At 40.5% G+C, this 121030-nt stretch overlaps 6 protein-coding genes and 2 long non-coding RNA genes across 11 annotated transcripts; 2 read left to right on the top strand and 6 right to left on the bottom strand.

The window, feature by feature from the left end:
* Positions 1-18589: 18589 nt before the first annotated feature.
* On the bottom strand, positions 18590-29074 carry LOC103702516 (dipeptidyl aminopeptidase 4). 2 transcript variants are annotated; one of them, XM_008784982.4, is made up of 5 exons: positions 28322-29064; positions 27794-27988; positions 25057-25086; positions 23854-24963; positions 18590-19875 (listed from the first exon to the last, which is right to left on the bottom strand). In XM_008784982.4, exons 1-5 carry the CDS (start codon positions 28778-28780, stop codon positions 19324-19326), a joined length of 2346 nt encoding a protein of 781 aa, XP_008783204.2. In that variant the 5' UTR covers positions 28781-29064; the 3' UTR covers positions 18590-19323. The 2 variants fall into 2 exon arrangements, with proteins under 2 accessions (XP_008783204.2, XP_026658569.2); XM_026802768.2 differs by having other exon boundaries at positions 19423-19871; positions 28322-29074.
* Positions 29075-32009: 2935 nt separating this feature from the next.
* LOC113462434 lies at positions 32010-33180 on the top strand. The gene is made up of 3 exons (XR_005512866.1): positions 32010-32346; positions 32466-32591; positions 32715-33180. It is a non-coding gene; the product is annotated as an uncharacterized LOC113462434 (long non-coding RNA).
* A 252-nt stretch (positions 33181-33432) lies between these two features.
* On the bottom strand, positions 33433-44882 carry LOC103702587. Of its 2 annotated transcripts, XR_005512865.1 has the most exons (6): positions 41474-44882; positions 40586-41205; positions 40170-40379; positions 34765-34979; positions 34403-34544; positions 33433-33676 (listed from the first exon to the last, which is right to left on the bottom strand). XR_005512865.1 is itself a non-coding variant. In XM_039129045.1 (5 exons), exons 1-5 carry the CDS (start codon positions 44694-44696, stop codon positions 34508-34510), a joined length of 4305 nt encoding a protein of 1434 aa, XP_038984973.1. In that variant the 5' UTR covers positions 44697-44882; the 3' UTR covers positions 34185-34507. The 2 variants fall into 2 exon arrangements, 1 of the variants encoding a protein (XP_038984973.1); XM_039129045.1 differs by lacking the exon at positions 33433-33676 and having other exon boundaries at positions 34185-34544.
* A 1758-nt stretch (positions 44883-46640) lies between these two features.
* LOC103702515 (E3 ubiquitin-protein ligase SINAT5) lies at positions 46641-58507 on the bottom strand. Its single transcript, XM_008784981.4, has 3 exons — positions 58088-58507; positions 47512-47898; positions 46641-47212 (listed from the first exon to the last, which is right to left on the bottom strand). Exons 1-3 carry the CDS (start codon positions 58505-58507, stop codon positions 46850-46852), a joined length of 1170 nt encoding a protein of 389 aa, XP_008783203.2. The 3' UTR covers positions 46641-46849.
* Positions 58508-59972: 1465 nt separating this feature from the next.
* Positions 59973-74806, bottom strand: LOC103702514 (CLP protease regulatory subunit CLPX1, mitochondrial-like). Its single transcript, XM_008784980.4, has 15 exons — positions 74157-74806; positions 73519-73580; positions 73282-73382; positions 69935-70014; positions 69279-69329; positions 67615-67689; positions 67448-67525; positions 63613-63669; positions 62754-62824; positions 62558-62657; positions 62337-62441; positions 62007-62069; positions 61766-61888; positions 61078-61236; positions 59973-60275 (listed from the first exon to the last, which is right to left on the bottom strand). Exons 1-15 carry the CDS (start codon positions 74670-74672, stop codon positions 60204-60206), a joined length of 1713 nt encoding a protein of 570 aa, XP_008783202.2. The 5' UTR covers positions 74673-74806; the 3' UTR covers positions 59973-60203.
* Positions 74807-79186: 4380 nt separating this feature from the next.
* On the bottom strand, positions 79187-82781 carry LOC103702513 (UV-stimulated scaffold protein A homolog). The gene is made up of 2 exons (XM_008784978.4): positions 82528-82781; positions 79187-81325 (listed from the first exon to the last, which is right to left on the bottom strand). The coding sequence occupies exons 1-2, from the start codon at positions 82720-82722 to the stop codon at positions 79535-79537; spliced, it is 1986 nt and encodes a 661-aa protein (XP_008783200.2). The 5' UTR covers positions 82723-82781; the 3' UTR covers positions 79187-79534.
* Positions 82782-84807: 2026 nt separating this feature from the next.
* On the bottom strand, positions 84808-111045 carry LOC103702586 (protein NO VEIN-like). 2 transcript variants are annotated; one of them, XM_039129044.1, is made up of 15 exons: positions 110552-111045; positions 109471-109808; positions 109128-109302; positions 108793-108966; positions 108227-108331; positions 106047-106239; positions 104005-105770; positions 98953-99165; positions 90916-93186; positions 90606-90718; positions 89213-89612; positions 88769-89086; positions 88414-88671; positions 85608-86706; positions 84808-85380 (listed from the first exon to the last, which is right to left on the bottom strand). In XM_039129044.1, exons 1-14 carry the CDS (start codon positions 110975-110977, stop codon positions 85648-85650), a joined length of 7809 nt encoding a protein of 2602 aa, XP_038984972.1. In that variant the 5' UTR covers positions 110978-111045; the 3' UTR covers positions 84808-85380; positions 85608-85647. The 2 variants fall into 2 exon arrangements, with proteins under 2 accessions (XP_038984972.1, XP_026658567.2); XM_026802766.2 differs by having other exon boundaries at positions 90606-90715.
* LOC113462439 lies at positions 102578-103156 on the top strand. The gene is made up of 2 exons (XR_003384776.1): positions 102578-102657; positions 102821-103156. It is a non-coding gene; the product is annotated as an uncharacterized LOC113462439 (long non-coding RNA).
* Positions 111046-121030: the final 9985 nt, after the last annotated feature.

The following is a 121030-nucleotide window of genomic DNA, read 5'->3' as shown; positions in this document are numbered from 1 at the left end:
TGGCAGCCGAGCGTCACCGGTCCAATGTACTCCAACCATGTGGTCCGCTACAAAAAAAAGCCATTCAGTCAACGGCACCATTCGTCTCCCTTTAAAACTCTTTCATCAACGTTTGGCTATGGGCAATTCAGCCAGTCCTTTCGTGCTTTTCACTCTAATTGATAATGCATTCATGCATGTCAGGGCTGAACTATACAAGTAGCTGCACAAATTTTTGTGGGTTCAGGTGGCCAACTCTCATGAGAGATACTTGATTTGTATAAGTGGTAATCCCTAGCTGGTTCAAGAGAATATAAGAGGAAATTCTATAGGGTAGGCCATTTAGATTAAGATCCTCAATCTAAAATGCAAAAACCTCTTAGAGCGTGTTTGCATATTTCCACAAAATTGAGTTGAAAATTCTATAGGAATTGAGATTGTTGGCCTATTTAGCTTTTATTTTTTAAAAACTTGTCCAAATTCAACCCAAATCTTAGGCTTTTTAAACAGAATTTAGGCTAGTTCGTGTTTAGCTGATGCCGGATCATACTTAAATGGAGAGCCCAATCTACGAATTCTATAAGATTTTCAGCCCAATCCTATAGGAAAATCTAAACGGATCCTTAATAAATTGGAAGCCGGAAGGATTTCTATCAGATAGCCCTAAAATGCAAAAACCTCTTCATTTTAAAAAAAAATGGTAATAGAAGAGTAACCATAATTCTTTGTGATATGTCTTATATTAATGGATGATGGCAATTTATGGGATTTTATGTATTTAGTGCTTTTCCATGCAACATACGTTATGCAAGATGCATTGCCAAAGCGATATGTTTGGAAATTCTTGCTTTTTTTAATTTATTATATTAAACCTTTTTGCTTGAGAATGGAAAGCGATATGTGTGGAAATTCTCTGCGGTGAAAGTTTGGAAGGGTACGCGCGCTTGCGCTTGCAAAATCACTTTCTTGCAGCTTCACTTTCACGAGTCATGTTATTCCTGCTAAACGGGAACGCCGGGCAAGGGAAAGCATACATCTACACCCCCTTTACTTATTTTTTTTTTAATTTGCTACAGCAGAAGACTCATACCATTCTATCACCAATACATTCAAAAAAAAAATTAAAAAACAAAATATCTCGTGAGACTCTTGGCAACCGAGCTTCACCGGTCCAAAGTACCTCAATCGTATGGTCTGCCACAAAAGAAGCCATCCAGTCAACAGCACCATTCGCCTTCCTTTAAAACTCTTTCACCAGCATTTGCTTATGGGCAATTTAGCTGGTCCTTTTGTGCTTTTCACTCTAATTGATCAAGCATTCATGCATGTCAGGGCTGAACTACACAAGTAGTTGCACAAATTTTTGTGGGTTCAGGTGGCCAACTACCATGAGAAATACTTGATTTGTATAAGTGGTAATCCCTAGCTGGTTCAAGAGAATGTAAGAGGAAATTCTATAGAGTAGGCCATTTGGATTAAGATCCTCAATCTAAAATGCAAAAACCTCTTAGAGCGTGTTTGCATATTTTTACAAAATTGAGTTGAAAATTCTATAGGAATTGGGTTTATTGGCCTATTTAGCTTTTATTTTTTAAGAGCTTGTGCAAATCCAGCCCAAATCTTAATCTTTTTAAACATGATTTAGGCTAGTTTGTGTTTGGCTTATGCCGGATCATACTTAAATGGAAAGCCTAATCAATGAATCCTAGAGGATTTTCAGCCCAATCCTATGAAAATATCTATACGAAGCCTTAATAGGTTGGAAGCCGGAAGGATTTCTATCAGAGAGGCCTAAAATGCAGAAAACTCTTCATTTTTTTAAAAAAATCGGTAATGGAAGAGTAATCATAATTCTTTGTGATATTTCTTATTTTAATGGATTCAAACTGGGTGGCAATGTGTGGGATTTTATGTATTTAGTGCTTATTCCATGCAACATACGTCATGCAAGATGCATTGCCAAAATTTTAAGAGTAATATTAAGGAGCATTTATTTGGTCTTACTAAAAATTCTTCATACCATAGGGCATGAATGCATTGGTGTTACTCGAGAAACGTAGTGCAACACGGGAAGTTGGTTGAATCATTAGCTTCTATGCAAGTTTCACACCGATCCAAGAAAATTTTTATACAACTTAACACCTACCCAAAGTCCAAAACCCACTTTTGGTGTTAGTCTCCTCCAATAAACTATAATGCCCACACAAAAGAGGTTAAAAAAAAAAAGCCCTGCGCCATTATTGGGTCTAACCAGGGACCACAAAGTTTGTCCACTGGACAAACAAAAGAAATATGGAAGTCATAATTGGAGGCCACTAATAAATATGGGCAACTAGGTCCTTGCATCCTTGGCATAAGGCACTTTCTAATTTTCCCCTTCTTTTTTGTACTGAGAATATATGTATATATATAAATCTCTAGCTGGTGTCCATTCTAACAATTTAAAAGTAGGTAACAAATATAATCTAATATAAAAGACCACCATGGAACAAGTAGCCTGCTCTATAGCATGATTATTTCTTGATAATTGCTTTAAGCCAAGGAGGTAAGGACAATTTCTAGACTTTTGAAGTCTTTACCTTAAACATCCCTGATTACATCATCAGTTACATTGTTCATCGATCAACTTATCTCCAAACATAAAAAGAAAGTTTGGGGAGTCTATCCACATATTATCATGGCATATCATGATCGATGAAACCATGGATGAGATGAAGGAAGGCATCGAATATGTAGCCATTTTGGTTAATGTTACTGGAAATTGGACCCGGGGGCCGCCGTGAAGCCGGGAAAGGAGGAGCTCCGCTGCTGCATGGGGCGGACGGCGGTGCGCCGGCTGGCTGCGTCCTCCGCTGCGGGGGGGTGTGCAAGTCCTGCAAAGAAAACCGGTGGCCGGGCTCCCCGGCGCCGGCCCTCCGATGCCTAAGTCAGAGGGGGCAAGTATGTGGAGAAGAGCAGGGGAGAGAGTATGTGGAGAAGACAAAGAGAATCCCGTGTTCAATTGTGTCTGTGCTGTTTTCTTCCTTTTTCCCCCGGTCTAGGAGGGTTCTCTCCAGCTCCGGGTTTTTTCTCTGGTTTTTGGTCCCTTCTCCCTTTTCCCTCCAGGTTTCCTTTTATAGGAGGATTTTTGTTACCTGGGAGGTGACAGGAGGTTTGTCCTGTTTTGTAATAATTGGGCACGATTTGGCCCATTAATGGCGTTGTTGAGAACGGGACCGGATCAGACCGGAATCAGGGAGTTGTCACGGTCGATCGGACCTGTTGGAGTGGTTGAACCGCCGGCTGTGGTGGGCCTGGGGTCCGTGGATGGTAAGTGCATTTATTACCGAATGAACCGGCGGTCAGGGAGAGCCATACGTTCTGATGGTTCAGTGATCCGGAGATCGTCTTGGGCCGTGTTCATTAAATGCCTGAGTGCATCGGAGACTTGAGGGAGTCTCATGCATTAATGGCAGGTCGTGCCGAACGCCTGAGGAGATCTTATGCCTTGATGGCTTGGAGATAGTGGCAGGTCGCAAGCCGTAGGAGTTGTCAAGTCCCTTGGACTTTAGGCGGAGGTAGAATATTTGGTTAAGGCATCGGCTCGGCACCCTTCGCCCAATGGGGCGCCCTGTGGCGGGGCTGCTTTGAGTACTCCTGGTCGGCGCCCTTTAGGCGAGCACCTTCTAGCAGAGCGCCTCGGCGCTGTCTTTGGTCGGCACTTTCTAACCGAGCAGCTTATTTTGGTTGGACACCTCTTGGCGCGCACTCTGGTCGGCGCCTTCTAGTCGAGCGCCTTCCTGGTCGGCATCCTTTGGCCGAGCAGCTTTCTGGTCGGCGATCTTTGGCCGAGCAGCTCTCCGTTCGGCACTCTTTGGCCGAGCAACTTTCCGGCTGGCGCTCTTCGGCCGAGCAGCTCTCTGGTCGGCACTCTCTGACCGAGCAGCTTTCCGGTCGGCGCTCTTTGGCTGAGCGCCTCCGTGGATGTATGACTTGGGGTTTTTCCCCCAACACTACCCCCGACTTCCGAGTTCCAGTTGGCTACCAGCTGGAGCGCGGGAAGTAGCTTTAGTTGGGTCATTACGAATTCCGAAAATTTCGATTTACTGCGCGTTTTGAATTATCGGAAGCTTCGAGGTGCCTTTAATAGGCGGCGTCTCTTCCTTCCCGAAAAGCCTCATTATTGGGACACTTTTTGCGAAGCGTCCTCGCGTCGTGGGCTCATGATGGGGCCGCACGATCTTCGATTGCGGACGCCTTTCCGCACGATCCGATGGGGCGCTTCGATGTTCGAAGCGCTAGCCCTAATTAAATGCGTCGTTCTGTCTTTTAGACCGACACGTGTTATCATCTAACCGGGACGCAGCGTTTTCTTCGCTGATCCGGGCCGTTGGGGAGGTCTATATAAACTCTCCCCCGGCCCCCTGTCCTCTTTCTATTGCTTTCTGCTTCCAGCTTCCTATTCTTCCAGTCTTCCTCAGACCGAAGTCCCTTTTCTCCGGCATCTTCCCCAGGTCCCCCTTCTTTTTGACTTCTCTCTCTTGCAATGGGTTCTTTGCCTAGTGAAGTAGTGTCCACCATGAGTGTCCTGGAGGTCGAGATGACCGAAGAGTGGTTTTTTCCTCTTCACGGGTTCCGTTTGGAACCCGCCAGGCGAAGGGATCGGGTAACCGATCCTCCGGTAGGCTGGATCGGAGTGCACTCGGAGTCACTCTGGGCCGGCCTCCGATTTCCTCTTCACGGCTTTGTGAATGAGTTGCTGGCGGTATGCCAGTTGGTTCCGGCGCAACTCACTCCAAACGCTTGGAGGACAGTGATGGGTTTCCTGTCACTGTGTTTACTATAGGGGATTCCTACCTCTGTCAACGTCTTCCGGCGACTTTTTATTTTCAAGTCGAACCCGGGAGACGGAGAGTGGCTCTACATCGCCCTCCGGGTGGGTCGGCCACTTTTTCATGGTGCCCCCTCATCCATTCATGGTTGGAAGGAGAAATTCTTCTTCCTGGGTTCTGAACGGTCCTGGGGGTTTGACCCCAGGTGGAGGCCGGCCCAACTTAAATCCATCAACAGGCTCCCCCAGCTTTCTCCGCGTGAGCAGGAGATCTTCGATACCATCCGCAACCTTGGGGACGGGATTTTGCTGAACGGCCTCATTAGCGAGGACGCCCTGGTGAACGTGGGCTTGAGCTCGGCACGTCCTCAGGGTAAGGATAGTTACAGCAACTTCTTATTTCCTTATTGTTCTAATGTTCTAATTTTGCTTATCTTTGCAGACATCGCAAAAATGGTGACCAAGAGCGAAGTCCTTTACGCCTGCTTCCAGAAGAGGGCGGCCGAACTCTCAGGAGAACCGACCGAGCCGAGGAAGAAAGCGAAGACCTCGACGACCACAACAGTTGAGGCGCGCGCTTCTCGCCCCGTGCGCCCTGAGGCTGGTCGGGGAGAGGGCGTGGGCTCTGGCGAAGCCACGATGGCACTTCCGCGTCCGGTGCCGATTTCGCAAGTCCCTGGTCGGCGGGAAGCTCCAAATTCCGACCAGGGAGGGAGGGCCTCAACAGATCTGGCGCTCGCACGCCCCACCTCTACCACGCAGCGGTCCGGTCAGCCGTCTACTCGACCCCAATTCCCCAGCTCTGAGCCGGGGAATAGCCAAGAAGCAACGGGGTCGGCCGCACCCAGGCCAGCTGAGGCCGGTCTGGCGGGTTCTTCGGGTCCTCAGGAGCGGGTGCCTTACGCTCCTGGATGGGCTGTTTTCGAGGGCGACTCGGCCCTCGATAATGCACAAGTGGCGCGCGAAGTTCTTCGGGTCGCGCTGCTCCCGGCCGACCAGGCCAAAATTCGGTCCATGAACTACGGCGAGTTCATGGACTCCGCTATTTGCTCTTCCATCCGAGTAAGTCAGCTTTTATCTCTGTGCAAATTTGTGTTTCGGCTTAAAACTGTTTCTTACATGTCCCTCTTGCAGCGCCTCCACGAGACCGAGACGATGATTCACATCATCCAGGACTATCGGGGCCGGGCCCGAAGGCATCAAAGGGGGCGCGAGGAGGCCGAAACAAAGTTCCTCGCGTCTGAGGCCGAGCAGAAAGTGCTTCAAGCGAAGCTAGGGGCGGCCGAAGACGAGGTTCGGACTCTGGTCGCCGAACTTGAAGAGGAGAAGGGCGCGCACTCTTTGACTATGTCTGAAGTGCGCGCCGCGGAGGCCCGCCGGACGGAGGCCGAATCGTCGCTCGCTATACGCGAGCAGGAGGTGGGGGAGGCTCGAATAAAGGTCCGAGATCTCGAGATCCGTCTACTTGACGTGCAATCTCTGCTCGCGGATCGCGAGAGAGAAATAAAGATTTTGGAGCGGAAGGCCGCCTACCACGAGGCTCGAGAGAAGGAGGCCCGGGAGCAGGCCCAGGACGCCGTCAAGCTCTTCCGCGAATCGGAAGAGTTTCGCGACTTGATGGAAGAGGAAGGCGTCAATGGTCTCATCCAGGGCTTCAAGGACTTCCGCAATCAGTTGCGGCGACTTCTCCCAGATTTCGACCTTAGCCTGCTTCAACCAGGCGCTGGGGTCGAAAACCCAGAAGCGGAGGCGGAGGTAGAGGTTCCAACCTCTGGCGGGACCGACCAGGAGGGTCAAGCTGAAGAAGGCGAGATCGCTCTCGAGGTCACCGAGGCAGCTCCCAAAGCCACCGTGGGGGCCTCGGCCGCAGAAGAGCCAACTATTCCTGAAGTCGCCGGGCCTGAGCCCTTGGTGTAGTTTTCCCCTTTTTCCTATCTTCTTTTTCTTTTTTGTAAGCCGGAGCGGCCTCTATACTTTGTTAAGGCCGGGTCCGAGCTCTTGTACTAGGCCTCCGGGCTTTTTGAAATGAATATTCATTTGTGTGGAAACTCGTCTATTGTAGTTTAAGTTTCTCTGCTCGGATCTGTTTTAGGTTCCGAGGATATGGGCTCTAGGGCCTGAGCTTTTCCCGCCACAGGGTTTTGAGTTAGAGTTTGGCTTGCCGAGCTCCATTGCTCGGTTCTTCGACTAATGGTGTAGCAACGCTTGTGCTTATACCAAGGGTTTGGGCTCGGAACGTTTTTCCGAGCCTAGTCCAGAATTCGACTAGGCCCTAGGGCGGTCGTTAGGACTTGGGACTTCTTAATGCGGCGAATTTCGAATCCGAGCCTCGGGTTGCCGGGGCGAACCGGATTCTTTTCTTACAAATGGACTGCATACCCGTCAGCCCGTGACGGGGATTCACCGGACTTGCAACAATGTGTCGGTGTCATGAGCATCCAATAATGGGTAATGTAAAAACATTAAATAAATGGGTACCTTGTACCGTATGCGTCCTTGCGCCGAGGCGACTGAAGACGCTTCTCTGCTCGGACTCCGTTCTTCGAGGACGTCGGCAGAGAAATCCAATAATGGGTAATGTAAAAACATTAAATAAATGGGTACCTTGTACCGTATGCGTCCTTGCGCCGAGGCGACTGAAGACGCTTCTCTGCTCGGACTCCGTTCTTCGAGGACGTCGGCAGAGAAATCCAATAATGGGTAATGTAAAAACATTAAATAAATGGGTACCTTGTACCGTATGCGTCCTTGCGCCGAGGCGACTGAAGACGCTTCTCTGCTCGGACTCCGTTCTTCGAGGACGTCGGCAGAGAAATCCAATAATGGGTAATGTAAAAACATTAAATAAATGGGTACCTTGTACCGTATGCGTCCTTGCGCCGAGGCGACTGAAGACGCTTCTCTGCTCGGACTCCGTTCTTCGAGGACGTCGGCAGAGAAATCCAATAATGGGTAATGTAAAAACATTAAATAAATGGGTACCTTGTACCGTATGCGTCCTTGCGCCGAGGCGACTGAAGACGCTTCTCTGCTCGGACTCCGTTCTTCGAGGACGTCGGCAGAGAAATCCAATAATGGGTAATGTAAAAACATTAAATAAATGGGTACCTTGTACCGTATGCGTCCTTGCGCCGAGGCGACTGAAGACGCTTCTCTGCTCGGACTCCGTTCTTCGAGGACGTCGGCAGAGAAATCCAATAATGGGTAATGTAAAAACATTAAATAAATGGGTACCTTGTACCGTATGCGTCCTTGCGCCGAGGCGACTGAAGACGCTTCTCTGCTCGGACTCCGTTCTTCGAGGACGTCGGCAGAGAAATCCAATAATGGGTAATGTAAAAACATTAAATAAATGGGTACCTTGTACCGTATGTGTCCTTGCGCCGAGGCGACTGAAGACGCTTCTCTGCTCGGACTCCGTTCTTCGAGGACGTCGGCAGAGAAATCCAATAATGGGTAATGTAAAAACATTAAATAAATGGATACCTTGTACCGTATGCGTCCTTGCGCCGAGGCGACTGAAGACGCTTCTCTGCTCGGACTCCGTTCTTCGAGGACGTCGGCAGAGAAATCCAATAATGGGTAATGTAAAAACATCAAATAAATGGGTACCTTGTACCGTATGCGTCCTTGCGCCAAGGCGACTGAAGACGCTTCTCTGCTCGGACTCCATTTTTGGAGGGCGTCGACAGAGAAATCCCTCGATGAAGGAACGAGCCGAGCTCGTTGGTTGAAGCTGGTAAAGAATGAGCCGAGCTCATTTGGCCAATAAAGACAACATCCCAACGTATCGGGGCATCCCGATGAACCGGGGCGTCTCGACGTCTCGAGGCATCCCGGCCGAGGTCGGGGTAGGAGCACGAGCCGAGCTCGTCCGGTCAGAGGACCGCTATTCAATAATCGATGGAGCACGAGCCGAGCTCGTCCGGTCAGAGAGAACCGCTACTCAATAATCGATGGAGCACGAGCCGAGCTCGTCCGGTCAGAGAGGACCGCTACTCAATAATCGATGGAGCACGAGCCGAGCTCGTCCGGTCAGAGAGGACTGCTACTCAATAGTCGATGGAGCACGAGCCGAGCTCGTCCGGTCAGAGAGGACCGCTAACTCATAGCCGATGGAGCACGAGCCGAGCTCGTCCGGTCAGAGAGGACCGCTAACTCATAGCCGATGGAGCACGAGCCGAGCTCGTCCGGTCAGAGAGGACCGCTAACTCATATCCCGACGTCTCGGGCGTCCCTATAGCCGGGGCATCCCGACGTCTCGGGGCATCCCGACGTCTCGGGGCATCCTGACCGTGGTCAGGGTAGTATCCCGACGTCTCGGGCGTCCCTATAGCCGGGGCATCCCGACGTCTCGGGGCATCCCGACGGATCGGGGTAGGAGCACGAGCCGAGCTCGTCCGGTCAGAGAGGACCGCTAACTCATAGCCGATGGAGCACGAGCCGAGCTCGTCCAGTCAGAGAGGACCGCTAACTCATAGCCGATGGAGCACGAGCCGAGCTCGTCCGGTCAGAGAGGACCGCTAACTCATATCCCGATGTCTCGGGCGTCCCTATAACCGGGGCATCCCGACGGATCGGGGTAGGAGCACGAGCCGAGCTCGTCCGGTCAGAGAGGACCGCTAACTCATAGCCGATGGAGCACGAGCCGAGCTCGTCCGGTCAGAGAGGACCGCTAACTCATAGCCGATGGAGCACGAGCCGAGCTCGTCCGGTCAGAGAGGACCGCTAACTCATATCCCGATGTCTCGGGCGTCCCTATAGCCGGGGCATCCCGACGTCTCGGGGCATCCCGACGGATCGGGGCATCCCGACCGTGGTCAGGGCATCCCAATATATTGGGGCATCCTGATGTCTCAGGGTAGGAGAAATAATCCTTCTGAAGATACTTCTGCACGGTCGGGTCTCTGGCTTCGAGGTCGCCCATAATTTGGTTGACGACGAGCTGAGAATCGCTGAAGGCCTTCAAGTCCTTCACTCCTAGCTCTTTGGCTAGCTTGAGCCCGGCGACGAGCGCTTCGTACTCTGCCATATTATTGGAAGCAGGGAACTCGAGACGCAGGGCTTGCTCGGCGACCACTCCTTCTGGGCTAGTGAGGATGAGCCCTGCTCCGCTACCCCCCGAGTTTGAAGAGCCATCGACATGCAGAGTCCATGTCAAACTCGGGGTCTGCTCCACTGGTGGTTCAGGTTCGATCTCGATCTCATCCAGTATAGTGCACTCGACAATAAAGTCTGCGAGCGCTTGTGCTTTGATCGCCGGTCTGGGTCGGTACTCGATGTCGAATTTGCCGAGCTCGATGGCCCACTTGGCGATCCGTCCCGCGCGATCTGATTTCTGCAGGATCTGCTTGACCGGCTGGTCGGTCAGCACAGCCACTGTGTGGGCTTGGAAGTACGGTCGGAGCCTTCGAGCCGAGATGACCAGAGCATAGGCGGTCTTCTCGAGCTTGGTGTATCGGGTCTCGGCGTCCCTCAAGACCCGGCTGGTATAATACACTGGCTTTTGAAGTTTGCCCTCCTCTCGGACCAGGACCGAGCTTACTGCCGTAGGGGAGACGGCCAGATACAAGTAGAGGATCTCACCCTGTTGTGGCTTTGTGAGCAGGGGAGGGGAAGCCAGGAGATGCTTGAGCTCCTCGAAAGATTGTTGGCACTCGTCCGACCATAAAAAGTTCTTCGGCTTCTTGAGGGCTGCAAAGAATGGAAGGCAGCGCTCAGCCGAGCGGGAGATGAATCTCCCGAGGGCTGCAACTCGGCCTGTTAGCCGTTGTACCTCCTTGACCGTCCTGGGGGGCGTCATCTTTTGGAGGGCTCGGATCTTCTCTGGATTGGCCTCAATTCCTCGCTGTGTAATGATGAAGCCGAGGAATTTGCCGGAGGTGACCCCGAATGCACATTTGGCTGGATTGAGCTTCATCTGGTACTTTCGGAGTGTGGAGAATGCTTCATTGAGGTCGGCTATATGATCTTGCGCCACCTTGCTTTTTACCAGCATATCATCCACATAGACCTCCATATTCCGGCCTATCTGATCTTTGAAGATCCGGCTGACCAGTCTTTGATAGGTTGCCCCGGCATTTTTCAAGCCGAACGGCATTACCTTGTAGCAGTAGGTTCCCTCCGGACTTCGCCGACCCCCTGGCTGGTGGGGAATCGCATGAGCAGGTGATGAGTGGAGACCACCGCTCGGAGGGCGTTGAGGCCTGGCCTTCCGAGGATGGCGTTATAGACCGAGGGAAGGCGTATCACGAGGAAGTTCATTCCCACGGTACTTTCACGGGGGGCGACCCCGGCTGTGACCAGAAGGTCGATCTCGCCCTCTACTGGGACTGAATCCCCAGTGAATCCAACCAACGGAGCATTCATCCTCCGCAGCTGTTCTTTGGTCATCCCCATTTTATAATATGCACCAAAGTACAAAACGTTCGCCGAGCTTCCATTATCAACTAAGATGCGCTTTACATCAAATCTATTTATGATCATGGAGATGACCACGGCATCATCATGGGGAGTTTCGACTCCCTTTAAATCATCATCTGAAAAGGAGATGGCTTCAGAGGCGCGCAGGCGCTTTGAGGAGGTTTCTTCCTCCGGAGCTTCTCCAGCCGAGGCTCCTCCTCGGATAGTGTTGATGACGCCGGCGATGGGCCTGTTGGCATTCGAACCTTCAGGCTGTGCTGCTCCTTCGGCGGGCTGCTTCTCTTCACGCCGGCCTTGCACAAACCGATCGAGCACCCCTCGGCGGATGAGTGCTTCGATCTCATTTCGGAGCTGGTAACACTCCTCGGTATCATGGCCTTGATCCCGGTGGAAACGGCAATACTTCCGATTATCGCGCCGGATTCGGGTATCAGGTTTCGGAGGTGGGAGCCGGATGCGATCCCGACTCTCGATCTCCATGAGGATTTCGGCCCGAGGAGCGTTGAGGGGAGTGTATCTTTCATACCTCCCTTCAGGTGCAGGGGCTTGCAGTGGGAACCTCGGGCGGGGTGGTGACCTCTGCCGTGGCGATCCCCTCAGCCGGGGTGGACTCTTTGGGCAGGGCGGATTCTTAGCTCGTTGCGGAGACGGGCTTTTAGGCTGGCCGCGCTCCTCGCGGCGTCTCTTCTTGGGGTTCTGCTCGGCTCCGCCCCGCCTGGCTGCCACGGCTTCTTCTGCCTTGGCGTACTTCCGCGCCCGAGCGAACATTTCGGTGAGGTCCGCGGGAAAACTCTTCTCGATCGAGAAGAGAAATCTGTAGGACCGGGCTCCAGTCTTCAGTGCCGACATGGCGATTGACTGGTCAAGCTCCCGGACCTCCCATGTTGCGGAGGTGAACCGATCCAAATACTCCTTGAAGGATTCTCCCTCCTTTTGTTTGATATCGAGGAGGGAGTCGGATGTCCGCCGCTGGGGCTGGCTGGCGGCGAAATTGCCAGCAAACTGTCTGCCGAGCTGCTCAAAGGAGGAGACAGTACTCGGCTTTAGCCCGGTAAACCACAACCGGGCTGGTCCTCGGAGTGTCGCCGGAAAAGCTTTGCACATCATGGCCTCCGAGGCTCCTTGTAGGGCCATTAAGACCCGGTAGCTTTCTAGGTGGTCCAGGGGATCAGCCTTGCCGTTGTAGGGCTCCACCTGGGGCATCTTGAACCGTGACGGGACCGGTTCATCTTCGATTTCCTGGGAGAAGGGCGACTTCGTATTGAACTCGAAGTCGCCGTTACGTCCTGACTTCCTCCCGTGGAGTGCCTGGATTTGACGTTCCAGCCTCTCGACCTTCCGGTCGAGTTCATCGTTCTGGAGAATCGCTGCAGCGGTTCGTTCGAGCGCAGGTTGCCCTGGAACCGACTCAGCTTCTGAAGGCTGTGGCCAACCTCCGTGGCCTCTGGCTGGGCGCTCTCTCCAGGGGGAGGCCTGGACTTGGGAGTCCTGACCTTGAAGGGGAAGTCCACTTGTAGGAGGCTCCGGCTGAACCGGAGCTGGAGGAGGCGGTGCCGTTGGGATGCCCCTGGGTTGCAGGCTTTGGACAGCAGTAGCCAGGGCCTGCACTTGTTGTACCAGGGCATCGAACTGCTCCGGCCGAACTTGATGAACTGACTCGGTCGGAGGTGATGAGTTCCGGACGGAACGCTCCGGACTAGGTGGAGGTCGTTGAGAGGCATTGGAAGCCCCTTTGCTTCTTAGCTTCATGGCAGCGAACTCGGGCCCTTCCTCTAGCGCCAACTGTTACTGAAAATTAGACCCGGGGGCCGCCGTGAAGCCGGGGAAGGAGGAGCTCCGCTGCTGCAGGGGGCGGACGGCGGTGCGCCGGCTGGCTGCGTCCTCCGCTGCGGGGGGGTGTGCAAGTCCTGCAAAGAAAACCGGTGGCCGGGCTCCCCGGCGCCGGCCCTCCGATGCCTAAGTCAGAGGGGGCAAGTATGTGGAGAAGAGCAGGGGAGAGAGTATGTGGAGAAGACAAAGAGAATCCCGTGTTCAATTGTGTCTGTGCTGTTTTCTTCCTTTTTCCCCCGGTCTAGGAGGGTTCTCTCCAGCTCCGGGTTTTTTCTCTGGTTTTTGGTCCCCTCTCCCTTTTCCCTCCAGGTTTCCTTTTATAGGAGGATTTTTGTTACCTGGGAGGTGACAGGAGGTTTATCCTGTTTTGTAATAATTGGGCACGATTTGGCCCATTAATGGCGTTGTTGAGAACGGGACCGGATCAGACCGGAATCAGGGAGTTGTCACGGTCGATCGGACCTGTTGGAGTGGTTGAACCGCCGGCTGTGGTGGGCCTGGGGTCCGTGGATGGTAAGTGCATTTATTACCGAATGAACCGGCGGTCAGGGAGAGCCATACGTTCTGATGGTTCAGTGATCCGGAGATCGTCTTGGGCCGTGTTCATTAAATGCCTGAGTGCATCGGAGACTTGAGGGAGTCTCATGCATTAATGGCAGGTCGTGCCGAACGCCTGAGGAGATCTTATGCCTTGATGGCTTGGAGATAGTGGCAGGTCGCAAGCCGTAGGAGTTGTCAAGTCCCTTGGACTTTAGGCGGAGGTAGAACATTTGGTTAAGGCATCGGCTCGGCAAGGGTGCCGAGCCGAGCTGATCGCCCAATGGGGCGCCCTGTGGCGGGGCTGCTTTGAGTACTCCTGGTCGGCGCCCTTTAGGCGAGCACCTTCTAGCAGAGCGCCTCGGCGCTGTCTTTGGTCGGCACTTTCTAACCGAGCAGCTTATTTTGGTTGGGCACCTCTTGGCGCGCACTCTGGTCGGCGCCTTCTAGTCGAGCGCCTTCCTGGTCGGCATCCTTTGGCCGAGCAGCTTTCTGGTCGGCGATCTTTGGCCGAGCAGCTCTCCGTTCGGCACTCTTTGGCCGAGCAACTTTCCGGCTGGCGCTCTTCGGCCGAGCAGCTCTCTGGTCGGCACTCTCTGACCGAGCAGCTTTCCGGTCGGCGCTCTTTGGCTGAGCGCCTCCGTGGATGTATGACTTGGGGTTTTTCCCCCAACAGTTAATTACTTAGATTTGTCCATATGATCGTTAACCTAGTGACCATAACATTGTCGCAAAACTGTTTCACCAAGAGTTTTTTTTTAATACATTTTTTTTAAAAAAAATTGAAAGAATAACAAAGAGAGAGCAGAAGCAAACGAAGCCATATTACGCAGTCACTTACGATCCCAATTCCCAAGCACATGAAGCAACGAGGAAGTTGTACCGTCTTGTCTTATTTTAAGATGTCCCCAGGGGCGGACGCTCACCTAACCAAGAAAGTCTTTGGCCCGGGAGCCGTTTCAACGGAGAGCGGAAGCCAGAGATATTATAGATGGCATTTTCTTTGGAATGGTTGGCAAGTTGGTTGGTGATTCAATTGCATAGGGGATACCCCACCACAGAGAGAGACTAGTCGCCAAACTATGGTGACACTTGAGCTTATGAACAAAAACGACCGATGACTTCTTTAGAAGATCAAAAAAAAAGGAACAAAGTGAAAGATGGCAAATTGGCCATAGAGATGGTATAATTAGAGATGATATTTTGAGCTTTTTATTAGTATATATAAGATCACATTCTGACATTTTTTCTTGTTTTTTTTTTTTGATAATATTCTCACATTGTTTGGTTAAGAGCTTAGTAATTTTTAAATTTTAATTTTTTTGTAGTAATGGTTGTTTAATCACTAAATAAGTATCAACCTAGAAGGAGAAAATATTATGAAAAGAGATTCTGCTTCAATGCACAAGAATCATTTAGTTGCTTTTAATTAAATTCAACATATATACTAGGCAATATAAATTTATATCAAATATTTAACCCTATCATATATAAAAAAAAGCATTAAATCCTAAACATTTTCCTTGGCACGCGTCGGGTTTGGGGTGGGGGGAGTAGATTAGGAAATCTTATACAATGATATCTGATAACTCTTTCACATAATAATAAATATAATTCCTAGAATATATTATTATATTTAATTTTTATAAATTTTTTTGCATGAATACTCTTCTAAAAATTCAAATTTACTTGAATACCTTCTTAAAATTTTATATTTATTTCTATATCCTAATAAAACACTATTTTTGCACAAATGGCCCGAATATAACGATTCTTTTAACATCATTAATAAAAATTATATTTATTTTAATTAAAAATAAAATAGAATTTTGAAATTATATTTTTATCTTTTACTGTGATCGTCTTAAAAATATTTTTTTATACATCTATTTATTAAAAATATTTTAATAATTTTAATTTGAAACTGTTGATTTAAAGGCATTAGACCGTATGTGTGTGTGTAAATTAGGATAAAAAATAGAATAACGAAATAAGTATTTGGTGGAGATATAAATATAAATATTAATTTTGGAAGGGCATGGGGACAAAATTTATTATCTTAAAGGGTACTTAAAAAAAAATTTATTTTTATATTAGCCATGGTCGGTGATGATTCATGATGGTTAAGATGACGCCCACTGAAACGAACGGTCGCACTATCATTAAAGTGCCTATCCTTATCAACCATGTGCTGTTGCCACGAATACCAACCACGTGTCCTTACCGTCAGAAGAATCTATCTTGATGTCCTGTCTGCCGCCCACCGACCAGTCCGTTGTCATCGCTGCGATTTTACTGGCTATTCTCCACGTGGCGGAGTCCAATAGGAGGATACACGCGAACGGTCCATTATTTATTTATTAATTTTTTTTATTTGTTTTCGGTGAGCAAGTTCTTGAATGGCCGGTCAATTTGACTTGCGTCGCGGGTAACCTCAGTGGCTGCGTCATCGCCCAGGGGGCAGAGCAGAACGGTCGACTTTTCAAATTCAAACCAAACAAAAGGAATTCCATGGAAAGGACTTAAAAAACTCCTTTGGCTGTGGGATTCTCTGAACAGCTTGGCCGTGGTCCTGTTCAATCACAGCCGTCCACGGCATAATTATCAGAAAGTACACCGGATAAAGATCATTGCCATAATTTGTACATCGTCCGGCCTTTGTGCACGTCCAAAGGCTATCACGCCTGAAATTCTCATCGATTAAGAGAAGAGAAGAATAAGGGGAGATGAGCCTGTGATTGTATTTCAAGGACCGCACCAATTCCACCAATGTAGGAGCTAAGCAAGTGTTTGTTACATGGGACGAGCAGAAGTAATATTCTATGGATAGGCACGACTACAATAGTGGCCGGAAATCTATTATAGCTTATTAAAAGGTAATAAGAGATTGTTATTTATAAAAAACATCTTAAAAACTTTTCCTAAGCATATTTTCACTCTATTGCACCAACCTTATGAGCCATCTTACTAGTTGAATATGGTATGGATGTACTCCTCTTGAGTGTCATATTACTTATTCAACAATATTATTATGTTTTTTTTAAAAAAATGGAACTTTTAATAAACTAAAATGAATTACTTAATGAGGTGAATTTTCATGTAATCATCAACTTACAATGACCATGTCATTGTGATGACATCCTTTTTTTATGAAAGAAAATGGAAAACATCATATAAGATGGTAGATAACATGCACCATGTACCAGAAGTAGCAGTCCTAAATTTAGGGTGATGCTATGCTTACAAAGGTTGGACCTGAGCCTATGAAGTTCAAGCTAACTCGAGTAAATATTAGGCGTATGCTTCTTGAACATTAGAAAACTAAAAGATCTAGTTTACCCAATTCTGAACTTGTCTATGCCCACCAGAAAACAATCGAGGTCCAAATTCATGGCAGGTCTAGACTAGGTCCAGCTTGTTGACATTGCTAAAAGCCTAAGATTTGTAACAACTCAAATACTTAGCTAGGATTTCTTCAAGGCATCAAGGCTCCAGGGATCGGACGACCAACAGCAAACAAGTCAATTCCTCATGGTGATTGCAATGGTGCTCGTAGATCAATGAGCTTGGGGGAGTGACCGATCATCCAAGGAATTTCCATGGATCCAAATCTGGGATAAGGAAGAAGGATTCTGGACCCCCTCGTTCTCCAGATTGATGTAATGGAAGGTGAATAATGGATCATTGACAGGCAGATTTTGAGCTCAAGTAGTTTAAGGAGTGAGAAGATATTAATGGGAATGCCAAAAGTTTCACCAGTGAGGTAAAAATAGCATGGGAATACCAAAGGTTCAAGATGAGAAAATTGAGCGATTGTAGGAGAGATCTTCACAATTAAGGAATCGGAGCTTAGTTGGAAGGCCAAAGGCCTCAATAACATAAAATGTTATCATAGTTTACAATGAGTGTCGACATAAGAGGCAAAAGATGTGAAGAATGAACTTGAATAAAATGTAGTACAACAAGCCAATTTGCACATTGATCGGATGTATAATAGCTCATAATCTTATTTTAAATGACTAGCTAGAAGGTATTATTTAAGTTTCTTAACTATATATATATAAGATTTATTAAGTATATAACTGATAGGACTAAACACATGCCCTCAACGCATGAGCAACATAAAAGAAGGGCAAAGAATCTTTGATGACAGGGAAACTTGAGTATCATTATTGGCGTGGTCTCTACCCCTAGTAATCCAGACAAAGCCATAGTTGAATGGCCACCATCAAACCTTCTCAAGCTGCCATAAATCCTGCTAGCAAAATTGAATGATCATGAGGCTACATAAAACACTCGATCCAATGAATCTCTAGTAATGAAACCCGTTCCTGCCATTGAGCCTTTGTAAAGCCATCAAAATCTACCTTGGCAGCTCCATAGGAAGGTGGCACCTATGAGACAATGGATTGATGAATAGTGCGGGGGCTTGGACAACTCATGGTAGCCCGGGGCCGTGAGTGAGAACTCAAAGGCTCTTGAATCGATAGCGGCTGCGAACTCATCTGCAGGTCTACAGCCCCATTCACCTTCGCTTCAGGCTTGCTGGCCAACGAAAGTTCAATTTTGATGGAGCAGTGAGTAGTTCCATGGCTGGAGCTGGGTTTCTTATACGATCTCAGGAAGGTAAGCTAATACATGTTGCCTCTAAGCACCTATCTATGACATCAGTGCCTGAAGCTGAATCGTACACTGCCTAAAATGGATTCAGCACTGCTGCATTAAGGTATAAAGGTATTTGCAGACAATTATTCAGTGGAACAATAATCCTAGGTCCTCTAGTTCACTGCATTCCGCTCTCCCCAACGATATCTTGCAATTTAACAGAGTGGCAGGCACCCATGTTTTAAGGGACTTTTCTGCAATATTATTCTGGAGATATTTCACGCCTCCTTATACAACAACAAAAAAAAGCCCCTTATTTGGATGCCTAACCAATTCCATCTAAAGTTCGCCGTCTCAGTACCGGATTCTGTACTAGCACTACACTAGCAATATATTGGTACATTATGACATAAAATCTTTTCAATATATCGTATGTCAGTACACCATCCGTACAGAATACTGATACGATAAAGTAAATCCCATACTATTCGATTTGGGCCAGTACAGCGAACTATGGTTCCTCCATAAAGGATAATATATCCAGAAAAAATAGAAATTATGTGAAGGAGATCTTGGTTCCATACCCATCCCTCCAGTGTGACTCCTCACGCTGCCTTCTTGATCTCGTGCATCCAAATAGGTCGTGATCATTCTCATGATGCCAACTGAACATTTAAGCATTCTGCAGAATATTTTTGATGTGCTCGAGTTCTGGTACTACTACAAAATATTTTGGGAACTGGCATTATTGCTTCAGAATGCATTCCTAAGCACCTTGCCTTGCTTGTGAAAAGGAAAAGGATCAACTCGGCAACCAATCAACAAAGGGAAAGAAACATGGAGCATGGACTACGCAAGCTGGAATTCCAACAAGAACTACCTCAAGATCTCAAAACACTGCTCAAACTTGGACAGCGTACCAAGCACAACTGACTGTTGTTCTCAAGAAAAGCATATGAAAGCAAATCTATCACTTTACACTCTGAAAGCTTTTGATTTATTGAAAAAATGGGAGGATTTCGGACTCCTGATTCAACAATAGAGCAGCTGGAGCTACTGCTTGACTTTGTTCTTCAGATAAAAGAAATCTAACGCAGGCATATAAAATAGCCGAAAGATGGAAAAACCTACAGCTCTCTTCATAAGTTCCTCTCTACAAACTCCCAGATCCTCTCTTCCATATAAACACGGTCCCGAAGCCGCCGGGGCATGTGCCGCCCATCTGGAAAAAGCAGAAGCTCATATGGCTTACCAGCAGCAATCAGCGAGTTCACAAGCCTAGCAGTGTGCCTGAAATGAACATTCTCATCGATCATGCCATGAACAAGCAGCAGCTTGCCTTTGATCTTGTGGACATGGTGCATGATGGAGCCATATTCATAAGCATCAGGATTCTCTCTAGGCAAGCCCATGTACTTCTCCGTGTAGAATGTATCATACCCATCCCATGAAGTCACAGGAGCACCAGACACTGCACACCGAAATGTATCAGGAAACCTTGCCAGGCTCATGGCAGAGAGGAAGCCCCCATAACTCCAGCCATACAGACCGATATGGCCAGCTTTGGCTAGACCTTGCTTTACAAGCCAATCTGCACCAGTGAGTTGATCTTCTGCATCTACATGGCCAATGTTATGTTTTAGATGACCCTCAAACTTCAATCCTCGTCTTGCAGTCCCTCGGTTATCTAGCTGCCAATGCAAAATTTCAATTAATAACTCTGTTGAAGCTTGAAGCGAGCGAGAAATTGGCAAAGTAACATATAGCTGGATAACTGAAATAGCAATAAGACATGAGCAAATCACACCATGTTTACACACATAGGCATGGGAGCGCAGGGGGTATGCGTGCATTGGAGAAATCCATCCCAAGGGATGCAGGACTCATACAGAATCTTTTTACCATTAAGACTTACAAGCGAAGATTTACAAATATACAAGTTCGATACTGTGCATGGATCAAAGTGTAGGGTAATGATACATGGAGACTCCAAGATTAACACAAATGAGATTAAAGTTATATCATGTGGACGTGGGGGTATGTGTGCATTGGAGAAATCCATCCAAAGGGATGCAGGACTCATACAGAATCTTTTTACCATTAAGACTTACAAGCGAAGATTTACAAATATACAAGTTCGACACTGTGCATGGATTAAAGTGTAGGGTAATGATACATGGCGACTCCAAGATTAACAAAAATGAGATTAAAGTTATATCATGTAGATGTGCAGCAAATCTATAAAGGATAAGAGTTAAAAAAAAAAAAAAAGGCAGCAAGCACCTGTACAGAAAAGGACACCGCTGAAAGCGACTAGTTGCAGACCAAGATGTGTTCACATTGTCCCTCATTTTTTTTACAATCTAAGTTTTACTTTTAAATTTAATCATTTTCTCAAGAAAAGTAGACATGCTTGCAAAAAGCATATGACCCTTGACCCATTGGAATTAATCTACCATCTTAAATCGTATGAAGCAACCATGCTGTTGATAAGTAAAACATAAACATTCGCACTGCACTATCTAAAGAAGTTCAGCACCCAAAAGTAACATTGAGCAGCATTATTTTAAATCAAACAAAAAAAAAGGAAATTATTTAATGCTTGATGATAGTTATGATCAACAGTAGTAGTTTGAATACATGATATTATACAAATCAATGAATAAACTATTAAAAGAAATTTAAGCACAAAATTTGCCATGTTATTTTAATACATCTTTGTTTTGTGCTGTCGCATACTACAATTTGCCATAATTTGCCATGTCGTATCATAGCATGATATGTGCCCCCTGCATTGTGCTTACTACTAATGCATGATACGATTTATATAATGGAGTTTAGCAAGAAAAGACAACTTCATATTTTAGGGGTAAGAGACCATTTCATTTTTCATATTTGCAAAAATGGACCACCCTTTTTTTGTCAGCTTCGAACTCTACTGGATCATTATACCCTGTTCCTGTTGTTGTGACAGTTATAAGCATAATTATACACGTGCATTGACATGTAACAAGTATGCATCCATTACCAATAGAAAAAATGTGCAACCTTTGTTATGTCCATATCTATTACCAAAATATGTGCATTGACTAAAAAGATTCATACAATCATCCATTAACTTTGGCTATCATGCTGGCAAACCTATTATGCACAAATATTTTAGAGTCTTGTACCATATACAAGTACAGAAAAGTGCAATGGAAAGAAGGAAATCAGAAGAAAAATGAGAAATAGAACAAGGAATGCTGCAGGGGTTTCTAGACAGCAGCAGAATCCTAGAAAAAGTACTGCAGAGACTATTGGTTATAATCCACTTGATATTTACATTAAAATAAAGAGAGAACAAGTTCAAACAAGCAAAGATTTTTTTTTTCGAAAAATGGCCAAGTGGCATGCTCAGATTTCTTTTCTAAGCTTTCCAAGTTACGGTCAGCTTTTGGAACCATGTGACCTGGGACTGAACTGCCAGGGTGGCCAGGTCAAAAGTTTCCAGTCTGACCACAGGTCAACCGTGAGTGGACCAGCCAACAACTCCCCAGTTTCCTGTCCTATTGATATGTCATTTCCTTTTTTCCCCAAACATTGAGGATCCAAAGTGATCCATGTTCTCCTTCTGTTCCTCTCCACCCCCCCTCCCCTCTCTCTCTCTCTCTCTCTCACTCTCTCACTCCTGCAAGATCTTATATCTAGAATTGGAGAACAGATCCCGTTGAGTTTGTCCATTCTCTCCTTTGAAAATCAGAACAGAATGCCTATTCTTCAATGAGATGTAGCCATGCCGCCTCCCCTCCAGCAAAATTGCCTCTCCGGCTCATCTCTGGTGGCTGGCAAGCGGTGTCTTTAGATATATATAACAGAGTAAAAATTTAAATTTTCTTCCTGCAACCTCCACCATGACATCTTTCCATCCACAGCCCCTTCCTAACATTGAACTCCTCCCACCGGTCTCCTTCCATCATATGATGGTGATACTTCAACTAGAGCAGGGAGCCAAGCAATGGAGAGGAATATGATTTGTTTTACGAGCAGAGTGGATATTGAGATCACATCAGCATTATTTTAGCAATGGTGACCCATGGGTCGTTTGGGCTGCTGACCTGTTTGGCTTGAACGGTCGAACCACTTGGGCCAGCAGTTTCAACAAAAAATTTTGGGTATGAACTTGACCCGACCTGTAACAGCTGGCCAGTGTTAGGTCAAGCAGGTTGAACCATTTCACCCGAAGGGGTTTCAGAAAATTGATTATGGCAAAAATCGCTCTTATGGTTGACTAATATAAACAACAGTAGGCCCATTTTACTTGATTTCTACTATTATTTAGACCCTTGATAGGCCCAAAGCAAGGCCTTTTCTTTCTCTTAGTACCCTACTGCATCAATTCCCATGGACAAACTTGTGACACCATTTAGAAGGTTGCCGCACCAATTCCCATGGACAAACTTGTGGCACCATTTAGAAGGTTGCTGCATCAATTCCCATGGACAAACTTGTGGCACCATTTAGAAGGCTGCCATTGATCATGAGCCACCCATAAAATGTTAAAACTTTTTGGTAGATCATATCTTGATCCATACTTGCCAGCCCATGTTGGCAGGATAAGGCTTATTAGGTAATAGTCTTTGATGGTTAATTACAGGGGAATTGAAATCAGATGTAATAAATCTTCAGAGTTGAGAAAGAAGGCAGATCAAATAAGTCATGCTAATTTGACCAAACCTTTCGAAGCCCCTAATGACAATCAAGAAAACCTATAACATATAGGCTATCAGATTTGGATTCAAAACCTTGGATGTGTGTTTGCATGCCTAAAGGATGCAAGCTCATTTCCAATTTGAAATACAATCCAAATATGTAAATTTTTAAATGCCTTCTGACAGTCAATATATAAAACATACTAACTTACTGAAATCTTTTATGAAAGATATCTAACCAGCAAGCACCTACATCCTAACCAGTCATCAGACTATATAATTAATCAATCTAATATGCACTTACATGAGGATGGAGATTCTTTTCACCTTCTCAATGACTTGAGGGTTTCATAAACAATTAACTACCACATTTTCCTTCAACCAATCAGAATGTTTAAAGAGCAGTAATTTAATGCTTTTAGGCATTTATTGTTCCATTACATAAATTTCTTCTCCACAAGAAATCGTAATTAAAGCTCTGGTTTGACCAACTTCCTCTACCTCCCTTTATTAACCATTACGAACAAAAGAATTAGCTTTTGCATTTCAAGTCAGAGTGCGGATGGAATTCCAATATCTTCAAGAAAAAATAGATGCATTCTCTGAAATCTGTCAAGATGAGCAATTTGCATGACAATGAAATGGAGTTAAAACTTGCATTTAGATATAAAAAAATATGTGAAAGTAGTAAGGAAGTAGGAAGATTAAACAACTAATCCTTAGTAAATCTAGAATTTCACATTAAATTCCGAAACAACAGAGAAGATGGTATCGGTGGTATGTAAAACAATTCCCATCTAACTAATTTACCATATTGGAAACATGAAATTGATGAGAACAGGAAGAATCTTTACCAAGTCATAATATTGAGAATTTGAAAACACATGCACTATCATGTTTGTGAGATATGTACCAGAACAATAAACTAACACGTGAGGTTGCACATTTGCCAAATAAAAGGGAAAAAAACAGGCTTACCTTCCAGACTAAAATCCCCTTGTTTCGTAGGTACTGAGCTCTCATGTCAACTGTATTGATCCATGAATCACATACAAGTTGGACACTTGGGCCACCATACACGCTGATTAATGTTTTATAGGGAGGTGGTCCAAACTTTTTTGCGTCAGGCTTATACAGAGCCCCATATAAAGCAGTACCATCCTTTGCTGATATTTGGACAATCTCTGGTGACAAAAGTGGAAGCTTTTTGAACCGCGGAATGGTAAGTTGCTGCTCATATAGAGGCATTATTATGCTTCCATCATGCAATGAACAAAGCAAAACCTTAGGTGGAGTATTCAAAGAGTCATGGACATCGATGAACCTCTGCATCTGATGATCAAGAATCGCTGCATGTCTTCCATTGCCATGAGTCAACCTTCGAGGGGGTTGCAATGGAAGGTTATGATCAGGAAATAGGTTTGCGCAGTACAAATTAGTTTCCAGTGGTCCATCCATGGTACCAGTAAAGTAGACAAGCCCTGCATTCTCATTCACACCAGCAATATGTTCAACCATCCAATCACCTTGAGTGATAGGTCCGACCAAAGCTCCAGTCCTGTCATGTAGATATAGATGTCTAAAGCCAGTCTTGTCACTAGCCCAAATAAAACCCCCAGGAAACTCTTTCCTTCTTTTGTCCAAAGGTGTGAAACAGTCATGTAATGTGATCCATATATCCTGCTCTTCTATTAGTAGAACTTCTCTTTGGCCTGTCCTAATATCAAACTTAAGAATCTTTAACTTGGAGTGGGACCTATTGATAACTTGAGCTGTAAGAGAATTATCAGGCATCCAATTGACTCTGGCTAGATATTCTTCATCACCATTGTTCTGATTCGGCACACCACAAAGAAGATCCATCCAAGTAACCTCTCCTCCGAAAGCGGGAACAACTCCAAGTCGAACTTTGGCATTAGCTGCTCCAGCAAAAGGGTATGCATGGTCCTCTTGTGCATCTGAACCAACAGAATTTTTACCCTGGTGCATAATTCTAAAAAGAGGTATCTCAGATGAGTCAACTTCACTGAATGCAATGTATTTGCTATCAGGAGACCACCAGAATCCTGTCTTTCGATCCATCTCCTCCTATAGTTATCATACAGATTGCAGTGAGATGAAACTGTGCAGGCATATAATTATCTAAATACATGAATACATTGAGAGAAAGAAAGAGTGTACCTGTGCGATATACTCAGCAAGAGCATGAGTCTGAAAAGACAAAACAGATTAGACCTGTCAGATTCTGTAAGTAAATGAAGATGGGTCATCAAAAGGTTGACATGTAGAAATAGCCCTTTAATTATCATGTGCATATTTTCAATTGAATTACGATGTACATTCACGTAAAATCTTTTAGAAAAGCTGACTCAAAATGGTGCAGACAAGCTTTGATAGTTAGGGTTTCTGTTTCTTCAGTGAAAAAAAAGGAAAGAAAAACAGTAATCCACGTCCAAATTGTCCGTAGGCAAGAACTAAAAAAATATATATTTTAAAAAAAGCTTTTGGATTTCTTTACTTAGCCAAGGATTACTTTGGGACACACCTACGCTCATATAAGCATCAATTCTGCAAGGTTTCAATATGCTTTGCTACTTGGACCAGCTAGATTATTAAGGAACAGTACAATATTAAGCATGGCTAAGGAATACTAAGAATTTAGTAATAGACATAAATGTCCTTGAAGACCAGTTTTGAATGAAAAATCATACAAAGATATTATCAGATTCCCTCCCCTTCGCACCGCCCGCCCCCCAAAATAATCCCCCTTTCTTTTGTTGGCAATAACATGATGGATTGCATGCATGCATTGGCCCAAAACCCAAAGATACCTGCATAATCATGTTGTCCAATCCCTTATTTCAAAGGTGAAAGAATCTAACAGCTCAATCTCATCTATAGCACATCCTTTCTTGTAATCCTTCTACTTCCTTTTAATAAATTTGGGTGGCCTTGCCTCCCCTTAAATTTTTTTTTAAAAAATCTATAGCGCCAACACCTGGCTGATGTCATATCTCAAAATATCTAAACTTTTGTAGATCTTTAGCCCTAATAGTAAACTCTCAAGACAAGTAGCTACACCCAAAATAATGTTTTGATCTTTCTAGGAAAAGAAAAGATTCATATTAGTGTCATTCTCAAATAACGCCCGCACGCACGCCCGCGCCCGCGTCCGCGCCCGCGCGCGCACACACACACAGATTAGTGTTATTCTCAAATAACAAGGAGAGAGAGAGAGAGAGAGAGAGAGAGAGAGAGAGACCACGACACTTTCAATTTTCAAGACAATCTACCACTTTGTATGATATGAGATGGTTAAACTTAAATATGATGGTGTTAGCTTTTATCTTCTGTGTCATAGGTAGCAACTAGTCGGACACCCCTCTAGTTCTCCACATCTTATCTCCTTTTCCCACCCTCTACCACCATAATTACTAGTTGATTGCCCATTTTACCTTGAAAAACCTGTAGCCGATCTCCAGCCTCCTAAACGATGACCCCAACTATAGCGCCCACCATTTAGATCAAATCTCAATTGGTCATAGCCTCCAAAGTAGGGTGTCAACCAAACAAGCCTAGCTTAAGGCCAGAACTACAAGGCCTAGACGTCAACTTTTCCCTATTTTCAGCTATTTGTCAGGTAAGGCTTGGCTCAGAATGAGGCCTGGTTAGATTTCCTAAAAGTCCAAACTCCAATCCCATCCTAAACTAATCCCAACATCAACCTCTTAGGCCCAGACCTAGCCTAAAGGTCTAATTTCTGAGCTTAAGCCGCTATTTATTTCAATCCAAATCTTCATGTTGGCCAAGCCAGGCCAATCCATTGACACTCCTACCTCTTTAACAGTTATATCCATTATCCCATTCTACCATGTAGTTGTTAGACATGTTGAGACACTCTATCTAACCAAGAAGGAATGATGATGGAGGGGGAAGCCATTATGGCAGAAGTCATAATGGAAAGGAGGATGATGGAGGTTTTAACAACTGATTAGGTGAATAACTTTTGAAGTGCATGGGAGAGAGGAATGACCAACCATCTTAGATCAGCTTAAGTACTCCACTAGCATTATGTGCTGGAAGGGTGAAAATCCTATCACGATGATCCCAACCCAACTCTCATCGATACAACAAGGTAATCTAATGAAGCTTATTGATTCAGCAACTGATGAAGGATATCCCTGACAGCTAGTTACCCAAAATTTTTCATGCGGACCTCTCAAAGAAGCAAGTAGCACTGTTGCAATCATATACAGAATATGTACGTGTAAAAGAAATTTGTTGCATATTGCATTTAGGCATGGTTGCTAGCTAAATTCTAACGGGCTCAAATCCTTGCACAATGCCCAAGCCATGTTCATCGACAGTTTTCCCCTTCCCTATAACTTCCTTCAACTGCATCACCTTCTAGCAATGTAATGCTCAAAAAGATGCTACCGTGCTTTAGACACAATATTCCTTAATTAGCTAGTAGGAAGGTATTTACTAGCACAATGAGCTTTCCAATTTTCATGCAAGATGGTCAGTTAGACTACTTGAGTATTTTAGGTTTTTATAGTCAGATTTAGCAATTTATATTCTTTTTCAATAGAAAACAAAACATCCTGGAATTTAAATCCATAATGGATGCAATTAAAGTTACATAATTTATCATGGTGCAGAAATAATATATTCCAAAATGTAGTTAAAAAGGCAAGAAATTATGTGATTCAATACAATGAAATGTGGTTATAATGCTTCCATGAACTAATCTTATATTCCTAGTGTGATATCATATTCAGAGTTATTTAAAAGAATAAAAAGTAACTTTCTTGTACTTAATAAGAACAATAAACAAGCAATATGAGTTCGTACAAACTACAGATTAAGGTAAGCACAGCATACATTATACATTGTTAAAATCAAAAGAACATCTCACCTTGCCATTTCCTTTTGCACCAATTGTCACTTGTTTAGTTTCTCCATCAGACAAATTGAAGACATGAAGCTCATCATCTCTCACAAATGCAAGCATGCTTCCATCTGGAGACAGATGAGGATCAATGACTGGCGAACCAGCTACACTCTGCAGCTTGAGCTCTGGTTCTGAGCCACATACATCCTGCAAATAGACCTGTTCAAAAATCGAACATTCACTTAGTATCCATCCTAGGCCAGAAAGAAGATTCCTGATTACATCAATAAACCCCAACATATAAACAAATATTCCCAATTTCTTCAATCATTGGAGCCCAAAAATCAATTTTGATTGCACTTAACTTGGTATCCAACTTAACAAATAAGTAAACAGGGAGGATAAAAGAATAGAAGGACAGAATGTGAGAGATTCCAACTTTTGCAACCGTTATAGCCCAAGAACAGATTTCGAGTACACTTAACTTGATATCCAACTAATCAAATAATCGTACAGAGGGGAAATAGGAATAAAGAGGATCGAAGTACGGACCCCGGCAGGCAAGGGCACCATGATGGTAGGCTTCCGTGGAGGAAAGCAAGAAGAGGACGGGGACCTGGCTCTCCACTCATAGCGAGTAACTCCCAGCCCCCTCTCTCTAGACCTCTCCCGCCTCAGCTTCTCCTCCGCCGAGAGATTGCTCTCGTCGAGTCCCCCGCCGTCTGGAGGGCTAAAGATCAAGTCTTGCCTCCGGGACACGAGGTCAAAGGCATAGACCTTCCGGTAGAGGGTGCCGTCGGGGCTAAAGAGGTACGAGATCAGGCGGTTGTCGGGGCTGAAGCTGATCGAGGAGGGGGCTACGTAGCCCGGCAGCGGGTACTGCACGATCTCCTCCACGGGGAAGAAGAACGAGTCGTCGTTCGCGTCGGTGAGGGGCATCTCTTCGTCGCGCCTCGGCTTCTTGTGGGCGAACTTACTGTCCTCTTCGTCCGCTGCCCTGAGAGCTTGCATCAGAGAAAGAGAGGAGCGTCAGCGGCGCTGGCGGCCTCCCGGAGCCCTAGGAAAAGGCGAGTCCTTTCGGGCAGCAGCGGCAGGTGGCGGAACCCAAACCCTAAAGATCCGGGATCCGGCGTGGGCGATCTGGTCGGGGGGAAAAATCTAGCGCGCCTCCCTCCAGCTCTTCCACCTTCGGCTCCGCATTCTATATATTTAAAACAAAAACAGATAGAATAAAATAATCTTATTTTCAGTTCGGAAAAAATATTACAGCAATCAAGGGAGATGCTCATCCTTGAGGGGACTGAGCGGAGGTGATTCAACGAATTTTATGAAAAAGGCTAGGAGAGGTAGATCACCACATTAGAGTGCTACTAAGAAAATGTGGCGCATTCCAAGCTGCATATGTTTACAGAGAGACGAACATATCTGTAAATTGGATCGCCTTCTCTGCTACTCAGTATTCTGAAGATTTTTTTTGGATCCGTTTTATATCTGTTTTTCTACCTATATGTTGCATTCTTTCTCTTGACTCCAATAGTAGTGCTCATGTGAGATTAGTGCGAGAAGCAGCAAGATGTTTACACGTGGATAAATAGAGCGGTGATGGATCTTCGGAAGCGGTGGTGTTTTCAGATAAAAGGAGGATGATGGATGAGTGGCAAATCTACTTCAAAGTCTGAACTTTGGCTTTGGCTTTGGCCTGGCCTTGGAAAGAAAGGGCAAACGGAGTCCATGGAAAGGGACTGTTTGGTTTGCTTCTTCTCAGTGATATGCAGGCTTTGGAAAAGAAAACCTCTTGATGGTATGACTCTCTTACCTCTTGATGGTATGACTCTCTTGCAGTATGGATCACCCTGATGTGAATGGAGGTGTCCCCTTCCAAGAATAGGAGCAGGCAATTGGTGCAAAGTTTTCTGGCTTTGCACTTGGAGTGACTATTCGTGGAATATCATGTTCCTAACTCCTAAGTGGAGTAGTGTCACATTGATGAGATGTGTCCAGAAAATGGAGGTGACACTCGGCATGGTGGCCCTAAGGGTGCTTCAAAGGAAAGTAGATGTCGCTGAGGATTCGAAGTGTTTCTTACTATGCTTGTGCCCAGCTTTTGGAGTTTAGGTTTGGAAGCTAAATGGCAGAAATACTGGTGGGAAATTTTTCCTTGGCTTAGGATCTAAGTGCCATGTTGTGGCAACCATTTTGCGAGGAAGCATGTTTTGAGGAAAAATCTTTTAATAATATATTAAAGTGTCTTAGGAATGTATAGGTTTGACAAGCAATATGCTTATGCCCATTAATTTGCAAGTTTAGACAATCGTAAGAGCTAAATTAACACTATATATTGATAACCATAGTATGATATTTGACATGATTGTAAAAAATTAATTGCTTTTAAGAAATTGATAAATTCTTTGATTTAGTTCCACCGGTTAGAGCATCGTTTGATCATTAGCTCTGAGAAGTACCAAACAAAATGAAGCTTGGAACATACTAGAAAGAAATTAGCAGCTATTGCATGTTCATAAGTATGATTAATGGGCATTCAACTCGTTTAATGAATCCTTAAAAAATCACAGGGAAACATAGTTTGATCATAAATACTCTAGCTTACTCTAGCCAATTGAGCTATTTCTCACATACTTTACTTGGAAGGGAAAGAGTTATTTTACCAAAGAGAAAAAAAATCTAAAAAGCTCCAGCTAAAACTTGATAAGTGAAAATTTCTTGCACATATACCATGCTCTTCCCTCTAAAGATATGCATCCCATGTGAGTCGAATAACGATTCTTAGACCATGTCTAGATGGTGGTTCAAAGATGGAAACCACAAAGTTATCCAGTTAACCAACTCAATACTATTCAAAAAATGGTAGATAAACTTATCAGGTCAAAGTTCCAAAAGGATGCTCAACTTGGATAAGTTAACCCTTTAGAATGAGCAGAGTGCATTTTCACCTTTTTCACTATCTTATCCAACTACAATGGGATCACCAATTAAAAAGTGAACAATTTTTTTCATTGGTTCGCTAGCTAGAGGATGCATACAATGGCAAAGTCTATTAAGTAGAGGGTTAGCTATTGTACATCCAAATGTGGGCTCAAGAGGATGGAGTATGACTTACATCACATGTAAGTGCTTTGCCTCAATCACATGCTAGTCTTGCACTCAATCTGCACCAGGAGCCATTTTGGTGGAGTCGAATACACATGCTAAAATTTATAAGGCTCCTAGTCTTGGCAATGAGTTTCTTAGTCAGGGTCGCCCTATGTCATACAGTACTTCCACTTTGCCAAGTTATGATTGAAAGAGATTCCAGCATAGTTTTTTTTCTTTTCGATCGAATCATTGTGGAGGACCATCACTCTAATCTTGCCCATCAAACTTATATTTTGGCAAACAAGAGTCAAGCTTAAGGTTTCCTCTCTTTTTTGCTGAGATTCCTAAATGTTTCTTGAAGGAAAGCAAACCACCAATAGCCCCTGTCTCGCTTATGCACAAATATGAACAATCAATGGTGCATTTTCTATCCATGTATCATACATCTTGCACTCATTACCGAAGCTACCAGAATTTTTTATAAGAAGAACTAACTTGTGTTGTTTCTTAATAGCTGTGAATTATATTTTTTTTTTTTTTTTTTTTTTGCTAATGGAAAGGGGTAGGAGGGAGGAAGGGACAAGCCCACCCCCGCGTAGCAGCCCCCACTGAGCCCCCGCCCCGCTAGGAGAATGTTCGATGCGGGCAGAAATGGCCGTGTGTTGGGCACCCCGACCGGTTTTACTCATACCCTCCCCACCCGTAGGCCCGGCTCAGTTACTCCTCTGAGCTCTGGCTCGAGTCCCACGTGTGAGTACGTCACACCCGGCACCACCCCGGCTACTAGCAGTTCAAGAGCGGTCCTACACCACAAGTCCAAGCAGTGGCCAAAGTAGTGAGCTCCGGTCCATAATTTAATCGTCGCCGCAGCGATTCGAACTTAGAACCTAATGGTTAGAATTGCTGCCCAGTACTAGGCTACCACCTTGGTGGCACTGTGAATTATGTTTTAATAATATCAATCGTGCCACTCAAATATTCTATTAAAACTTCCACTTAACTTTCGTATCAGAACGAGGTTTTCAAGTTGAACAAAATCTTGCTAAGCCCATCGATCGGACGGTCAAGAATCGATCATCAACACCTATAAATCGAACTCAACCGACCTTTTCCGAAGTTCGAACCAAGAAAGAACTGGCGCCCAGCTCTGGCCTCTCTCTTTTCCCTTTCTCCTCCCCCTCCCTGCCCTCCCGATCCTTCCAAGAACGCCACCACCACCCCGCCGGACTTCTCATCTCCCCGTCATCTCCGCCGCCGAGCCCATGAACCCATCCCGCTGCCGGCGGCGGCACCCCCGGCCTCTCAACGTCCCTGGGCTTCCTCTCGCTCCCCGCGCTCTTCGTCGTCGTCGACTCCACCGTCGACACCAACAACAACCTCGGCATCCTCTCCCACGCCGACGGCCCGCCTTACCGGCCGCGACTTCGACTACCACCGCCCCACGGGCAGCTTCTCCAACAGCCGCATCATCGTCGACTACCTCGGTCCGTGCCCTTTCTCCCCTTCCCTTCTTGAACCCTCCCGACCCATGAAGATTCGAATTCCTCGTCCTAGGTTTCCAATCTCTCCAAGAACTCATTTTTCTTGATTAATTCTGACATAGCGCTCCGAATGGGGCCCCGTTCGTGCCCCCCCTTCTTGGACAAAGAGGGGAGAACGAGGACATAATCTGCGGCGTGAACCATGCGTCGGCCGCCTCGGGAATCATCTTCTCAATAGGTCCGATCTGGTAAAATTCGCCTCCTAAAACGATGATTTTTTTAAGAAAAGATGAGATTTGCCGCTGAATTTGGCTTGCAAGGATGATTCTTGTTCAGAGATTACTTTTGGTTTCGGTGATTTTGGTGGACAGGTGCAGCACATTTCGCTGAAAAGCAGCAGATCCAACAGGTTCACTGACACGTCCGTGCAGCTCGCACAGAGCCTTGGGGAGGAGGCAGTGACGGATCTAGTCTTGAGGTCGGTATTCTATGTGTTCATTAGGAGTAATGACTTCCTTCGTTCAATCTTGCAGTTCCTCATAATTTATTCTTATCCCATCACCATGCCTGCAACTTCCACTATGTTCAGAAGAACATCTATGATGAATCAGTCACCAGCCAGTGGCGTCTCTTAAAATCTGTTACTACCCTATGGATCCACGTTTGAGGTGATACCACCTACCAGACAAAGGGATTGCATAGCCTTCTGATTCCCCAATAATAAGAACAAAAACAGCTGGTTATGAAAGGGTTACATAGGTGGATCATTAACAAACAAGAAACTTTCATCTCAAAAAAAAAGAGGAACAAGATAGATGGACCAAAATTTTCAGTCAACCTGAGTTTCTCTGTTATTGTTTTCACAGCCAAAAGGCATATTAGGCTTATATCCAGTAATTTTTTTTCCCTTGTCCATGTTTTTTGGTGGATTTCTTGTGCATGTTTGGGTGAGGATATGGTCAGGAAGTCTATCATCATAAAGACCTCGCTTTGGCATGGCAAATTCCACGTGAAAAGAGATAAAAAGAGTTCTTTTGGGTTTAATCCAATTAGGCATCAAATCATGCAGCAAGAAGCTAAAGAAGCAAATGACGTACTTGAAACAGCCCAAGCAATAGAATATACGTTTGCCATGTTTGAAAGAGTACAATCATTATATCACCCACATAACGAATTTTCTAGTACTTCTAAACTATAAAAAACCAATTTACATTCAAGGCAACAAGGATAAAGTATGCAATTCTGCTGATTAAAAGAAACCAATTTAGAAGGTGGGTTGACTATGTTACAGAGCAGAAAGTAGTCACTGTGGAAATAATAGCACCTACTCATCCTGTGGAAATAATAGCACTAGATTAGAGTATATCAAAACTATCAAACAGCCCTAGAATAAATATCTACTTCACCTACTTTTAGAACAATATACATATATAACTATCAAAACCATCTTTTAGATAAAGGTAACTTCTCCAGTTCCATTTTCAATGCTAGTTGTTTCTGGATTTTATTGAGGATGTGCAAATTCACAGCATCAGCTGAAGTGCATACATGATTACTGTGCCATAGCCATTTGATTTTGGTCTGACATGAAAATTTTTATCACAACTAAAACATATCTCAAATTAGATTCATCTCATATATGATCACATGGTATATTTGATTAATCACTAGATGAATTCAATATACTCCACTAGCTACTATTGGATTACTTTTGTGCCAAATTTACGTCTTGAATTCTCAATAGGTAATTTATTATAAACTTGAACCATTTCTAATGGTAACTCAAATAAATATGATTAGCCCAACTAAGCCTAGAAAATGGAGCAAGTTTGCATGCAAAATTAGCAGACACCTGCATCTGTGGGTCCTCAGACATACAGGGTACAATGTGTGATTGACTAATCTCATATGTTTTTCTCTAAAAGTTTGCAAATTTGTTAAACTTTAATCATACCTTCTACAAAAACAACATCAAAATGTTGACATTAATTAGGGGTGTCAATCTTAATGTTGTTGATGAAGAGAACAACTACTTAATCGTGTAAGTTGTAGTCCCTACCTTACAGTTAGTACTAACTTTTCTTTCACAAGGATTTTATGCAGCAGAAGTATCTCTAAAGGAAAATAAAGCTGGCGATTCCTTGTGCCATTCTGGATGATGTCTTTAGGATTTAGCAAGCTTTGTAGGCACCTGTTTTGACCTGTAAAGAGAATGGTCAAAAAAGTTCATTTAAAATAACAAAAACATAAGGCTTTTAGAACATGAAAGCAAGCATGCAGGTTCCATAATATTTAGCCCTGGAAGCCAGTTATCCTTGTCCAAGCATACGATTTTGTGCTTACAACAGTTAATTGAAACAAGTAAGGTGTGAAATTATATGTGGTGATTTATTATAACCAGACAGAAACAATTGGAATCACCTCTTGGTGGATCTTTCAGCAGTGATTACACCCCTCATTAACGTGCGAATATCAACTGATCGTTCATGCATGATCTTATCATGGTATATTTTACTTCCAATCTCTGTAATTTCTTCCTCTACTTCTTCTAGTGTTTGGTCCACATTAAGTTTGACCTCCCCTTTCCTGATCACAGAAACACTAAATCCATTGGCTTTGGCTTCCCTAAATGCATCCTGCATGGTATTTTATGACAGTTAATCTCAGATATAAGTCGCATCAAAAAGCATTTTCATGCAGATTTACCTGATTATGATAAAGATCTATTGCTTATAAGCTATGTGCTCAGAAAAAAGAGTCAATATAAAACCGGTAACCAACATTTATTATTTCTGAAACAAGAGCAAGATCATGACAAGGTGATCAGGCGGCTATTAGCATGTAATTTAAAGTGCTAGGGTGTTATAGCCAATCATGTGGTGAGCTCCATGACTTCCTAAGCAGCGAGCTAAGGCTGTTAGGTAATTGCAAGGAGCTCCAATTCGTTCACAATTAATTTACTTTCTATAAAAAGATGCTAAGGGTTTGTTTGGTGTTGCTTTAAAAAAGCACTACTATAACTTTTTAAGCAAAAAAGCACTTCATTAAACAAGCATGGTAACACTATTATATTATCTAAAAGGTGCCTTTTCGAGACCAAGGTTCCCAAAACTGACTCGAACCGTTCGATTTGGGTGTCCCATACCAAATCACCCAGTTTGTGGGGTGCCATACCAAACAGGTGCGGAGCCAGGTCCATAAGGGTGATCAGATCGGGAACTAGCCAAGCGGAACCATCTATGCAGAACTAGGCCGTCAGGGTGATCAATTCGGGAACCAGCAAGAACCATTTCTAACTGATCTGAATTGCATAGAACTACCTGGCTGCTCAATTTGACTTGGTTCAAATGGGTTCCTATCGACTCCAAACTAATAATTGAAGAGGGAGAGGGAAAAGGGCCTTGCCGGCCACTTTCTCCTCTCATTTGAACTTCAAAAGACTTAGAAAGGAGGGATTTTGAAGGCCGACAACTTGAATCAACAAGAAAAGATACAATCTTCTTCCCTCTCTTCTCTCCTTTTTTTTTTCAAGCCTAAAATAGGCCAAAAATTGCTAAAATAATAAGAGATCAAGCCATCCTTTTATTTTGCATGATTTTATGATATACTATAGATTTAAAAGTGATATATGCACCGAAAAAGAAATCATGATTTTTCATTGATGATGTACTACTTTTAGATTATATATATATATATATATATATTAAGTTTAATAACATTTAAAAATAAAAGAAAAATTGCAGCATGTTTGAGGATGTTCATGTTTAACAGTTTTCTTTTTTTTGACAATAATTTATTTAAATTTGCACATGGTTATGACTACCTGATTTAAGCTTAAATTCAAATAAATTTCAAAAATAAGTGATGATTAAGGCTTATTCATGGGCCAAAAAAAATATATGCAGTTCCCTTAAAAAAACCTTTTTAGATATCTTATAACTAAGTATTAATTTTAACTGCTAAAAATATTTAAAATCAAAAATTAGTATTCTTTGTAGATAATTTGGAAGTATTTTTTGAAGTAATTCAGTCATTTTTTTTGCACTACAATGGAATTTACTAAATTATATAAGTTTTTAATAACTTAAAAATTATTTGAGTAAAAATAATGAAAAATATGGCAATGTGTTGGTAACTAGGATATATTTTCGAGAATATGCATAGTTTTTATATTATTTTATAAATTATAAAAGTATCTAATATGTCTAAAATGTATAAAATCTTTTAATTTTAAAAAATGCAGATCCACTATATATAATTCATGGTAATGAATAAAGTGGTTTATGATGTATGGTCGTCAAAATTGCAGAAATGGATTGAAGAGAAAAAAAAGACGGATGCTAACAATAGTAAGGAGCATGATGTAATAATTTCAGGCCGGTACCATTAGAAATGCAAATGATGCAATGGTGCGATGCAAAGTGGAGGAGATGGAGTGAAGAAATTGCAGTAGCACTTGATCAGTGGTTACTCCGATGCGATTGCGTGCAAAAAATGTCTATAAGAGCTCAATAATTGCTGAAGCACTTTCATGGCCTTAGGAAGGGCAAAAAAAGAAGCACAAAGAAACAAGCAAGATTGATTGTTGGGCAGCTAACCCACTATTATATCACTCTATGGATCTAGATGACTATAAGGCATCGAATCCAGACAACATGGAGGAGACTTAGATTTAGGCTGTCATACGAAACAATCCAAATGATCAATGGCAAAAGGAGGAGGTTGTCAAGCACAGGACATAGCTTGGATATCCACTTTACAATCTGAGGAGAGTTTTCATTCTAGGTCCTTCAAGAAAGATCCAACAAAAGGAGCTAGTCAGTAAGAGAGGTTGTTGGTAGGAGTGGCAGTCTAATAGCATCTGTGTTTGAAGCTTTTACAAGCAAAAAAGAACAAAACTCATAGATATACCAACAAGGGCCATCATTTATAACTTAGATCCACATGCCTTCTCCAGCAAAGATTCAAAGCATTAAAGTATTGCTTCCATACTCGTCAAGGATAAGAAAAGGGCCGCGTGGATAGCTACTATTTCTTGGCTTCACTAACTACATTGTCGTAAATGCTGCAGATAACACCCATTATCGTTTTGCTACCAGCTCCATCCAAAAGGCCGGTCAAGGTATCAATCCCTAAGGGATATCTATGATAAGTTGCTTGATTATAACAAATAAGAGCGGGTAAGATAAATAGCCTCTTATCAGAGCAAATGAGACAATTTTACATTATATTGATGATGATAATAATAATAATAATAATAATAATAATAATAATAAAACAACCTTAAAATCACATTTAGAGTATCCCTAAATCTTAAAACAACCATAACACCCAAAAATGAAAAAAAAATAAAGAAAAAGCAAACTAGTACCATACAAGTATGCTACTGCGTATAGGTGTCAGTATGGTATGATACTGTACCGAACCAATATCAGACCTTTGGTTTACCCGGTATTGAGATTGCAAACTTTGTTGACACATTTTGGAGAAGATAGAAAATCTAGCTTCTGGATTTTCCTTTTGTAAGAAGAACTTTCTAAGAAGTAAAAAGCAACAATAAGCACGCCCTAAGTTATATTTGCTAGTAACAGACTCTATAGTTTTTAGATAGATCAATTATATCAAGAACTAAGATGCCAAAAAGTAGTTTCACGTAAAACTATCGATACCATGCCACTTATTTCTTGATTGGTAACATCTTAATAAAAAAACAGTCCAAAGATGGTAAAAATTTTCATATCTACAATTATAAGAAAAACATAGCTTAAGGAGACCAAGCCCATAAAAATGTGGCCACTGTGAAGCTCCTAATGATGATAGATTCATCATCAAATAACTTAGGTATTCCGAATTATATTACATCCTTACAATAATGTGGCAAAATAATTACCATGTAGAGGGAGGTAACTGGGCAATGAAGGCAGCAACCTAGGTGGTCCTGCAAAAAATAATTGAGCCTAGAAATACATTATATGATGTTAACCCAGCCAGCCAAACCTTATCAAGAGCCTAGATGGCAGCCCATGGTGTCTCTGGATAGTATTAAATGAGTCAATTTGCCAAGTATAAAAAAATTAGGTTTCATTTAGTTCAGGGTTTAAAAAGGGTTAAATGCAACAAAGGCTATTTCAACCCATTTATTCCACTTCAACCCTCCAAACACTAGAAGACTAACCAATTTATTCTGAGAGCAAAGTGGATATTTTAAGAAGTTGGAAAAGCTACCTTTTCTACCTAACCTCGATTAATCTATTCTACCCTCTCACCTGCACATGGTATTAATTGAAGGAGAGATTAAAATGAGATGAACATCAGATGACATACAAACATTAATGAAAAACAGCTCTTGAATTTCATATAATAGAAGCCAATGATACGGTCTGACTTGCATCTTGATCTTGCCTGTTTCTTAAAGTCAAAAAGCATAAAATTCTGATACTGTCAGTACTCTCCACAGGCATCATCACTAAAAATTAGAAGAGAGATAGATATCACTCCATGTACGTTATTGAGTATGCCATCAAATTTATATACGTACAGCACAACTTCTTTCATGATAACTTTATTTCCTCCTATCAATCTCTATTTGCATTAAGCTCCCTATGGTCCAGAAAACTATTTAGGCCAAAACATTTCCTAGCAAGTGTTAACAGATGAGCTAGAGTATTGATTGGTAATGCATAAGTTTGCCAATTCTTACATGCAACAGATCAATTTAGGACCTCATCAATCACCATTACTATCTCCTGAACAGAATCTAAATATAATTTCATAGAATCTGAAACCTGATCCTTTCAGAGGCCATTTACCACAATGTAATATTAAATATCTGAACTTTTTTAACTGACTAAAAAACCATCCACATTTCAGGCTTTTAGTTGTTGAAGCACCAATGCTGTTACATAAGGAATTTTTGTTTTTCTTGAATATGAATGAGTTAGAGACATGGTTATACATAAGGACTGCTGTGCTGGTACCGGGCTACAAACCAGTTGCCCAGCGGCACGGCCTCGTGCCGTACCAACCCAATAGAAGAGGCGGGGGAGAGGGAGCACAGGAGAGGAAAAGAGAGAGAGAAGGGGGAGGCCAAGGAAGGCCGGCGGAGAGCCAGCAAGGGATAGGGAGCCACCACGCGGAGGTGGGGGCCGGGGAACTACCACACGGAGGAGGCGGAGGAGGGGCTCTGCCTCCGATCCTCTATTTTGCTTGAAACATAGATCCGGAAGGGCTCCTTTTATTTTTGAAATTTTTAAGTGAAAGTCGACAAACCCATTGCCGACTTTCACTTATAAAAAAATTAAGCGAAGTCGGCAATGAATTTGCCGTCTTTCACTTAAAAATTTTAAAAATAAAAGAGGCCCCCTCTGAGCCCCTATTACGAACGAAACAGGAGACTGGAGGCAGAGCTCCTCCTCCACCTCCTCCGCGTGGCGGCTCCCCGGCCTCCGCCTTCCTCTCTTTCTTCTTCTCCCTCCCTCCCCCGCTCTCTCTCTCTCTTCCTGTTTTTCCTTCTTCTCCCCCTCCGTCGTCGGTTCTCGTTTTCGTTGCCAGAACCATCCCGGTACGGCTCGGGACGCCCCAAACCAAACGGTTCGAGACGGTTCCGCCGACCATAGTTTTACCGCTTAGATTTATGGTAATAGTTTCCTTCAACACAGAAGCCAATGATATCAACAATTATTGAAATGGTAACAAGAATGCATTCCCATGCATTTCTAATGGCCAACCATAGGCCGATTCAATAAAAAAAATGAACAACATGTATTTTATCAGCTGCTCTAATTCAAGTTCTAATGAATAGAGAAGCAGGGTTACCAAAACACTACCTTTGGAGGTCGAGCAATGACAAAAGCTCTGCCACTTCCAAGCATATCCATATGAGCCTGGACAATATAACAGAAGTTCTTTGAATCTCCTGGATCCGCAAAAGCAATCACATGATACTGCTTTGGATTTAGTTCAAGGTCTGGAGCCATCTCTAAGGAATAAAATCCCACCTTTGGGATGCCATCATCAACTGTGTATAGTTCAATGCACTGTAGGCAATAAATAACAATCAAAAAAAGGAAGAAAAACTAAAAGTAAATCATATGAAGACTAGAAAAAGGCAATGAGAGGTAGAAACTGGAGTTTGGAATATGAAGCACCACGTCACTGCATTACTGGTATGCAAGCTGGCCAAAAAATAGTTCCAGATTAACAAAAAGAATGCCATATAAAAGGGATGTAACTAAGTATTTACCAGGATGAAATTAAGATCCAACCACCAAAGGTAATCCTTTTCTTTTTCATCTGAATATTCTCTGTACTTGCTAACCACTGCTTGTGGTCCAAACATTTCCACTTCCCTTTTAATTTTCTCCATTTTCTTTTCTATGTATCTCCGCTTCCTTTTAGGTATTCTTGTCATCCAGTCAGCGACATCTTGTATTTCTTTCTGCGTGATCCATCTGTCTAAATCCTTTCCCATATCCCTCATAATAGATTTTATTTCTGGATTTGTCTCTGCATTATAAACTTCCAGGAAAGCTTCAGACCATTTCTTTGTATGCTGCCACTGTTCCTTCCCTGTCTTTTTGCCAGGTCTGCTTGTACCATCACTGCACTCTATAAGCGTCTTGGGGTTTGCATAAGACTTATCAGGAGACATATTCCTTTTACCATTAAATGAACAGTAAACAGCACCATTAGAATTTGGTGACTCTTTCATATTTTGAAGGCTATTCTGAGCATCCCCCTTTTCAGCAAAAATTGCAGTCCGATCTCCAGAGAGCTTGGTAAGAAACTGAGGATTTTTATCAATTGCGGGACCTTTCCAACGAGGAATTATCTTTTCTAATGGATCATCCAAGCTGATGCCATCTGTTTCAAAAGAAAAACATAAACAAACTAACAGTATTATCCTCACTAATACTGTCCAAATCCATACACATGTATTAGCTTGTTGTGGCATGGCCAAACTATATAACGAGGTTAACGGGATAAAAGAGAAGGATGACAAGAATAATATGTAACTAAAAACATAGTGGCACCCAAAGTTTTATTTTTCTAGACCCTAATAATATTTTCAGTACCTTATGTTTGACCTATGCAACATACAGACATATAAAAGATTCTATTAAATGAGTACCTGCTCCATAGTCAAGGTTTTCGATCCTGGAGTGGACCCACTCATGCAAACCCAATAGCTTTTCGTTCACCTTCTCAGCTTTGCGTTCGAGCCCCTCAAAGAAGGTGTGCTTATCATCAGGATCCATTAAATGAAAAGGATCCCGCCCAGCCAACTCATTCTGTCTAACTTGAAATACGATCTCCCGAAGATGTTCATCATTCATCCATTCCAGTTCCTCATCCTCTTCCATTAATCCAAGTTCACTTATATCAGCACTTAAACCTTGCTGCTCTTTTACCTTCTCTTTTGCCACCATGTAATTTTCTTTGAAGCCGACCCCAATCTTCTTAATTACAGGATCAAATTCCTGAAAATTCTTGTTGACCCAACTGTTTTCAGCATCTTGATGTTTTTCCTTAGTTAGGCAGCCAGCTCCATCAGAATCACGTGATAAGTTTGTTCCGGACCTAGAAAGCACTTTTGTGTCATGTGCTTCTTTGAACTTACTGAATTCAGTCTCAGGAGACCTGGCTGTTCTTTTCTCTCCAGATACGTTATCCCCAAACGAAGAGTATCTACAATTATCCTCTCTGATTTCCTTCTTGTTTATGGTGGACTCCTTGGAAGAGCTGACAGACGATGTTGTAAAATTCTGTGTCATGTCTAATGTTGACGATCCAGCCATTCTACTTTCTAAACTGAGTATCCTGCCCATGCTGACCTCTGTATCTTCATTATTTCTGGTGTCACAAATAACTCTAACATTTTTAAGTCTTCTAAGTTGTGTTTTCGGTCCAATTTGCTCTTTTTCTGTTAAAGTCTCTGATTTTTGAGAATTATAAACTACATCATTTTTGGATGGCGTGGTCATTCCAGACATTAATAGATCAGAAGTAACACCTAAAGTAGATTTATCAGAATAGGTAATATGGGGGTCTGATTCTTGACTATTGTCAGATGTGTGGAAGATGCAACTGTCAATGTGATCCTGTACATGTTTTTGTTCATCACTCAGATTGTTCATTCTTGAAATGCTAGAATTAGTAGGAGAAACAGTATGTTCTGCAACACCTCCAAGCAATATTTTGTTTGAGCTTAACGTCTTACCGATCTCAGAATCGTTTGAAAATGGAGAGTTCACACCTCCCTTAACATTTAGGGACTTCAGTGATTTCCCTCTATAATCACCATTATTCACAGTTTTTGCTCCTTGCGCTTCAGAATTCTCCATCGTCATAGACGAAGTCTTAATCATACTACCATCGCCATATGATCCAGTGTCAGAAACATTACCATGATGTAGTTTATTTGGCACAGAAACATTAGAACTCTCACTACTTGACTGACTTGACCTTACAATAGGATTGTCATCATAAGTAAAGATGCAACCATTGGCTTTTGCTGCCAGATCTTTAACTTGCATTTCCTGATCAGCTTGTGCTTTTCCTGGTAGGGGCCTGTGCTTTCGAGCTAGGTACTCTCTAGCTTCCTTCACTGACCTTATAATCTTTGGCCTGGTTCTAACAAAATCAGAAGAACTTCTGTTAGATTCTTTCTCTTCCATTATGGAACTCTCCACCTTCTTTTTCCCAGATGTCTCTTCATTTATCCAGTCAACAATGCTAAAAACATTAGTACTACCAGAATGAACAGTATGTTCTATATCAACCTCAACAGATTTTCCATCCATTGAGCATGTTGTCTTCTCTTCATTTTGATCATCCGCCTTAACAGTGGTGATAGGTTTGCTGTTTGCAAAGGTGTTTAATGATTCTCCACCTGGAGTGTCATTCATATTACCCATGTTATTTTCTCTGAGCAGCTTCTTGTTTTCAATATCCACAGAAAATCTCCCATTTTTTTCCTGGTCTTCAAGCAGATTGATATCAGAAGTCCTGTCATGATTTGAACCTTCCTTTATCGATGCAGCTTCTGCATTAGCATTATTTTCATTACTAGCATTTTGATCTTTTGCACCCAACAGAATAGAAGCTACACCATATTCTTCACCTTTCTTATCATTTTGGGAATGATCCTGTTGCTCTAATTCACGAACCTTCCTTTGCATCTTTCTGATTTCCCTAACTTTATCATCAAAGTCAGGACTGATAGCAGAAAAATGACTAGAGACATCTGTTATAGCCAATTTCTCTGTAGATGCCTTGGCTTGCATAATGTCCTTCATCAGTTCATTCTTATCCAACTGAGGCCTTCTGGTGGTTGGGAACTCTGGTTCATCCCCAACAACTTTGACGCCGCCCTTCTCCATCTCCTCCCTCTCCAGTCTTGATTTTTTCTTTCTCCTCAGCATCTCAACCTCTTGCCTTGTCAGCTCCACCTTGTGATTTCCCACAAACAACTTTGACATGGCCCAGAAAACACAGCAACCACACAATACCATGAATCCAATCTGAGGGAAGATTTTCAAAGTTGGCCCACTCTGAAGAGAGATAGACCGAAGACCATCAGCAAAAGTGAATTTTTTCCCCTCAACCACAAACTTAGCGATCGAACTACTTCTTGGGAGCACATACTCACCACTTTCAATCTGTTTAGCAATGAGTTTAGCATGTGAAATCTTAGAGTTCACATCCATAAATTCTTCTATTGATTCTTTTTCTTCAAGAGACCATACTGGGATTTGGCTCCTTTTAGTAATTTCATCCTCACTTACTGAAACCCGGCTAACTTTCCCATCAGTATCTTGATAAATAGTGAATATAGGACCTGCACCGACTCCCCAAAACTCCGAATCTTTCTTGTACTGCTCGATCCATTTCTCCAATTTATTCCACAAAACTGGATTCCCAGAGATATTTTGGTTCTCTGAACTACAATTATCAACCACTCCTCTCTCGCTATCAAAATTCGAACTTGACTCAGAATTATCTGTCTTTGTTTCACCATTGATATAGTTTGAATCCTCCAAATTGGAATCAAGGTTTAAGAGTTCAGTAACCTTACTTACCTTCTGTTCTTCTCCGTATGAATTGAGTTTCTCTCTGAGAGTGTTCCGACGCCTCGAAGGCCTCCGAAAATGGGCGGAAATTCGTAAAGCTCCTCTGATGGAAGCGGCTGAAGGTCTCCAGGATGGGATTTTTGAGAAATCAACGAAATGACCCGCGCCTTTCCTTGGTGGATTCTTCTTAAAGAGGGTTACATACGTAGGATTGGATCGGAGAGAAGAAACTCTGCAGAAAAAATTGGTGGTTTTGAGGACCGGAGCACTCGAAACATCCATAGCAAGAGAGAAAAGGGCTTGGAGGCAGAGGATTTAGCGAATCTATCGATGGAAAAGAATGATTATAAAAGATTGCGGATCGCCAGGGGTTGGAGCAGGAGAAGAAAGGGAGAGGAGCGGCAAATGGGATTGGTTGCGGAGATGAAGGGAGACGCTAAAACCCCCGCAAACTCCCGAAAGAGAGAAAGTAGTATAGGATATAACGAGGGCGACAGCCCTTTCACCGCCGGAAATAGCGATTTACCTGGTTTTCCAGGTTGGACGGACGCGACCAGATTTGTGCGGTCCGGTCCGGTCCGGTCCGGTCCGGTCCGACCGGCCCAGCGAGATGAATCGGATGATTTTTTTTAAAAAAATTAATTTTCTACTTTTTATAATATATTTTTTAGATTTACCGTTCTGTATGGTTATACCATGATAATTTTTGAGAGGAATCGTGGTATGACTGACTAGAATCTAGTATTTATTTGAACAAACAAAAATAAAATTTGAGATTTTTTTGTCTACTAAGCTCTTTATTGAGACACTGCCTTCGTCTGAACATTAATATAATGGATGGATATGGAGAGAAAGTTAATGCACGTCAATCACAAGTTTGACATTTAGAAATAATTTGGTTAGACATAATAATCATCTACAAAGATCATCTAAAGTTTAAAAAGAATTTAATCAATAAAAAAATATAAATATAATAAAATAAAAAAATACAAGCATTCAAAAATATTTATAAATTTATTGGCTTAAAATAAAAGAGGCAAAAAAAATGATATCAAAAATCAACTCGAGCAATAATATGGTGCCATATAATTTTTTTTAAAAATTAGTCAAGAACAATTGTGAATAAATCCTAAAATTTGTATATAATTGGAGAATAATTGAATAGTTCTGAGCTGATAAATTTTTGAAAATACGTACAACCAAGGGAAAAACTGAAAATAATTCAAAAATATGTTAATAATTTGAAGAATATTCTAATATGGTTAGAACTAGTGATTAAAAATTGCAAGGCTTTGTGCCCCAATTAAGCTGGATGGATCTCTATAATCATTAATGGATGCTTGACTCATTTAGTTAGGCAAACCTGCATTGGGAAACATGATGCATTATAGAAGAATGGTTCTGTAGAGGAACTTCAACATGTTTGGATTCTTAAAAAGGAAGAATATTGCTGAACAGTAGACGTGATGATCTCAAAAGATAAATGTCTTATTCTTGCTTGTTTGTTAAGAAATGGACTATATTGCTTTCATTTTAAGCCAAACCACCCTTTCTCTTACTTTAAAAAGAAAAAGAGAGTGAACATTAGCCTCACCGACAATGTTGCCCTGGCCACCTTCAACCAGCAGACTCAAACAATATTTGGTAGGAAACAACAACATAAAACGATCTAACCCTCATGGAATGTTGGCCATATGATGCAGCTAGCTCCCTGATCATCAAACAGTAAAACCATTCACCCTAGCAATCAATAAATATTTCAATTAAACAGGGCATGTTGATATTTGATGAACCAACTGCTTAGGTGATGGCCCTCCTATGATTCCATGAAGGCTGAGTCGCACTAAGGAATTACTTCTGACAGATGGCAAACAAACAGGTTCAGGCAGGATCTGAACCCAGGTTACTAGTGCCAAACCAGCAGCATTTTTTTCTTTTACTAATGGAGCCAATCAGCACCCATAGTTTCAACAATCCTTTGGTGAATACAAAATTGCAACCATGGGGTGATATAATGATCGGTGAACCATGGTACAATCAAACAAGACTTGCCTAGAACAGGGCCTAATAATCCAATAAACTTTGTGCTTATCTGCACTTAATAAAAAGTATAAGAAAAATGTGCGCTTTATTGAAAAAGACGGCTCATGCTATCTTTTGGCATCCAATAAATGAGGATACGAGCTTAGGGGAACCAAAATTTCGCTCGCACGCACATGCACAATCGACAGCAAAAAAGATTATTAGGAATTTATCAAGAGCTCAAATTCCAGTATCAGGATTTTTAATTTCAGATTTTTCCCAAACATCTTGCTCCCATCAATAATTTAACTGATGCAACCAAACTGTCAGCTTACAACAGAACAACAGAGCAAAAGAGATGCAAACACAACCCAATTAAAACACACCCAAATTGCGGCAAACCTTCATAATTATCAGCTACAAAGATTGGGTATGCACACTCCAGCATCAGGGTTTGGCTGCTCCTTCCATATTCGGCCAGTAACCCGAAGCTTAAGCTCCTTCCTATCACCCCCAGAGAAGAAGAGTGCAATATTCCTCTGGATTATGAGGCCATCATGACTGTCCCGAACTTTCCGGTGGCTGTCACGGATACTCCGGGGGGTGCCTTCCCATGTGAGCTTCCTGCCATTAGCACCAACCTCAAGACTGTAGCTGTAGTTCCTTGCCTCATTCTCATCCCCCATGAAACGGAGGAATGCCATGTAAACCGGAGCCATCCCAAGCTGAAAGGCCTCAAAATGCAGGCAGAAATACTGCCCAAAGCAATGGAAAACCTGGAGATTTTGGAACATAGGAAGTTGATTTTTAGGTAAAGTACCAATATGGAAACTTTTCTGAGTGATACATCAGATGATATGTTCTATTGTTCAAGGTATTAGGGCTGTAGAATTTTGTGGCAAAACCATATATCCTTTGGTACGCCTCTCTCCGATAACATACTACACATGCAAGCACATTGCATGAACAAGTAGTGAAAAGAAGCCACTCTTGAGAGTTTTTATTTTTCGTCTCTTTCAAAGAACATGAGCAGATATAGAAGACAGTCAACTTGAAAGCATGTGAGAATACTTACAGTTAACATCCAGGTAGCATTTTCAACCTCTCGAGGATTAGACTTCACATAACGATGGTTGAATGTACACCCAGTATGCATGTCAACCTTGTGATAATCCCTTAAATGTGCAACAAGAAAAGGAATATCCCCAACAACAGAGCATTCAGACCCAGCATATGGACAGTTGTAAGGTCTGAAATTGCACAGGGCTTCATGCTTGAGTTTGCTGTAGTATGGGAATATTTCTGGGCAACCTAGTGAGAAATACTTGCAAGGAAGCTCAAGCGATTCAGCCACCTTCTCCAATGCTAGACACCTGATGTCTCCAAGCTCTTGTCTGCAGGTAGGGCACCGATTATGCACCCTTGACTTACAGGTCGAACATAGAGTATGCCCATTGTGGCACTGCAAAAGATCACTGGCTAGTTGGACTTAGTTGATTGGGCATAGGAGAAAGTTTATAATGTAGCAAAAATTGCCTGGAGGATGGCAGAATTCTGCAATAAATAATACTGAGATACTTCATATTTTCACTAGACCCCTTTCAGAGCATTGTAAGCACCCTTGCCTTATTTTGAGACTTTTCAACACAACTAAGTATCATTAGAGGATGCAGATGATGAACAAAATTTAAACAATTCCATAATAGTTAATTGAAAGTAAGAACACTGAGGAATCTACTACATAATTAAATTGTTTTATAAAGGAAACTTATGGTGTATCAGTGTGTTATTATTTTCAATAATCAGTAATTCAAGTGCCAGTAAAACTAAATTTTCTGCCATATATAAGAACACACAGTCCACCAAGATATCACAGGATTTGCTGTACTGATGAAAAAACAATATGATTTTCTTGCAGCATAAAGCATAACTCCAAAAAAAAAAAGTAAAGAAAAAAAAGAAAAGAAGAATAATCAAAAGCATAAAAACATGTAGAATGCAGGGTAATCAGAAGCACAAAAACATGTAGAATGCAATGCAAATGCCTGTAACTCAGATATTCTTTAATCACATACCAATAATTATGTGCCCAGAGAGACACATGGAGAATAAGGGTTTTAAAAAAAATAAATAAAGAAAACTTCTGTCACACTATGTCCATAGCCAACCTGCCTAATCCCATCTACTAGAGTCTTGCGCATGCTCCAAATGTAAGTTGTCTTGAATAATGGGTTCAAATGTGAAACTGAAAGTTATAATGGACTTGAATAAGAGGAGAAGAGGTGATGATTTTGTATATATGGGAAACCGAATGATTTCCGGTGCTTGTTAACATGAAGGAACTTAATGAGACAACATGATTTTGCAGAGCTGTAGAATGTGGAAAGACTTAGGGCCTGTTTCGGAAATCCAAAAGGATGGGCTGGATTTCCTATGGGAATCGGGCCTGTTAGCTTGCCCAGCCCCTTATTTTCCAAAGGCCTATCCTAGTTTTGGCCTAAATCCCATCTATAGGCCTGTTGGACTGCAGGATTAAAAAAAGACCTATAGAGCTCTTCTTTTCCTCCCACAGGATTCGGTAGAGGGAATAGGTTGATATGGGCCTTATTTAAATAGGCTGTGTAATCCATGATTCAACAGGAAATCCAACCCAATCCTGTTGGATTTTCCAAACTAGCCCTTAAGCTGTTTTTATACGAGGTGCCCCAAGATATTTTTGGAAACTGATAAATGCACACGACCTTTACCTAGATACACCATGAGAGCATTAATTTCTTTGTAAAATAGTACATGGAATACGAGGACAAAACTTATTTCCTAAATGTACTCAACATGCACCGATCTCCTTAAAATGATACTATATGTAATTCAAGAGATGTATGTTTATCCATAATCATTTTTCAACGTGAAGCATGCTAGGATGCCCCTTTATTGTCTCGCTGGTGATATAGTTACATATCAGCTACCATTTGGCACATTGGTCATACTTGGTTAAATCAAGAAGTTAAAATAGAAATAACGCATCCATCCTATCTTTTGCTACCATACTTCTCTTGTTTTTCCTTTTCCTATGCATGTGAAGCATCAAAATGAGTATATTTATTAAGGAATGGAGCTTGTTTAGAACAGGAATCAAGGATAGGCAGCATAAACCATTTCTATTACCAAAGTAAATATAGAAGATATGATTTGATTTTTGTGAGACCTATTTTTGCCTATAAAAAATGACACCCCCTTTCACACAGATGCTTTTAGTCATCTTTCACAACTTGTTTTCATGCTTTATTTTGTCTTGCCTTCATTTTCTTAATTAAAACATAAATCCAAACCCCTACTTTCACTAGGTTATCCTAGAGACTTCATTCAGTCAACTAAACATATCTGATTAGCTCCTAAATGTTCTTGAATATGTATTGTAACAACTTTGCCAGAAAGTCTTTCTTAAGTCTAGATAAACATGCAGCAATATTAAACACTTTGACAGCATGCCATACTTTCTTCTACAATGTCTTCCTCCTTGCACTTATTAATCTCGATACCCAGTTAAGAGGGTAAGATGACTAAAATGGTATTCTAACATCCCCATATTTAATTGTATTAAACACATGCCAACCGAAAACTGTCATGCCACTGCAAAATACTTATTGTCAGCAACACAACTGATTTCAGTTTGACTTATACATTCAGAAAATATTGAATTACGACTGACTATGATATCACTATCTTGTCACAAAATGATGAGTATAACAACCACAAAACTAGAAAAATATGTAATAATTTCAACATAACATAGCTTAAGCAAACAAACCATTTACTGCTTTCTCCAATTCAGCTGAACAATTGTGTGCAAAAAGAAAATCTCTAGTGAAAATGCAAACAACTGATGGAGCTGGCCACCTTATACAACTTAAATTTGACATACTGACTGGTTCTTAACTAAAAACAGCAAGCTCATAATGATCATTTTCGATTTGAATTCGAACTCCAAAAATAATCAAAAAGACCTAAATCCTAATTAAAACAGCCATAAAGTGTCTATAGAGTAATCCAGAAGGATCCATATGAGAACCAAAAGTTTCTAAAAGAACCGAGCAAAAGAAGACAAAATGGACTCTCGAGCGATTTATACGTATATTCTTCCAAGGAAACTTCCAACAAAAACCTACAGTCAAGACATCAAAAAGCAAACATACAAGTAAAAGGACTCGTCATGGACTATCCATCCTATTTGGAAAGAAGAAATAGTAAGAGGACTATCACTTCTAATGTTGTAGGACTCCTCTGAATAAATCACTCTAGAAAAAGGTTCAACATATCAGGTATCATTTTCTTATCGACCACTGATGAGTACTGTAGATGCAACATCTTGCATTTTATTAAGTAAGAGGCTAGATTGACTCTTTGACATGGTCGGTACAGCCTATTTTAGCCTCCAAAATTATTTATTACATTTTTCCTTATTTTTATTGTCTTAGTGCTCTGCTTTTGCAAGCATGGTATGAGTGCCCATTTAAGTGCTCTAGTCACAGTTTTTGATATCTGCTGAATCTTTTATATTGCATGTTTATAACATAACTTCACATAGCTTGGAAGTAAAGATACTTGAGAAAAGAATCAAACATACATTTAAACCACAGATGTGTAAGATGAAGGTTTCTAGTATCACAGTACAGGGTGTATTGGTCACATACTAGCACAAATATGTACTGCAGTATGCCACTGTATTGACTCACAGTATGTCAAGACAAGATGGTATGACATGGTACATACCACATACATATGTCGGTACAAGACAACACATACCACAGTATAGTCAATTTCTTCCAACTTTGATTAAAATTAACAATTATAATACTAGTAGGTCACTGAAATTTGTTGAACTAATGAGATGACTTACCAAGAATTCAAGATTATATGCATATACGCCTTAAAATTAACAAAATCCCCCAGTTTTGTTTCAATTAAACACCAATTTATTCTCGAACTTCCCAAGAAATTAAAATAGGGGCAGAGATAAATTACCTAGCTAATTAGCCCAAAAATTTGTTGCTCGTTGCTCAGATCCTGTGAAAAACGAGAACAGTAAGCTTCTGGATTCTCCTTCATCTCATTCCCACCTTCGAATGGTGGAGAGCGAGCCAAAATCCCACTTAAAACCTCATTCCAGCCGGTACTGAGTAGTACCGCTCAGTTTGAGTCCAATTCGAGGCTGATATGGCTTAATCCACCCCAATTCAGGCCAAGACAAGCAAATTGAGCCTGGTTCAGCTGATGCTAGGGCGTACTAGTGCAGCCGATTTTAACCCTTGCTCTAGATAGAAAATATAGCAGCAAATCCTAACAATTAGGTAAAATTAATAGGACATTTTAAACTATGTGCGTGCCATTTAAAATGGCTAGGCAACCAAAGAAACAGAGATATGTAACCAAATATAGTATGAATGTCACTGGAAACTTTACTTGGAATAGACTTCGATATACCTTGTTCCCCTTAAAGTAACCACTAGAAATTGAACAAAACATCAGATCTAAAATTAATTTGGAAATAATCACTTCCAGCACAGCCCCAACAATACAGAAATCTCAGTACAAGCGTCTGATATTTTTTTTGTTTGAAGATGTATCTAGCAACATGGTAAGGAAATAATGACACTGAATCGAAACATAAGGCTGAACTGTAGACTACATGGAAAAACTAAAACTTCAACAAACCTATCCATATTACAATTTCACATGGTCTCATTGCAGCTAAATCGTGTTGGGTATCCTCGTGATAATTGATCTCCCTTTTGAAAGTTTAACAAATAATTGTATCACTAAAACTTGTTAGCCCTTCAATGCCTATTGGCTACTCTACATACTTCATTGCCACATTTAATGTGGCATTATCCATCATGATCCAACATGTATTGTTCTACTTTTTTATCTTGTATATCACAGTGATGGCAATGGAAGACAGCCCAAACTTCTACTTTTTTATCTTTAATTGCTTGATTAGCATAACTGCTATAGAGTTTAAGTCAATTCCATATTAGATGTCATTGATGGGGGGGCATTAAGAATTGATAATTTATGTTCATTCAAATAATAAATTGAATTATTTGGAAGAAAATTTGCTGCCCCGATCTATCCTATTCAACAGTTTATCAAGTAAGTCAAGCATAATCCTGGAGTGCGGCTGCCAATCATGAAAAATCTGTATTCAGCTTAACAAGTACTAGCTCAATTAGTAAACGAGGCCAAGCTTAAGCCTCAGATTTGAGCTGAATATATTACAAGCTGAGCTTGAGAACTACCTAGCTGGCTCATGTTCAGCTTGACTGAGCTCCATAGGTATGCATATATGTACATAACACATATATGTAAGTAAGCCCAAGAACTGCCTGCCTGGATAATAGTCCACTTAGCTTTATGTACATGTCTCAAAATATCTATATATCTGTATATATTGATTCAATTACTATTTATTAACATACACTTATTATGTGAATTTCTTTATTCAATATCACTTATTTCACATAAAGGGGAATTTATCTTCGTGATTAAGTAAAATTCAAATCATTGAAACAAGTCAACTAGTCAATACTTAGATGAAAATATAGCGACTAAGATCCAAAGGATATATGTAAAAGTACGCGAGGGAACTCAATTTCTTTCTGATCCCTCATTTGTGCCAATCATGAATAGCTTGATTTCAGCTTCAAATCAGTTGGTTCAAGATTAAGCTTGGACCTAGGATTAAGATTATAATTAACGACTTAATAAAGTTGACTGGCCTTGGCTGAATATTTCCCTCAAAAAGATTAAAATAAATGCGAGTCCAAGCCATCCATGGAATTTCAACAATGACATGCCTTGCAAAAGCTTGGGCAGACTATACACCTGCTCTAAAATTATTCACTTTGCTCAAAGGAGACTTAACTGAAAATATAAACAAGGATGTAAGTACTATTGGCACAGGGACAGGGGCGGCCCGATACATTTGGGGGCCTAAGGCGAATCCAATGAATGAGGCCTCTTTTTTTTAATAATAAAATTTTCTAATAAGTATAAAATATTTAAAAAAATAATATGAAAATAGATAGCTATCAAGTATACTATTTCAATAAAGATATATGAATCTAACAAAGGTAGATAAGAAGCTTTTCCAGTTTAATATAATTTTTAAATGGAAGCACAGAAATGTAATTGCTCTAAAAGAAGGGCCATGAAACTGATTAAATAACTGAGATAATGCTTGGCAATACTGTTTACCATGTCAAGCAAGAGCAGGATAAGAAAAGGTCATCCCGTGGCACTTCATGGTCAAGGTAAAGAAAAGAATTTGTCCAGGAAGGAGCCTCTCTATAAGAGAAAGTAGGGGCATTATGGGAAATTAACTCCATCTAATTAATAAAAGTCCCATCCCACCATCTCCCCTTCAAGTGAGTACCCAAGCAGCAACTGCAACATCACAGCACAGCAGCCATTCAACCCCCTCCCTCCTTTTCTCTCTCTACCACCCAAGAAGGGAGAAGAAACCCAGAGGAGAAAATTAAAAGAATCTCCACCCTCCAAGAACTCAAAAAGTCCATCTCCAATCCCCCTATCTTTCTTCCCGATGGCCCAGCTGGATCAGGAGTAATGTGAGGGAAGGAAAACCAAGACCAAAACCAAAAAAGAGAAGGGATGAAAGATAAGAGTGGCTTCAGGCGTGTATCAAGCCAACCAAATCCCTCCTCCTCTCTCTCTCTCTCTCCACCCAAAACAAAACTACTGTCCCCAACTTCCCAAATTGCCTCTCTGCAGGCCAGGAAACTCTCCACCTCCCTTCCATCAAGGGGGAAGACTCTTAGCCAGCTCCTGTTCCCGTTTTCACATGGGGCCTTTGCTTCCTTTTGGTCACGCCTCTCGGAGGCCTTCCATTGGCCCGAGGCCTTAGGCGACCGCCTCGGTCGCCTAACGCTCGGGCCGGCACTGCACAGGGAGCACCAGCCAGTAGCTGGCATTGCACATACCATACCATGTCATGCCATGCCAACTAAATGGCAGACCACTGCCTGTGCGAATAGTATCTTGGCACAACATATGCTGACTGGCGTGAGTCAGTAATTAAAACCTTGACTTTAGAATAATATGTTACTTAACATATAAATATTTCAGCATTAAATAAATTTTATAGATTCTATTAGACATTCATAATGTATTGGTTCTTTTTGTCAAAAGTTGAGTTTAGCCATCGATAATATCTTTGATAATTTGTTTTTGTTTTCCCTTTAAATATCTTCTACAAACTTGAGTACTTCGTCATAGATCTGAAATTCTTTTGAAGAATCTTCATCAGTGAACAATAAATTCTTGAGTCATGCAGTAGCTTTAAACTTTAAAGCTTATATTATCAAATACATTATGCTTGGGACTATCACTTGTTTAAAGCACAAGGTTTCATAAATATGATCCTCAAACCACTCCTTTTCCTTGTAATCCTGCCAAAACTCTAAATAATACAGATTCATATCCTTGTTTTTTACAAGACCAATGGAAATAGGACATGGTTTCCTTCCATTACACCCATTTAGACTTCCACACATCCTGCATCATCTTTTGTCCACCCTCTTACAAGGTTCATCCATCATCGTCCTGTAACCAGCGTCCCAGGTTGTGCTTTATATACCTCATAAGCAGTCTATGAGAGGCATAAAATTGAAAGAGCTGGTCACTTTATAAAACTTAATCTTCCAAATTACATAAACCCTTGAAAATGAACGATCAATAAAAGAATGGAACCTACAGTTGTTTCTATTTACATAGAATCTCCCATTTAAGCACAATTAAAAAGAAAGCAGGATACATGTCAGCAAATGGGATATATCTGAATCACCATACAAGTAACAAAACCTTGTTTATGTTTTCAAAAAGCTTTATTTATTGTAGAATCTTGCCCTTTTAGGTAAAAAAGTTCTCTGTGTCCAAGTCATGCTTTGAGAATCCAAGAAAGTGAGAATGCAATCCTGTACATATTAGGTCTCTATCATGAGGATTTTATCATCAAGAAGCTATTAAAATTTAAATTAATAACACAAGTATGTGCTACAGGGATATAAAGATGGGCAAACAATAGATGAGCTTATGATGCTCTTACAACTGCAGGTGACAGGCAAAAAGAAAAGATTACTTTTTCTTTCTTTCAACTATTAGGCACAATACTAGCCAAACTAACATGTAATTATACACGATCATGCAAGAGCATAGATGGAGAAAATGGAAAAACATGGGGCTCAAAAGGGATCTTAATGAACAAACAGCACTAGTTGCTCTAACTGACAGCTTGTTTCACAGATAAGCTCCTAATAAACTAGACAATTGAGCAAAACTAGACGAACATTCTAATCATTGTTATGAATTTTAATTACGATAACATTTAAAGGTAAGCGCGACAGTCATTGATTAGTGAAGCATTCCAGCTAGAGACAGAATAAAGCCAAAAACTTCCAAAAGAAATAACAGATCATATCTTTTGTCATGCTTAATTAGGAGCATCAATAAGCCAGATTCAGGCAGAGCAGATCCAAATTTCAGTAGGCCCAAGAGTGTTCCAGCCTCAAACAACAAAACCAGACTCATGATTAGCCTGTTGACATCCCTAAACTTAAAAAGTTATCCATGGAAATTTAGACAACTAAAACAACAAGCCTTGTCTCATCTATATAGGGTAAATTAAGGGCCACTTCATGATTGATTCGGGTTTGGGAGTATGTTATGACCAACTCAGAAACTAACATCAATCAACTACAGCCAGTGCCTAAATCTTGCCCAAAAGCGTCTTAGAATAACAGAGGGGCGTACCACCAAGCATAGATGACTGGTTGACAAGTAAAGAAGCTAAAGATCTCAGCTTATTCAACTAAGCAACCTTCCAAGTTTTGAGAAAGAAGGCATGTTTTGATACAAAGAAATGCATTCGTCTTTGGCTACAATTTATAAGCCAAACAACCTCGCTGAAATAAAAACTATATGTGTGTGTGTGCCCGCGCATTCATGAAAATGCCCAGTACATAACAAATCTCCGCATACTTCAACTAAAATGAAATGACCTCCTCATTCAGATTTGTCCTTTAGGAGCTTAAGTAACGAGGTTGAACTCCTTAAGCTTGCTGTCCATAAGATTTCTCCAACCAACGAGCACCACAGTATTTGAACATCTGTTAACTCAAACTCATGTATCACTGTGTTTTTCTTAGCAAAAATTTAGAAACCCTTTATGAGTGTCGAGTTCTTGAATCACCACCAGCAAAGCAAGATATGTATTCTAGATAAAAACATGGTTCAGAAAATAAATAGATCAAGTGTCCTGTTCCAGTATTTCACAATCAACAATATTTAAATAGTTCCAAGTCTAACCATGAAATTACAAAATATTAAAGAATAAAATTTCCTACTGCAGTATAGAGGTTTAAGGATAACAACACATCGTCAAGGCAAGCATAACAGATCTACAGTAAATCACCACTAAAGGTGATGATAGACCAGCAACAAATACATTAAGAACTGCCACAAGGAAAAATAAAATAAAATAAGCATTATTCCAAAAAGCACCAACATCAATTGATTTTTGAAAATTAAGAATCATATGGAAAAGCTCCTAGCTTACAAAACATAATAAAGAACTCCTATAAAACAAAATGAAAAATATAAAAACAAAAGGAGGCAGAAGAAGAGAAAAGCACATTAGTCCTGATCCCAAATACCCGGGGAAGATGCATGTTTTGTGCAGCAAGATAATCTGTACTTTGAAGCAAATTGAATTGACAATAATTGCATTTACTGAACTGCCATAAAACATTTTTCAATCCAATTTCACAGCAAGAAGAAAACAAGAGTACCCAACTACTAAGAAAAACAATAAAGACATCGAGCAAATCAATGATTTGATTAAACTATTCAACAGATGGATTACCCATTGTAGTATCCCATTGAAACAGATGGGCTATTTGAAGCATGTTCCCTCAAAAAAACACAAGGCTGAACTAAAAGATATCCGGAAATTCAAACGAACGAACCAAAGAGAGAAGAAAAAATCGATTATAAAGACTCAAAATTATCACATCAAGCAACAACTTTAGATGCAAAATATTCATATAACACCCAATCATGCCTGAACTACCAAAATCAAGATTTCTCTAATAACTTAAAAAAGAAAAGAAATGGAAACCATGTGTAACTTTCAACCTATTGCGAGATTTCTGCCAGGGTTGGAACCACATTTCACCAAAGGAAAGAAAAGGAAAAGAAAAAGGAAAAGGAAAAAGAATAGGAAAGGAGCCAACATTTTTTTCCGGCAAGTCACATTCGTCGAGAAACGGAGAAAAAAACGAATTTAAATGACAATCCTTAAGCCCAAAAAGCACCCATTGTCCCCAATCTCATCGCACCCTCGCCGATATCAAAGAAACACCAAAAACGCCCATCAAGATCACTGAACAATTCCACATCACTCAATTGGAATCCAAAAAGAAGAGATATATCACTTCCGCATCCAAAAAAAATGAAAAAAAAAAATCAAATCTTTAGATCGCCACACTGTTCCATCCCACGAAAAACAAAAGAACCAAGAAATCAAAGTTCCTCTCAGAATCGAGGACATACACAAAAATCAAGAAGTGGGAACCGACCTGGTGGATCGGGGGGTACATGGAATTGGTGCAGACGGGGCACTCGAGCAGCTCGTGCACGCTGGTCGTCGGAGAGATCAGCGGCGCCGGGACGCCCCCGCCTACTACGCCGCCGCAGGCGTTCCCGCTGCCGCCATGGTGGAGTTTCAAGAAGGGGTGGGGGAGCTGGTGGGCGGCACCCTCATCGTCGTCCATCCCGTCCAATGACGAGATGCACTCAATGCTGTCCAATTCCATCATCCCCTTCAGTCCTCTCCTCCTCCTCTGTCTTTCCTCCCCCTTCTCTTCCCTCTCTCTGGAGATGGGAAAATAAACGGATTGGAGCAGAACGGAACGGGGAGAGAGGAAAACCGGCACCAAAGGAGCTTTTCCTTTGTAGCTTTGCACGTGACCGGGTATCTTATCACCGCCAAATCCCATAAATATATAGAGGGAATGTTTGGTTGGGCAAAAATACAGCTAAAATGGCCCAGCAAGAGCCACTTTTATTCTAACTGTTTGATTAAAAATATTTTATTTTATTTTAATTTCAAAAAATAAAAATATTTTTATTTTTTAAATTTTTATTTTTATTTTTCTAGCATTCAAATTTTATTTTTATTCTGATTTTTATTTCAATCATAAATTAAATACATCGGAGAATATGATTATTTCGGTTCCGACTGCAAATCAAATAGCCCATGACACAAGTAGAAAGGAGGAGGAAAACTAAACCAAACTAAATTGAACCAAAATAAACCCAAGTAGACTAGATTATTCCTATGTTGTGACCTATTTTGTCACTTGAACTTAGAGAATAATAAAATAAGGAGAGGGGGAGGGAAATCAAAAGAGTGATGGGACAGTTAAGCGGAGGGAAGAGGGATGGGTATATTCTTGACGCAGGGCGGTTTGTGGCTTTGTGTCGTTGTCAGGTAATTGTTTGTTTGAGGATGCGGCGACCGCAGTTATTTGGGAGGGCCGGAGGAAGATGCTATGAACACACCATGCGCAGTCCCTGGTATCAGGGGCTTGGGTGCTCGTTTGCTTTTGGAAAAATTAGTTCAAAGGTTAAGATTATAGCGACAGTAGCCTTCTGACAAAGACTTGAATTTTGGTATGATTGGGTGACCTTTTGTCGGTACAGTTATTTAGGTAAAAGATCAATGGAGAAAATTTTCATTTGCATGTCTATACGATTTATTTTGTTATTTTTTTTTTGCACATGAAGTACACATGAATTGAATATGCATTCACTGTAGGAGTCGAAGATTCAATGTATAAACATGAAGAGATATCAATTAACAGTACAAATACAGTTCCTAGTTTGTTAGTGTCACTAGAGTGGAGCAATCCAGTGTAGCTCCCCCGGGGCCCTAAAAAAGGAGAGGTATTCAAAGAAACAGTTTATTGGATTGACAAATTAGCTAACAATTTTTATAAATATTGATAAATTGAGACTCGATTCCTTATCACCAAAAACAACAAAAGATCCATCTTTTAAGAACAAAAATTACCATATCACTACTGTTTTAATTTTATGGTACATGCCCACATACTAGCAACTAGCAGGTCTCTCAAGTACAGTCCTACAGTGATCAATTTCTAGCTTAATTGGAGGAAAAAACTAGCTAGAGATGAACCGCAGAAAAGCCATTACATTGTTTAGAAAGAATGTCTCCAGTACTTTATGAATCCCATGGACATGGATAAACGTCATCACTCCGGTCATTCTACTAGACTCTTTCTAAATTGCACTTAGATTTTAAATTCAATTTTTAATTATGCATCAAAAACCTGTTAGTCAAAAAAAAAAATCAAATTATCGGTCACGTAATCTCAAGCACTGAAGATGGCCCCCTGACCTATGCCCTTCTCAGCATGAGCCCACACACCCAATTTTAAGTTCCAAATATATTTCATTAGCCTGTCAAAATCCTGAAAAGGCCCCAATCAGTTGGCACTGGAAGATGACCAGCACTCATTTCTGGAAGTAACATCTGATATTGCCCAAGAAGCCTGCATGTTATTATCAATTTATATATGGGCAGAATGATACATTTGAATGGGCAGCCATTGAAATTGCACTTTGTGTTTAGATAAATACAAATTATGTACAATATAGTTGCTAAAAGGTTTACATGCTAGCAACTCTGGAGGGAAGCTCCAAGTCTGCTTCAGGTTCTCCCTCTGACCTCTCGAAGGTTGTCTGCAACAAAATAACAAGATGAGGAGTTCAATACCCGACTGATTTTGCAGATGACAAACATAAGAAGATACGTAAAACATTATGAATGTCCTTAATATTACATAGCAACTGAGCCTCATTAGCAGAGTGTTGAAGGGTAATCACACAACCAGGTTTACCATGATATCACAATTAAGCAAACCTTGACATAACAACAAACAAGTAAACAAGCCTGCAAAGGAAATTCAATGACTGGGGACCATACTGGGGTCTAATATTATTTGAGCTGCTCAGGTGCATGATTCCAAAGACATACAATTGGAGTTAATCTTAATTCTACATGTCAAATAAATACAAAGCTCCATTTCAGAACTTATATAATGAACCACAAACCTGGACAGTCCAATTAAAGAGCCACTAAATCAATTTTCCATGGCCCAACATCCCATATGAACTTCAGAATGATCTAGATATAGAAAATAACAATGAACAACCGACAGGAATGTGATTAAAGGCCTAATTTAAGCAACACATAATTTTGGACGCTTCAAAAAGCTTCCTATTATTTAGGGGGGCTAGCAAGCATGTTCATCAATATACTGTTTGGTGGATAGGGAGGGTCACATCTATTGACTCTAGGGAACTGCAATTTGAACAATGAAAGATCTTTCTCAGTTATGGCAGATATCAATTAATCACCAGAATGCAAGTAGAAGACCCATGTGCAAGAGGACATAGTGGAACAAGCAACACAGAATGCATACAATTAGCATTATCAAAAGCAAATAGTAATGTATATATGACAAGAGTTACTGGCGCATACTTCTGCTTCTTTCAGATTTTGTTGAGAAAAATAGTGCTCCAATGCTCCTTCACCGCAAAGAATTTTAGCCCCACATCCATGTGAATCTACAGATCCAACAGATTCTTCATCAACCACAACAGCATCTATTTTCTCTTTCCCTGTTCTTGTGTCGGGAATCTACAAAGATGACAACAATTCTTGACATATTGGTAACAATGAAGAGGAGTAAATATTAAATACCAATAAAAAGGAAAAATCAATCAAACTTGCTTGTTCATATTAGGCTTATTTGCATTGGAACACTAATGAAGAGGATAGTTCCCACAGAAAATGGACGTTTGTGATTTGTGACAGCATACACCAATATTGGCAGTGTTACTGAGTCTATACATGGCGCCATAATAGGAAACAATATGACACTGGAATTTTTTTTTTTTTGACCTGACATATGTAAGTAGATCATAGTAATGCACCTACATGGTTAAAGCTTCAGTAATGGGGGAGAGGTACATCATATCATAGAAAGCTACATTGTTGGCTGCATTGTTCGTGGAGTTTTAAGGGCATTCATTATTTTTTCCTCGGATATTTATAAATCATTCTACTTCTTAAAGCAAGCAAAAGAAGATTAGAAGAACAAAGAAACATAGAAGAGGTGTGAGATAATTCACATTGAAATAGAGATATCAGAGAGGAGACTGCACACCTCATACATAGCTTCTGTCAATATATTCTCCAATATTGATCTCAAGCCCCGAGCCCCAGTATTTTTCTGCATTGCTTTCTTCGCAATTAGTCGCAAAGCCTTTTCTGTAAAATGCAGCTTAACCTGGATATCAGGAAAGGGTACCTTAGCTTTTTAGAGACCTCATGTTGAAAAAGGACTACTCACAGCATGTTATCCACTTGAATATTTGACACAAAAAATTGAAAAATCTGGAACTTACATCATTCATTTGGAACAACTTTATGTATTGTTTCCCGATGGCATTTTTTGGTTTGCTAAGAACCTAAAATTATTATAAGAAAGCAGTTTTCAGAAGTTAGTCGAGAGAGCTTATCCAGTCAAATTCAGCTGAGGCCTGACTTATTATGATAGACAGAAGCATAATTATGAAAACAACCAACAGAACAGAAGAAAAGATTTTTATCAAGGCATAAAACAGATACTTAAAGAATGCACCATACTTTTTTTTCTTTTTCCCGAGCAAAAATTAATAAAGCAGTTACACCATGTGCATACAAACAAGGAAGGTCATTGCATAAATCAGGCTTACCTCAACAAGTTGGTCCTCATTCAGAGCAGACAAACTAACAAGTATTGGAAATCTTCCAACAAATTCTGGTATCAGACCATATGCGATGAGATCGCCACTTTCAACCTGAAGAAAATGATTTTTTTTCTCATTAAACTTCACCGGTAATATTTCTAAGCAAGCGCTGGACTGGAATGTTCCCAAGGGATGTGAACCTACAACCTATTCTGACTTGCACTTACTGATTCCAACAAAGAGGATGCCACTGCAGCATTTGTCACACTGCCTGTACGCATGTTTGCACGTATCGGTGCTCTGAAGCCAATGGAAGAATCATGCCGCCTGGCACGGGATAGAATCATTTTGAGACTTCAGCAAGGGCCCAAGGGTGAAATGAATTTACACATATAAATTCATATTTCGCTATAGTTATATGACCTTTCTGAGATAGTTTTTTCTAAGTCAATAAAGGCGCCTCCACAAATGAAGAGAATATCTTTAGTATCAATCTGCAAAATGACAAGAATAATTAATAAAAGCTTCGCATATTTTTGGTAGATAAAAGCTTCATATATGAAAGTATATGACATGAATTTACAATGCCATATGCAGAAGCATTTACTCATCACATGAATGCTCCAAAACATCAAATTGGACCATTGTAGCTCAAGATCTAGAATGGTTGCTGCAAGCTACAAACTATATGTCTCTAATGGGAAGCAATGATACGACTTCCACATCCAACCCTCTTGAAAAGTTTAATGCATGAACAACTACCTAACAATTACCTAAAAATGTCCCGGAGTAGGTTTCATTCTTTTCGCTCACTATTAATCCTATTGTGAAAATACAGTTTATGTACCGATCAGTCCACATATATCAAAGTTGCAGTCGCATTTTCAATTGCTAGTATATATATCAAAGTTTACATTGCATCTCTATCTTAGAACAATCTGCCTGCATGCTAACCAGCTATCGGGACCAACTCAACCACAGTGCAAGCACTGAGAAGTGCATCCATTCATGTTGAAGACCATCAAGGTATCGACTGCCCTATAAGATCTAAATAGACAAAATAGATATTCACGATAAGGACAACAAACTAATTTTTTAATTACCAACAGAGATGGCAACTGTGTGTAATAAGAACTCTTAAGTAGCAAGAAATTCAAATTCATCTCAACAAAGAAGCATATTAAGCATGAATTGGGATGACTAAAAGATTATTTAATTATCGATTAGGATAAAGATGATATTCCATATCACAATAAGATTCTGATATTCAATAAAGAAATACCTGAATATTGTCGCCTCTTGGATGTTTCCGAGCTCCTTTCTCAGGCACATTAACAACCTAGTTCAAGGGACAACATTAAATTCCAAAGGGAAGAAAGGCATATCTTCAACTATTGTAGCCCCACAACAAAAAGATTGAACGTCACAGATAATTTTGTACCATGCTATGTAGTGGGCTTGAAAGTGAAACAAGAGAAGGGTGAAGAAAAAAAAAATCTAGATCCATCAACTAGCCTGAAAACAAAACAAAATGCAATCTTATATATCTATTGAAGGCAGCGTTAACACCCTGATTGAGTTTCATTTCTAAGTACAACTCGAACTCAATACCCATGCCCACATTGGCTACAGAACACAACATTTGTGTTGGCTGCTAATCCTGAAATCTATAAGACTAAGATTTCAGTATGCTTCTGTTTAGGAGATCAACAATCCAAAAGATACGGAGCTTGAGTATATAACATGGACCAAATTCCTGTTGTTAATGAAGGGTCTGAATTAGTCCTAAAAGAGAACAGTGTTATGAACACCCATAAACTGATGTTACTTTCATGCATTGCTCTCTCTTCAGTGGATAAGATAGGTTGAAATTCATGACTTTGAATTTGAAAATATCCTACTTCAATTTCATACTTATAATATTATTGTGAAAATAGAAGTTTTTTTTTGGTAGAAAGAACTGTAGCCTATCTCCTTCCAAAATGTTCAATGCATAGGTAAATATTAAATTTGCATTAATTTTTTCCATATCCTGCACCAGTAAGTCATGCCACATCTACATATGGTCAACTTATAGAACAATTTTCAGTCATTCCTTGTCAAAACCACTTGACTTGTCCAGCCAGAATCAAGTTCCATAGACATTTATTCCACTTCCTAATATGTGGAGCTTGACCTTATAAAAAGTTTCTCTAAGTGTTCAAAAGTAGAGTATAGACCCATCAAATCTCCAATAACTGAAATCTTACATTCTTCAAGGCAATCCATATTCAACTATACAAACAGAGCAGCTGAAGCTCACCATAAATACCAGTTCTATTCCACCTCCTATCTTTAAAATCAGTAGTAAATATATTGCATTTCTATATCACACTTACAATCTCATACAAAAGGTGATGGAGAAAATAATCAAAAATATCTTCCTTGATTTTATTACCAAATAAAAGGAAATGCAAGGATGATCTAATTTCCACTATAAGATTTTAGCATAATGATGGCAGACCCAATATCTTACCAAGACTAAACATTTACATCTGACCCTTGACAATCGACGTAATATGACAATTCACTTGAGGGGGCAAAAGATATCCTCATCAACTTGTCCCCATAATGCTCATTTCTTAAAATTACTTCAGCCATCTATCTTCCTTGATCAGATCTATAATAAACCTAAAATTGACATAGAATAAAAGTAGCATGCATGAAAGGAGCAATATCATAAACAACTAATATGGCTGTAATGTCTTGACAACCCAAGATTGTTCCAATCTAATGCATAATTTCAAATTCAGATCCAATAAATCATATGAGAAAAATCTTCAAGGCTAAATGGAGAACTTCAGACTGGGTCTTTAGTCAACGTGGATTTAAATCTTACTGCATATGAACTCAACCTTAACATGAGAAAAAATTTAATGAACAGCCATTTTTATCTAGATTGTCTTGGACCAAGTGTTTTGAAAGTCGAAGTGTCTTTACTCTTCAGATTCCATCCTACCACTACAAAAGCCAGCTTTCTTTTGAAATAAATTTCAATGCTTCAAAAGACTGTAATCTATAAGCAACATGTTGCCATTACTCACATAATTAATATTAACAAGCCCATCCATAGCTGACTAATATTCATAATCAAAATGTTGTGGTCACACTTGAATATAGTTCGATATAAGTGTTCGAGAGCTTATGCTTTATCAGCTAATATGATCAACTGTTCGGTATGTAGTAAACCCAATTTTACCGAGTCTGCCAGGTTTTAAAGATTACACATTATGAACTGATATTGGTAGTCTTTGATGCCCTTTGTAGCCAGACAAGTTATTGGAGAATAGAAGGCAAACATTGTTCTATCAGTAAAGGTTGTGTTTACACCATATCAGATCAAGGAAAATCTTATAAGCAGTTTGAGTTCATAAGAAAACTAATACAATGGCAACTAAGACAATGTTCTCAAGTTAAATAAGGTGCTAGTAAATGAATATTGAATCAAACCTTTTATGTTTGCTAAGACCATGCTAGAAATTGTTAAACCTATTTACCATATTTACACCTTGTGTGATATGTCTTAGTTGAAATAAAATGTCAATGATGGTTTCATGTTTGTTTGCATTTTAGATTACCAGTACTGGGGCAGTGCAATGAACATGAAAGAGAATGGATGATTGTGATCCCCTAGTGAATACAGAATTTTCTCCATTACGTATGCGACTCCACAAACAGATAATTTTTGCTAGTGCACTTCTTCATTACCCTAGGCTGAATGCTAGTGCAATTCTTTCTTTCTTTATTTATTTTGTTGGTCACAGGGTTCGTTGAGAGGAAGGAGAGGACAGAAATGACTTAATAGAGACATATAAGCCCCAGCCTGTGAGGACTTCGTAAAGGGTCTATATCCAGCCTGTCTAGGACTGTCAAACCAGCAACATGTTTGCGCACAGCTTGTGTTCAGCTCGGATTAGGCTTGCTTGAATAGTAAAGGAGCCGATCTAAAGCTAGGCTTCACCAGTTCAAGCTTTGCTTGAAAATGCTCAAAGCAGGAAAAATAAATAATTAATATATAATATTTGTCATAAAACATATTTATATTATAATTATTAAAACAACATGATTTACTTATAAAGGATGAATTCTGATATAATATAGAAATATAATGGTGCAAATTAGCTCAACATCAAGGCATGTCACATTCCCACTAGATCTCCTAAATAAGCTGTTCGTGAGCAGCTCGAGTTTGGCTCAAATTAAAATGAGCTGTTTCGATCTTAGTTCAATTGCAAAACAAGCAAAGGTTGAGTTAGGCTTGGCTCACTCAAGCTCAGCTCTTTCACTACCTATGCCTGGCTGGCTTCAGAGATTTTTTTTTCACATTATATATGCAGTAAGATGGATTATCTTCAACAGTGATGCCTTTTAGGAGACTTACTGCAGTTTATGATCCAGTTATCAGGTAAGCCTAGACATTGTCTTCACACAAGTCAATGTACATATCTCCAATTTAGACATATGAATTACCAATTTCATGCTGGCTAAAGTTACCCCTGCTTCTGAGCCACGAGTTCATCTTGTTCAGTCATTATGATACCTGAAAACTGTGCCAAGGTCTGCAGCCAGGATCAATAGTAGTTTAGAAAAACTGAGAGTCCCAATGTCCTAGTATGCAATCTTGGTTGGCAACTTTTGTTGGCAAGTAATATCATTTTTTTCTCAAAAAAAAAAAGGTAATATAGCTAGTTTACATTTAAATTTAGTGGCTTAAAAGCAGGGTAGCCAGATCTAATTTTCTAAATCTCTTGTCCTTGCAAAGTTCTGGTAATCAGAGCCAAGGATTTGCCCCTTTTAAAACAGTAATGTTAGTCACTTTTTTCTCAAATAGTAGCATGGTTCAAGCAGCACCATAGAACTCACAAACGTACAGACCATAAACTGCACAAGTAGGAGTGATACCCAAACATCAAATCAGAATAATATTTTCTAGAACAATTTCATATCCACTTTCAGAGTCTTGTATCATCAGTAGTACATGAAAAAATTAGTAAGCAGAAAAATCAACTTTTGAGAAAGATAAGTATATAAGAGAGACATTGCAACATGTGCATTCAAATGAGTGTTCAGATGCTCACTGTTCCTTCAAGCATTTTCAACAATGCCTGTTGAACGCCTTCACCAGATACGTCTCTACTAATATTGAGGCTCTCAGCCTGCCCAAGAAGTAAAAAGTTATGTTCTTTTGAGAAAAGAAAGTACATAGCATAACTGCAACATATATTTCAACTAGATTAACAGATACCCTCTTGGTAATCTTATCAACTTCATCGATGTAGACAATGCCCTGCTGTGCAGCCGCTACATTGAAGTCAGCAGCCTGAGATAACAACAACACAGATTGGTAATGCATAAGTTATAGAAAGATCTAGTGGTAATTCTAAAAATGTCTGTGGCATATTCAATATACCGTCTGTGTAGTTCCATGAAGTAAACCATCAAGTAAGCAAGACCTCAAGATATAAATTTGTAAATTAAAAAAAAAAAAACTTGAGATTGTTATGTAAGTTCAGACAATGAAGAACAATAAACCATGTGAATCCAAATTAAACAATTAGATTTGCTAAGCCTTAAGCAAGTAAATACTAGGCGCTTACAGAAAAAATCTGACCTTATAGTGCTCACATATTAACTCTACCTACCCAGCTAAAGCACATCACAAGAAAGATTATTATGCTTCTTTCACTGAGTTAACACTGAAATATTTCCACGACTATATGATTCGCCCAGATTTAGGTATAACTGACACCATAAGAAAAGCTGTTTGCACCATTACGAATAAAAGTTCAGATGTTTGAGTACTTCAAATGTAATTTTTACATCTACTAGCTGAAGTCACAGGATCTCTCCTAATATAATTGATACATCTGAAAACTGTATAAAAACTGGAATCATCAGTTAAAATGTGATGTGGAAGCTGAAACAATTGTAGAATGAAATATATCGGACAGCAAAGGAATCCGCCGCTTGGTGATAATGATGAAATAAATAAATGATCTAGCAATATGATCAGTGGCACAACTAGGGGGATTCAGAATAAAGAATCCACCACCAAGCCAATACAACTCCTCCACACCACCCCTAACAAACACAAAAAAAACACAAAACAAAAAAAATAAAGGATTCCTGACATGCATACTGGTTGTTAAGTTATACTATTCTCTTTGTTGTTCTAAGTGCAGATTAGGTAACACATCAAGCTTGCTCTGACAATATTTCTCAATGATCTAATAGATGTCTCTGGTAAGATCCTCAAAGGTGCAAAGTAAGGTCAAAGGAACCGGTACCAGGCACTGTACCGGTTCTCTGGTGACACGAATCGGTACGAGCCATGCTGGGCCTGTACCAATAGAGGAGAGGGCACGGTACCTTGAGAGAGAGGACAGGAGAGAGAGGACAGGAGGGGGAGAGAGGAAGGGAGAGAATGGGAGGCCGGCGGAGGGTGGCGGACTTCGGCGGAGGGCAAGCGATTGCCGACTTCACTTAAAAATCGAAATTTTTTAAGCCGCAGCCGATTCTCGTGTTTCGACTTTACTTAAAAATCGCAAATTTTTTTAAGCCACGGCCAAACCCCTGTTTCGTTCAAAACAGAAAAACTGGCCACAGCCTCGCCTGCCGCGGACTCCACCGCCCTCCCGCGGCCTTCGCCGGCGTCTCGACCTCTCCCTCTGCCTCCGCCGATCTCTACCGGCTCTCTCTTTCCTTCTCCTTCTCCAGCTCCGACAACAGGTCTCATTTCTGTTGCAGCCGAAACTGCCCGATTCGGGATGGTTCCGCCAACTCTAGTGCAAAGTGATATCAAAACTCAAGACAAATAATATAAACTGAAGTATCAGCTATAAGCAAAACATCAGCAATGAATCAATCATGTGATTAAAGATGCTTTCATATGATAGACTTGGCAAGTACCACAAGAAGCTTGTATAATATAGACTCCACATCTTCACCAACATATCCCGCCTGCACATAGCAATACACCAGTCATGTTCAAACAATTGAACGAGCAAGTTTAACTGTAACAACATAAAAAGATCTAGATTTCCATTTCTACATCAAAATGTTCCATGTTTTACAAATCATAATCGAGAGAGTATCATGTGTATGCCAGTTATCAAGCCAGAATTCAGTTATATTAACAAAGTATAGCATGACTGGGATATCACAAGATACAAAATTCCCACTTATCTTATATTCATACCATTTTTTCCCTGAAGCCTACTGTAATCCAGAATAAAAAAGTACATTCCAAAGGAATGAAGGAAAAATGATGCAGCATGTGTCGAAAAGACAGTCATAAATTTTTAACAGTTATTAATCAAGTTATAAGAAATTGTTCCATAAGAAACATCTGATGTCCTGTGAGAAAGACAGAAAAGGGTGCTAAAAGATGTTGGTGCCTGCAAAGAAGAAGAATTGCCAGTCAATGAAGTCGGAATAGCGATTATTGAAGCCAAAGAACCAACGGGAACACCATATCCATATAAGCATTTTTCATTAGTCCTGTCATAGGGCTAAATGACAATGAAAACTATGTTATCAGACTCCTATATGATATGGGAAATTACCTGAGTGAGAGTAGTTGCATCAGCTATTACAAAAGGTACATTCACAAATCGAGCCAATGTTTTTGCCAGTAATGTTTTCCCTGTCTTTGAAGAAATGTTACAAGGATATAAGTAAAAGGAAACATATAGAACTGCAACAAGTATGTCTCTCATTATGCTCTCAAAATCAGAGAAGTAACTACAAAATAAAAAAAACTTGCACTTATATCATTACATATTTGCACCTAAACACATGCAAGTCCCTCGGACATCAAGCAAGCAAAATAAAAAACAAAGAATTTCAGCTAACGTGAAATCATTGTTAGAAGATATACAGATATGATACATTAAAAAAAATTAATTATCGTAAGAAATCAGAGATAAGTTACCAGTGAAAACTATCACTAGAGCAAAAATAATCAGGGTTTGGGTTTGCAGGGATCTGAAGAACTAGTCCACTAACCATTCCATGCATGTAATCCACGCACAACATTCTCTCAATGTTGTTTGCATGGCATGGAATGGCTAAGAGGCAATGTCCCCCACCAATTTCTCCATGCACATAGCCACAAACTGAGAATCCAGAATGTCAGGTTTTCAGGTGAGGGAATGGAAGATCTCAGCAATCATCCAATCAATAAATTCTTATTGAGTGTTGCTTAATATCCATTTACCAATTGATAGGCCTTAAAAGTGGCATCCCTATAATACATTAGATCCAAAGTTAATTAAAAACTTGCCTTGTCTTTACCTCTATACTCATTGCTCGTCATGCGGTGAGGTTTATCCTTGAGCCGCACGGTTTCTGGAGTCAGATCATGGCGGCTAGATATGGCCGAGTGTGGATTGATGGGGCGGCCCCGAGTAGACAGAGATGCTCCTACATGTGGCAGGAGATTTGCAGGTACATGCCTACTGCCTTGGCGAATACCAGACGGCTGATCGGCGATGGGCAGAGTGTGGATGTGGTGGAGGACCCGAGGGTGGACTCTTTTTCTTTAAGACTCTGGCCGACTATGGTCAACGTCGAGACTGCGGACGGACTCCGGGTCTACGATCTTCTTAGCCCGGAGGGGGCGGAGTGAGATGTCGGCAAGGTTGGTCAGTTATTTGGAGAGCACCTTGTAGAGCGTGTTCGATCGCTCCCGGTTCCGGAGTGTGTTAGCCCGGATGTGAGGGTTTGGAGCACGTCTTGTAGAGCCAGTATCAAGGTGGGAGATGTTTTTCGCGCCCTCCAGCAGAAGCACAGGCCTGCCGATTCGACAGAATGGTAGTTTTCAATCTCGTTTGAGGATGGATTGTGCTTAGATCTGGAGCTTTAGACTCCATCCGAGGGTAGCATTATTTCTGTGGAAGGTGGCCTGGGAGCGCCTGCCGACGAGATTGGTGCTGAGCAGAAAAGGGATGGGCATTCGACCCCAGTATCCATATCGCCGAATGGACGAGACGGTGGATCATGTTCTATTACAGTGTGTATGGGCTAGGAGAGTTTGAAGGCTCGTCGAGATTCCGCAGGATGCCTGGAGCCAGATGGGGTCTTTCCCACAGGTGGTTCATCGGTGGTCCGGCACCCTCCAGATGCATCAGGTAGCCATTGGATGACTTGCACAGCTTACAAGATTTGGTTGGCAAAGAACGCTCGGACTTTTAGTGAGAGCAATCCATCCTCGAGGTTCGTCGTGTAGCGCGCTCGGGTACAAGCAGCAAAGATCATTCATGTACGCTTAGCACATGGACCTTTGATAGCTCGGAACACCTGGGGCCCCATTTTGCTCAAGTAGCGCCTGGTACAGTGTTCTTCACCTGAGATCCTCCACTTCCGAACTTTCTCAAGGTTAACTTCGATGGATCCGTGCTAGACGGCGGCAGTAGAGAAAATGTTAGGTTTGTCATTAGGGGCTCGACCTCTAGGGTAGTGGCTACTGGTGGCTGCCAGATTTTCGATATCTCAGTTTCTAGAGCAGAGCTACGGACGACTTGCGTCGTCCTGAGCCATGCTCGGCGCGTGCTATAGGCCAGCTCGGTTATATTGGAGGGTGACTCGGCCACCGTGATCAGCTGGATCTAGGGTGGCCCAAGTGGCGGTGGAGGAGGATACCCCCTGTTTTAGGATATTTCGGCTATGGTGAGTGACGTTGTGACCTTTCAGGCTAGGCATGTGTTCAAAGAAGCCAATGAGGCCACAGACTGGGTGGCTTCCTATATAGTCTATCACTCAGGGGTACCTTATAGCCGGAAGAGGAGTTGCCCAGAGCACTCCAATACTTGTTGTTTTCTAATTTTATTGGGTGTATCCGTACTCGAACCGTATGAAACACCCGCTTTAGCAAAAAAAAAAGAAAAAAAAGAACAGAAGGCAAGTGCTATTGACTAAAAACCTCCAGGCAATTAAATGATTGGTCCTTGAATAGATATAGAGTTAGTTACTTCCAATTTTATGTAGATGAGAGGAAGAGATAATGAGAAGACTGTAGAGAGTTAATCAAAGAGCAGTCATTAAAGTATTTTGCATTTCTGATCAAAAAAATAACAAAATCAAAAGCTCTCCGGGATGAACGAAACAAGCGAGGAAGAGAAAGAAAAATGTTTGCATTAGATGCAAAAGCGGCTATGATACTCCGGGTCTCCAACATGGCATAGAAATCTTTGATCCTAATCAGGAATCGCCGAACCGATACCAATAGACGTACCGATTAGCCACCGGACCGGTTTGGTACCGGCTCGGACCGGTTCGGTACCGGCTCGGACTGGTTCGAACCAATACCAAATCGATACCACTAGTTTGGCCTCCAAAAGCCCAAAAAAATTTGACCAGACCAGTATCGGCCGGTACAAGTCGGTACGAGCCGGTTCGGACCGGTTCCGACTGATACGGACCGGTACGGACCGGTACTATTTTCCACCGCTGTACCGAACCGGTCCGGTATGGGGTGAACCACCGATACGGGCCGGTTCAGCAAACCATGATTCTAATGGAGTTTCATTATTAGCAAATATTAAGGATCATTCTAGTTCCAACTCATGGTGCTAAGATTATATTGAAATAAATTGGTTTTCTGGTTTTCATAAAATAAAATAGATTATCCAATACTTTTATATTTAAAGATAGCCTTTCTTTGAACCAGATCACAGAGAAAATAATTTCAAAACTGTATACTTGAAGTTTCAATGGTTTATACTATTAATAAATATTCAAACATGGCTAGCAATATGAGGTAATCTGATCCAAAAGTCAGACCAGGTCACCCTATAGGTGCCAGAGGCTCTTAATAAATTTGTTATCTAGTATGGTCATTTAGCACACCAAGTCAAATAAATACTAAATCACAACAATACCGCATACTAAAAAATACAGCAGATGCAGATACCTGAGCCTGTTGGGCCCATTAAAAGAATGTTGCTTTTTTCAAGTTCAACTGTGTCAATGTCATTTGTACTAGCTTCCTTTTCATTGGAATCAGCTGCAGACCTAAGATTCAGCATAATGAAGTGAATTCAATCATGAATGCCCCAAAAATCGATTTACAAATCTACCACAAAGATAAAGAAAAACAGAGATCATGTTTCTGCAATATAAAATGTACCAAGAATAGTGAGAATCTAACCATTTTGATAAGGACTCATAATAGATCCTCTTATAATGATTGTACACTGCCACAGAGAGTACCTGCAGGGAACAATGTAATTTTTATTAAAGGTTCTTTTAAATAAGGTCACATAATTTTTATTAAAGGTTTGCTCATACATGATACAACTACAATGTAATAAATAGTGACTTTGTAACTTTATGTTTTCATGTTTGAGGATCCATGATCATTAACGAATTTAATGCAATAAATGAAATAACAAGCCAAAGAAAAGCAGCGGATCTCCCAAGAACTGGACAAGGGCAATATCCAGGAAGAGAAATTCCTCCAAATTCATAGTACGTCAACCATTTTTTGTGGCCTTTGTCAACCTTATAGGACTAGTACAGCAATAAATGATCTAAAATACAAACACCCAGTTATGAAGGCCACCTAAACTCCATTAAGCATCAGCTTAAGCTGGTCTGATCGAGATTTTCATCCAAGAACCAACAAACCCAGAAATTAAAATCTTAAAACACGAAGTGATGCATAAAAGACCAAATTAAATCGGTCAAGAGGCCTGGAAGACGTACACAACGGTCAATTTTTGATTTTTTTTTTCCAAGAACTCTACAAACTAACCCAGTAATTCTATCAAAAGCTCTGATGTTTACCTTCTTTGCGCGCTCCTGTCCGATCACAAACTTGTCAAGACCTCGGCAAATCTCCTTGGGAGTCGGGAACTTGTTCCCGAGATTGGAACCGCCCCAACACCCATCCTTCGAGTCAAACCCTCCGCCACCGCCTCCAGCACCGGTGCCCCCTCCACCTCCTCCTCCAACCCTAATTACATTAATCCGGCCTAGGCTGGCCGAGTGGACGGTGACCCCGGAATCGCCGGGCTGCTGCCAGATCTCGGGAGGCTCCCAGCCGGAACGCCCCGTGGTCTCCAGCGAGGGCGCGTTGGGGATGGGGGCGCCCCGGTCGACGAGGTGGCCCTGGACAGAAACCAGCTCAACGGGGCGGAAGCAGCGGGGGGCCCAGGCCCAGAAGTCGTCCCACCGCCGCCGGTACTTGCCGTGGATGTCGGAGATCCTGCCGGCGTGCATCCGGTAGGAGGAGACGTACACAGATTGGACTGCGGCCGCCGCCGCCGCTCCAACGGCCCTCGATCTCACGGCCGCGGACATCGCGAGAGGAAGGAAAGGAGAAAGGATGAAAACTTCGCGGGGATTCGCGAGCAAGGGCTTACTTTTGGAATTTGTTTCGCGACGGGGAGAAGAAATATTTGGCGGAGTGGCGATGTTATTTATTACGTATCTTGTTCTGTTTCTTTATGGGTCTTTTACTCTTTTGTTATCGGTCGTTCTAATGGATAGCGTTGACAGACGCCGGCGTGATCTCGGACGGCATCCTACCGTTCGTGTTTGTGAGATTTAATCTGAATTAAAAACCATTTTGGACTGGGCTCCTTCAGTTGGATATATCAAATTTCTGATGACAACGAAGAAAAATAAATCTTATCATATTTAGTTAGTAAAATAATTACTCTAAAAAATAGTATCAAATAAAAATTATTATATTTGATTAAAGATAATATTATATAATAAGATTATCAAATTTTTAACAATATTTTTTAATTAATAATATTTGTTTTTTCGTTCAACTCATTTGTTGGCCATTTATGGCCTATTTGAGTGAACACTAATGATATGGGCTATTTTGAATATTAAAATATATTTATATGGGTTAATAACTATTTTTAAACTAATTATATATATTAAAATATATATATTTTTACTAAAAAAAATTAGTATGTTTTGAGTATATTAATAAATTTAGTAGTTATAAATTTTATAAATATATTTATTAACGAATATATTAACATGTTAGTTAATATTATTATTTAGAAATAATATTATTAATATTTTAATATATTAGTTTTAATAAATTAATATATTATAATAAATAACTAATCAATTAAATAATTATAAGAAATCATATATATAATTAATATATTTATTAAAATTAATATATTTATTAAAATGTTATAGTTTATAAAGTAATTATGAACATAAGTATTAATATGAATATCTAATTATAATATATTAATTAATATAAATATATTATATTAATAAAAATAGTATACTTGATAATAAAATATACTGATAATTACTTAATAAATATTAATAGAATATATTGATCATAATATTTTAATATATTTATAATATATCGATATTATTAAATTAAGAGAAAATCAATATAATTAATGTATTCATTATATATAATTAATATAATATTAATATAATATAAGTGCGAGCATTCCATCAAGAAATGATAATTTTATATTACCTCTACTCAGTAATTTGGTAGGAGAAATAACTACCACCTTCTTGATAGAATTTGTTTTATCCTCTCTTTTGATAAAATAAACATGCGATCCATCATTTATTTTATCATCTTTTTCATCTTCTTTTATGATAAACAATGTAATCTAACATAGAATCTATTTTTTTATACTAGATTACCTCCAACCAAATGAGCCCTTAGCTTCTTCTATTTGCCTAATTCATTATTGTTCAGTATTGAGCCATGTCACTGCTTTATATTTTTTTTAAAAAAAAATCATTTGACTCTAATACTGCTAACTAAAGGTAATAGCTAATACGAATTGATTTATAATGCTTAATCTCCCAACATGAGGCATTGGACAAGGTTGGAGAGATGAAAATATGTTGTTTTTAACATCAGTGTATAATTTGAGCTTTGATCCATCCTAAACTACAGTTGTACAATTTGGCATTTGAATCTACATGTGCCCATAATGGAATATCAGTGTTTGTCAATTTAGACTTATTAGCCTCAGGCAAAATGAATGACCCAAAGAAGGATGATATATGCAAGCAACATGGCACGTTTTTACTTTTACAATGTTAATATCATGACCTCCCTTAAATTGCTAGGTAATAGGGCTAAAATAAGATCAAATAAAGATTGGATACTAATATATCCATATCTATATCTATATTTTTTTCAACAAATATGAATACAAATGTTAAAGAGATACCAAAACTAGTATGATATTTGTTCTAAACAAATGCGAATCAAATATTAAGCATATCCATATTTATCCTAATTATCTATCTAAATACATATATAAGTCGAATATTATTTAGATGTAAATTAAAATTTAAGCAAAATTAATTATGAAACTAATACTAATTATGTAATTATAAAGGGAAGGAACATAATTCCTTATACAAATTGCGCATGACACACACATAACTATGAATTTACTATTTAGACTCGCATGGAGACTAAGGCCCTGTTTGGGGGAGCTTTTGGAGGGCCAAAAAGCACTTTCTGGCCTTCCAAAAGTACTTTTAGATCAAAAATAGTGTTTGGTAAAATTTTTGGGAAGCTGTTTCAGCTTTTGCGGGAAGCTGAAACAGCTTTTGGGGGAAGCTCCAATTTGGAGCTTTTCAAAAATGCTATTTTCAGCTTTGTCGGAAAGCTGTATTTTTGACAAAAATGCCCATATTAAAATATAATAATTACATAGTTTGTCCCATTATAAACCTAAAAATTTGCTGGAGCCAAGAACCCTAGCCGTCAGACTCCCTTCCGTAAGAAAAGATATTTTTCTTTCCTATTTTTGTATGCATCTTTTGAACCACATTTTAGAAAGAAAAATTTTTAATCCCTTCTCCGTACCTTCCAAAATCAATCTATTGTTTTTTTTTTATCATCGACCTCGCGGCCCACGCTGAGGTCCTCCTCGAGCGTGGACCGCGAAGAAGAGCACCTGGACCGCAGCATCGCGATCCAAGCTCTAGCCGCGACACCGTGGACCGCAGCATCGCGGTCCACGATGCCTCCCCTCTCGCGGTCCATGGACGACCGCGATCCTCTATTACAGAGAGAGGATCTCTCTCTGTTATAGAGAGAGCCGCGGTCCATGCTCTAGCCGCGACACCATGGACCGCAGCACCGCGGTCCATGGTGCCTCCCCTTACTGATCTCGCGGTCCACGGGTGACCGCGAGATCTCCCTCTATTACAGAGAGAGGATCCTCCTCTGTACGCTTAATGATCTCGCGGTCCACGGTGGACCGTGAGATCCTTTCTCTGTTACAGGAAGGGAGAGTTCTCTCTCTGTTACAGGGAGGGAGAGTTCTCTCTCTGGACCTCGAAGAAGAGCACCTGGACCGCGGCATCACGGTCCAGGCTCTAGCCGCGACACCGTGGACCGCAGCACCGCGGTCCACAATGCCTCCCCTCTCGCAGTCCACGGGTGACTGCGATCCTCTGTTACAGAGAGAGGATCTCTCTTTGTTACAGAGAGAGTCGCGGTCCATGCTCTGGCCGCGACACCGTGGACTGCAGCACCGCAGTCCACGGTGCCTCCCCTTACTAATCTCGCGGTCCACGGGTGACCGCGAGATCTCCCTCTGTTACAGAGAGAGGATCTCTCTTTGTTACAGAGAGAGATCCTCTCTCTATACGCTTAATGATCTCGCGGTCCATGGCCTTTCTCTGTTACAGAGAGAGAGAGAAGAGAGAGATTTTTCTCTCTCTGTTACAAAGAAAGATTTATATTACATTACATCATAATACATTAATATGTTATTTTAAATAATTTAATATTATGTTATATTATGAGAAATTAATTTATACTAATAATTATAATATTTTATATCTTTATTATTGTATTATACTATAAATATAATATTATAATACGTTATATCATAATACATTAATATGTTATTTTAAATAATTTAATATTATGTTATATTATGAAAAATTAATTTTTACTAATAATTATAATATTTTATACCTTTATTATTGTATTATATTGTAAATATTATATTATATTACATTACATTATAATAGATTAATATGTTATTTTAAATAATTTAATATTATGTTGTATTATGAGAAATTAATTTATACTAATAATTATAATATTTTATATCTTTATTATTGTATTATACTATAAATATAATATATATTACATTATATCATAATACATTAATATGTTGTGTTAAATAATTTAATATTATGTTATATTACCAAATATTAATTTACTCTAATAATTATATTACTATTATGCTATATTATAATAATATTATTTTATATTACAATAATATTATACTATATCGTATATTTATATATTAATATATGTTATGTTTTACTATGTCCTGTTGCATAATACTATACAATGTCCTTTATGGTAATTTTGTCATACAAAAGTACTTTCTCAGTTTGTTTACCAAACACAAAACAAAATGCAACAGCACCTTGCAAATGTAATTACCAAACAGCAAATAACTTTTTATAATAGCTCTACTTCAGACAGCTCTACTTCCAACAGCTTCCCCAAATAGGACCATACTAACTCCATGTGCGACCTTCACCTAATGCACTTATTCTTTAGCCCACAGAACCCAACATACCCAACGCTTTATGCATCAGGAATACCTATCTCATCTTTGAACTTGAGAAGCATTTGCGTCTCATTTTAGGTGTTAGGCCATCACAGAGTGGAAATGGAAGAGAGGAATACTCAGTGTAATCCTCGTTCACAGTTTCTCAGGAAACAGTTGAGAAACTAGTTTAATTCAGTTTCCCACATTGGACGACGCTTATGGAAAGCAAGTTATAAAGATGGGAATGATACTTATGATTTCACAGGCGAAGAAAACTGGAGCGACGACAAGACCACATATATTTATTTGACAAAACTGTACAATAATTGTCAGTCATTCCTATAAATACCAGAAACTGATCACTTCCAAAACTCCATCTGAAACGACCCTTAATGCTCTGATGACAGTGGTACTGATAATATCCCCTCATCCAAGAATCAATAAGTCGGTTCTGTTTTTGACTGCCTTCCCCAGGAGAAAGCTACTTTAAAGTTTCATCTTTCAGGCCCCAAGATAACTGACATCTGATCTATAATAAATACAACATTTTGCGCCCTCCTGTTAGGACCTGCATACTGCTTCAATTCAAAATTTATCAGCTTAATTAGCTAACAATGTCTCCATCTACCATTGATTTGGGAAAGCTTCTCGGTATTTTGAATCCTCCCCCTGCATTAGCTGTCTGCTTGCAGAATCTGTAACATGGCTATTTAAAAGCCTTTGAGCTAATCTATCCTTTGCAGTTATTTTCTTTTTCAGCATCGATGCCAGTGTCGGCTTCTTAACATTGACTTCAGCTCCATTTTGAGCTGATGTTGCTGTATGTTCTGCAAAAGCTTCTGAGTATGAAGTTGAAGCAATTGCAGCTTCCCGTAAAACATCTTCATTGTGTTCACGAATTTTCGCTCGTTTCGCACGCTTCATTGACTTCATATCTCTCTCTCTTTCCCGTACATTTTTAACTGCTTGTCTCCCCAATTTCTCAACCATTTCTTTGCCCAGATTGAGAGTTCCACTGGCATCTGCCGAGTCACCTCTTAAGTCAGTTGACATTGCAGGATACTCTTTTTCAGTTTCCCTTTCACTCTGTGAATTTTGTTCTATTGGATTTCCCTCATCATCGCGTGGTACAATGGGCCCATGAAATGGGCACACCCTCAAATCCCTTCTCCGACAAAGTCCCCCTTTCTTCAAAGGAGCCCGGCAAGGTTGAATTTCAACAAGTTCCTCCTTATAAACTGTTCGATGAAAATTCAGCTCTGCGATCTTTTCTGCAGGAATGACAGCATCATAATCCACTCTACCCCAGTGACCCTGGAGCTCCAGACCCCTCTGATTAGCTAAAGCATCTTTGTTTGAACCCCAGTTGTCCAAGAATGGGCCCCATGTCACTACAGGAGCTTCCACCAATAGTCTTGACCTCTCAGAAGTTGAGCTCAAACCATGCCCAACTGATGAGTCATTTGCATCAGGGGGTGCTACATCCTTTCCCTTGCTGGTTGTTGCAGTATCTGCAGAATTCCCAACTGAGCTGTTAGGTATACTAGAAGTCGCGGGCATGTAATGTTCTACCTTACCCTCTTCCCACAAATCATCATCATCCTCATCCTTTTTGTGATTGGAGCGATCGTCAAGAACACAGCCTAACTGACCGCATCTTTCCCGGACGGAATGGATAAGATTGCGGATATCAATGAACTCCTTTAATGCAGTATCCCTGAATTTGTTGTCAGTGAGATCAACCCTGACAAGAACAGAAATCCATTCCTGTACTGCTGACAAATGCTTTGAGATTAAAAGCTTAAGTGATTCTCTAAGTGCATCGAAGATAGCTTTGTTATCACTGTTTTCCTTGACTTTCTCTCCCTCCTTCAAGGATTCAAGACGGATTTGCTGCAATGTAAGAGATTTAAATTCTTCTACCTCATCATCCTCAGTGGACATATTCGGAGTAAATTCTTCTCGCTTAACATTAAGAATTTCTAAGCACTCTTCTATTTCATCAATTGTTGACTGAATTTCAGCCTTGATAGAGGAAAAATTCTCCTTCAGATTTTCAAGCTTACTGAGCAAAATCTGCTTTGACCTCATCTCCCGTTCCTGTCTCTCCTGTTGCAACCGAGCGGCATTCTCCAACCGATTAGGAAACTGGTACCTGAGGGTGTTCTTCAGGTAATTGAAACCCATTCTAAGCTGCCTGTAGTAAATTCCAAAAGAGGCATTCCATTTCTCCAATAGTTCTACACTCTTTGAGCGCAGATTGGATGCAATGGAAGAAGGAGGAGGAAGAGGCAGGTCTCTCCTGAAACCAATGCTTAAGCTCAGGAACTGATCAAAATTGACTACGAGGAGGGACCTGAAAAGCTTCGAACGCATGAACAGTTCATCAACTATAAGAACTGCTAGGAACCGCACCTGTAATATGATATGAATGTGGAATATCTCTTAGTAATCGAATGAACATCCCGTTCGCTGATAACAGTAAAAAGTAATTTAAATTTCGAAGTCAGGTAGCCTACTTTTTCCTAACACATGAATATGAAGGCAAAGAAGTTAATATAAGTTACTGATAAAACAAAAAATCCATATTTGGAATGGTACATCCACAAATTGCCCTGACTTTCATGTCCTTTGCTATGTATCAATAGTACATAGAACATCTAACATACAGAACCCAAATCTCTTAGCAACTCCAGTTTCCAGTATACAAAAGGGAGTGCCTAAGTCCAGAAACTAATGTCATCACTGTTCATCTCTTTCTTTCGATTGTAATGTTCTTGATGAATTGAACAAGGGGCACACTGACCTATTCGATAGGCAATCACTAATATTCATTTACAATGACATAAGGGAGCATCAAGTGAGTCCTATAAGCTTCAATCTTTTCCTGGATGGCTGCATTTAGTCCCCATTTTAGCTTATAGAGAGCCCTATAAGCTTCAATCTACACTTGCTGCTCCCTTGTGTTATGCATCTACAATAACATAAGGGAGAATCAAGTGAGTCCTATAAGCTTCAATCTTTTCCTGGATGACTGCATTTAGTCCTTATTTTAATTGCATACTCTGACCCAACCACCCCGTTATCGCCGCCAAAAATATAACCTAAAAGAACTGAAGAATATCTCAGAAACTGTAGAAAAAATTCTTTAATAAATCTATCTCCACAACACATGATCCATCGTATCACATATTATCTCCAATTGTCCACATAATTGGTCAAGAAAAATTAGACCAAGAATTCCTCTAATTCCACCTAAGAAAATATATATCTCGTAATACAAACTTCTATCCCTCACGCACCCATAACAAATATACGGAATCCTCAGCATCACTGGACGCCAGAAAGAACTCATGAAAACAAAACAGCCAAACAGCCCCTTTAAACCACAATTATTCCTAAGTTCCAGACAAACCTCCCCGGCTGTGGTCTTAATCGAAATTATATGCGCTTGAAGAAATTATAATCAGGAAATTAGATTTAAAAATATTATAATTGGGAAGAAATAAGGCAAAACGATGGGACGTAATTCGATTCAAGGAAATCGATGGAAAAGGAGACGAATTTATGAGGCGAGGGGGAGAGAGAGGGGTGATGAAGAGGGTTTTGATCAAGACCTGGGCGTGTTGCTTCTTCATATGCTCCATGAGGGAGTCAACGGCGGCGTGGATCTCGTCGTCGGAGGACCGGACGGTGGATTTGATGGCCCTGAGGAGGCGCGGGTCCACCTCGCCGGCCGTCGAATCGGTGGCCTTCTCGATTAGCCTCGCCACCGCGCTCGTCCCCGCCTCCGCCTCGCTCTCCTTCCCCATCTCCGGCTTCTCCTCTCTCTGCCTTCTGCCCCACGATACCTTCTGACGAGGAGGTCAGAGGAAGATATAATAATATATTTTTTTGGTACAAAGGAAATAAGCGACCCCGCTGCTCGGCGGCTCGTGCCGAACCGGGAACTATGCGCCCGGACGAACCGGACCAACTGTCGTCACGTGCCGACGCGTGCGCCGTATGATGAGAAAAATTTGACTGTCATCCCATCAGATGATGATCTTGCTTGGGTTCATATAGGTTATGATGTTGCATGATTTTTTTAATATTAGTTAAGAACTTGTTTGAAAAATGGATTCCCACTTTAGTTGGTTTCCCTCTTTTATTGTTCTCACTCAAACGAAAAAGAAATTACTGAGATAGTTTTATTAAAGAAAAAAAGAGGTTGTACATCCAAGTGGCCAAGCTTCAATTAAGTAAAAGCTCAGACACGAGGGAGGCTAAAAAGTTGCTTAATGATAACAATTTCTGAAGCATTGCTTTCTCTTTTGTTTATTATTTTTTTAAAATCTCAAGAAAAAAATTAAATGAGATGGTAAAAACATGTATGGTACCTTTTAAAGAATTATATGAAAATTTGAAGTTTTTTTGGTCGAAAGATTTATTTTTTTAAAAAAAAACATACAAATACTATCAAAATTTTTATTCAAATGATATCTTCAGTATCAATGTACATATCATATTTTATTAATTTTTAGACAAAAAGATATAAAAATAAAAAGATGCCAACACGATACTTTATTTGCTGAATTATAAGCAAATTACATAGGTTAGAATGACATGAGCTTGTACTTTAGTTTGGCCTGATACAAATATCACTTGGGTCTAGAAATTTTGCTTATGGATTTATGACATACTTCTTGTTCTTTGGAAGGCAGGGAAACAAGACCAAGTACCATACAAAAGTTCATGTTCACTAATGTAAAGGCTATTTAGCTACATTTTATTTTCTCTATCTTTAGCCATCCATTTGCTACTATGCTCTACACAAATTGTTAACAAGAGTGCAATTTAGATATACAGTAGTCAAAATAAAACAAGAACCATAAAGCACCATAACAATAACTCTCCTTAAATCTAATATACCAAATAATATTTGAATTTACTTGCAGGCATATCACAACTTTAAACAAAATGATGATACAAGTTGCTATTCATTGCTATAAGCCTAGTTAAGAATTTGAGAATTGGCAACATTCTCTTCCTCTTCAAAGATGATATAAACTTTTATTATTGCGTGCCCTATTCAAAGCTTGAAGGAGATATGTCCACCATGAGCTATTAAAACAGGTAGCTTCAGGCTATTTCTACTCACGTAATATTCCTTCAAGTTTTTAAGATGGAACAGAGAGAAGCTTCTGGGAAAGCCAAGTTGGGCGCGTGTCCCCGGCTAAGCTCAAAGGTTGATTTGACCCGCACTCCCTCATAATTTGTTTTCTCCGGCCATCAGGTCTGATTCGAAGGATGTTTAGACGTTGTACAGTAGTAGACGGGTATCGAACTATTTACATCAAGCTGAGTTTGTGGTCCCTCTAACATTTGAGGTGTCATGAACTAGTTCCGGTGGGCTCTGTGCCAGAGGTGAAGGTGAAAGCGAAAACCTTAAAAAAAAAAAAAAAAAAAAAAAAAAGAAAAGAAAAAAAGAAGAAGCTAGTCTCATCAAACCAAGTGCAGAAACCAGCTCGAATTGGTGAAAAAGAATGCGCATGATAAATTTTGAACAATCTCACCACCGAGCTAATTCTGTCGAGCTAGCCACCAAGACTAGTTCTAACTTAAAAAAAAATAAATTAACTTGACTCGATCCATTGTAGAGCAGAATGGGTTGCCTGCAGTCAGATTCGCATCAAATTGGATTCGAGTTAACATATTTTTGGCCTAATTTGTATCTGACCCGACCAATATATGGTCAGGCACAACCTAATTGAGACCCTACTCAAACTTGATAATACATCCCTTTCTTAGCGCAAGGTCTCCTCCCTCCCCGGTTATCTCACTGGCCAATGATAAATGCTCATAGTATCTGTTGCATTGTCCAATCAGAAACACTAGAATCTCAAGGCAAGGAAATGAAAAACTACAGAACCTCAAAATTCCTTTCTATAGCTTAAATAAAAGACCAGTCCACAGTAGGTTTTAGGGTTTATGATAACAGTACAGCATGTGTTCTTTACACGCAGAACTGGAGATCAGCTTTCAGTCCCAGAAAACTAACATCATCCCATCAAACAAAAGAGCAACTGCAGCAGCTTGTGACATAAAAATAGGAAACAAACAAGAGTTTTTTGTTGGAATGCTGGACAGAGAGCCTTGACAGTATGAAGCACAAGCAACTGACTATAAATTTACAGCAAACTACTTTAAGCAACTCGAGGTTCATTGCAAACATGCAGAGCGGATTCCATCCCTTTCTGTGTGAAATTAGGATCATATCGTCTGCTTTACAGCAATTTACTTACACAACTAGACCAAAAACAGGGGCCGGTTTCTTATAGATATAGCAGACATTAATTTGGCTATCTGCGGCATGAAATATGTGTTGCCAAATTCCTCACACTACGAATATGCAGGTATGTAATCAACCTTACGATCAACAGCAACAGTACACTTTCCTTTATATGTGTGCACAGTATGATCAACATTCCCTGCAAAAAAGACCTCATACGTTGATCGGTCAAAAGGAGTTAGCGTAACAACAGTACGTCATTTTAAGACCACTCTGATGTAGCACTGTAAGACAGTATTAGTACCGAATAGGCAAAACCTAAAGCGAAGTCAATAGTAAAGAAAGGAGATCTAAGTAGAATAACACGGCAATACACACTTAAAAAAAAAATGTATATTTAGGCAGATCTGCTAGTACGAAGCTCACCTGGAAAATTCACCATATATTATGGAGCAATCTAGGTAGTTCAGTTCTCAGTGCTGCACGGCATCAATAAAGCCAGCTGCAACGCATGTTGTTGGCAGAGCTTCCATGGGTTCTTCAAGATCAAAATCTCAGGATTTGTTAGGCCCAACAGGAAGACCCGTACGATGCTGAATGAGTCACCTTTTTCAGCCGCACAATGCCACTCCGTTGTTGATATTGGGAACCAATCTTTGCTGGCAGACATCGTCGTCTTGACCTCAATAAATTCTGTGTTACCTTCTTCCTCAATAATCAAATCGTAGGGTAAACCTGTCTCTGTTTCCTCATTGACCCATTTTACAGCTGTTGGACCAAGTTTCTCCGTGAAGTATTTGAAAGCTACAAGCTCTCCTAGCCTGCCTGCTTTATAAGATTGGTTCTCGTCTGGAGTTTCCATACAAAGCCTGTTCCTCTCAGTGAATGTTGATGCATTAACCAGATCCAAACTTTTAGTGATTCCTTTGTCAATAGAACAAGGTGCAACTAGCTGCCCTCCATCTTCCACATTTTCAGATTCTTGACAGAGTAAGGCTGTCATTTTTGAGTCAACTTCCGTGGAAGAATTGTTATCATTTTCCAACAGAGTAGACTCTTCTGTATGCACGGTGCTTCCAGGAAGTTCTTCAGAAACATTCTGTAAGCTCGTAATAGTTGCATGCCCAGGTTGTTCCTTAACTTGACTATCTGATGCATAAAACACATTTTTCGAATTTGTTGGTGGCCAATTGAGCAATTTTGTAAATTTCCTGGGGAATTTTGAACAGCTTTGCTTAACAGGGATAGGTAGAACAGCAGTTTGAGAGGAAACTTCATCCTCATATTGTGTTAATGGGCTTAAAAGTGACCAGATAGGCTCTCCATCAGGAAGCTCAGGCACCTTTTGACTGTTGACAATATAGGATTCCAACTGTTCCCCAGTGCGACCCAACTCAGCCATTAATGTGATGGTGTGAAGGAAATTTGCCATGCGTGGCTCCACAGCCCCGTGAAAAAAAAATCGAGAAAGCTCCAAAAATAATGAGCATGAATCTGCATTATGTGTTGCATATAAGATATTTCCCTGTAACATCAGGTGTCCGAATATTAGTGATTTACATTTATAAACCAATAAAGGATATACATAGTTCTGAATAACATTTCAACTGAGAACCATCATGCATCATAGTATGAAATAATACTACATAAAGTTTGACTGAAATGAAAGGAGTATCATTCTTACAAGCATTTTTTCACTCCTTCACAAAGCACACAACAAAGAAAAATGCTTTATAAACATTCATAGTTAATGGATGAATCACTGCTAACATAGCAAGTGATAGTATTTAGCTCAGCTCCAAATCAGAACTAAAACAACTCACTTTTGAAAGGATACTGTTCTTAGCCACAATTAACAAACCTAGATCCAACTTTGCAGGGAAGGCAAGGCACTCATATCCTCTTCTTAAATGGAAGAGTTCTTTTGTTGTCTACATTAATGCGGAATCGGCAATTGACAGACCAGTCCCTCCAAGCCAGGATAAGAAAGGTGGAAAGCAAGGTTCGCCATCTCGGTATGGGACCCCGTACCGGTGCCACACTCGCACAATGTCGGTATGGTATAGTACAGAATTTTTTTTGTGTACCGAGTGTCGGTACGCTATCCATACCAAATATCGGTACCAAACCAGTACGGTATGCCCCGTACTAGCTCAACAGCATACCATGGGTTGGAAAGACTTCCACCATCTTGATGCTTAATTTGTGTTAGAAGATGTGGTGGAAGCACCGGACTAAGAGTCAGCAAGATATATAGACAGAGTCCAACAAACAGAATTCCAAACAAATCCCTACTTCCAGTGTCCGACAAAAAGCCAGGACCACAAGACACGCTTCATCAGACTGATAAGAAGCGAAAAAAAAAGGAAAAAAAAAAAAAAGGGGGATGGAGCTTCTCAATACTGGAAGAAAGTACCAACCAACGCTTAACATAGTCCTCCAAAATTCTATATAAGACCTTCTAAATCTATCATCTCCTTTCCTTCCCTTCTCTCTTTTTCCTCTCCTCTTCTTCTTCTCATGTTCGACGAGTGATATGATCCCTATCAGGCTGAGCCAGCAACCTAGATTTGCAAGGGTGAGGCCAGAAACCTCTAGCTAGAGTCCAATGACAACTCCTAAGTTATGTGAGAGAGGGATAACCAAAGGAGGAAGAGACATAGGTTTCTGGTCAACTGGGGTTTAATTTTGTCTAGATCTATTATTCTCAAAACAGAGGCCATGGCCATAATTTAGCTATTAGCTATCATGGACCTCCCAGGCTGAGAATGAAAACCCTCCCTTCATGCACAATAACTAGCAAATAATTCCTATGGTTATGGGGACAATAAACCATCATCTATCCCATAAATATTATGACTCATGGTCATTGAGACCTCTAATCAAATCATGCAAAGCCCAAAATAAAATTGATGCATGCAAAATATTTTACCAATAATCTCTAAAGAAATAAATGTGCTATGGAACACATTAAATGCTTAAATAAAACAAATGCATACCCAAATCTAGGATGCAAGTGGACACACACACACATACATGCGTTCAAACACTTTGTATATATGTATGTATGTATATGTGTGTGTATTTCGTACGTGTTTATGTATTATATATGACTGTATCTATGGGTAATGTATACGTATATGTGTGTGTGTGTGTGTGTGTATGTATGTATGTATGTATGTATATGTATATATATATAATATTAGATAGAGAGAGAGTGAAAACAATAAACCTGCAAAAGACAGCTGCACTCCAATCGTCTTTTGCTGCCACTATCATGCCCCTTCAGAGTATTTCTATAGAATAGTTCCTCGACTACAACAATTTGTAGCTGGCTAAGTTTCTCAAATCCAGACTGCTTTAGGTGAATGTATATATCATGATGAAGCTTGCTCATATAACGTTGTGCATAAGGGAAAACCCAGTTAACCAAAGAAGCTTTTTCTGTTGCATCTACTATTCCATAATATATAGGTTTGCGAGTTACAACCTGAACATGACCAGCATGTTGAAAAACAATTAGAATTTTATGGATTCCAAACTGAATCTTCTGAGAATCTTGGAATTCCCCAAACAGGAAAACATACCTCTGACAGAGCTGGAATACCTATATCTCTCAGAAACCCAGCAACTTTTCCAGTAAGAGCCTCCTTTTCGATTTCATTAAGTTCACCAAATTGTAGAAGGGAAACATCATTGAAATGCATAAATTGTTCCATCATTTCCTTATCATCAGACCAACATATAAGCCCAAACTGTGGGTGGAGGGAAACCCATTTATCCTGGATGGTTGGAAGCACTGTGTTTTCGGGCTTAATAAGACTTTCTTTCAAGTCAAGTAGTTTTTCAGCCTTCATCGATTCAGGTCCGAGATCATCAGCCCACTTCAAAAAAACTTGAAAAACCTGAAGAAGGTAAGAGAAGAAGATGCAGAGTTTGTCACCTATATAGAAATAGAAGAAATATAACAACAAATAAACTACAGTCATTATAACTAGCACCATAAATTTTCCTCATAAAAGGATACCTACTTCATGAGAAGCCTCTGAAGGGGACGTGATACACGACAGCTGAAGCAATATCTGAAAATACCGATTAGGAGGAGTCGTCTCGAGCACACCACAATCAGTCACAAAAAAGTCATGAAGGCTTGGATAGAGACTGGACAGCGGCATGCAGGGAAGACTTCTATTTTCACTTTTTGAGACATGCTTAAGTATCTTCTCCATCAACAGGTCCATGCAACCAGTTGGATCATGCCAAAAGACTTCGTCGGGGGACACGAAAGTACCTGGTACAACATCCATACATCTAGCTGCACAAATAAATGGGATAAATATATAAAGTCCCAATCTGACCTCTGCTGTTTTCTCACTTGATTCAGCCATTTCATCCCGAATGAACGTGTAGAATTTGGACATTAAAGAAATGCTGGAAATGAAAACAAACACCTGCCTTACTGACATAGTTTTAATGGCATAATATGATCACATCATAATATAAAACTTCAACAAATGTTAAGAGTGCCAAGAGTAATAAAAAACAACATGAGTAAACCCTGAGCATGATAGTTTCAGTGTGTACAAGGTCACTAATGGTATTAAATAGTAGGAGTAATTTATAATGCCCATATTGTCTACATGTACAAAAGTCGATGCACACGATCATATTGTTATGGAAGAACCAATATAAAATCATCACCAATGACATCAGTTAAAGTACTCAACGTATTGATGTGTTCTGATTACTTTTAATTCAGCCCTAATCAGCAGTGACAGAAATAGCCCTTGAAAGAATTTATCTGATCTACAGCATCATTCTCATTTCTCATTGATCAAAAATATAAACAAGTTTCTTAAAGTCAGTATATTCATTGAAGCATTTATTCATCTTTCATCACCGACGAAAACCAGAAAATACTTGATGCTTTGCACAGGGGCAACCTTGAAAGTTTAATTTTATTGCATAAAGAGCATCACCATTGGTGAAACATATATAGATACAACAGAATTTAATTTTTACTCATATGCGACAGTAACTTACTCCCATTGATCTGCAAAAACAGCAAGTTACTTCAGAGATCTATGTATTTACACAAGCCCCAGATTGTTGCTGACCTTATACAAAGGAAATTTAACAAATGAAGTAATGAACAATAAGTTAATGTGTGCTTGATTTTATAAATGAAAAGGAACCTCTGGAAATTTAAGAAATAACAAAAAAAAATGAATGCCGAGAAAGATTGAGCAAACAGATTGCCCTATCGATTTTTGCAAGCTCTAATGATACATCAAGAAATATAGAAAAGAAAAAAGAAAGGATATTTATGGATCTCAATAGCCAATAACCTGATGTGGAAAAGAAAATTTCACAGGAATCTCAAACTGAAGGATATGCAAAGAAAAAAAATGATCACCATCAAACCTGACATGAGCGGTCTCTAACTCTCTCCAGTTCTGCATCACTCTCAATGCATCATCAAGAGTGACTTGAATCTTAAATCCAATATCCTCCAAAAATCTCCAGCTAGTCAACTGCTTCAGAGGGGAAACAAGGCCAAATAAAATGTCAATATAACCAGTATGATGAAAAGCTCTCCTGCCATCACTTGAACTTCCTTAATCTTCTTAATAAAGGATAAAAGAAACAAACAACAACTCCCCCAAAAAAATCCCCCCACCCCTCCAACCCACAAAAGAAATAAATCAGAATAACTCCAATGGAATAAACTAACCTTTGGAATGGCATATGGAGCAAGAGTTCCCAGGATAGATTGTACTGCTTCACAATCATAGAAAAGATCATTAGCGTAATGAACTTCGTTGTCCATACTTGATGCCACACATTTAAAGCTTAAAATGCTTCCCATGAATGAAGATTTGAAGGTTTTAGTATCTTCTTTTGACTGAGAAAGAGTGTAGCCTTTTGCTTTTGCACTAAAGCAATCATCCCACATTTTGTCTAAAACTTCCAGAAGATATTTACACTTTTCCAGATGCTTTTTGGAGGAAAGTGCTGATAATAACTGGACCAACTCCACTGATTCCCAGTCCTTGACAAATAATTCAATTGCAGCATGGTTCCCACATGGTAACATGCTCCTTAAATTGGCAGAAAAAACATCTGCTGCTTTCTTCTGAACAGGCACTACTTGCACAAAATCATTAACACCTAAATCTTGGAAGAACTCCCTCCACTTCATCATCCTATATGATAACGACTGAAATCCTGGGTGCTTCAAATAGATGGCATCTATTTCATTCCATTTGATGTCTGTATCATCAATCAATTTCTTTATATCAACAGAATTGCCAAACTCTTTGCTGAAGTGGATCGGTTCCTCACTGGGGCATTTATAGCCATGGTTGGTCAGTATGATAGGTTTTGTCTGTAAGTAGGATATTATGTCTGCCTTTTCAATATGGCAAGCAGAGCAAACTGACTGAAAGTGGACCATTACAAAAGATAGGTACTCAATCATTATATTCATGTCTTGTCTTCCGACCATCCCATCAGAAATAGATGGCATAATATGCTGTTTGATAATATCATGTGCGGTCAACAGCTGGAGACCAATTTTACGCAGTATACTTATAAGGTTATCCAGTCCTGTACCCTCTGTGTTGCAAGCGTTTGCAGCAACTGTGGAGAAGATGAAGGGAGTTACAACACGAAGGTTGGCAGATAGACCAGGAAAATGCTGAAGAATATTTTCACCTCCAAACCTTGAAGTGAGATCATCAGAGGGTAACCAAATTGGCCCTTCAGACATTGAACCAAATGAACCATCTGAAAGCGGAATAAATGGAACTTCTCTAAGTCTATTTAAAAGATTTGATTCTCTCCCAACACTTGCAAAGCTTTGATGTCCAGAAGAACTTACAGATAAGGTAGTGTAAAGAGCATTGAGCCATGAAGCGAGCCAATCAAGGCCCATAGACCTAATGTCATCCTTTTCATGACATATAGACGATAGGATTTGAATTAAAAGTTCTGGGCTATATTCTTGAATAGCCAGTGCTCTTGCTAATGAATCCGACAACATAATATCCTTATTCAAATAACCAAGCCCAAGATGCTGCTGAAGCAAACCCTCAGGTAATAAAGTGCGCACCTGGTCATCCCAACCTCTAAGCACCATGTGTGGGGGAACCCATTCCAAAGTGGGGCCATCCAAAAGCAAACAATTTGACATGCGTAATTTATTTACTATCATGTGTGGAAGATGAGAAAAAAAGCCATGAACTTCACCAACAAGAGGAACAAAACTCATATAGACTGTAACAGCTTTTCCTGGACTCTCTTGAAAACAAGGAAGCTCACAGAAGGACTTTTCTGCTTTAATGAACAAGTCAGGGAACTCTGAAAGCAACCACTGGTTCCAAGCACTATCTCCATCAACTTCTTCTCTAGAAGAAGGCAAAACAAAGTCACCTTGTAGAATAAATTTCAACCCATATTTTCTCAGAGGAAGAAATGCAAAAACAGGTTGTTGATCCAGATGTGGCTTGTAGTCTCCATTATCTGACTTCTGAAGTGTAAAGGCTATCGCAATCTTAGTAGTTTTTACATTATGACGAATGTTTCGTGCTTGCAAATTGCGGCTGACCACCAACCAACTCATTTTCTCTTTGCCATGGGAAACCATGACTATGCCATCTCCCAGAGTCTCTCTTCTCATTACAACAAGCTTATTATCAAGCATGTTCTTAAACTTTATACATTGAATGCGATGAAGAAACAGTAACAGTGAAGGATGAAGTTCTGAAAACATGGAAATGACAGAATTCATACCTGTCCCTTGTTTTAGTTTTGAATTGAAGGGAAGCACAATACAAGTATTCCAGGAGGTGGTATCACTTTGATCATCACATAGTAGTTGCCTCTCTATGTGGTTGATATCATAAGGAGGGATTATAGTCGGGCAAACAAAACCAATTTGACCCTCACTTATATCAAATTTCACATGAAAACCATTTGAATGTATCTCCGGTGCATCTGCGACCTGAACAACAGTCAATTCAGTTTTGCAGAAAATAAGAAAAATATTAACAACTACTTTACAGAAAATAAGGAGGAACTTCATGGCCTTAGAAAAGAGAGTGATGCCATGATGCTACTGCATACAAATGAGAAATACTGTTACAACCACATGGTAAAATTAAATTACGAGAATTTTAACAAACACCTTGTGCATGTCAGTACATATGTTAAAGTACAAGCATACCAATAAAATTTAAGCATAAATCCTATCAAGAGAAACTATACTATATGATAAACATATAGTGAGCCTTTATTGAAGATATTTTTCCATTGCTTCTGGATTTTATGTGGCAGTTTGGTATTGCTTAAAAAAGTATTTTGGAAAAAAGCACTTATTGAAACAAAAAAGTGTTTGGTATCATTGTCTAAAAAGTGCTTCTACAAGAAGAAAAGTCGGAAAAGTGCTTTTAAAAGAAGCTACGAAACATACCTTCTGGATTCTCCTTCTTATAAAGCAGAAGCAACTGCAAACACGCCCTCGATATACCAGTAGTTCTTAAAACATACAACATTTTTGTACCTTAAATTGGCTAAGATAATTTGCTTATTTGTTATCATTTGAAGATGAAATTCTCAATACATGTCTGCATTGAAAAGGCCAACAAGTCCTCAAAAAAATTGACTTTCACCATGGCAAACTTTCCATTTCTACTGAAGCAACATTCTCCATCACCCATAAGAATGCTCATAAGTCCCCCAAAATTTCACAAGGTTGCTAGGATAAACCACAATGGATAAGAAATGACAATTTTATGCAAGGTTCGCAATACCGATTTTAGTTCCATATAGGTACCATGTTGGAACAGTAACCACAAGGGTTGGTTTGGCATACCAATACTTGGTATGCCCTCCATCGAGTATCTATTCGGTACTCGTATGATATGGTACACCTGGTATGGACCAGTATGCACCAATATGTTGAACCTTGATTTGATATAAGTATTTAATTGCAGCAAACAATGTTTGCCGTACCGAGCCAACCCAGTGAGGGACCAGGTCGATTCACCTGAATTTTTCAAAACAAGCTCCGAACCAGTCGGAACCGGTCCCAAACCGATAGGAACCGACCAGAAGGGGCCGGAATAGGTCGCGAACCGGCCAATTCCGTGCGGAACCAGTGCGAACAGTCTGATTCGCACCAAGTTAGACTGGTTCTGAACCGGCCTTCCTCCCCTCTCTCTTTCTTTTGTTTCAAAGCTAAGTTGGGAAGGCCCGAGAAGTTTCTCAGGCCTTTCCAACCTATCCGAATAACCCCCCTCTCCTTCCTCAACGGAAAAAAAAAAATACTGATTCAGCATAATTGAGGAAGATCCAACCCTAAATAACGTATATTTTCTCTCCCCTATCTCATTTTTCCTCTTTCTTTGGGACGCCAAAAAATATCATAAAATTTGCAAAATAAAGAGAGATCAAACCAAAATTTTTGATTTTGGCTTGATTTTATGATATGTTATAGATCTATGGATGATCTACACAATCACATAAAAAATTTTAATTTTTAAATTATATATAATTTTAAAAAATTAAAAATATATTTTTTAATAAAAATAAAAAATATTTAGAGACATGCAAGCTACTCTCCGGCTAAATTTGGTATCTATTTATTCAAATTTTGATATGATCATGCGCATAATGGCCTAAACCTAAATTTTAAAAAAATGAGAAATAAATAGCCTTTTATGCATGCCTATGGATCTAAAACAAATATATGTACCATCCATGATAGGATTCTACATAGATCGGAGCTCAAATTAATTTTTTTAAAATATCTATATTTAAAAATTATTTTTTAATTTAAAAATAATTTAAAAATATATGAAAAATAGTAGCACATAATACATAATTTAGAAATATTTTCTGAAGTAAAAAATATATTTTTCTGAATTTATGGTATTTAAACATATTTTTTAAATTTAAATATTATTAAAAAAATATTAAAAAATAAAAAAAATAAAAAAATTAGTACAATGTATTAGATGAATAGATATATTATTTTAATCATAATGAAATTTCGTTATTTTTAAAAAATGATAAATTAATGTACTTGATAAACTTACAGGAATGGAACCATTAAGGAATAAGGAGCTAGAGCGTGACATTGGTTGGGATCATAGGCAAATGGTCTTGGGTCGGCACCACTGGAAGTACAACTAGTGCAACACGGTTCAAAGGAGGAAGGTAACCAAATTGAAGCAGCATTTAGCTGGTCGTTATCCCGACATATCTATATGTCGAATGTTTGGCGGCTGATGAAGAAACACTTCGCTGATTTTAGAGCAGCGAATAAGACGGTTGCCAAGAAGAAGGCGGAGATGGACCGTCTAACGGCAGAGCCACCTTCCTATCACTCTAGAAAGTCACAAGAGGCGTCCGCTCCAGACGATGAGGCACAAATCCATGCTGTCGTTCAGGTGAGCCTAGATAACCAATGGCAGCAGGATGAGGTGGCCAGGCATAGGGCTCGATTTGGCCCCTCATTATACGAGTCGGGCTCCGGTTCTGTGAGCAGCAGAACAGATCCAGAGTTCAGGAGGACCTTCTTAGTTAAGGAGGCTGTCAGTAAAGTTGGTGGTTGTATTGCATCTATGCTGGGCTTTTGGTAGCAGAAAAAAGTCCTCTATGGAGATTCCACTAGGAGCACCATCCATAATTTAGATTCACATGCTTTTTTCAGCAAAGATTCGAAGCAGCGGAGGATTGACAATGCGAAAAATAATAAGAAAAAAGATATGTAGCGAGCTATTGGATCTTAGTTCCACTTCAGCCACATTCCAACGGATGCAACAGACAATACATATTATAGGTCTGTCATTTCCTCCATACAAGCCGCCGATCCTAGTGTAGATCCTCCATGATCGAAAAATATCTACGGTGAGCTTCTTCACAATAATGACGAGCTAGAGAAGTAGATTGCCTCATACAAGAGCAAGTGACCCATATATGGATTGTCGATGATGTGTGATGGTTAAACCAGTCCTACCAGGCGAAGTATTATCAACTTTTTGACATATTGTGATACGAAGACTTTTTTCCATAAGTCGGTTGATGTTTTTGATCATGTGCACGATGCTATGTACATCCTTAGATTGATAGAAGAAGTGATTGATCAGATAGGAGAGGAGAATATCGTGCACGTCATCACTGATAACAGACCACAATATAAGACCGTCGAGGAGATCTTAGAGCGGCGGCCACATTTTCTAGACTCCATGTACTGCATATTGGACGTCATCACTGATAACAGACCACAATATAAGACCGTCGAGGAGATCTTAGAGCGGCGGCCACATTTTCTAGACTCCATGTACTGCATATTGTATCGACCTCATCTTGATGGACATTGTAAAGATTTGTAGGATACAGCAGACAATGGAAACAACCCAAACCATCACCAGATATATTTATAACCATATATGGGTCCTATCATTGATGAGAAGGTATGCAGGAGGAGAGATCTTGAGACCAGGAGTGGTACAGTTTACTATCAATAATAATTATTACCTGGCATTAGATGGTTACTAATATGATATTATCTTATATGTAATTTTTTTAATATTTTTGTAGCTAAATGTTGAATTCATTCGGTTTGTCCATGAGAAATCTTAAGCGGATAGCTATCTGTATCCGCTACTAAACAATCTCCTTGAGTGGCTGTGAGGGAAATTGGTTCCACCTTTGCCCTCATCCATAGTAAGCATAGGAACTGTCTAACACAGAAGCGTCTCAACGACCTTGTATATGTTCACTACAATCTGAGGTTAAGACTGAAGTGCATTCAGAAGTAAGTGGAGCTAAAGTACACAGATCCGATCGATAATGCTTTTGTTGACGATGAGGATAATCCTATGATCGGATGGCTTGTAAACCAATAGCAGGAGCCAAAGCTTGATGAGCAAGAATCGCTTCCACAATCGGACGGTTTCATAGTCAGCGAGGCTAGGTCGACGCAGGACAATGGGCAGATCGCAACATTCCATGCATCCTTCTAGTTAATCAACCATAGGGGTTATTGGAGAGTAGATCATCTCATGACTCATTGCCCGAGACATCCTCTCAGAGATATGATTGAGAGATGCTTAGATGAGGCCACCACGCTACCCAATCGACTTGGTCAGGAGAACGACATCCATCCTCCCAGCATAGCCAAACAAAGGGGCAGCTACTCAGCGCACCAAAAATGAAAAAGAAAAGACAGTTGCAGCCCTCATGAAGAGTGTAAAAGAGCCAATTCACTCACATTCAGAGACTAGTAGCCAAGGTTCGCCGTACTGGTACCGATTCGTATTGGTTTAAACCATGATCTGTCGTACCGGTCCGGCTTGCGGCCAGTACGTACCGGTCCGGCTTGGGACCGGTACTGGATCAGCGTGGAATCCGGTACTGGTAGCTTATCATTAGAGAACCGGTATGGGACCGGTATGTACCCATCCGGGCCGCCACCGGTACGCCGACCGGTATCGGTACGGCGGACCTTGGTTTTAAGTTTTGTAACTTGGGTAATATTTGGTAATGCTAGTATTCAACAATATGTATCATTTGTTTCATGAACCTTTGGAAGGTTAAAGTTCATATTAGCGCCTCTTTCAGTCTCTGTTGTGTGAGTAAGAACTTTGATTTTTTAATGATAATATTAGGCGCTTAAATATGCCCTGGTCACCCTTTTCTAGTGCATCTTGATATATTTGCTGTCAAGGGTTGGTACAGTACCGTACCGACACACGATATGCTTGGGCGTGCCGATTCCAAAGCAGCACACCCATTTTTTTTTAGTTTTTCAAATTTGATTAATTGGCAATCAATTTTTTTGAACCTTTTCAATAATTTGAAGTATAATTTGATTTTTTTTGATATTTTTTGATGTTTCTATGCTCTCAGTATAACCTAAATGATGTATCTTATTGTTTTAAAGTTATACCAAACATAAAATGATTAGCGAGAGTTAAAACAAAGGATGCATAAAGAAATGTCAACTCAAAGGCCACTTGGCTGAAATACTAACAATATTTTTCACACTTAATTATGATGTCATCTGGACCATACGATATTTATCAATAGGTTTCATCGAATAAAGTTCTTTCTTACCTCAGAATTCATTATGACCAAGGATCTAAAGATGCAGGACAGGAAAAACCAAAAACTCTATCAACTTTGAAAAGGAAAAATGATCGAAATAGAACCTAGAAGTAGCAAAAAGTTATCTAACCTTATAACAGGACCCAAATTCACTGAAAACATAGTTGAAAATAGTTACACTTCAGTTCAAACTCACAAAATAAATGAAGAGAGAATTTAAAATCCTTGCATGTCTACTCTCCTAATGTACATCTTACTAGAAGAAGAGAAAAATGAGAAGAAGAAATTTCACACTGTTCTGATAAACACATTCAGACGAAGTAAATAGATAAAAATTATAAAAATATGAGAGCCATGAAAAATAAGCATCTACATTAATAAAGAAGTGCTTTGATACAAGTACTTACTTGACGAACCGAAATGTTTGTAAAATAAAAATTAGCACATTATTTCCTAGCCACCTCTATGGACTTAATATTCGAGCATACTATGTGAGAGAAGGGAAACCTCCTATATTTTTCTAAGCATGTATTCAAAGGCTATTAAAAAAAAGAACTAAACATAACACACTATCAAATACTGGAGACAAATATGTATTTACTGAATATCTAACTTGTCTATTGAACACCCATAGATCAACCTCATCTAGGCATACCCGAAATACTGATTTGAAGCCAATGCCTTTCTGCCCTATGTATCCAGCACTTGATCCCTTCTTTGTTGAATTTCCAACATCACACAGTGCTCTAATATTCTGTGAAGAAAACCCTTTTTCATTGTTCAGAACAATGATTTCAGTAGACTTAAGAATGAAAACCAGTGTAGGTTCTACATTATCTGGATAACTGTTATCATCAGCATTCTGAACCTGGACATGTTGGAAAGTCAGCTTAAAAATGAGTCAACAATAGATGAAACATAAACCTTGAGAGAGAAAAAGGAGCATAAAAGCAAACAGGTTAAGCATAAAATTCTTGGATATCCATAATACTACTAGAACATGTCATGCACCAAGTATGTCATAAGGAAGGAGTACTTTGTAGATAGTTATGACTGACTAGAAATGCTGAATAACAATAAAATGATCCAGTCTTCAAAGCTAAGAGAAAAAGAGAGGTTGGGGGGAGGTCGGTTATTCTATCATACACGTGCCCACCATGAGCCCACCTTTTTGTTTTCTTCAACTTCTCAGTAGTGAAAACTAAAATCCCTGAATATCAAGATATGAAAATCCACTAGTAAAGAATGTGTTTCACATCATATGTATTTTTTTTCTTATGCCTCCAATATAACCGGATTCTCCCACTAGACGGTTGAAGTATCAGTATCAGTAATTGTACCAGTACCTTTTGATATGGTAAATTACCATAATGACAGATGGTATGCCGATTGGTGTCAGCAAAATCAAAGGTGCATACGCCAGTATAACACAGTACCAGGGGGGCATGGAGGTACCTTATTGATATGATAAAGTATGACCAATAAAAGCCATTACTTTAACCCTTCCTCTCACTCCAAAGCTTTAACACAATTTTTATTGCTATCAATATGAAAAAAGAAAATTCCTAAATGTTCAGGCGTTGCAGTCAATCACAAATTTCTTTGACAACATATAGTGGGGGAAAAAAGAATCTTGAGCTACTGTTAAGCACCACCTAATTGAAAAATGCAAGCATACATATTGAAAGGCAGCTGCTTCAATCAAAATGCATTATCAATTCTGCAGAGTGTGTTGCACAAGCTTTAATAGTCTTTTGCCTCCCTCATCTCTCTCTAGTTCCTCTTTCTTACTCTCATTTCCCAGACATTCCTATTTTTTTTCCAAGTTTGCTCCCTTCATGCATCTTAAAGAAATTCCTTCTGTTGTTGCCTGAAAGAGGCCATGTGTATTTTTCTTCCCCCATTTTTCCAACTACGATTAGTTGTGGCCTTTGCAACTTAAATTTTGGACCAGTTGACTTGCAGAAACCATTCCTGCCCATCAATCTCAAGTGTTGGACAAGCAGACATCTAAGAACTCACAAATAAGCCCCTAAAAGCTTAAATTTTATAAGACTCATGCACAAATTTGTAAGCCTTCCAAGACTTGCCAAAAAAATCTGTAAGACTGAAAAAAGTAAAAGAATAGAAAGTAAAACCTAAATTAAATTTCTAACACTAGAATGCATTGGTAGTTATTCTTGGAACTTAGGGTCATCATCTTGTCCCAGGCATACTTGTTATTTTAGAGAAACTACTCTTAAAATCTCATCCGCTGTGCTTAACTGATACACGCTCCAATGGAACCTAAGCAGAAAATTCATCTGATTATGGAGAGCTTCTTTTGGACCCAATATGATAACGTCAACTTGTAAGTGGCACTGTATATACAACTCTCTCAGTTCAACATGGCACATGCAATGAATGTAATAAGCCAATTATGGTTTTATTCCTTGCACTATTCACTACATCGCCATCTTAATTCTTACACATTCTCCAATACCTTAGAGGGACAATTAGTCAGTCTTCTTCCCTTCTACAGTTGCCTTGACACTTCAAAAGCCTACACTAGCATTGATCGGGCTAGTGATCCTATGAATTAGTTTTAGCGCTGCAACACAGGCAGGTTGGGCCAGGTGAACAGCTAGCATTAGCCCTCTATAGCTCTCGGTTCTAACTTAATTGAACCTAGCCTCGGTAGGGAATTATCCAATCCCATATTAAGCTAAGTTCAGATCTGGTCAAGTTGATATCAGGTTATTGGTCAGGTCGAATAAAGATTTTAAGATAAGGGAGAGATTTAGGACTTTTCTTGAGGTCAACGTTGGGGTTGGGTTGGGTTGGTTTGGAATTTAAGATAGAGGAAAAGATCTAGATATCTTGACCATTCACCAAAATTGATGGAAGAATATTGAATGATAAGCAATGGAACATACGCAATTTTATAGTTCAAAGAGGCTAGATACTTGAAACATATAAGCATTTTACACGTAACATACTATGGATTTGTTTATTGATTAATCAGGTTAGGTCAAATTGCACAAGATTCGATTTAGTTTGGCTTGGGTCGGCATTGCATTTGGCTGGGGTTGGATTTGGGTTCGCTTGGAGTCACTTGGCGCTGGGTTAGGATTTTTGAGCACGGCCCTAAGCCAGGTTGAGAGAACCTCAACATAACTTGACCCACTTGGTAGCTTTGGCTGTTCTGGTTTAGATCAAGCCCAACCCAAGTTGCACTACATATTTGTCTTTCTTGGAGATTTCCTCCCCTCTTGGAAAAGCAATTTGCGAACCATTGTCTTCCACTCTTGCATGAAGGCTTAGTATCTTGTTATGGTTGGCATTGTCATAAAGAATATTATGCAACACTAACTTCTTTCTGATCCAAGCCCATATTCCTCTATATTTTCAAAACCATGGTGCAATTCAGTTCAAAATATTGGTTTCTTGGGTGGTTATATCATGTTAAAACTAGTTGCCACTTAACATTTTCAATCAACCACTCTGACACTTCCTAAATATACCATGGATCAAGCAAATCTTAAACTTCCTCATGAAGGCCCAAAATACTATGTGCGTTCAACCTAGTAAATAGACTATTGATGGCTGATATAGTCTTCAATACTTCACATGGGGGCATTGTCCATTCCAATTGCATGTATTTGGACCTTCACCCGCATTATAAAGGGTGTCCCAGTGCATGTGGCTCCCCCCATAGTCTTACCCCGCGTGCAAAGAGGCCATTTTCGTGTTTCAAACCAGTGACACTCAAGTCGTAATGGAGCAATCTTACCATTGTTCACCTACATTATAGATCATGTAGTTCCACAAAACCATCGAAAGTTTAGTTCATAAGTTTCAATTAGTTTTCAAGCAAACTAGTCCAACAAAAGCATCACGGATAACAATATAGAATCATATCAATAGTGAGATATTGACTAACCAATAGATGTTCTATAAAATAAGACAAAACTAGCAAGCCATTAGAAGCAATCTTTAACATGATTCAGCCAAGATAATAATCATATACATTATTGCCTGTCCCTAACAATTTAAACTTTTTGGGGTCTAGTGGTAAATTAACGTGGTAGCAAAAGCCAAGTTACGGATTCCAAATTCCTAATCACACCAATTTTTATTTTATTTACCTGTTATTATTGCAATATCTAGCATTAAAAAAATAAATTAACTAACTAGAGAACTGGTTCATTGAAATAGGTAAACCGAGTCCTATTGTCTTTGAGGCGGGAGCCCAACCGAGTTCTACTCGATTTAGATGAGGGCTGCTGCCCTTTAAAATCACATGCCCCCCTCCTATCGCTCTCTCTTTCTTTCCGTGAGAAAACCAGCCCCCAGTGCCCCCCTGTCACTCTTCTCTCACGTGAGAACCCGATGGATGCTTTTCTTATCTCTCTCTTTCTTTTTATATCTATCTCGTGCACTCCTTCCTCTCTTCTCTCTCATAAGCTCTCTACTCCCTCTCTCTTATCCACACTCTCTCATGTTTTCCCTAGACCTAACCTTAAGGATTTTGTTTGTGGCAGGTAGAGGAGCCATGAACTTGGGAGAGGAAGGCAAGTTGCGAGACCCATCTTCAATAGGATATCATCATTGAGGTAACCCTAGCTCTCAAATTTTTAACTTGTTTGGTTTAGTGGCTGCATCATGGGTGGATGCAGAAAAACCTAGGTCATAGGCTTTGTCAATGCCGATTTCCTCAGCAACCTTCCATGTCCCAACGATGTGTATTCGTGCCTTTGGAGTCCTCACACCTAAGAGATCCTAACAGGACAAGATTTGTGAAAATTAGCATGGCATATTGAGAGCATGTTGTTAATTATTAAATTTGAAAATTTAGTTTGGGCATGTTTATTTTTAAATTTGCAAATTTAGTTGCTCTAGTTTTATTCCACTGTTGTGCTGAATTTACTATGCTATTAGATTTATAATAATCTAATCGCAGGTTGGACGCCTGCATGCTTGTAGGGTAATATCCTATGAATATGCAGTGAATGACATGTCTCTCACTCGTGATTTTGGGTTGGGGGAGTGATAATTATTTTGAGTCTTTTTTTCTCGACTCGTGATCTTGAGCCGTTCTTGACTCGTTTATGCTTTAACATGCATGGCTTGGGCAGCATCTGATGAAGGTGTTAAGGCTTTATATATATATATATATATATAATATATATACATAATATATATAATATATATACATAATATATATAATATATATACATAATATATATATATATATATATATATATATATATTATATCATTGACTCTTAATAGCAGGAATGTTCTGTTTAGGGTGGCACATCCACATCCAAATCTCCCCAAGCAGAACCTGCTTTCTAAGTATTTTCTTAAAAGACCCACTTCTTCATAGTCACACCTAACCCACTTCCAGTAACCAAGTGTTGACCTTCCCTATCAGCTTAAGCCTTAGTTGTTTAGTGGTAAGTTAACGGCTTTCGCATATATATTCTTCAGCATCCAGAGGCATCAGAAGGGCTTATTATACTTCTTATATCTATAAATGCTTGATTTTCATATCGTCCGCATCATAATGTCAAAAAATTATTAAAACATCAAATAAGTATGGATCTCATCAATGAAATCAAGCATCATATTTGAAACATATCAATACTTTGTGTGATAGCCAAAATGGTAAAATGATGCTTATTCTTCATTGATTTATGAAAACTTATAAGAGAGCCACTTACCAGCTCAAGTAGAAAATGCGAGTCTTGTGAGTACAACTCTTGCGAAAGACAATGGAGTGCTCTACCTAGACGAGCATGCTGCTTCTTTAGCAAGCTATTCTCAGCAAGTTGGAGATCTGGGTCTAAACCAAATTCCTCACGTCGTATGGTTTCAATAAGAAAATTTGCATCCTGGACTTCTTTAATATTGGAGCCAACTGAATGGAGACTGTCATAAACCGTTTTACTGGGCTCTCCAGTACAAACTATCATTGTGCTGTCTTCTTCAAATGCTTGTTCATGTCCATCCAACAATTCAGTATCTGCCTTAAAGTTGACCGGTGGTTTATCACTAATAGAAAATGAATCTGATTTTTTTGGTGAGAGTTCTTGCTCTCTGCCCCGTTCTATACACAAAGTTTCAGAAGCACTGTTTACATTCCCTGGAGATGCAAACAAGTCAGCAGCTATAGCTGAACTAAATTCATGGTAATCTTCAATCCATTCCACTATCCCGAGGGACAAACCGATGTCATGAAGCATAACACGTTCATCAGTTCGCTTGCATTGACTTAAAATGATTGCAGCCGCATTGTGAGTGACAATTTGCAATCCTGGGACCAGTATCTCTGCAGCAGAACTGCGAAATTCTGCAGGGAGATGACCAAGGCAGTCCAGGATAAACTTTGATCCAGCAGCATATGCTTCATTCATTCTCCAGAGAGAATCAACCAAAAGTGTGCCCCTATCAGCTGAATCAACCATACTCTGCTCTTGCAAAGAGTTTTTGTGCATGGAAATCTCTCCATTAGTTTTTGTTTCTATACACTCCATAGTGTTTTTAATTATGACATCTATCGCACGCTTGGCATAGCATTTTAGAAGGCTTACTGGAACATTTTTTGCACCTCCATATGCTGCAAACAGTGTCAACAACTTTACCGCCACTTTGAATGATGACCCTTGAATAAAACCCTCCAAAAATTCATCAAAAGTTGCTGAATTATCAATCCGAAGTATTCGACCATCACATGTCACTATACATGATAATTTTCCAATACAACCTTCATTCAATAACCAGTCCAGAAGAGGTCCAAGCGAAGGGGCAAATATAAGATCCCAGTGTGACCATGACTGTAGATCTGAAAGCAGTGGTGCTTTGAGTAAGCATTTGATTGCATCTTTCGCAGAAAAGGAACCTGTTGAATGATTCATGTTCGAAATCATCTCAAATGAATTTGTGGAGATATTCTCAATGTTTAGCGATGAGTTTCCATTGCAGCAGTTCCCCAACAACGTTCCAGAAAAATAAACAGAGCAGGAAATGCTAGAATTGTTTTCGTTTTTTGAAAGATCTGGATAAACATTTTCAACTTCCCCTCCCAATATCTGAAAGCTGATGGATGGAAATTGTTTCTTGAGAAGCATAGAAACAAGCTGCTTGTTTAGAACACCATTGCTTCCCAAGTTCCTTGCAGCTTGAGATAATAAAACCAGCAACTGTTGTTGAAGCATGGATACCTCCAAAGAAGAATTGCCACAGCACTTTTCAGTTAAGAAACAAAGCACTTCACTAGGAAGCAGAGAAGCATGCTTATCTAGAAACTCCAAGAAATTCCCATAACCAAGATCTTTGAATTCCTTGATGGAAAATTTTGTTTTTAACCATATCTCACAGTCACGAAACATGTTTCGTTTTTCCAGCGGCAGGACTTCCTGTCTAGGAACAAGATGACCAAGCCCAAAATAGGCAGCAATCTGTTTAATGATATCATCAACGGTGACTCCTGCAAATTGCACTTATCACAAAGAATGTATAGTAATATGTCCTAGATGAAGAAAAATGAAATGCTGATAAATTCAGGAGGAGAAATGTGTGCAAGAGGTTTAATTTAACAAATGATAATTCCTGTCCTTCCTAATGAAGAACCAAAGAAAATTGCCATGGATAGAAGAAAACAGGGAGAAAGCATAGAATGTGAAAACATACGACATCCTCAGTTACTCGGACATTCAAATTTATCCTCAAGAAGAGCCCAATCATAAAAAGAAACAGCATCTACCTATTTTATCCTCATTTACAAGCATAGACTCCCTGTTTTCAATTTCGTCTGTGCTTGCTTCATCAAGTAATGTTGCCTCACTTTCAGTCAAAGGGTCATTGTCCGACATATCAGCAAGAGGCAGAGTTGGGGTATCATTGACAACATTGTCTTCTGCAACACGATCCAGTAATCCATATTTAATAGATTGAACCTGTTTCATAGACACGAAACAGCTAATCGTTACATCTGCGGAAAAAAATGTATTCTTCAAAACATTCAGTAAGAGGCAAAGTTGGGGTAATAGATTCATTAACAACAGTGTCTTCAGCAATGCTATCTAACAATCCAAATTTAATAGATTGCACCTGCATCATAGACACGATACAGCTAATTATTACATCTGAGAAATAAAATGTATTCTTCAAAACATGTAACACTAGAGGATCATAGTAAATCAAGAAAAAAAAAAGACAAAGTAGAGTCCTTCATCCTTTATAAGTGGATGGTGCAGATGATGTTGTTTAATTTGACAAATTGTTTAATCACTAATAGAAAGTATAAATTGACCATACGTCATCCAAAACAAAGTAAGAGAATTATCACTCAATATTGATCATCGATAGCAATGCTTCGGTTGAGAAAAGAGCAAAGGAGTGAATAAGTAACACAACGTCGTAGCAAAAAAATAAGTAACACAACACAATTGAACTTCTGTGATACATACAAAAGAATATCCCTGAGAACTCCCAAACTATATACTATGCAATTACAAAATTGCAGGTTATGTTATTTTTAGTGTAAGGAATTAAAAAGGAGAAAATCAAAAGCAAATAAATTTACCAGACATATTCAACAATTCACCTCCTTTTATTTATCTTATGCGAGACAAAGTAATGGCAACATACTTGGCAAGTTACAGATTTGGGATTTTGACAGATTATTCCATCATTCTTAGCCTAATACAAACAGAACCATTTTTTAATAAAAAGAAAACCAAGATATTGGTATCTTGCAAATGCGACAAAAAAGTCCCTGACATCCTTTAATATGTTTATGTTAAATGACAAATATAATCTTGTTTTTTTTTTATTATAGCAACGCATACTCCTTCAGTGATCCATGTCTCCATTATCCTTATTTAGGATTATAATATTAGCATAAACCGAGCTTATAATCATCATTTAACTTGAAGGATCAAGAAGCTTAGTCATTAATTAGATGGTAGGATCTACTATATCCTATTTACAAAAAGTTGATTCTACATATGCTTTTATAAAAAAAAGGACTTTATTGAGATTGGACTGAGAAAAGAGGACAATGACATCCCTGGTACGCCGTACCATACCGAACTGAGAGGTATGGGACGTACCGTATCAGTTCGGTATATATTACAACCCTAGGCTGCGTCAGATCTTCGAATACAAGGGATAAAATAAAAATCTACGGCATCCTATACACTTCAACTGCATAAATGGAACAATATAAGCTTGAACCATGATAATCAGTTCACCAGCAAAGGAAAATGCACATGATTTATTTAATACAGCTAGAACTTCAAAAATGACTAAAACAGCAAAATAAATAACACTTAAGGTACTAATCAGATTCTGAGGTGAATTGTTCACTGGAAGCACTTTGGGTGTTCTTTTTGGTCCGAACATTTTCATGCAATTCTTTTACAATAAGTAGATGATGATGGTAGTGCAGCAAAGTCTGACCCTTTTGTAAAGTCAATCATTATGGGAAAAATGTGCTGCAGAAATTTTCTTTGGTGTCACCTCAAATATAACCATGGGAAGAACTAAACAGCATCAAAATGAACTCTTTAAGATAAAGAAATCTAGCTTGATGGAACTTAAAGAAAATTGGCATCATGCTGCAATTAGAAGATATCTAGGTTGCAGGTAAGCTAAAGTTTGCAGAAAACAAAATTATTCTCATATATTAACACTGACAAGCCTCAAGCATATCCTCAGCTTCCATGTAGAGGATGTGAAAAGGAAAATTCATAATCAGATGCAAGAGGAAAAGCCTATTTAAATCTGAAAAAGACATGAAAAATGATGAATTTAAGTAAACTGTAATTAATGGTTACTTTAAAAGAGTTACATACAAATCTCCTAAAATCTAAATGTGACAATATGATCACATAATGCACAAACGATCATTAATTAGCCAAAGGAGAAAGGTACACTTACAGCAACATTTAATAAGCCAACACCAGGATAAGATGAAAAAATCCTTAGCTTCTTCCTTTTCTGCTTTTCTGATGGCCCATAGATGTGCAGCATCAAAGCGAGAACCTACACTCACTTAATGTTTATATGCATTTTGAAGCTAATATATTCAAAAGCAAAAAGGGTATTTACAATAGCATATGCAGAGGAAACAAAAAAAGAAAGTTGCATATAATATGTTTGCTGTGATATAAATACATATCAGCTACATACAAGGATGAAAGTGCATTTATCTGTGATTTTTGACCTCAATATACCTATCTTAAGAAAATATTAATGTTTTTAAAAGCCATAAAATTACTCATTCAGCTTCACATAGGCACTTAACAGTCATTCTGTGAACTGCATATATATATCATAGCTTTTTCAGTCATGAACTTGGATAATTATAAAATCCTTTCGTAATAATGATGCTAAAAAGGACAGCAACCAATGCAGGTCAAACGAGGTTTATTTGTTTATGATTATTCACAGAGAGCATAAGATTAAGTGGCACCCAGCAACATACGTCTTAAACAGGTACATACCTCAGAAGCAGAGTGCTTCTGACAAGCTTCCTTCCAAGTTGCAACAAACCTTCTGATGTCTCCATTTGGGATTTCAAGTTTCTGTAGCTTTGAGGGATCTATTTGAATCATTTCATATCCTTTCTCACTTTGATTTTCACGTTTCTCTTCATTTCCAGAAGATTTTTTTCTACCCTGCATATTATTGAACATGGCCGATTTCACTCCAAGCGAATTCATCTGATAAATTTCTGGCAGATTATGACAATTACATGCATTTCACTTCTTGCCCTTTTTACTTTGCAATAAATTATAACCATGGCTACAGATATCATTATCATTGTCATCCAAAGTACCTTTTTTTTATATGAATCACTGCAGTCCATACTTGGTGATGGTAATGACTTCATATGATGTAAAATAGTATCTATTGAACTTTCCATCTCTTCTTTCTGCAATCCATTTTCCCTGAGACACTTAAAAGCAGCATTTTCTGTCCTTCTGGCTCCCTTTATAAATTTGATATATAACCTGTACAAAATATTGATCTAAAATTATATTGTGAAAAATGAGCAACAAAGAAACAAAATGATATTACCAAGATCCAAGAATGTGCCATATATAGTGAAAAGTTATAACAAATTGACAAGTGATATGCATAGTCTTAAGAAAAAATAGGGTATTTCTCAATTTTCACACCCTAAGCCCTGAATCCGCACACCAAGATTTTCCCTGGTTACAACTGAATACTTCTGGACAAGAAAATCCAGAAACTCCTCAACTTTGATCTCCTTATTCTTAGCTCTATAAAGGAAAACAGAGAGGCGAGAAATCAGATCCTCTATTGTTATCTTGCACACTTCCGTTGCATCCGAAGGGACTGAAAAATATTGCTGCACCAGCGGTTGACGGAGCAAAGTTCCCAGACCAAGCTCTTCAAACTGCTCAACACCCTCATTCCTGCATATCTCCACATCCAAATCATGCACCGATGTCATCCTTCTCACGCTCACAAAGCAGCGTATAAATGCATTTACCTGGTTAACAGAAAAGGGAAGACTACATTAGTTAGATTTTGAGCTGAAACCTCTTAAATGCAGTACCTGTCAGCGGTAACCCTTGTAATTTCAACTCAGTTTTCAAAATACATCATCATTGGTCTCCCGATGGGTATCTAAGTTATGCTTACTTTCTTTAGGCATCAGCCATCAGTTCCTACCATCAATGTACATCTTGTTAAAAAGTCCTTGCACCATGTCAAGAACAAGACAACACCATGGACTTGCGTCTGTAGATCCCATCCCTCATTCTATATGAGTCAAGTCTAGATACCATTAGCCTCAGATTAATGTCACCCATAGTGAGAAACAATTTCCATGCATGCATACTTGATCCTTTTGCACATATTACAATTTCTCCATTGCCTTCCCATCTATGCTACGCATTCAACGTGGTACCAAGGTCAGCGTCGGTGCCAGTAGTAACATTGAAAGAACCAGAAAGTATAAGCCAAAGCTTAAGAAACTAAAAGAGCGCGATTCAGATCGCTGTGTTGCCTTGTCGAGACCCTAGACAGACAATATGTTAAACGAATCTGTGATGATTCATAGCACATGATAACGTAGTTCCCATAGAAACATAACATTTTAACTAGATTTTAAAATGTACACTTTTTTAGAACACCAAAATTGTTACTATTTTGAAATCCAAGAAAAACAACAATAGAGGGGAAATGAGAGAGAGAGAGGTGCTCGATGGAATAGAGCAACGGAGGACAAACCTTTCCTTCCACTAACTGAATCTGACGCAGAGTGGGCACGTCATGGTAGCTTAACCCTAGAGAACCCCAGGAGTCGACCTGGAGGGCCAGCGCCGCCGCCTGCGACAGCTTCCATGCCGAGACGCTCTGCCCGGCGGCGAGGAGATCACTCCGCGCCTTGGCCACCGCTGCCTCCGCCCTCTCTACGCTAATCGACGGGGCGCGAGATCTCTGCCCTTCGCGCTGGAGAATGCGCGATGGAAAGAAGCCAGCGTTTCGAACGTGATCGTTTGGGTGGTAGCCGGCGGCGGCAGAGGAGGAGGAGGCGGCCTGCTCAGGGCTCTGGGGAGAGGAATCGGGCGAAGGTACCCAGGGCGGACCTCTACCGCCGCCTCCGCCTCTTCTGCCACTGCCGCGTGGCCCGGAACCGCCCGGCGAGCCGGACATAAAGGAAGTGAATCACCGTCGGTGAGAACTAGGAAGTGGGAGACCGAACGAGGAGGCCGTTGAGAGGGGTTTGATAGAAGAGAAGGGTTGCGCAGGTACTCTTTATTCCAGGAAAGAACCGAAGGATGTCGCCGCCTGGCGCATAGAATATTGTCCTTTTCTAGTGGATAAGGGTTAGGTAAAATAGTTGTAAGAGAACATTGGATGCGATCGTCATCTCCGGACAAGTTTTTTGTCCGACTGGCATATACGGAAATTTCTATGCGGCATGACGATCTGCTGTTCGTAAGTTGTGTCGCAGCAACGCTGGCCGTTGATCTTGCGTCCAGCGTGCGGTCGCTGAGGGTTCGCTGAGTTTGGGTGATCTGTGCGGAGCTCACCACCGGCCCGGACTCCTAGTCTCCCGCCTTTTTGAATGTTTGATAAACGTGTCTTCCGTACTATGATGTGTGCTTCCTATAATGCCCTCGAAGCAACCTCCTCCGATTGGCTTCCACCTAAAGTCAGGCTTTGGTCAGAAGATAGCTCGGCGAAGGGGTACAGCGGACAGCCTAATTGGCCATATAGGTTGGGACGCATACATTAGATGACGTCAGCCTCCATACGCCATCAGACGTTTTAGGCAGCCGCCTCTTGGATTCCCTGAGGCCTTGGTGACGACGGAAGCGACGCCTTTTTTTTTTTTTCTTTTTTTTTTTTGCTAAAAAAAGAAGAGAAAGGAGAAAGGAAGGGACAAGCCCACCCGCATAGCAGCCCCCATCTAGCTAGGAAAATGTTCGATGCGCGCAGAAATGACCGTATGTTGGACACCCCGGGCGGTTTTACTTATACCCTTCCATCCGTAGGCCCGGCTCGGTTATCCCACTGAGCTCCGGTACGAATACTACACGTGAGTACGTCATACCTGGCACCACCGAGGCTACTAGCAGAGCGATACGCCCTTCCAGACCCCGTGTCCGAGCAAAGAACATCCGGTTTCCACAATTTAATTGACGTCAGTGTGATTTGAACTCGGAATCACTTGGTTGGAAGTAAGGCTACACTCCCACTAGGCTACCACCTGAGTGGCGAAGCGACGTCTTTAAATCCTGAAATCCTAGCCATACACGGACAGACCGACATCTTCGTCGATCTCCGCCTGCATGGGATGGGAGGAGACCAAAAAGATTCAAAGATTAGGAAGTGATCTACGGTATCGCACATTTCAAAGATTGTAACAGGTTAAGTTGGAACATCCAATACCTATCATGCATCGCATGGTTTTGGGCAATTTAGACACCATTCAATTTTGAAACTAGGATTGGGAGCATAGTTTTGCTCGCTTTAACACGATTCAATTTCGATTAAAAGATATTATAACTTATGTGACATTTCCGTGGCTAATATATTGAGATATACAAGCGTGTATCGTTAATATTTTTCAAACAGAATCTCAATGAATATCTCAATCAATATGAAGACCTTGCGTAAGTTTCGCGTGGAGCCTTGCTAGCCTCTTGCAGAAACAATGCCCTCCGAGAAAATCCTTCAGGGGCAAAGAAAAGATACCATAAAAGGAAAGGAGAAGGTAAAAAAGAGAGAAGAGGAGAGAAAGGGACAGAGAGAGAAAGGTTTCTTATCCTATCTTGTCTGACTTAACCAGAAGGAACTAGGAAGCAAAGGCCCGTATAAAACGGGAACATGAGCTGGCTACGAGTCTTCCCCCTTGATGGAAGGGAGGTGGAGAGTTTCCAGAGGGGCAATTTGGAAAGTTGGGGACAGTAGTTTTGTTTTGGGTGGAGGGAAAGAGAGGAGGGATTTGGGGTAGTTCTATATACACCCCCCCTATTGCTCAGGACACCCCCCAAAAACCAAAAAAAAATACCCAAACTAACCTTTAGTGTAATTACCATATTGCCCTTGAAATTTTCTCATACACCCCCCCTTCCTCCTCCTCCGTTTCGTTTTGAAAAGAAAAAAAAAACCCCCCCTCAAACCCCCCTTAAACCCTTCGATCCATTTACATCGTTTAGGCGATCTTTGAAGGAGATTTAAGCCCCATTCGAAGCATGGACAAGCAACTAGTGATTTGGGACGAAGAATCGGCCGCAAAGGTACGTGTTCCACCTTGTTTCGAAATTTTTTTTTTTCACGGTTCGTGCTCCGTTCGGCACTGGATCGCCGAACAAAAGGCTTCTGTTCGGCTGCACAGTGCCGAACAGAAGCCTTCTGTTCGGCTGCACAGTGCCGAACAGAAGCCTTCTGTTCGGCACTGTGCAGCCGAACAGAAGGCTTCTGCTCGGTTGAGGGTTGCCGAACAGAAGGCTTCTGTTCGGCACTGTGCAGCCGAACAGAAGCCTTCTGGTGCCAAATCGCGTGCCGTGCTGAATTTTGTGCCGAACAGATCCTCTGAATCATTAATTCTTGGTGATAAACTATTTTATATGTAGGGCTATGCTACAACCGAATCGAGTATAATTGGATCAGAATTTGTACTGGATTACACAAGCGAATTTACAACTTACGAGGTATTATAATGTATTGTGCAATTTTGTAATAGTTTAGCGAGCTATTTTTACAACTGTGTACTTACATAAATTGTTTAATGTATAGATCTTCAAGAGTAGAGAGGACTTGTGTAATTGGTGTCGTGAAGCTGGGAGGCGAAATGGTTTTGTTGTTGTAATCAAATCATCCGATGCAGGTACCATTTCTAAGAAACCCAGAATTACGTTAGGTTGTGAGAGGGGTGGGACGTACCGAACCAAAAAAGAAAAGCGAATAAAGACTGCCTGTGGGACAAAGAAGTGTAGATGCCCTTTTGCATTAAGAGGAAAGAAATTGGATACTGCGGATGATTGGATATTACTGGTCGTATGTGGAGTGCACAATCATCCCGCTGCAGAGAATCTGGAGGGGCACTCATATGCAGGGAGATTATCTGAGCAGGAGACGGAATTGTTAGTGGATATGTCGAAGAGTTTGGTTCGTCCAAAGGACATATTATCCACATTGAAGGAAAGAGATGCCCTCAATGTTACGACTATCAAGACTATCTACAATGTACGTCAACGGTTTAAGGTTGCAGAGAAAGCCGGGAGGTCTGAAATGCAACATCTATTAGGTAAATTATCAGAGGCTAAATATATTGAGTGGCATAAGAATTGTACTAATACGGATGTTGTGCATGACTTATTTTGGGCACACCCTGGCAGCATTGATTTGTTCCGTGCATTTCTCCGTGTGTTGATAATGGATTGCACGTACAAGACGAATAGGTATCGTCTTCCGCTCTTAGAGATTGTGGGGGTGACATCTACTGACATGACATTTTCAGTTGCTTTTGTATACTTAAATTCTGAGGGGGAAGAAAGCTATACTTGGGCATTAGAGAGATTGCGCAGTGTCATAGCTGATGATGTTTTGCCTGAGTTGATTGTTACAGATAGAGACTTGGCTTTGATGAATGCAATTCATAAAGTATTTCCTACTGCTAGACATTTAATATGTAGATGGCATATTAGTAGGAATGTTTTGGCCAAGTGCAAAAAATTTTTCGAATTGAAGGAGAAATGGGATAAATTTATTATGAGTTGGAATGTACTAGTGCTGTCCTCCACGGAAGACGAGTATAATGATCGCTGGAGTGCACTGCAGAGAGAGTTCGGTACCTATCCAGATGCACTACAGTATGTGTCAGATACTTGGCTGAGCAAATACAAGGAAAGATTTGTTGCGGCGTGGACGGATACATGCAGGCACTACGGAAATATGACGACAAATAGGTATCACAAATAAAGACTCATTTAATTTTAATTTGCCTCAATTCTTATATCTAACTTTCATTTGTTTACTAGGGTCGAGAGTGCACATGCAAAGCTCAAAAAGCAGCTTGGATCAAGCCAAGGAAGTTTCGAGTCATCTTGGACTAGAATAAATGGATTGATTGAGTTGCAGCACAACTCCGTTAAAGCCTCATTGGAGAAGAGTTTATTGGTAGTGCAGCACAACTTCAAGCCAGCTGAATTCAAAGAGTTGCGAGGTTTCATATCTATAAGTGCGTTAAATCATGTCCTCGCCCAATCGAAACGAGCCAATTCAGTTGGGTTTGATGATTCAAATTGTGGGTGCGCTATTCGACGCACACATGGTATACCATGTGCTCACCAGATTGCGCGGTACAGGGTGGAAGGTCGGCCCATTCCTCTCGACTGCATAGATCCTCATTGGAGGAAACTTGATATTCTGCCTACCCCCCCCCCCCGTGCAGCCAATTCAGTTGAGTTGTGATGCAGAGTTAGATTTGATTGCGCTACGATTCAAGAAGTTAGATGGGGCTTCTCAATTGCAGATGATCAAGAAGTTACGAGAGATTGCAAGTCCAGATAGTACACCTCTTTTAGAGCCTGCAAAACGGAAGACTGGTTCACGTGGGCGCGCTTCAATGAAGGTTGATACGTCTACTCGACATGACCCGTCTGCGTTTGAGTTGGTTCTATCTGGACAGGATAGTTATTCACCTGGTGTTGAGAAAGTTACCATCCGCAATCCATCTACTCAGATTCAAAAGAGGCGGCCCAAGCAAAAGGTAAGTACCAAATATTTATTTCCTTACAATAGGTATCACAACGTCTACGGGACGGTCCGTGCCGTGCCGGTATGTGATGTGCCGATACGGGACATGTCGGGACGTGCCGTGCCGAGATGTGCCGATACGGGACATGTCGGGATGTGCCGTGCCGAGATGTGCCGATACGGGATGTGCCGTGCCGAGATGTGCCGATACGGGACATGTCGGTACGTGCCGTGCCGAGATGTGCCGATACGGGACATGTCGGGACGTGCCGTGCCGTGCCGGTACGGGAAGTGCTGAGACGGATAACTATTTGGATATTTCTGCCATTGTTACATATTTTCTATCATTTGATATTATTTGCAGGTTTTTCGTACTAGAGCCCAGTCACATACGCCCATTATCTATATTGATGCTATTCCTTCTGCCTTGAGACCATACATCCAGCATATCAAGGATGTAAAAGCTGATGGGAATTGCGGATTTAGGGCAATAGCTGACTTACTGGGATTTGGAGAAGATGACTGGGTGCGTGTTAGGAAGGATTTATTGCAAGAGTTGCAATGTCATTCGGACCACTATCGCACATTATATGGTGTGGAAGGGACGATTGCTGAGATCACTCATGCATTATCATATTATGATGATTGTCCACCATATGACAGATGGATGACTATGCCGGACATGGGTCATCTTATAGCATCCTGCTATAATGTTGTCCTATACCATCTCTCGTTGCAACAATGTCTGACCTTCCTACCTCTCCGTTCTGTGCCAGTACCTCTTCTATCCCGCAAAGATATCGCTATCGGATTCGTAAATGGAAATCATTTTGTTGAGGTACTACGTTCACAACACTTGCGAATATTTAATTTTGCTTATTTAATTTTGCTTATTTATAATTTTGTAGCTATTAATATTTTCTTATTTCTAATTTTGAAGGTGTTCTTGTTGCCGGGACATCCCGTTCCGCCAGTAGCGACCAACTGGCGAAAATATCATCTTCCTTGTGCTACCGGATGGGAAAATTCATATGAAGCATAGATTCAACAGTTCAAAGAGAGCATCTCACCTAATGTTATAACTAGCGAGACAGTAGAGTTAGATTGATTCTTTATATATGTACAATTTTTGAAAGTTGTAAATTTTTTTGGGCTCTTAGAGTCATGTACTGTGAAACTCCATCATCAATATAAATCAAAAAATATCTGTCTTCGCATTTTTCGGGTATTGGGGGTGCTGAGGTGGCTCTCCATCAGCTGGGAATACATATGAAGACTGTTGTTTCCGTTGAGATTTCAGATGTAAACAGAAACATACTTAAGAGCTGGTGGGAGCAATCCTAGCACACAGGGGAACTAATAGACCTTTCTGATGTACAAGAACTTAACGGTGACAAGCTTGAGCAGATGATTAACACATTTGGTGGGTTTGATCTGGTTATTGGTGGAAGTCCATGTAATAATCTTTCAGGTAGCAACCGCTATAGTCGTGATGGGCTGGAGGGTAAACATTCATCTCTTGTTTATGATTATTTTCGCATCTTAGACCTTATGAAGTGTATCATGGGGAAGAACTTCTGATTGCACCATCTCACTTTCTTGTTTTTGGGTCAGTGAATCTAGTTGTATGTTAGCTATGTATTTAAATGTTTGCCTATGATGATTGAGGCGGATTTTCTGATAAGCAACAGTTATGTTAGCTATGTATTTAAAATGTTGAAAGATCATGAGGATGTTCTCTGTGAAACTCCATCATCAATATAAATCAAAAAATATCTGTCTTCGCATTGTCCGATTGATTGTTATGTGCACTGTTATATTTGTGTAAAATAGAACGGGCCAGGCTTTACAAAGATTACACGTAAATGTACCAAAAATATATATTTTTCATTAATATCAAAGGCTTTACAAAGATTACAAAGGCTCCATCATCAATCCCTATGACGCCATCGTCGACGCGTGTACTGCTGTACGTCCGAATGAGAGGGTGCTGGATCCGAATGAGAGGGTGCTGTACTCGGGCCAGGCTCATCACCCAGAAGTACCTGATGCATCTGAGAAATAGCATCAAATAGGTGCCCGGCACCTAGTGACGTAGCCTCTGAGGGACCCATCCGTACAATGTCGGTACTGATACCGAGTGCAGCTGCATTACGCCGCCGGTGCATGTCAGCATCATCATGACCTCCCCTAGCTCCAGAATGAGTACTCGAGCGCAGATGAGGAGGCTGAACTGCAACGTGCGTGATACGGAGATACCACTCCATGTATCCCGGTACGCTGTCTGATGGCCGGGTAACTGGGTGGCTCCTGCTCGCCTGGCTCAGCACGTGGTCCTCCCACCGCTCCCAAAGCTGATCCATATAGGAGTAATGTATCCGGTACGAGCCTGCTGTGGAACCTCTGTTGGCTCGCGTAGGGGCTAGTGGCGCTCGAGGGATGGTCTGAATACGACCAAACTGTCTAAGAACCCTTTCTGGATGATAGGGTTCTACGATATCAAGGCACTTGATGGAGCCACTAAAAAATGCGATATCAATATATGGGCGATCTCCCCGAAGCCGATGATGGGGATCCCAAATAACCTGCAAAACAAAAGGTCCATTTCAGTTTTATACTATATCGCATATTAAAAGTACTGACAAACACAAGCAAATGGTAATATGATACGTACCTCATCGATGCTCAAAAGGTCCAATGACTCACGTAGAACCACTAAATGGTCCATCGTGGTACGGGATGGAGTACCGGGCATCCAGCGGTGCACGCGGGGACTGGCATCAGTATACTCGAGCGACGGGTGAGGACTGAGTGCTGGAAAATGCTCATAAATCCATGCCTGCAGAAGCGTCATATAACCACTGATCTGTCTCACTGATGACCTCGACGCAATCCCCAACTGCCGATACAAATATGCTAAGGCAGCTGTACCCCAGGCATATGTGCTCACCCTATCCAGATCCCGCAGTAAACACAGATACGCTATAGGCACCCTGGTCCCACTCTTATCAGCAAAGAGTGTGCAGCCTAACAAAAATAACAAATAGGCTCGTGCTGCACACTCTATCCTCTGCTGGCTGTCTCTATCAGATACAGAGTGAAACTGAGTCCTCAGCCACTCCATCCTCACAGACTGACCGCGCGATGACAGTACCTCCTGACGCGCGTCTCCAGCTGACACCCCCAACAACTCCACAAGTAGCTCCTCAGCATCCCGATCACTCATCCTCTCAGGAGAAACTGCTACTGAGGCACCTGCGACAGGAATCCCTAAAATGGCGGATACATCATCCAACGTGATAGTGATCTCGCCAAATGGTATATGGAAGGTGTTCGTCTCGGGCTGCCATCTCTCTACGAAGCCCGAAATCAGAATCTTATCGGTGAATCGATAAGAGCACTGTACTAACTCTATGAGGCCCGACTGCCTCAATAGTGCTTTGAACCTGGTATTTGGTTGGTTTGAAGACCACCACTTCCATTCACCAACCTTGGCAGTATGGTTCATGCACTTTAGTGGAGCCCGTTCCTGTAATATAAATGTATAATTACTACTACTTTATAAAACATCAATAAACAAAATATAATGCTATAACAAATAAACAATACCTGTTGCCTCCAGATGGAAGCTGCTATATGCGTCCTGAAACTGATCAGGACGGACTCATCCTCTGGACCTCCTGGACATGGTCCAACGGACTCATCGTCTTCGCCCCTAGCGGGCATATCATCATGCTCTGACTCAGGAGAGTCCGATGGCATATGAGCAGGCTCGGGAGAAGCAATCCTAGCACGACGTCTCCTAGCTGACGCCGTAGGTCTAACTCTGGCGGGACGGGGATCCATGTCTGAAAATATAGAAATTCAATGTTAGGCTATATCAAAGAAAATAATTCAATTGCATACATAAATGTTCGGCACAAAATTCAGCACGGCACGCGATTTGGCACCAGAAGCCTTCTGTTCGGCTGCACAGTGCCGAACAGAAGGATTCTGTTCGGCTGCACAGAGCCGGACAGAAGGCTTCTGTTCGGCACTGTGCAGCCGAACAGAAGGCTTCTGTTCGGTTGAGGGTTGCCGAACAGAAGGCTTCTGTTCGGCACTCTTCAGCCGAACAGAAGGGTTCTGTTCGGCGATCCAGTGCCGAACGGAGCACTGGAGGCGGAGGGAGGGGGGGAGCTACCTCGAGGTGGTCGTGGAGGCGCCGGCGAGGTGCTCGTTGCTCGGGAGATGGCCGGGGAGGTGGTTCCGGGAGAAGCCGGCGAGGTGGTCGGAGATCGGGAGAATGCCGGCGACGAGAGGGAGAAGGGGGAACGGGGGGGTTTTGGGCGTTGGCGAGGTGCAATGCACCGACCGGCGACGAGAGGGAGAAGGGGGAGACGGCGGGAGGGGAGGGGAAGAGCAGGGTGGGGGGGGGGGGTTTGGGGGGTGTAGAGAGCAATTTAGGTGAGGGGGTGGGGAGGGTGGGGGTAATTTAGGAATTTTCAATTTTTTAGGGGTGTCCTTAGCAAATGGGGGGGGGTGTAGAGAGTATTTAATTTTTTTTTAATTTTTGGGGGGTGTCCTGAGCAATAGGGGGGGTGTATATAGAACCACCCAGGGATTTGGTAGGCTTGATACACGTGTCTGAAGCCACTCTTATCTCTCATCCCGTCTCTTTTTTGGTTTTGGTCTTGGTTTTCCTTCCCTCGCACTACTCCCGATCCAGCTGGGCCATCAGGAAGAAAGATAGATTGGAGATGGACTTCTTGGAGGGTGGAGATTCTTTTAATTTTCTCCTCTGTGTTTCTTCTCCCTTCTTCGGTGGTAGAGAGAGAAAAGGAAGGAGGCGGGGTTGAAAAAAAAAAAAAAGGGGAGCCGGTGGGATGGGACTTTTATTAGTTAGATGGAGTGAATTTTCCATAATGCGCCTACTTTCTCTTATGGAAGGGACCCTTTCTGGACAAATTCTTTCCTTTACTTGACCATGAAGTGCCATGGGATAACCTTTTCCCATTTGCTGTTGCTTGACATGATAAACAGTAAGCATCATCTCAGTTATTTAATCAGTTCCATGCTTCTTTTAGGATAATTACATTTCCATGCTTCCATTCAAGAATTATATTAAACTGAAGAGGCTTTTTATCTATCTTTGTTAGATTCATGCATCTTTGTTGAAATAGTATACTGGACAGCTATCTATTTCCATTTTATACTTATTAAAAAAATTATTTAAAAAAAGAAAAAGACTTCATTCACTGAATTCGTCTTAGGCTCCAAATGTATTGAGCCGCCCCTGTGCAGAAAGTATATGGTCTGAACATTGATCTCATTTAAAGGCAGAGACAAAATGACCACAGGAGAGAGGAGATGGATAAATCTTCAAGAGATTTAGGGCAGAGGAGATTTCATCCGACCATATTAAAAGCCACATGTTAGACCTGCAATGCATGTGCATATTTTCTACCCACGGTGCATGTAAGTCCACAGGAAATCTAAAAGAAGAATGCAATCGTTGTC

Source organism: Phoenix dactylifera, chromosome 8, assembly GCF_009389715.1.
Source record: "Phoenix dactylifera cultivar Barhee BC4 chromosome 8, palm_55x_up_171113_PBpolish2nd_filt_p, whole genome shotgun sequence".
Classification (NCBI taxonomy): Eukaryota; Viridiplantae; Streptophyta; class Magnoliopsida; order Arecales; family Arecaceae; genus Phoenix; species Phoenix dactylifera.
This window is presented reverse-complemented; position numbering and strand designations above follow the sequence as displayed.

What these genes read in the sequence shown, in the direction of transcription:
- LOC103702516 (XM_008784982.4), bottom strand. Translation starts at nt 28,780, where the DNA reads ATGCAAGCTCTCAGGGCAGCGGACGAAGAGGACAGTAAGTTCGCCCAC. An exon ending in TGGTGCCCTTGCCTGCCGGG is followed by an intron (nt 27,989 to 28,321) that starts GTCCGTACTTCG and finishes ATTTTTGAACAG; the next exon opens with GTCTATTTGCAGGATGTATG. An exon ending in AGGGGATTTTAGTCTGGAAG is followed by an intron (nt 19,876 to 23,853) that starts GTAAGCCTGTTT and finishes TTGCATTGGCAG; the next exon opens with CTAGATAACCGAGGGACTGC.
- LOC103702586 (XM_039129044.1), bottom strand. Translation starts at nt 110,977, where the DNA reads ATGTCCGGCTCGCCGGGCGGTTCCGGGCCACGCGGCAGTGGCAGAAGA. An exon ending in AGAAGCACTCTGCTTCTGAG is followed by an intron (nt 108,332 to 108,792) that starts GTATGTACCTGT and finishes AAGTGAGTGTAG; the next exon opens with GTTCTCGCTTTGATGCTGCA. An exon ending in AGTGCAGCTGTCTTTTGCAG is followed by an intron (nt 86,707 to 88,413) that starts GTTTATTGTTTT and finishes CTGATGTTACAG; the next exon opens with GGAAATATCTTATATGCAAC.
- LOC103702587 (XM_039129045.1), bottom strand. Translation starts at nt 44,696, where the DNA reads ATGGATGTTTCGAGTGCTCCGGTCCTCAAAACCACCAATTTTTTCTGC. An exon ending in TGGATCTTAATTTCATCCTG is followed by an intron (nt 40,380 to 40,585) that starts GTAAATACTTAG and finishes TATTGCCTACAG; the next exon opens with TGCATTGAACTATACACAGT. An exon ending in GCTGAAAGATCCACCAAGAG is followed by an intron (nt 34,545 to 34,764) that starts GTGATTCCAATT and finishes TTCTCTTTACAG; the next exon opens with GTCAAAACAGGTGCCTACAA.
- LOC103702513 (XM_008784978.4), bottom strand. Translation starts at nt 82,722, where the DNA reads ATGGGGAAGGAGAGCGAGGCGGAGGCGGGGACGAGCGCGGTGGCGAGG. An exon ending in TGAAGAAGCAACACGCCCAG is followed by an intron (nt 81,326 to 82,527) that starts GTCTTGATCAAA and finishes ATCATATTACAG; the next exon opens with GTGCGGTTCCTAGCAGTTCT.
- LOC103702514 (XM_008784980.4), bottom strand. Translation starts at nt 74,672, where the DNA reads ATGTCCGCGGCCGTGAGATCGAGGGCCGTTGGAGCGGCGGCGGCGGCC. An exon ending in TATTATACAAGCTTCTTGTG is followed by an intron (nt 67,690 to 69,278) that starts GTACTTGCCAAG and finishes TTGTTATCTCAG; the next exon opens with GCTGCTGACTTCAATGTAGC. An exon ending in TTGATAAGATTACCAAGAGG is followed by an intron (nt 67,526 to 67,614) that starts GTATCTGTTAAT and finishes CTTCTTGGGCAG; the next exon opens with GCTGAGAGCCTCAATATTAG.
- LOC103702515 (XM_008784981.4), bottom strand. Translation starts at nt 58,507, where the DNA reads ATGGGATTTGGCGGTGATAAGATACCCGGTCACGTGCAAAGCTACAAA. An exon ending in TGTACCCCCCGATCCACCAG is followed by an intron (nt 47,899 to 58,087) that starts GTCGGTTCCCAC and finishes GATCTTTTGCAG; the next exon opens with TGCCACAATGGGCATACTCT. An exon ending in ATGCTACCTGGATGTTAACT is followed by an intron (nt 47,213 to 47,511) that starts GTAAGTATTCTC and finishes CAAAATCTCCAG; the next exon opens with GTTTTCCATTGCTTTGGGCA.